This window comes from Parasteatoda tepidariorum, chromosome 2 (genome assembly GCF_982258835.1).
Source record: "Parasteatoda tepidariorum strain Cologne lab strain chromosome 2, Ptep-v5.0, whole genome shotgun sequence".
In the NCBI taxonomy this organism is placed as follows: domain Eukaryota; kingdom Metazoa; phylum Arthropoda; class Arachnida; order Araneae; family Theridiidae; genus Parasteatoda; species Parasteatoda tepidariorum.
The window spans coordinates 99797232-99941410 of NC_141756.1; the positions used below are offsets into that span (position 1 = coordinate 99797232).

The following is a 144179-nucleotide window of genomic DNA, read 5'->3' on the forward strand; positions in this document are numbered from 1 at the left end:
AATGTATTTCTTTTATGTTACAATTTGAAAATAGATCAATAAGCATTAATCAATTGGTCAAAGACAATTTAACCAATGTACTTTTATTTTAATCATGGTTGTATTAAGAGAAAACTATAATAAATAGTTCAAGTCTTTTTTGAGTGAAATATGTTTTTTTTAGTTTTAGCTAATTAATTGGCTCTTAAATGCTTTTAAGTGTTGAATTTTTAGTTTTTGAATTAGAATAACTCAATGTTATTGTCATAACTTAATAAAAAAAGGGCATCACTATTTGATGTTGTTATGAAACAATATTATTTTCATTTCATAATAGAAAAGGATTTTATAATTAAAGTTTTCCTTTTTAAATCATGATTCATCAAAAGTATTTTTAATATCAAAAGAATGAGCCTCAGTAAAAAAGGTATTATTTCTGATTTTCTTTTATGTAATGAAATAGTGGATTTAATCATACATTAAAAAATAAAAAATGATTAGTTTGAATGAGGAAACGATTACGAGACTGAGAAAAATATGTCATATTATGTTAGAAACGAAACAAATAAAGAATTATTGGCACATTCTTAAAATTGCCATTTTAAAATTAGACCCCGAAGAATTATTTCAGAACCATACGAAAAACATTTAAATTCTAAGTGGAAATAATGTAAACATAAACACTACGATTATTTAAAAATAAGATATTTATATTGTTTACGAATATTATTAAAAAATTAAGCAAACTAATTTAGCAAAGTATTTTGAACCTTAAAATTGTAAAACTTTAAAAAAGAAAAACATTTCAATTCTAAGTGAAAATTATGTGAAAATAAACAGCACGATTATTTACAAGCATATAATATTATTCGAAGGATATAATATTAAAATAACGTTAAACTTAGCAAAATACTTAACGTAAATTGAGAAAAGTATTTTGAACCTTAAGATTGTGAAACTTTAAAAAAGAAAAACATTTAAATTCTAAGTGAAAATTATGTGAAAATAAACAGTACGATTATTTACAAGCATATAATATTATTCGAAGGATATAATATAAAAATAACGTTAAACTTAGCAAAGTACTTAACTTAAATTGAGAAAAGTATTTTGAACCTTAAGATTGTAAAACTTTAAAAAAGAAAAACATTTAAATTCTAAGTGAAAATTATGTGAAAATAAACAGTACGATTATTTACAAGCATATAATATTATTCGAAGGATATAATATAAAAATAACGTTAAACTTAGCAAAGTACTTAACTCAAATTGAGAAAAGTATTTTGAACCTTAAGATTGTAAAACTTTAAAAAAGAAAAACATTTAAATTCTAAGTGAAAATTATGTGAAAATAAACAGTACGATTATTTACAAGCATATAATATTATTCGAAGGATATAATATAAAAATAACGTTAAACTTAGCAAAGTACTTAACTCAAATTGAGAAAAGTATTTTGAACCTTATGATTGTAAAACTTTAAAAAAGAAAAACATTTAAATTCTAAGTGAAAATTATGTGAAAATAAACAGTACGATTATTTACAAGCATATAATATTATTCGAAGGATATAATATAAAAATAACGTTAAACTTAGCAAAGTACTTAACTCAAATTGAGAAAAGTATTTTGAACCTTAAGATTGTAAAACTTTAAAAAAGAAAAACATTTAAATTCTAAGTGAAAATTATGTGAAAATAAACAGTACGATTATTTACAAGCATATAATATTATTCGAAGGATATAATATAAAAATAACGTTAAACTTAGCAAAGTACTTAACTCAAATTGAGAAAAGTATTTTGAACCTTAAGATTGTAAAACTTTAAAAAAGAAAAACATTTAAATTCTAAGTGAAAAATATGTGAAAATAAACAGTACGATTATTTACAAGCATATAATATTATTCGAAGGATATAATATAAAAATAACGTTAAACTTAGCAAAGTACTTAACTCAAATTGAGAAAAGTATTTTGAACCTTAAGATTGTAAAACTTTAAAAAAGAAAAACATTTAAATTCTAAGTGAAAAATATGTGAAAATAAACAGTACGATTATTTACAAGCATATAATATTATTCGAAGGATATAATATAAAAATAACGTTAAACTTAGCAAAGTACTTAACTCAAATTGAGAAAAGTATTTTGAACCTTAAGATTGTAAAACTTTAAAAAAGAAAAACATTTAAATTCTAAGTGAAAATTATGTGAAAATAAACAGTACGATTATTTACAAGCATATAATATTATTCGAAGGATATAATATAAAAATAACGTTAAACTTAGCAAAGTACTTAACTCAAATTGAGAAAAGTATTTTGAACCTTAAGATTGTAAAACTTTAAAAAAGAAAAACATTTAAATTCTAAGTGAAAATTATGTAAAAATAAACAGTACGATTATTTACAAGCATATAATATTATTCGAAGGATATAATATAAAAATAACGTTAAACTTAGCAAAGTACTTAACTCAAATTGAGAAAAGTATTTTGAACCTTAAGATTGTAAAACTTTAAAAAAGAAAAACATTTAAATTCTAAGTGAAAATTATGTGAAAATAAACAGTACGATTATTTACAAGCATATAATATTATTCGAAGGATATAATATAAAAATAACGTTAAACTTAGCAAAGTACTTAACTCAAATTGAGAAAAGTATTTTGAACCTTAAGATTGTAAAACTTTAAAAAAGAAAAACATTTAAATTCTAAGTGAAAATTATGTGAAAATAAACAGTACGATTATTTACAAGCATATAATATTATTCGAAGGATATAATATAAAAATAACGTTAAACTTAGCAAAGTACTTAACTCAAATTGAGAAAAGTATTTTGAACCTTAAGATTGTAAAACTTTAAAAAAGAAAAACATTTAAATTCTAAGTGAAAATTATGTGAAAATAAACAGTACGATTATTTACAAGCATATAATATTATTCGAAGGATATAATATAAAAATAACGTTAAACTTAGCAAAGTACTTAACTCAAATTGAGAAAAGTATTTTGAACCTTAAGATTGTAAAACTTTAAAAAAGAAAAACATTTAAATTCTAAGTGAAAATTATGTGAAAATAAACAGTACGATTATTTACAAGCATATAATATTATTCGAAGGATATAATATAAAAATAACGTTAAACTTAGCAAAGTACTTAACTCAAATTGAGAAAAGTATTTTGAACCTTAAGATTGTAAAACTTTAAAAAAGAAAAACATTTAAATTCTAAGTGAAAAATATGTGAAAATAAACAGTACGATTATTTACAAGCATATAATATTATTCGAAGGATATAATATAAAAATAACGTTAAACTTAGCAAAGTACTTAACTCAAATTGAGAAAAGTATTTTGAACCTTAAGATTGTAAAACTTTAAAAAAGAAAAACATTTAAATTCTAAGTGAAAAATATGTGAAAATAAACAGTACGATTATTTACAAGCATATAATATTATTCGAAGGATATAATATAAAAATAACGTTAAACTTAGCAAAGTACTTAACTCAAATTGAGAAAAGTATTTTGAACCTTAAGATTGTAAAACTTTAAAAAAGAAAAACATTTAAATTCTAAGTGAAAATTATGTGAAAATAAACAGTACGATTATTTACAAGCATATAATATTATTCGAAGGATATAATATAAAAATAACGTTAAACTTAGCAAAGTACTTAACTCAAATTGAGAAAAGTATTTTGAACCTTAAGATTGTAAAACTTTAAAAAAGAAAAACATTTAAATTCTAAGTGAAAAATATGTGAAAATAAACAGTACGATTATTTACAAGCATATAATATTATTCGAAGGATATAATATAAAAATAACGTTAAACTTAGCAAAGTACTTAACTCAAATTGAGAAAAGTATTTTGAACCTTAAGATTGTAAAACTTTAAAAAAGAAAAACATTTAAATTCTAAGTGAAAAATATGTGAAAATAAACAGTACGATTATTTACAAGCATATAATATTATTCGAAGGATATAATATAAAAATAACGTTAAACTTAGCAAAGTACTTAACTCAAATTGAGAAAAGTATTTTGAACCTTAAGATTGTAAAACTTTAAAAAAGAAAAACATTTAAATTCTAAGTGAAAATTATGTGAAAATAAACAGTACGATTATTTACAAGCATATAATATTATTCGAAGGATATAATATAAAAATAACGTTAAACTTAGCAAAGTACTTAACTCAAATTGAGAAAAGTATTTTGAACCTTAAGATTGTAAAACTTTAAAAAAGAAAAACATTTAAATTCTAAGTGAAAAATATGTGAAAATAAACAGTACGATTATTTACAAGCATATAATATTATTCGAAGGATATAATATAAAAATAACGTTAAACTTAGCAAAGTACTTAACTCAAATTGAGAAAAGTATTTTGAACCTTAAGATTGTAAAACTTTAAAAAAGAAAAACATTTAAATTCTAAGTGAAAATTATGTGAAAATAAACAGTACGATTATTTACAAGCATATAATATTATTCGAAGGATATAATATAAAAATAACGTTAAACTTAGCAAAGTACTTAACTCAAATTGAGAAAAGTATTTTGAACCTTAAGATTGTAAAACTTTAAAAAAAGAAAAACATTTAAATTCTAAGTGAAAAATATGTGAAAATAAACAGTACGATTATTTACAAGCATATAATATTATTCGAAGGATATAATATAAAAATAACGTTAAACTTAGCAAAGTACTTAACTCAAATTGAGAAAAGTATTTTGAACCTTAAGATTGTAAAACTTTAAAAAAGAAAAACATTTAAATTCTAAGTGAAAAATATGTGAAAATAAACAGTACGATTATTTACAAGCATATAATATTATTCGAAGGATATAATATTAAAATAACGTTAAACTTAGCAAAGTACTTAACTCAAATTGAGAAAAGTATTTTGACCCTTGAGATTGTAAAACTTTAAAAAAAATATTTAATATTTTCAAAGATAAATATAGCTTTTTTTTTCTTTTTCAGTCAGTCCTCAAGTTGTATGAAATATTAATTTGCAGCAAAACATAATTTTTAATTTAAAATTTCTTAATAAAAAATGAAATCAAAAAAAGGAAAATACACATTTGAAGTCGCAAGGAAATTCTTCAGAGAGGGAAAAAAAAAAAAAAAACGTTATAAGAATCTGCCAAATTATAGCTGAAAAAAAGAGAGCGTAAACATCAAAACCTGTTTTATTTCAGCTTGAAATATGAAGGTGGTTCAAATAAACATATTTAATCTCATCTGTCTCCTCCCACAATCAAACAGGTTTAAGTGTTTCATTAAACTACCTCTCTCAACTCAATCTCGATTTTATTAGTTAAAACATCAATTTCCAAACCATAATGCGTAAACTTTTTAATCTAAACATCTTTGTGTAAACTTCTAATTTTGGGGGAATTTGTAGCCTATAGGTTCATATTATAACCTTTTAATTTCGGTACTGCATATGCATATGGTAGGCTTAAAATTTATATAAATAGATATAAAGTTCAATCAATGACAAATATTTAAAATTGGCGGCCAATCAAATGTGACGTCACTAAGACCTTGATGATCTCCTTTCTTAGTGGGTATGAGTAAACAAAGTTTTTTTTTTAAAAAAATCAAAATATAATTGTTTTTTATATTTACAATTTTATTCCCACAATACGAATTTCGATGTTTTTAACTCAACTGACTGCCAATGGTTATATTATATCATCTCGTGTAGAAAAAAAATAAATAACGATGTTCTTGGCACTATTTTTTTAGAGCTCATAAAAGCTGAATTACCATGTATTATCGTTATCTTTATCGTTATTTTTGTTGAAAACAGTTTGAAAAGAACTAATTGATTTCGTAAAAATTAATCATCATCCTATTCTGCCCACATCAAGAAGTGGAGAAATTAAGTCGTGGGTAGAATTATTCTAATTTCTATCTCCTGGGGAGAAATGTAATTAAGATTCTAAACAATGTTCTCTTTGCAAAAGGAAAAAAATGAAATGGTTTAATTTATTGTTTTACTTTCATATAATTGTAAAAGTTCACAGTCTTAATGACTAAATAATTTTTTATTCATTTAAAATATTTTCATCGTATTTTACAGGCATATATATATTTTATTTCGCAGAAATAGGCTTAATATTTCACATAAACTTCACGCCGTTTCTATTGCAGACGAAATAACAGCAAGTATTATTATAATGATATGCAAAAACATTCCATTTTACAGCTTTGATATAACATTTAATCTCTTTAGCAAAATTAGTTTCCCATAACAATTATCTATTTATTTGTTTATCGGAAAGTTTCTATTGAAAATTATTTATAAAATGAAAGGTTTGAGATTATTGTGAAATACTTTTTACAGCTTCCAAAAAATCGAAATTACTCTGTAATTATTATGGAAAAATTACTCTGTACAAAAAAAAGTACCCTGAACGTGGCACCATAACCCGATAAAAAAAGCTTATTTTGGAAAAGTTGCCTCAAACCACGAAAAAATTTCAGACATCAAAAAAAGGTTTTTTCAGTATAAACCAAATTAGTATCGTATTTCTATGAAGAAATTTGTAAGTAGTGCAGCACAGATAGCCAAAATCCAAAATATTTCTCAATCTATGCAAATATTTTTGAATATGTAGTCTAATACTTAAATAAAGTCTTTATTTCATTTCTAAAATATAAATTATTAATATTTTCGCTTGTTGAAAATAATGTTTAGTATTGGTTTTAGGGTTTTGTTCGAAAACTGGTCTTTTCCAAGTTCTAATTATTTTTTTAATTAAAAAAATTAAGTTATTATCGCATAATTTCAATAAAATATATTGTAATCAGCCATATTTTAATATCAAAAAATTTAAAAAAAAAACTTTACATATCAAGCTGATACTTAACTATTCAGTTTTTTGTCTCAACTATTCACTTTTTTGTTGGAGATTACCGTTTTCCGAACTCATTGATTCAATTAGTATTGAGACATTAATTATTGTTTTATGCTATTAAGATGCAAAAGAATTTTCTTCCTGCTTACTGCCTAACTCACATTTTATTTTATTTTATTTCTCTCCTATTAATGAAATTTTAAACAAAATCGGACAAAAAATGTACGTTTCCTGGTATAAACATTTATTTATTTATTTATTTCTAATTCTTAATCTGATCCTCAAAGATCTGAATTTTAGAGTGACTGCTATTTCTAGACTTTTGTGAGAGGTCAAAAGTTTGGTTCTCCTTATGTAAGTTTTACTTTTTGCGTATTAAAGCTCTAAAACCTTTCAGAACTTTGAAAAATGTTTGAACTGTTAAGCATAAAAACATCTAATTTCAAATTATAAAATACAAAATGTAAACTAAATCAGTAGAGAAATTTTTTGAGTAATTTAATTCATTTTAATTCTTCAAAAATTATTCTACAGATTTGTACAATATTAGAATCTTCCTAATTTTAAAATTCTCATCTTAATATCTTATAATAATATAAAATTTGTATACTATAATAACTTTGTATACTAATTTGTATACTAATCATATAATATACCTTATTGTCTATTAGTAACTTTTTTAATCATTAAATAAAATTTTGAAAAAATAAATGGATAATCATAAATAAAATAAAAAAAATTCGAGAAATCAATGTTGGATCAACAAGTTGTGACGATAAAATGGTACTCTGTACTTTTTGAGCTAACAAGTTTATTCTAACATCAAACTTTACTTTGAAATAAAATAGTCATATTTCCTGAGGAAATCATTAAAAAAAAGCTGGTTTTGATGAAGTTCTGAATGAATTCAAATGTTTGCTTTACAGAACGGTATTCACGTATACATTTAAATAGAAAGAGTGGTGTATTTCGTTAGAAGTTGATACTAACTATAAAAGTATTTGGGGAATTGTAGAAACTGCGTAATAATACGACAACGTTGTTCTAAGTCAAGATAAGGGGAATAATGTAGTTATAAGAAAGGTTCTACGGTACCTAGAGGATTTGCCTTTCATATGTTATCGTATACTCTCGATATGTCGAACTTCTATATTTCGAAAACCTTGTTATATCAAAAAAAAAATATTTTTCCCCTTAGCATTACTTATCCACGTAATGTTAATTTGAATTCATATGTCGAAGGGTTTCTTCTCATAACTTTGTTATGTCGAATATTTTTCGAAATGGAACAGGATTTTTTTTTGTCAGAAAAATAACAATGTAAGTTTAATTTAAACCAATAACTAGCATTGTTTTTAACAAATGAAGCTGAAATGGCGTCTTGGGGACGATTGTAACAGCTGAAAATAAATAATCTTATGTTTACAAACCATTACTTAACTCTTTAAGAACCACCAATGGTTTCCTATATCATTTATATTATGTTGCATGTACATTATTTTATTTGTCAGCTTTCACGGCATAAATTAAAATTTTTAACCCCTTAAAGTTAAAAGTTTAACCCTTGTCTCTGCTCATTATTATTTTTACTCCTAAAATGCCACTACTATTTTGATCAATAAAAAAAGACATCACAACTATGATAATATGCATAATTAACTATGTTTTAGTTGAATTTATGAACTGTTATAATTGACCCCGTAAGTGGGGACAATTATAACAAGTGCACGACTGTCAAAAATTGTTAATAACTAATATAATAACATTTAAAATAAGGTATTTACTTTTTTTTCTAGTAGAGGATAGTCTACTTTACTCGTCTGTCAATTAATACTAATAATATATTGGATTTTTTGTTAGTTAAAAATAGTTAAGTAAAAAATGTTACAATTGACCCCACTCTCCCCTACACATTTATTAGTAGTTATTTTTATATTTAATGACTCTACTTTTAGGGTAATCTTAGAATATATTTCTTCTTTTTTAGAACAAATTTAGTTTTGAACTTGTTATCCCGAAAACTAGCTATCTCGATTTTTTTTTTTTTTTTTTTTTTTTTTTGCAGCCCTTCAACTTGGAGATATCGAAAGTATACTGCTTTTCAATTCTAAAGAGAGTTACATCAGGGTCTGTATGCAAATTACAGGAAAGGGAACACGTCTTCTCGAATTCGCAGATTTTATTCTCATCTCGGCATTTTTTTCCCCTCAAAATATATTGCTTGTTTTTGCACCTACTCATTTAATGCAGAGTTGTATTTCGTTGCTAAATAGTTTAAAAGTATGCTTTAAGTCATACCGAAGGTTATTATTTTTATCGCTAACAATAAACATTATCATTTAATGGTACTTTTTTTCTTACTCACTTTCATTTGTTTTATTCAATGATTGACGAGCATTGTTTTTCTTTTTCATTTAAAGTCATTTTAAAAATCGTGGATCAAAATCTTGATTTTTCAAATCATAAATCTTGTTAGGCAACTTGTTAGAACTTAGTAAGAGACTCTCAATTGGACTTGTTTGTTACGTTTTCATTGACTTGATTTAGAGCCTATAAGCTCTTGCATTTTGATTACATTCTGACTAGCTAGTGCACTCAAATTTCAATTAAATTTCCCCCTCTGATAACATCACAGCAGATTGTTACGAGCAAAATTTATCTCTATTTCATCGCCAATCGAAATTTCTAGAAAAATAAACTAACAGACCTAAAAAAGAACCGAATAAAATAACCTTAAAAAAAAAAAAGAATTTTTGGGCACTTTTTAATTATTCTTTAAGATCCTTTATTAATTCATTCAAATATTTTTGGAAGTCTTGTTGCAATCGCTTCAAAAATATGACTAAAATTAATTATACGACAAGCGGATTATAAATTTCACTAATCTTAGTTAATTCAGGTGTTTTTTTAATTATTGTTATTGGCAATGGGTTTATTTTAAATATTATTAAAGAAGAAGAAATTATTTTAAGTTGAATCGATGATTTTATTATTTTTCTTAGTAAAAGTAGTCTTTTGTTTTTACAAATAATATTTTGAAGTAGCAGCAGATGAATTTTTGGGACCAAGAAAAAATAGTTTTTAACCTTCTATTAGAGGATTTTTTTTCACCGAAATGAGTATTTTTTCCTGATTATTTGTTTATCAGTAAATAATTTATTTTTTCATCAGAAGTATGAAACTCATTTCACCGTTTTAATTAAACATGCAAGCGTAAGGTTAATTGCTTCCTTCACATATCTTATTAATAAACTATATGCATGTCCTCTGAAATTACTGCCCCTGGCAAAATTATTAGACACACTATAAGATTCTATGTAAACTCTTAATTATCTGGTGATACTATACAGCTTTATTGTTTTTACGCGACTGAAACCGGTTTGCACTTGTTTACGTTCGTGTATCATTTGGTTAACATTCTAATGCAATACGTTAAAAATAAGTATAAATGGGAAGTATATAAAAAAATCTCCTGAATAAAAACCCATTACATGTGTGTTTAAATATGAAAGAATTGCATATATACTCGTGCAAAACATGTAACTGTTAAAGAACTACAGTTCGTCTAATAATATGATCTAATTATTATAATATACTAATATAATGCTTGATATAGTAAATATTCCATATTGAAATAATACATCGTCTAATTTATCTAATTGTCGAATTTATATTACATATCGTCTGTTTTAACCAATTGATACACGAACGTAAGCAAGTGCAAATCGTTTTCAGCCGCTTAAAAATAATAAAGCTGTATAGTGTCTCCAAATAATTAAGATTTTGCATAGAATCTTACAGTGCGTCTAATAATTTGGCCAGGTTTACACGGATGACATTTCCTAACATAAATGAGTTGCCTTAAATGCCTTTTAATTAAATTCAAGAGCATTTTGAAACTGCTAATAATATTAAAAAGAAATTTTCAATCTAGAAATGGTATTTTAGAGCATGACTGATTCTTTAAAACAATGCGTTAACTTTAAATGTAACACCTGCCAATTTTATTCCGAGATAAATTAAATTCGTGTTGCTCTGTTGTTATTCATTCGATTGTTAAAGAGCAGTTTCATATTTACATTTTAATTAAGTATAGTTAATTAATTTAAGTATAAATTGCTAACATTACAAAATGTAATGTTTTCCATTATCGAAGGTTTTAAAATGTGTCACTTTTTTCTACCACAATTTTTATCCTAATTGTTTAATTCTATGACTATTTTAATCCTAATTGTTTAATTCTATGACTATTTTAATCCTAATTGCTTAATTCTATGACTATTTTAATCCTAATTTTTTAATTCTATGATTATTTTAATCCTAATTGTTTAATTCTATGATTGTTTTAACACTAATTGTTTAATTCTACGATTATTTTAATTCTATTTGTTTAATTCTATGTTTATTTTAATCCTTATTGTTTAATTCTATGATTATTTTAATCCTAAATGTTTAATTCTATGATTATTTTAACACTAATTGTTTAATTCTACGATTATTTTAATTCTATTTGTTTAATTCTATGTTTATTTTAATCCTTATTGTTTAATTCTATGATTATTTTAATCCTAATTGTTTAATTCTATGATTATTTTAACACTAATTGTTTAATTCTACGATTATTTTAATTCTATTTGTTTAATTCTATGTTTATTTTAATCCTTATTGTTTAATTCTATGATTATTTTAATCCTAAATGTTTAATTCTATGATACAGTGACATGCTTAAACTACTTTATCATATGTTTATAGCCAGCAAAAAATAGCATGACGTCAATTTCAATTAATTCCTGGCTACAAAAACGGACATATAGTTTGATTCTGAATTTTGCACTTTATTTATGAGTATTATTCTTTTTTTCTTAAAAAAAAATAATAATAATAATGAATCCAAATAAATTTCTAATGTCGTGGTATCATTTATTGGCAAAAATCTCTTGGTACATTTTATTAGATTTCAAAGACTGGTTCCAGTTGTTTGTACAGGATTCCTTTAAAAGTATAATAGTGGAAGCAAAGTTCCATAGAATTTAGGAACTCACTTTATCGTTTAGAGTTCTGGACGCATCTCATAATAAGTTACAACACCACGAAGTCTGATAAGAATGTTTAAATAAGGAAAATTTGATTGTTAATTTTGGGTTGAAAACTGAAAAGGCGCAATTTGAGCTTCGGCCATTTTCGAAAGCACGTGACCAGATTTGAAAATCGATAATTCGTAAAAATGGTTTCCGAAACTGTAACACAAAATGCTTGTTTTGCCAATTAATATTTCGATTACTTTCTGTCAGAAATAAATAAATAGATACGAAACTAAAAAGAAATAAATTATAAAATAAATTGAAAATCGAAAGTGAGAATAAATAAAGCCATTTTTGACAGATCCAAAATGTAAACAATCATCAAAAATTCTCCCACGTGTTTGATAGAGATGCTTTCTCTCTAACAAAAATAAAAATTGATTTCTACTGTTTAAAAAAAATGTAGCTTTTAATTACTTCATTTTTAATTTTATTGAAATGAATATGTCATCACGAAACTTTAATCATTCAGAGAAACTATTTTGATTATGTTCTAAAAATTAACAGAAGCTTTCAATACTTACAGAAAATATAGTTTCGCAGTATCCTTTACCATTGAGCAATTTTTATTTTTTAAATCTTATATCCTTTTCTTATTTCACACTTTGTTAATCACATCCTTGATAAAGAACACTATTATTATATTCCATGGCATTTATTTTCGAAATCATCACTATTCCGGTGTAGGCACAGTTATAAAATATATAGTAATAACAATCTCTCCATCTATTTTTATTCTGTTTTGAATCATTCACACTCAACAAATCACATTCTTTTTAATTGCAATTCAACGCCAGCGTTAATCGAAAAAAGCATTTTTGCTCTACTAAGTTCACTAATGCGTCCACACTCAGAGAACGAACTGCGGGGTGATTCTTCTTTTACAACAGCTATCAAAAAATATTTTCTTGCCTGGGCAGGTTTTTGCGGTGGCACGCGGCTTTCAAGGTGGATCAAGAAAATAGAAGAAGAAAAAAAATAATAATATATTCTAGTCATCATTTTAGAGGGGTCATTTACAAAATAATCGTCATTTCCTAGCATCTTCCTACAGAGGCGCCGCGAAATATTTTTGGGAGGGGAAAATTCTCATTTTGCCGTATGAAATTCTTAATTCGACCGAATCATTAAGAAGTATGAAATTAATTTGCTTCAGTAAGAAAGAATTAAATAACTTTGTTTCTAATATTTTCACAATACGTTAATTTTTTTCATCAGTATTCCTTGTATCTCCATATTTCTAGCACATTTTTTTTATATTTTTTCGTTATTACCTTGCATCTTCATAAAGGGGCGTCGCGAATTTATATTTTTGAGAGGGGGAAATTCTCTTTTTGCAGAATGAAATTCGTAATTTGACCGAATCATGAATAAGTATAAAGTTAATTTGCTTCAATACGAAAAATTAGCTAATTTTTTCACAATACGTTAATTTTTTCCATCAATATTCCTTACATCTCCATATTTCTATCACATTTTTTTAATATTTCTTCATTATTCTCTTGCCTCTTCATAAAGGGTATAGCCTCATTTTGCAGAATGAAATTCTTAATTAGACCGAATCATGAATAAGTATGAAATTAATTTGCTTCAATAAGAACAATTAGCTAATGTTTTCACAATACATTAATATTTTCTATCAATATACCTTGCATCTCCATATTTCAATCACATTTTTTCATATTTCTTCGTTATTACCTTGCATCTTCATAAAGGGGAGCCGCGAATTTATATTTTTAAGAGGGAGAAATTCTTTTTTTGCAGAATGAAATTCTTAATTTGACCGAATCATGAATTAGTATAAAGTTAATTTGCTTCAATAAGAAAGAATTAAATTACTTTGTTTCTAATCTTTTCACAGTACGTTAATTTTTCCATCAATATTTCTTGCATCTTCATGTTTCTATCATATTTCTTCGTTATTACCTTGCATCTTCAAAAAGGGGCGCCGCGAATTTATATTTTTAAGAGGGAGAAATTCTTTTTTTGCAGAATGAAATTCTTAATTTGACAGAATCATGAATTGGTATAAAGTTAATTTGCTTCAATAAGAAAGAATTAAATTACTTTGTTTCTAATCTTTTCACAGTACGTTAATTTTTTCCATCAATATTCCTTGCATCTTCATGTTTCTATCATATTTCTTCATTATTACCTTGCATCTTCATACAGGGGCGCCACTGAACTGACAAAAGAATTGAGGTTCAATCCCCAGGCAGACGTAGCTTGCAACTCACACAGCTTCAGATTGACGCGTATCTGGCTCCACGTTACGAAATTGTAATTTAAAACAGTTGATCACACGAAATAGTGGAGCCTTAACCTCCACGAACCTCAATTAGAATGCTTAACTTTCATTCCAGTTAATAAATAAAATAAATGATCAACCATTTGATGAATAAAAGTAATATTAATAAATAATCATAAAAGTAAAGTAATTCGTATCTAAAAAAAGACCTAATTTTTCACGATCCCACGAATTGAATTAAATAATCAGGTGATTGACAAATTTCATCAAATGCCAAATAGAAAAGAAATATTTTATGAATCTTGTTTTTAAAATATTTAAAAAAGAAATATTGTTTCAATGGTAAAAAATTAAAAAAAAAAAGAAGAATCGAAAGTTAAATACAAATTTCGATAAACTTTTTTAAAATTCCATTGAATAAAAACGAACAATTATAGAGTATATTATAGTAAACATGACTTCATGTTTAATTTTGCCAGTTAACAAATAAAGCTAGCATCTAAACAGATGAAACAAAAATGATTATTTCAAAATTATTTTTGATAATCCGCTTTTTGAATTAATCTTTACCCTTTTTTTCGTCCATTCCACCAATTAATTAACCCAGAGAGCTTCCCACTAATGCAGTGTTTCCCAAAGTGTGGTACGCGTACCCCCAGGGGTACGGGAACAGTTTAGTGGGGGTACGCGTTCTTATGCGAAATATCTTGCAACAAACGAAAGTTTCAAAACATTTCATTTAAAAACAAAGCTAGCCATGAAAATTTATGATTACGTATTTTTCTATTGACTATTTTTTGCAGAGTTAACAGTTAATATAATATAATTAGTGGTGTGAACAACCAGTTGTGATTTTTAAGTTTTTTGCAATTTTTTAATAGTAAAAAATGCATTAATTTTTTTATTAGTGGTACACAGCTATACGAAAAATTTAGAAAAGGTACATAAAAGTCATAAGTTTGGGAAACACTGCACTAATGTAATGGATGCATAATAATTATCGGCGCTCAGTCTCTCATAATTACACTGATGAATATTTTTTCTGTTGCATGATATTTTTCTTAACAGATATTAGATCTTGCTGATCTTATGTCTGCCATCGGTTTCTCCCTTTTTAAAAAAAAACAATAACAAAAAACCAGTTAACAAATAAAGCTAGCATCTAAACAGATGAAACAAAAATGATTATTTCAAAATTATTTTTGATAATTCGCTTTTTGAATTAATCTTTACCTTTTTTTTCGTCCATTCCACCAATTAATTAACCCAAAGAGCTTCCCACTAATGTAATGGATGCATAATAATTATCGGCGCTCAGTCTCTCATAATTACACTGATGAATATTTTTTCTGTTGCATGATATTTTTCTTAACAGATATTAGATCTTGCTGATCTCATGTCTGCCATCGGTTTCTCCCTTTTTTTAAAAAAAATGAAAAATTTGTCAAAATGCAGTATAGTATAAAAACGTTACATATAACAGGGGGTCGCGGGAATGTTCTAATGGCATAGCAGCCAACTATATTGGATTTACAAGTAGAGTACTGGATTTTTCCACTTTCTCCTGGTTTACTGGTTTAATCAAATTTCAACTGGTTTTTGTACATTTTGGAAAATTCCCTAAAATTAGTTTTCCTTAAAAAAAAATCCCTATTGAAATAGAATTTTTCGCAGTTTATTGCTTGCTTGAATATTTAAATTAGTGTTACATAATGAAGCGAGCTTCATTTATAGAATATAATTTAAAGCTTTCCTTTTTTTTAAATTTTCAGTTAATTTTTATTCGGAACTCTCCTTTTAAATTAATAAAATATCTTTAAATTATCAGTAATAAATTACTTGTCTGTTAGTATTATAAATTATGAGTTTACATAAGAAAAAGCATTTCAAGTTCATTTAATGTCAATCATAATGGCAATAAAAATCCCTAAAATTCCCTGTATGTAAAATATTTAGTATATATTGTACAACAGTTAGCATGAAATTTATATTATTTCGCAATATCTGCTGGGTTTTTTTTTTTTATTATCCCCTTTCCATATTGACACTATGGAGTTAAGGCACATCATCAGGATTAGAAACATATGAGAACCCATGCCTAGAAATATCGTTGTATGGGACGCTTCCCTATTATGAGCTGTTTCTTCGTAAGCACCCCTAACCACCTACGATGACATTAAAATTACCATAAATAAATTAAAAGGGAATTTCTGACTTTTCCCCTTTAAACCTTTTCGAAAATGAAGTTCTGTGCAATGACATGACTTGTGATTGCGCATCCAACTATGTTCTGTCCTCTGCTGTTTCAGTAAAGCGAAATATGCATTCTTATTATTTGAGTTGATGACGATTCATTTATCATTTTCATTAAACTTTTGCTTCTGATTGCAACTGAACCAATTTTAAGCATAATAATTTTGTGTTTACTTTCGTTTTAATAAGACTCAATATAATATATCTCGCACGCGACTATTCTTTCCCTGCGTTAATTAAAGTCTTAGAATATACAGAACTTAGGGATCATCTAGCCTTAATGAATAGTACGATTAAGTAAATTATAATGAGCAAGCAGTGGCTCCGGGGATAGAGTGTTCGCCCGCCAATGAGGTGAACCGGGTTCGAATCCCAGCGATGGCTGGTCGATACGAATTCCACGTCCGGCTCGCACCGACCACAGTAAAAACTAAACTAAACTCAGTGGCGCGACAGCCTATAGAGGGCCAAGGCCTACTGTGCCCATCTCAGTGTTCTTGACCTTGGGCTCTGGGGTGCAGGAGCAAATGTTCCGGTCAGGTGGTCAGCCGAACGCGGAACCCCCAGTGTTTAGTTCCCAAGCATGCTTGGTACTCATTTATTGACCCACTGAAGGGATGGAAGGCTGAGTCAACCTTGCTCGGTCCGAGGATCGAACCCAGGACCTGTGGCACGGGAGCGCGAAGCGCTACCACTAAGCCATCGGGCGTAACCGACCACAGTGCTGACATAAAATATCCTCAGAGGTAGACGGATCATGGGTTAGAGTCCTCTTGCCGTCAGGTTAATCGTGGGAGGTTTTTGTGGTGTTTCTCTCAATTTAATGCAAATGCCGGTTGGTTCCTTCAAAAAGTCTTCCTCGAAGGCAAATTTCACCCAATACTTGATCCAGTTGAAAGTTCCCTTGTCTTTTGGATTGGGTTTAACATTACAAGGCTGGGGAGTTCAACATTAGTAGTCGTAAACACAAAATTGGGTCGGCTGTTCAACGACAGTTATGAAATAAAATAAAAGTAAATCATAATGATGCAATTGTGCCCTAATCATATAAACATTTATGTAGTATTTATAATTATTATTTTAATTATTATAAATGTTACATGTTGGTTGTGATTAAACAATCAAGGCAGAAATGAACTGATTGGGGGGCACTGCTATGTTTTTGAAAAGCTGCGTTTAAAATGTCACAAAAAACGGCTTGTTTTGAATCGCTGCCTGTAAAATGTTTTGCTTTTAAACAACTTTATCCTGATGTGCGCATTGCAGTTAGTTTATAAATTATTAAGTCAAAATTTATTATTTCAAAAAAGGGAAAAAAAACTAATACCTTAAAATCTTATTAACAGGAAGAGAAGTTACAATCAATATTGCACTACATGGATAACTATAAAATTAAATTCGAATTTCTCTTGTAAATTTTGAAAAATTTTAACATTTTTAATTCTGAGATATGTACGTGAGTTACTTATAAACACAATTAATAGTTCAGTAGCAGTTAATAAAACCAGCTGTTTTAGTACAAAAGTAAGTTATTTAAACAAAATTAGAATATTTCAGTTCATTATTATATATCGAAATAGAATATATTATATGTATCATATTATGTAATCAAATTTATTTTGATTTATATTTTCTTTAAATATATAATATATACAGTCCCTGTCCAAATTATAAGACGCACTAAAGATTCTATGTAAAATCTTAATTATCAGGAGATACTATACAGCTTTATTGTTTTTACGAGACTGAAAACGGTTTGCACTTGTTTACGTTCGTGTATCAATTAGTTGAAATTGTAATGCAATACGTTCAAAATATATACAAATAGGAAATATATAAAAATTCTCCTGAATAAAAACCCATTACATGTATGTTTAAATATAAAAGTATTGCCTATAAACTCGTGCAAAGCATGTAATTACAGTACAGAACCCGTTATCCGGAAATCAGCAAACCGGAAAACCAAAAAACCGGAGCGAAATTCGATAAATTTTCCCGCCATTTTCAAAAAAACTTTTTTTTCCCTTATAAGATTTTAGGATTTTTCTTTCTTTTTTTAAAGATGTTTACCTTACCATCATTTTGGAAATAATCATTAGTGTATTACTTCATCGATTTTTCTTCTTTTTAAGATTATTTCCAAAATTTTTATTTATTTATTTGGGTTTAACAATAAAAAAAAACGGCTTTTTGCAGCGATTCAGAAAACCGGAAAAATCAGTTATCCGGAATAACGATGGTCCCGATCGTTCCGGATAATCGGTTCCCTACTGTATTAAAAAACTACAGAGCGTCTAATAATTTGGTCGAATTATTATAATATACTAATATAATACCTGATATAATAATTATTCTATATTTATATAATATATCGTCCAATTTATTCAGTCGTCGAATTTATATTATCTATCATCTAATTTAATCAATTGATACACGAACGTAAACAAGTGCAAACCGTTTTCAGTCTCGTAAAAACAATAAAGCTGTATAGTATCTCCTGATAATTAAGATTTTACATAGAATCTTTAGTGCGTCTTATAATTTGGACAGGGACTGTTTACTACTTTACGATAATAGAATTTTAAATGTCTCAAAAAATACTTAGTGGATTATTTCATAGATATAAAGAGTGTTTAGAACATGCGATTTCGCATACTCATCAATAGATTAAAAGCTTTAAGAGGTTTGATGGGCCGGAAATACATTACGAACGAAAACAATTATTTTTAAACACCCTATGCCTTATAACAATGGAATAAGCTCGTAACTTGCATCGATTAGTTTGGTTGGTACAAAATTAAACGAAATGTAATTTTTGGTGAAATTTTTAATTAATTTAAAAGTTATAATTTAAAATTTAAAATAATGCAACATATGAGCGTTAAAAGTAGTTCTTCTATACACCGCATGCGTGGTCAAAAAAATTTTTAAAAAAATCATAATTTTGTAGTGAATCGTATTTAGTAAATAATGACAGAAGTCAGATTTGAATATCTAAAAAATTTAAAAAGTTTCCAGCGATTTTCTAAAAAGTTTTTGTTCTTTTTAAAGAACATGAATGATAAGGTTTCATCCAAACTTTATTCAATTCTATGAAACAAGATTTCTTAAAAATTACACCTGCATTGTGAAGGATGATCCCCAATAAAACCATAATATCTTTCTTTGTCACAACACTTTCTTTATTATTTTCTTTCTTTATTTGCGAGTATGGATGATTATTGTAAGGTATTATTTGTTATTAAATTTTGTTTCATGATGCAAAATGGAATTTGCCAAAATCCCTTTGTCATTTATAGCTGTCTTTTAAAAAAATACAAAAGCTACTAAAATTGCTAGAAACGTTTTTAATTTTCACAATATTAAAATTGGACCTTTTTTTAAAATTTTTTCTATGCATGCGCACTATTATAGAGCAAATTTAAATGCTCATATTTTGAGCAATTTTTTACGCATTACTTTCAAATTTAAAAATAATTATTTTTCAGTTAATTTAAAGAATTTGCCGAAGCTTTTATTTGCCGTTTTTTTGTCACATATCTATCTATCTATCTATCTATCTATCTATCTATCTCTCTCTCTCTCTCTGTCGCGCCGCTAAGTATATATATATATATATATATATATATATATATATATATATATATATATATATATATATATATATATATATATATATATATATATATATATATATATATATATATATATATATATATATATATATATATATATATATATATATATATATATATATATACAGGGTGTCCCAAAAGGTCGTTTACAAACTTAACATGCTGGTCTGTCATATCATGCTGAACAAGATTTACATAGGAACTTGTGTCCGAAAATTAAAACTGCGACCGCTAGAGGGCGATAATTGCACGAAAACGGGAGAGTGGGAAAAACAATCATTTCAGGCGTGGACGTTGAAGGAGAAGGATGAATGAGTTTAGAGACGCAGAAATGGCCGACATGCATTACGTATACGGCGCCGCTGATGGAAATAGACGAGCCGCGGCACGGACGTACCTAGAGCGCTTCCCAAACAGACGTCAGTTAAGTCATGTTTTGTTTGGACGATTGCACCGCAGATTATGTGAATCAGGTGCTTTCGTAGCACGTAGCCACATCGATCGAGAACGTGCTGCACGCACACCTGTCGTAGAGGAAACCGTGATACAGGAGTATGCCATCAACCCGCAAAGAAGTCTCCGAGAAGGTGAACGTGTCTTGGGTGTAGCTCGTTCCACCATAATGCGCATACTGCACAATGACATGCAACACCCTTACCACTTCCAAAAAGTACAGGCATTGTGCGCTGACGATTATCCCAAACGCATTGCATTCTCACGCTGGTATTTGCAACAGCGGGTCGTACAGCCAGATTTTCCATCATGGATTTTGTTTTCTGATGAATCCTGCTTTACACGGGATGGTGTCGTGAACCTGCACAACATGCACGTATGGGCGCATGAAAACCCAAGATGTACACGTGCCCATGCACATCAACAACGTTTCAGCGTAAACGTTTGGGCTGGTATTATCGGTGACATGCTGATTGGCCCTTACCTTCTACCTGAACGCCTCGACGGAAATACCTATCGCATTTTTTTAGAAAGAGTTTTGCCGGATCTGAAGAGTGACGTTCCAGCCGCTACACGCCGAAACATCTGGTTTCAGCATGGTGGAGCGCCTGCCCACTTTTGTTACGCTGTTCGAGAATACCTCGATAGGATTTATCCTAATCGCTGGATCGGTAGAGGTGGACCGGTCCCATGGCCACCGCGATCCTCCGACCTGACTCCCCTGGATTTCTACCTGTAGGGACACATGAAGTCCATAGTGTACGAAACACCTGTAACATCGGACATGGATCTTATCGCCAGGATCGCGGAAGCGGCAGCACGTGTCCGTGACACTCCTGGCCAATTTGAACGGGTTCGTGAATCCATGCGCCGACGCTGTGAAACGTGCATTGTGGCGAATGGAAGGAATTTTGAGCATTTCCTGTGATGTAATGATGTTTTATAATAAAAATTATACTAACACCGCTATCGATATCATTTTTTTTCTCCTCATCCAAACCTGCACTTATCGCCCTCTAGCGGTTACAGTTTTAATTTTCGGACACAAGTTCCTATGTAAATCTTGTTCATCATGATATGACAGACCAGCATGTTAAGTTTGTAAACGACCTTTTGGGACACCCTGTATATATATATCTGTAGGCTCTAGCTTGAAAACAGTCACCCAACGAAGAAGACGTTTGCACGTTAAGCTCTACAAATATTACTTCATTTGAATGTTTTATTTAAAGATTTTACAATTTAAATACTTTTTTATTGTTTTTATTAACTTCTTTTCCAATTAAGGGTAATGATGCTTAAATTTTCTTCTTCTTATTATTATTATTACAGATTTTTTGTCATAACTCGTGATTTAACTTGATTTATATATTTTTTTACCAATCATTTTATAATATAAAGTAAAAGCAAATTCATTATATTTTTACTTCTTAGCAATTTTTCTTAACACTCAGATCAGTATATCTAATTTTAGCGCATTTTTTTATTTATTTTACTTCATATCGGTAAGTTTTATTTTCTGCTTTTCCTCTTTCATCTTAAACTTATTTATAATTACATTATTTTTATTTTTGTTCTTTTGAAGCATAGCAGCGTTATAAAGAATGACTTTAAACTCTGAATAATTATTCTTTATTTTGAAATGTCTCTAGCAATGTTGTAAAGGAATACGTCCTGAAAGTAACCTTTACATTCTGGCGTATTTTTTATTTTATTTTTCTAATTCTATTAAATTTATGTGTATATAAGGTCTAAAAACTACTATGTAAAAATATTTTATATGCCAGGTATATATTATGAAGGACATTGGTGTCTGTTTTGATTCGTATTTTTAACTATGCTACATATTTTATGCTAGAAATATTTTGATATATACGATATTTTAATATCTGCTGAGGCTAGATTAGAAGAAACATCAGTGTTCGGAGTACCGGTTTAAATGCTTTCTGGGCAGTGGCACTTGACCTTAAAAAAACATTGATGTAAGGCATACCGGGCAAATGTATACCGGGAAGTAGCTCTTAACTAGACCTAGTATATATTTCCGACATTTACCAAAGCGACTATTTTTTTATATTTTATAACAGTCGTTGATTAGCCGACCCAATTTTTGTGGTTTACGACTACTAATGTTCAACTCCATAGCCTTGTAATTTTGAACCCAATCCAGAAAACAGGGGAACTGCCGGATCAAGTATAGAGAGAAATTAGCCTTCGTGGGGGACTTTTTGACGGAACTAACCCGCATTTGAGTTACATGGGAAGGAAAACCACGAAAACCTCCCAGGGTTTGCCTGATCGCAAGGGGACTCTAACCCATGATCCGTCTACCACTGACGATATTTTTAAGTCAGCACTGTGGTCGGTGCAAGCCGGATGCGGAATTTGTATCGACCAGCTATCGCTGGGATAGTACCCGGGTCACCTCATTAGGAGGCGAGCGCTCTATCCCCTGAGCCACCACGACTCCACCAAAGGGACTACGTGATTGTCAACATTCACCGGTGGAAGTCAACAACCACCAATTTCAGTCATTCACTGTGAAATACATAAATTATTGGTTGGTCCGCCCCTAAAGTCTTAAGGTACTTCTGATACCTTAATTTTAATATATACTATGCAATAACAAATCAGGGAAAGAAATGGACTTTTTTTAAAAAATGAAGAATCTTTATGCTTTTTTACAATATTTAAAATTATTCATTATAGATAAATTAATACTAACCAATATTATTAGTATCAGCATTCCTTATTTATGTTTTTTCACAAGCCCCGTAAATAAGACAGGATTTTTCACTAATTTAGAAAAAAATTTATGGCACTCTCAGAAAAATCTATCAATGTTGAACAATATTTATACCTTAAACAGCAATGTAATATTTAATAATGTGTTCAATTAAACCATATTTCCTTTTAAGATGAATCATAAAAATGTGTTATCAAGTTATATTAAGGTTGCCGAAAAAGTAAACGATATTATGGTATAATTTTTTGTATCTAAAATATTGCATCTAGTATGGAGAAGTTTATTAAATATTTTGTAATATGTAACTTGCATATAACATAATTGGGTGTAAAATTAAATTCATTTGAAGTTTAATTTTCGCTAAAATGATATCATTCAGTGCAGTGCATTTATGTAGGCATATGAATATTACAGCTTAATCTTGTCTGGGGCAATTTAATAAAAGAAATTTCTAACAATAAATTTAAATGGACAGTTATTTTTTTCTTCTAAATGCTTAATACTGATATAAAATTTATGAACACATAATAGGAAAATGTAAGGAATATTATGCACATATAATAGAATATAAACATGAAATAAGAAATTATTTCAAGGTAACAAATTTTCGAAAATTCAATACCTAATTGAGTATGTTACAAAACTTGATCTTTTTATGTATTGATTTCAAGAGTTTTTTTAATTCTAGTATCGTCTTAAATATTCTTGAAAAATAAAAATTGCGATATAGGACGTTTTTGAAATTATATTATTCAGAAACTATTCATCAAATTTTTTCAAATTTTGTATTTCATCATATTTTGTTCTAATTTGCATTTTATTTTGCATCTTTTACGCAGTCTGAGAATTGAATTACTTTCAGTTCAAAAAATTTTGGATTTTAAATAAGTAACAAAAACTGCAATTTTTTTTCATTTCACAGTTTTTAATTATAATTATTAAATAATAAAATTATTTAAGTAATTAATTTAATAAAATAAATTTAATTAATATTTAGTTAATTCTTAATAATAATTATTATTGTTTAATACGCAATAGTTTTCATTTTATTAAACTACTTTATTATTTTAAATATGCAACAAAAATTCGAAACAAGTTGAAAGATTTTCATTAACAGGTTTTAGTTTTGTTGGAATTTCCATTACAAGAGGTCTCCATGAACTAATTAATGAATCTATGAAAAATTATCTATGAAAATGCAAACAACTCCTTTAGATTAATTTAAAGAGTTTCGAAAGGTCAATAATGTGTGTACCATGGTTCATATTGTTCTGTAAAAAAGAGGAAAAAAAGACAGAGTTTGCATTTTCAAAATTTTTAGAGGGTTAAAATTTTCTAAAATTTTTAATATTCAATAAAAAATTTATTCCAAAATCAACTTACGCAACTTTTTAAAGTTTAAAAATTAGTTAAAGCTAGGAAATTTTAACCTTAAATTTATCACATTTATATTCTTTCCAAAAACTGCATGTAAAACTAGTATACAGTATAGCTTATAAGTTTTGCATTTTCCGTCATACCGCCAAAACGAATTGGAAAAAAAGATTTTTAAAGACTTTTTTCATAAATCACGTTGTAACAGTTATTTCTTGAGATTCACATATTTTTTTTAAAGATTTTATTGCAAAAAAGTATCAAAAACTTCACCTTGTTTGATTACCAGACACGGAAATGTAGCATAAAATTTGGTAAATAAAGCTTATCGTATAGAATTAAATAAATATTTAGAACACAATACATCCAAATTGTATTATATATTTATAAAAGTACACTTTTTATGGCATCTCTAATCGATGAAAATGTTTTTATCTTCATCCTCTAAACTCTAAAGACAAAAAAAAGAAGAAACAAAAGCAGAAACTTAAAAATTTTGTATAAAATTGTTTTCTCGACAAGTATAAAACAATATTTACAACAATTAAATTAAATAAATATTTACCCCTTTATCGATGAATCTCAGAGGAAATTTTTTCATTATTTGACACTGCAGCCCAAATCATTACAGAATTATTATTCTGAAAGCGTTGAATAGTTCTTGCACTTTCAGGTTTTTAAATATACAACATTATTTTTAGCATTATAACTTTGTTCTGTGTAAAATATTTTCTCATCAGAGAAGACTATTCTGTCAACACTTTTGTTACTGTGCCGGTTCAGCAATTTCTTACATCTTTGCAACCTTTCAAATTCTTGAGCAGTTGTCAAACCTTGAAGTTTTCTTTTGCGATAAGAAGCAAAAACCCAGGTCTTTATTTAATATAACTTGCATAGTTCTTCTAGTCACGTTCTTTTCGGCAGCCATTTTATTTGCACTGTGGATTTCTTCGTATCTTTTAACAAATTCTTTTCATGCATTTTTTCGTACGAACTGTATCGTGAACGACTAGACGTGGGTCGATCCTTACAGCTATTAGTATCCAATAATCTGTTTTTAGTTAAATATATAAATGTTCTATTAAACTCAAGAGATTTTAATTGTTTTAAGATTCTACCTGCAGAAAATCCGTGATCGAAAAGCTGTTTAATCATCAACCTTTTCGATTCCATCTTTAAATTTATTCAAAAGTTTTGCTTTAAGCAAGAATCGTCTTCACTTATAGAAAGCGACAATTACAAGAATAGTGAGAGAGAACTCGTTTTACCAAACGATTAAAATTAATTCCTATTTTTTTTAGTGTTACAGTGTTTTGATCCGAATAATCTGAACCTCACAAAATGGCAATCAAGAATTCTTCGAACCTGCAATTTCAACTTCATGATTCGAATCGTTTAAAAAGAATAAATAAATATTAATCCTTCACAGACAATTTTTTTTAAAATTCGATTTAAAAAGAAGACAGAGTATCAAAATCGTTTTCCCTGAAATGTTCACGTGATTAATAGAAAATATTTTTTAAAAAATGCCTATGTTGCTTCAGAAAGATCTATGCGTAAATGCTTTTATTTTCCTAGACAGCCCCTTTATTTCAAATCCAGCAGGTGAGAAGTGCTTGCAACAAATGGTAATGGAAGCTAGGGTACCGTGCAGTCATCAAGGCAGGGTCAAGAATAAATTGAAAATCGAAAGTTAAGAAATCCCTTATGGAAACTTCTAACTTAAATATTGACAAATATACCGAGTGCCAATTTTTATTAATTAATCTCTTTACAAGTAATTACTTCCCGTGCGTAACGAAATTTAAACCTGCAATAATTTGCTTGCAATTTGATGTTTTGAAGAAAAAAATTTATTTAAAGCTTCATAATTTAAATTTTTTTTCCATGAAGTCTACTTAAAAGTGGCCCAAACGAAAAAATTCCACATAAATTTTATTGTACTTCCATGATTTTTTTAATCTTAGCATAAATTTTAGTACCAATTTTTCAGTTATGCTTTATTCTTAAACATAAAATATATTACAAAACTTGTCATTTGAGTTCAAATAAACAATTTATTTTAAAAAAATAATTATGTAGGCCAAATTTTTTGCAAAAAAAATATCGGACTAAGGATAAAATAAATTTATTCGTCACTCGAGTATTTTAGCCTGTTTTCTGTATTATGAAGTTCGTGACAAACGATTTGTTGTTATAAATTTTCTAAACTAATAATTGAAATTTTAACCGTAATATGATTCAGGTGCGCAAAACGATATAGAAAAAAAAGAACTAGATTTCTTATTTTTTCTTGTATTTTTCTGAATAAATAAGTTTCTTTCTTTATCAAATTAATTCCTTAAATATGCTAATGAGTTAGTGCGGACGATATTATAAGTTAAGAAATCAGGCACATAAAGGTATTTTTCGGAATGAACATTCAATTTTTACGACGAACTGTAATTCCAGGCCCCCAACGTATGGGGGAGGAGCCACAAACTGAAAAATATGGTCTCACTAGTTTGATCAGGAGATTGGTCAAAAGTTTGGAACCCTTAAAGTTTATTTTACTTTTTCCGTATTAACTTAGCCATCGAAGTCAAGGTATCTCGCTGTCACGTGACGAAAATGTTCGAAATGTCACGATTGAATCAGGAACAAGACATTTTTTCGAATCAATCGAGCAGAATAGAGTAGTTGGATCGAATTTTGTTTCAACTGCATAAAGACTTTGATGGAACTAACCTGCAATTGCATTAGATGGAAAGGAAAACAACAAAAACTCCCGCGGCTAGCTTGACGGAAAGGGGGCTCTAACTCATGATCCGTCAACCACTGAGGATATTTTACGTCATCACTGTGGTTTGTGCTGATACGGAATTCGTATCGTATACGAACCCGGTTCTCCTCATTGGGAGGCGAGCTCTTTATCACCTAAACCATAACGTTTCTGTTTGCTCTCATAGAAGAATTCGCTAGAATTCACACCAACGTACTTTTAAAGGCGAAAATTACAGAATAGTGCTTGAATTATTACAACATCCAACGCCATCACCAGATTTGGTCCAAGGTGACTTTTTCAATTTCCGAACATGGAAAAAAGAAACTGACTCAAGACGATGAATGAAGAATCCCAAACTATTATTTTGAGACCGAAATCCTATTTTTTAGAATGCTTAAAAAAAATGTGGCTCTCTAAAAACAGATTATGTTGGGAAAAAAAATCTATTCAAAATATTTGTATTTCTAAATACTTATTGAACGACCCTCGTCTAATCGGGCAATCGGACGAATATAATTTAAATATTGAACTGAAAACGATATTCGAGGATAAGTTTTCTTTTTCATTTGGAGGATCTTTTCACACATTACGAAGTTGTTCATTCAATTTTTTTTTTCTACTCTTTCATTTTATGGTTTGCTTAATATTAGTATGAAGAAAATTATTGTAACCAATCCAAGCTAAGTCCGCCTATGTGGGCCAAGCCTAGAAAAACCCAATACATATTTTTCAAAATAAACCAACATTTAAAAAAATTTTGACCTGCCCAAATCAGCTGTTTTAATTTCTATCATTATTTAATTTTAGAGTAAAATTAAATTTCCAATCTGATTTTGAAGTAATTCTCAAACAATTTCAAATTTGTTTTAAAAATTAAATTGCGTAAATATGGTTAAAAATACACAAATAGATTTGGCCAAGGCATGCACAATACTAATACCTAATACTCTCAGTTCTAGGTTAGTAATGCTTAACAATAGTGGATATAGTAAGATTGTTAATTTTATTTTATTTTCAACAGATAGGTACGCTCATCAACTTATTAATTTGTTAACCGAAAAAAAAAAACGTCCAGGCATTAAATCTCAAATTTTCTCGAAAAATCTCATTTTCGGATTTTTCGGACCCTGTTCCGCACTTAAGTAAAACCCATTTACCCTTGTAAAAGTTGGGTTTTTTATGAACGCCTTCGTTAGAAAGAAAAAAAGGTATGTGGGCTTACGACAGTTATAAGCTTAGCTTTCAAATTGCTTTGAGATCATTTTTGTTCCTTGATGGAATGTAACAGCAAAATTGAATGCAACTCAATTGAAAGATTTGTAATATTTTATTGTATCAACTAGGTGGCTATGCCCCCTGTACCCTGCCGCTCACAAACCCTGATGATTTTTTCGCAATAATTGTTGTTTCTTGGCAGAAAACAGTTTTTTTTTACTTAAGTTAAAATTATTCACTTAACATGCATGCATTAAAAGGAATTATGTTTACGCATACTGTTAAAAAGTGTGTATTGTAGTTTATAAAAAAAATTATTTTTTGTCTATAATTCATTATAAATTAAAAGGAAGTTAATTAAATCCACATTGCTTACTTCATTCCAATGAATGCGATTTCAGAAGTGCAGAACTGTAATAGAATATTCTTCTTCTTTATAGAATAGATATACATCTACATCTATATAATTCGGAAAACAATATAGAATTATCTAAATTACTTGAAATATTTTCATTTGTGTTGATTATTAATAAATTTTTATCATTTTCTTGGTAAGTGTTTTTTCTTCTTTTTTTTAAATTTTGAATGATTAATTTCAACTAGAATTCAGTTATTCTGTTTTTAAGTTACACATTGAAATTCATACGGAGATCTTACAATTACAAAATTTTATTGTGTGGTTTGTCATCTTAAAGTAATGAAAGGATAATCCAGGTATATATTATTTGAGAACAATATTTTCAAACGAAGAACATTTCATTTTGGAATTCTCCGGATTTATAAAGTAGGTAAGTGTTATGATTTTTATAATAAAAAATTTACTTGTAATTTTTTTTCAAATTTTAATTTTCTAATTAATTTAGTTCTAAATTAGACGTAGAAAATCATTCTGTAGAGAGCCTACAGAATTATTTTCTAAGTCTAATTTAGAACTTCAACAAACAATATTAAATTTTTTTTTTCAAGATGAGGAATTTTAGGATCGTAAGCCTTCTTTATCTTACATTTTTTAGTTATAAATAATGATTTTTTATTGAAACTTTGTCTAAAACTCTTCCTGCAAAATTAAATGATATAACATCGTGTTTCTGTATACTTCTTGCATATTTTAATGCTTGAAGTAATATGATTCAGAAAAATATTTAAATAGACTTTTCATACTAGATCATTAAATTTAATATAGCGATTTCGCAGGCATTAGGTCTTAACTCTAACGAGAGGAGAAGATACTTTTCTTTCTTCTATTTATTTACAAATGTTTTTTAGATGTGTTTTGGATGTTCCTTCTCTAAAAACAGTGATTCCATTTTGTATAAGAAAGAACATCAAACATTTTTCTTTTTTAAATTTAATAAGCCACATTAAAGTTGGAACATTACCATGCCACACTGAAGAAAGCTCTAGTGCAATTGATGATCGTGTTTGAAGATTTTATTCTCAAATAATATATAGACGATCCCTTCATTAATTTAAGATGACATAACACACAATAAAATAATTGTAAGAGCTTGGCATAAAATTCATTAACTTAAAAGCAATGAGCTAATTTAACTTAAAATCGGAATTCATGATACGCCTTCTAGCGGGGATATTTTCAAGCTTTAATTTATTAAGTTTGCATTTAGCTCTATCAGTCTCATTGGCTGAGTAGGACGCTATTTTTTTAGCAACAAATAAGAAGCAAAATTTTCCTAAGGAAGAGGCTGAAGAACTTGAAAAAACGACCCAGAGCATTGGTAAATCTTTCTGAAACAGAACACGTCCAACATTTGAAGAAAAATCTTTAGGTATATCTTGTGCTCTGTATATGCTTTTACTTAAAAGCAGCATTATACTCTCTCTTTTTTTTCATATGGTTGACTTTTCAATACATTAAAAAAAAAAGGTTATAAAAAAGGAATCAATGATAAAATCATTGACTACAAAATTGTGACAATGAAGAAAGTTTTAAGGACTGCGCACAAATTTTCCAATTCATAAAATTATTAGAAGAAAAAAAACCGAGAGTATATCTGCAATATATATTGCTTTAAGATAACTTTGGGCTTCGTTACATCCAGCTAGGATTGGTTACATACACGTAGACAGATTAGATTCCAGTTTCACCCACTCAAAGTATTTTTAACTCATCAGACCACAAATTCTCAATAATTTCAACTTCAACCAGTTTCTCTTTAATATTTGTTTTGTTTGTAACATATTTAAGTGCATTAGGTTGTGTATTCATTGTTATAAAGAGGCTTTACTTCAGTAAAATTATATTTTAATTACTTTTATCCCCATGATTTTTTTCCAATTTAAAAATATAAAATAAGTTTATAGCATAATATTATCTTTCACAATATAATTATAACTTATTTTATTATACACTGCTTACTTATAAAATAAAAAAAAATGAAATGCTAAAAAACTTTAACAAGACAATTTTATTTGATTTTTATTTCAAAACAATTCTAAATGCATGATCAGGACATATTATATGCCAATTTATAATTGCACTTACATCAATAAATAATAAACAGTTTATATGCCATAAAGATAATGTTTTTTTTATTTGAAATTACTTTTAAGTAAATGATGATTAATATTTCATGAGTACAAATGCCAATTTTAAAAGTAATAGTAATGGTTAAAAATAATAATGTAATTTTAAACTTAAAAAGCATTTAAATATCACTTTTTTGTTCAAATCAAATAATTTGAAAGAAAACATGATTAAAAATAAATTTGAGTTTTAAAAAAATGTCTAATTAATGCATCATAATAACACTTATAATTTTCCTATTTGTAAAACACAAATGATCATGAATATGTTATTCACAAGTCAACTAATACATGTTCTATTCTACAAAAAACAAACACTTTAAACATATAAACTTTTATTTAACATATAATTTTTTACTGAAGGGTGGTACGGTAAAATATTGTTGTTATTAATCACTGCATTTCTAAAACACAGAAGATAACATCTGCATATTATGAAATAAAAGTACTAAGTCTATATGTTTTTTATAAAAGTGCAGCCAACAAAAGGAAAAAAAAAATGCGTTTGTCTAGGAGATTTCACAAGTAGCACCAACAGCCTCTAGTGTCTCTTTCAATTTATCTGCTTCATCTTTAGCTATATCAGCTTTTATTATTTGTGGAGCACTTTCAACAAATTTCTTTGCCTAGAACAACAAACATTGAAAGTTACAAACAAATATAAGTTATGATTTTTGAATTGAAATATCTGGCAAAAATATATATTACTCCCTTCCAGGGCAGTGTATTTAGTCAGGTAACACTTAAAATACTAATGCAAACCACTAAAAATTTAAAACTATTTGCTTATAAACGTTCAGTTTTTTTAGCGGCATTATTTCTTTAAAAAAAAAAAAAAAAACAGAGTTCAAGTAAATCTCTTAACATAAAATTCACCATCTAAAAGTACCATTTGATCATATGGTGTTGGACTAAAATTTGCAATAAAAAAAAATTTACAAGTTGCTTTTTAATGAAATATAACTGATAATTTTTTGTTATAATAAATTAAAGTCAAGACGAAAGACTAAAGAAACAGTGATATCAAGAAATGCCAGCCTCAGATTTAAGTTCTCAGTCAACAGAACCCTCAAAGCGATTGCTTGCTCCGGATCATTCCCTTAACGTAAGCAATTTTTGTAGGTTTTTAAAGTTCCACTCCCATAAAACGTAAAATTTTTCTCTATATTATTTTTAACATAAATTCACTATACACAATTTCAAAAACGAAATTCAGGAAAAAAATTTACAGAGTAGCAAAAACTGAAGAAAGATCAAATTAAGAAGTAATCAAATACCTGAACTAAATTCATGCCATCTATTAAACTCTTAATTTCTTTGATAATAGCTACTTTTTGAGAGGCATCAAATTTCATTAATTTTACAGTAAAAGAAGACTTGGTCACTTGAGGTTCACTTTCATCGTCCTGGAAAAAAAAAAAAAAAAAACACTATTATTAGAGAAAACGTTTAATTAAAAACTTAAAGAAAAATTTTACTTTGTGATTTGTATAATAACTAAATTGAGAGAAAATTATTCATCTAAACCATCTTGTTCAATTTTCAGCCGTCATCATGATTCAGTTAGAACTTCGAAGATGAGTCCAGGACTTTGAACTTTTTGAGTATGCACAGTGGCGTCGCTGATGGTGTTAGTCTTTCGGTGAAAACATCAAAATACAGCGTTTTATTGATAGTCAAGGTCACTGCATTATTCTGATTTTCAACCCTTCAGTGAATGATGCAGAATTTAACTATTGATCTGTGCCAATTCATATACATTCAATCGCAAGTATAATGAATATGTCAATACTGAATCCCAATATTTGCTCAAAATCTTTTAAAATTTACAAATGTTTAAAATTGGCAGTTTAGGAAAATTATACTCCTTATTCTATACAACTTAATAATTATTTCAAACTAAGTCTAATGTTGTAATGCCACAGATTCAAACTGTCTGGCATTTGGATATCACTCCAATTACAATTAATGGGTTCTACAAAAAAGAAATTTTCCTTTGCATCTGTTATTTTATTTTTATATTTTATATTCGTAGTTGAACAGTCGACCCAGTTTTTGGGTTTATGACTACTAATGCTCAACTCCGTAGCCTAGTAATTTTGAACCAATCCAGAAGACAAGGAAACTCCTGGATCAGTACTCCCAGAAGTATGATTTGTTATGGGAATATGGAGGACTTTGTGACTCGACAGATTTAACATGCATAAGTCACCATTTACTACACAGGGAGTCTTAGGCCGGCGGGGATCGAACCCACGACCTCTTGGGCATGGGCCCGGTGTTCTACCAACCAAGCTATCCCGACCCTTGCGCTTGTTATTTATTATTATTTAAAACTCAAATATGTAAGTTTCAAAATAAAAATTGAACAAGAAATATTTTACTTTTATACGCTGATTCAAGTGCGGCAATATATCTTTAAGTATGTAGATTCCAACCATTTATATTTTATTGGTTATTGTTCAAAATAAATACAGCTCAACACATGTGTTTGAAAAATTAATTCAAATATTATCAACAGGAAGAAAAGTCACAAAAACTGGATTATTCTGTTACCTAATGACCTAAATCTTTTTAGTGGGTTATCTTTCAACATGATACTTCCATTTAATGCAGGGTTTGCGAGCCTGCCTTGAGAAACCCAGTGGGTTTCTTCAGATTATACTACTTGAAAAAACTCATCTTCAAATCCACCGAGCAATTTTTTTCACACTTCATTATTTCCTATCAATTTTCTTAGCAATAATCAAACCTAATTGCTCTTCAAAATAATCAGCTTATTGTTTTATAAATTTAATTTTGCAACTTTTTATACAAAATTATATGAATTAAAACATATTTCAGTAATCTGATTTTTGAAAACAAAATGTAATATTAATGAACTATGTAAAACAAATAAAATATATGAATAAAAAATAACATATCGGTAAATTATAATACATTACTTATCTTTAAAAGTAATTATGTGTATTATGCATACACATTACACTTATCGCATCATTTATTTGGATTCATAAAACCGGGTTTGTTTAAATACAACAACGAATATATGTTATATGTACCAAATATTACAAAATGAGTATGATATATTTGATATTTTTAAACAAATAATGCTAAAAAAAAATTTCAGTTAAAAACTTAGTTTCTTCTTAAAGAAAAAAAAATTATGCATAAAGATTAAGTTTAAAATATTACACCCTTAATTTGGCAGAAAACCATAATTTGGAATTCATAATTTAAAACTATGTATTGAACATATAAGGAAATTATTGCACATTGAATGTGAATGCATATTGCAGATATTGGTTATTCATGATATGTTCATATATAATTTTTAAATTTAATGTGCATCTCTGCATGTCTATTTAAATTATGCTTGGAATGCTTAGAAACAGGCGGTTAAATTTTTTTTATCCTTTTCCATTCATATCAAAAGCAAAATATATAATGAAGATAAAAGTTGTGAATATTTTATATATTTCAAGGCATATAAAGAATTCATACATTAAAAAATGCAAATGACCATACAATGTGAAACAAAAGGATAAGTGCATTTAATTTCATGAATGTTTACAATGCTTCTAGAAAATCCATTAACTTTCATTAACTTTTTTTAAGCAAATTATGTGTTTAGTTAAAATTCTAAACTAATCACATAACTTATGCTTTTCATTTTACTAAGAATCATTATGAAGTTACTGAATTGATTCTTCTGAAATGATAACTTGCTCATTATGTAATTCATTACACATTTAGAAAGCATAAAAATGACTGAAACAGTTCTTCTCATAACCATTTCTTTTATTAATCCCTTTGGTAATAATCAAATATGTTTATATTTCAGATTGAAAAAAAAACTCATCTTCATGAAAAAACCCACTTAACACAAGCAAATTTTTTTTCTTTCCCCAATTACAACCCAGGTGTTTGCAAACTTTGAGACATTTAAATTTTCATATTTAATTATAATTGACGTTTCCAACAAGGAAATGGCTCTTTTGTAACAACTGCTATCTAGAATGTTGGTAGAGGAAAACACCGACCAAACTGTTTTGTCGCATTATATTTTTAAGGAGATCTCTAATAATTGTAATTTGCCCTTTTCTTGCTTTGTAGAATTTAGATATGTATTTTTATTGTTAAGTCTTTGCGACTTAGTCACGGTTACAAAAGATATATTAAATAAAATCTGCTTCTGTCTTATGCCTCTAAACTTACTGAATTGGCTTTTTCTAATCAATGCACAGTTTGGGAGCCTCTTTTTTTTATACCTGGTAATGAGAGGGTTATGACATAGCCTCACTTTTTCTATGCTAGATTTTATTGAAACAATTATCAATAATGCAACTTACTTCAGCAGATGCACTAGGAGCAACCATTGGCGCAACCCCCATTGTCATTGGAACATCTTTTATATTAAGTTTTTTCTAAAAAAGAGAAAAGTTTTGGCTCATGAAATATACACAATGTGGACTAAATTGATTATATGCCATATTAAAGAACTATATGATAACTACAACACAAATTTCATCAAAACTCAAAAAACTTGATTTTTGAATTTGTAAGCTTTTTCAGTTTTAATGGCATAATTTAATTAAGAAAAAATAAAACTTTAGTAAGTGGAGGGAAAATATGCCAGCAGGCCTGCCAGCTACTATGCTTTTTGCAAAATTCTTCATAGAGTGGTAGACATTTAAAAACCAAAGCTTTCAGAATTTTTGGTAATTTTGCCAACTTTTTAAAAGCTTAACCATGATAGACCTGGAACATAATGCTGTTAAAAGTTCATATGCCTGGAACACAGGGTTGGCAGGTTTTTGACATGTGACAGTTTTTGATGGTTTAAACTATTGTTTAAACCGTCACGTCAAAAAACTCACTGTCAAAAATGTCAAAAACCTATATTCATATATGAAATTTAACTAATACATAAAATTTACATATTTTTTATAAAGGATAGTGTTTCTAAATGTGTTCTAGAAATTTTGAAGAAACACTTATATTTTGAATAGTAACCAAAATTTTGTATTTTTGAAAACACATCTTTTGTTAACATAAGACAATACAAATTTAAGTGCTTTCTGTTAAATACACAGAGTAGTTAGTGTCGATTTACAGTATATTCAGCCTATTCATTTACTATGCTGAAAATTTAGTTTATCCAAATACTTGTGAATTTCATTTTGCTGAATACTATATAGTTTTGTTGAATATCTAAATATTCAGCTGTTGAATAATTACTTCTTGCTTTCAAGATATACATTATTTGTATTCTTAATACAAGTGGAGAAAAAAAATTAAGAGATAATAATTGTTTTAAAATGATAAGTGTAATAATTATAAATAAATATAATAATCAATATGAATTATATTTATCATTATTCATAAATATAACTACTTTTAAATTCAAATTAACATACTGGATAATAAAGATATTCGGTATAACATTAAAAAAAAAATTTTATACACTTGTATCAAGTTTGTATTTATACAACATAACTTGTAAGCTCCTTATAAATATTAGTTATATGTTCCTTATATGTTAAAAATGCATAGTAATAAACTTTTAATTTTCTTAAATATCAAAAAAAAAATTTTTTTAAATATATATATTTAAACAATTTTTGTGCAAAATTTTTCTGCACATGCATTTGAATATAAATTTCTAAGATTTTAAATCTATTATTTTACCTTAATTTTAATTTTAAAAAAATATAAAACCTGTTGATTACCTATAGTTTAATTAAATTTCAATATAATGCATGGCAACTGTTGATAGTTTTGAAGTTTATATATTTTCCTGGCAAACTTCAGTTTTTGACGGTTTAAACCAGTATTATACCCTTGTCATGTCAAAAACTACTTTTTGACGTCAAAAACCCAACCCTGCTGGAACATAATGCACATGAACTTTTAAAACATTTATGATTAGTGGTGTGAAAAATAAGTTTAAATGAATAAAAATTAATACATTGAAATATAAACAAAGCTACCACCGGAATAAATTTCTACAAAACAAAAAAGCGTAGAAAGTTGGCAGTCCATGCCAGCAGTGTTAAACAAGGAAAAAAAAACTCTGTCAGCATGATTGTTTACACAATTAATAAGTATGTATGCATTCAAATAAGTATGTAACATTTTAAGTATGCTTAAATGCAAAAATTAAATATTATTCTCAGCGGGTCAAAATAAATCATGTTTAGATGCTTAAAAAATGATGAAAACAGCAATTATCCTGATATTGGGAATTTTTTGCATGGGTAACTACCGATAAATAATGCTCTATGTACAGGGTATTTATCTAATCTATATCTTTGGCTTATTAAAAAAGTCTTAATCTATAATTAAAAATCTATCTTAATCTATATCTAAAAAAATATTACAGTTTTACAAAATAAAGTTATAGTACGAGAAGAATAAGTTAAAGTAGAATTTAATTCTATACTGCTGTCATCAATATTTAAAACCAAAATTAACTCAGGGTGCGTAGCCAAATCTTTCAACAAAAAATAAGCACCTTTTAAGTACTTTTCAAGCACTCAAAAAATATTTTTAAGCACTATATACATTTACAAAATGCAAAATAATTTTCAGACATTACATGATCATGATAAAATAACTGTGACAAAGAACTCTTTTCCTGATTATATTTGCCATTATAAAATGATCAAGAGATTTTTCAGTTCAATATCAGAGGGTGGAAAATTAAGCTTGAAATTGATAATATCTTGCAAAATGCTGCAGCGTTGCACACGAAATTGCAATAAACTCACCGAACCCAGCTCAGTAGAAACACATGCGGACCAGCAAGTATTTCATCAAACATGTAAAATGATTGGCGTTCTCATACACTACGGACCGACGATACAACGAAATAGATAGTGGTTGATTGAATTGGGAAAAGGTTGAATATAACAATGTGAAAAGCACACTTTTGCATAATACATGGCGAAAATCGAGATGGTAAAAAAAAAAATCTCATTTTTGAAAAGGGAAAATTACGCACTTTTTAAAAACACCCAATGAAAAAAGCACCTTATGTAACTAAGCTCAAAAATTATTCAAAGAATAATTTCCTACTAATTTTTTGCTGACAGTTTACTCCTCACTTATTGTATTTTCACTTAAACTTTGAAATCCTGAAGCAGAATTTTTTCGGGCTTTCTGCGACAAAACTCTCTAGCACTAATATCTTTCTGCAAGATACTTTCAATAATAACAAAGATGTATGTTACTAATTTAAAGTAATAAAAAACGCTGTGTTTAGAAAGAAAATAAACATATAATTATTTTCTTTGAATTTCTATTATTTTTTTACTTTAATATTACGGGCAATATTCTACTATTTTTTGGGGGGAGAAAACGCACTATTTATAAAATAAATTTACAATTTATACAAATTAAGACGCAGAGAAAGGGGCACGTTACCAAGAAAATGTCTCCTTTTTCATAAGAAAAAGATCCATGATATTGAACAGACAAATTCTCAAGCTCTTTATGAATCTAATTAATATGCACACTTAGAGGCATTCCATCTATCGATAGAAAAACAAGAGTCATATTTAAATAATCAAGGATTTTAATTATATACACAATTAAACTAACACCTGCATCAACTATGTAGTATGATAAGCACAGAAATATTTTATTCCTTTGCTCTGCACAGTGAATGCATTATTTTTATATCCCCTCTACTTTTTTTTTCATTCTTGGTGTATTTGACTTTATACTGTGTAAGAGTAATCACATTTTAATTATATTTCTGATCTAATAACAATTTTTTCCTCACATAGAGCAAAGACACACAATGCACAAATATAATAAATTTTCTAAAACTTTTGATCATACAAACATGCTTACCTTTAGACATTCATTTAAATCTGCTACTTCAATCAATGTTAATTTTGCTATTTCTTCAACAATGTTCTTAATTTTTGGAGCATAATCTTTTTCACAACCATCTGGTGTTGGGTGGGAAATAGTTGCTGCACAGTAGTGCCTACAACAAATTTAAACATTTTAATTTTTTCCAAAAAAAAAAAAAAAACATAGATTCGAACAGCCCAGATTAGGGTTGGTAATTTTTTGAAATTTGACAGTTTACTACGGTTTTAACTATGTCAAAACTCCATTTTCTTAAATATAATTTCGGAAAATTGTCAAACACTCAAAATTTTAGAGTAAAAAGTAATTATAACCATTTATACCTTTGAAGCAATTATAAATAAAACCATAGAAAAACGGGAGATTTGACTTGCTATTAACAAACACAGCAAAACCTCAAGAGATATATATCTATATATATACACACTCACACACACAGTGAAACCTCTTGAGAGCAACCAAGCTCTGTTCCACAGTAAAATTATCGTTAATAGAGGTTGGTCGTTCTTAGGGGTTACCTCCACTGACTTCAAAATGTTATCAAAAGTACATTCGCAAATAATCTTCATTTAAGTCAGTGTTAAAACTGATAAAAGTTAATCTAAGAATATATAATTAATAAAAAATAACCTATCACTACATTTTTAAAGCTCACAATGCTTTAAAAAAGAAGCAAATATATAATTTACAGAATATTAAATCTTGGTCTCGTCCGGCACTGGCACCCTCTTTACCAGCCGATCCGGGCGATAGCCTCCTTTGCCTGTCACCAGCTTACATGTAGCACAATATTTATCATATAATACTTGAAGGCCATTCAATAGGTTACTAAACATCAACATATAAAACATTTACAGTATTTGAAAGGGTAGAAATTTCCATATTGGTACCTGTGCCAAAATAAGTACAAAGTTTTGGCGATGAGAAGATATTTGTAACGTAATCTACAAAAGAAAAATCACCAAGTCTTGGCAACTTCGAAGCTGTGGCCTGCAAGAAACTAAAAAAAAAGTATGAGAAGATTTCCACATCGTGATCAATGGTAGAATAATCGCCAAGTCTTGACAACTTGCAGGCAGCAGCCCACGAGGAACTAAAAAAACATCACAGAAACGAACCAACCCAAAGGGTATAATTCAAAGCCGGCCCAGGGCAAATCTCTTCATATCTTGTTTGTATTTTCCAGTTTAAAATCAATTTGGCGACTTGGCGATTACATTTGGCGGGGCAGCTCACAATACCGAAATATCCCTAAAAGCATCACAAAAAAGGGACTAACTCAATGAGTACTACTCAGAATCACCCCAGGAAAAACCTCTATATAAATCTAAATATATTCTTGGCGACTCATGGGCAGTTGTCAATGGTAGGTACGTATTTTTTTAACGTCGCACTAGAGCTACACAATGGGCTATTGGCGACGGTCTAGGAAACATTTATGAGCATGATCCGAAGACAAGTCATAGCAATTTTGATTCTCTGCAAAGGGAAGGGCTCAGAAGAGCAAATCTCAACACATTTTTGTTTTGTTTTTTTAAACTTGGGCAATTTTAAATTTTGTTTTTTGAAGATTGTACTTGGCCCGAGAAAAGTCACAACAGAAAATCACTCAAATTTTCAAATAATAACCACAAAACCAAATAAACCATTAAAAGATTACAAATTAAATTTAAATTTTGCATATATGAGCAATTTCAACCGGCAAAAGATTCTCACCTCCAAATTCTCCTTCGACTGCAATTTAAATTGTGGGAATGTATAAAATACTTCGGTATTCTTCGAACAGTACTAAAATTAATACTTCTCATTAAGGACATTTTATTATGTAGTGTTATATAATATGTAAAGATAAAACTTGACCTAGAAGAAATAAACAACGAAAAGCATGTTTAGATTGTTAATTGTAGTAGAGTGCGACGAGTTCTGTGCATTAGCTTATAGCTCTCTATTTCCATTAATGCAGCTTAGGAATGAGGCTTAATGGATAGCAGGAGGTTGCAGTAAAAAATCAGAAGCGGTTTGTGGCTTGGAAAAATTTGCTGAGGGATTGGAGTTCGGTCCGAGGATTGTAAGATATTAGTTCACGATATACTGGATTCGGAAGCGATAAGGACTGTTAAAGTTCTTTACGAGTATTCTGCAATGAGGGACATTCCAGGAGAAAGTGATCGTTCGTATCGATACCTCCGCCGTACGCAGTGCCAGATTAAGCGCACGCGGAGCCCTAGGCCATTCGAATTTTTGGGGCCTTTAGATTAAATTTTTTTTCTGGCATATTTTTTATTTATTCAAATATAAAAGCATTTATATATCTTTTAATTTAAGAAAGCACTTTTAAAAAGTTTAAGCTTTAAGTATTTCAATATATAAAATTTGATTGGAAGTGGCCATGTATCAACTCATACAACTGCATCAAAAAACATACAACTGCAGTTGTATGAGTTTTTTCAAGAGTATATAAAACAATAAACAAACACTTACCTTTCAGTTAATAATTTCATAATTATTTATTGATCAAATAGAATTACGGACACGAAATAATTATAAAACACTAAAAAAATTATGAGACACTTCAGTTCAACAACATTTAATTCTTTGCTTTTTGTTTAAACAAGTCTTAGCTCGTCAGTACTGCCTTCAATTTTTTCGCTCGCAAATCGAAATGGTAAATTTGAACTTAAAAAACATTGATAAATCTCATAATACATAAACTATAATAATACTTATAAATAATAACTAAAATAAGTAATAAATAAAAATGATTAACATTATGTAAATAAGTTGTCATATTTTATTATTATATATTTGAAATAATTTTTTTTAAATCATTGCTTTACTTAATTTTTTAAAATTTATTTTCAAGAAATCCAATTAAGGGGGGCCCTAATGAATAGGTAATCCAGCTCAGGCAGTACGGGTAGTTTGGGTTTTGTATCAATTTCCACTTGTGTAGAATCGCATTTGTCTGAAGAAATTCAGTTCTGAGCCTGGCAATTAGTACATCAAGATTTCAGGAGCTGATTAGTGAATGGTGATCTCGAGATACATCGTGGTGAGAGAAGGAAAGGAAGTATTTGCAGCCCTTACATGCACATAGTTCTTTATTGAGCTTTTCATCGAGGAAGGCTTGGCTAAGGTCTTAAGATGATGAAAGATGTTAAATGAAATTTTGGTTTAGCGCCTGTATTGCAAGCTGGTCTGCGATGGGTTATTGACGATAGTCTTTGAAACTTCCCTGAGGATGATCCAAAGATATGCCATCGCAATTTTGTGAGGCCACTTCCTCAATTTAGAGATAGATCTGAAGGGACAGGATATTTTACTTTTTTTACCTTTGTGCCCATAGTACTTAGTACTATGGTTTGCGTGGATTGCCTACCGCCACTACGGAGTGAAATTTTCGAGTATTTGCGTTTTTTACCTAATAAAACGATGCAATGACTGTTCCAGAAAGGTGGAAAGCGTGAGTTGTAGACCAAGAGTTATATTTCTTTAGTTTTTACTGATTTATTAATTGAAGAATTTGCGTGCAAACTCATTTCTGCAAGGATAGTTTCTTCTAAGTTTGGGATAAGGTGGTTCCAATGAATTCAATTTTGCTAACACGAGAGAGAATTATTATTAGAGATGGCCAAAGAAATACTCTCTGGTGCGTGGTCAATTTCAAATGCTTCATAGGATACAACAAAGTTCGTTACGGAGAAAAAGTCAGTAGATGAAATGATAGATCAAAAAGCGAGGGTTGGTAACCTGGTTTAAAGCATGCTGGAATCTTTGTGACTACACGTAGTACTGTGCCTCAAGACGCAACTCGTGAAACCTTTCTGCTTCTTTTGTAGTTGGCTGAACTCCTAAAGCAGCAAGGTGAATGTTAAAGTGCCGTGGTGAAATGAATGAGTTGGTTAGAGATCGGCTAAGAGATTGTAACCAGTCGACTGAAAATTATCCGTCAGGAGAATAAAAGTTCACAAGGGAGAAAATGTAATCAGACGTGGTAAACTGAGCCAAATTTGACTGTCTTTTCAAGACATCAAGGGCGATTACTTTTTTTTAGTTTTCGTTTGGGTGAGTGAGAGTTATTGTTACTAGATGAAGAATTGTTTGATGCGACTGATACTGAGGTTCGATTCCGTCCTTGATTGCGATGAAGAATATTTGTTTGGAGAAAGTTTCGATCATTGTTTTTTCCACTGTTTGAGCTATCTCTTGAACTAATTCCAGTATAGCCTGGGTTATCATAGTAGTTAGCGAGGTAGCTAATTCTTGAAATGCCAATCGAATTTATTTTTTGGTCACAAATTTGGACGATGAATCAGATCCTGAGATTTGTGCGTAGGTTTCGTTAGTTTTTGAGTGATCAAGGCATCTTGCTTCTACTACAGTTGTGTGGTTTAGTTTGCTGATTTTTAACTCTTACTGACAGAATGAACACCACGTGTCTGTGCTGAGGTGAACCATCACACCAAGCGCATCCTATCAGTGCAAATTAAAAACTTTTAATTTGGTTTAAACTTCTTTTGAAAAACTTTTCAGTTATACTTAACTAAAGGCGCTCAGTTTCTTCACATACAAATTTTAGGAAATCAAGTGTTTAAGATGATTTATAAAATTCTCCAGACTCCTATCTACTCAGCCAATGAAAAAAAATCGTTCCAATTAATAGATTTTGAAATCCAAATGTGCTTTTAAAGTATAAATCTGAGAAAGAAACAAACAAAAACAAGCTTTCAGAAATAAATTTTAACAACGTATGGTCGCTTATATATTATGTATATATATATATATAAGTAAATAAATTCAATGCATTATAAATAAATGAATATTTACCTCTCATAAGTTGTTGTTGTAGTTCATTTACGTCACACTAGAGAGCTGCACAATGGGCTATTGGTGACTGTCTGGGAAACATCCCTGAGGATGATCCGAAGACATGCCATCACAATTTTGATCCTCTGCAGAGGGGATGGCATCTCCGCTTCGGTAGCCTGACGACTTGCACGCGAAATCGTGCACTTTACGGTAGAACAGTTTAACGAGGACAAATGCCGCACACCCTCGATCCCTACGCAGGCTGATCCAAGTGGTCACCCACCCGCAGCCAGTGATGCTTGACTTCGGTGATCTGCTGGGAACCGTGTCGTAACGATCAGTCCACTGCGGGATCCTCACATAAGCGAGTTCCACTTATGTATGCCATGGATATCAATCTCATACCGATACCCATAATTGGCATAGTTATCGCTTTTTGAATCAAAGTAGGCATGAAAGTCGAACACCATTCAATGTAGGTTACGTATCGTCAAACTTAGACGCAATTTTATTTACTTTTATTACGCAATTTGATCGCACGCGCTTTGATTGTGTCAACCCGCCTTCAGATCCGCGCTTCTCAAATTTGTAGGGTTAACGTAATAGAATAGCGGCTGCCAAGATAGTTCTCCTGGTCATTCCTTGTTAAAGAAATAGTTCGATGCAAGTGTTCTATTGTAAACACAAGAGATCACAAGATACACAATCATCACGCTTGTTTATTTTGTTTTGAATTTTGATGTATCAAAGTAGAAAATTAAGCTATAAAATACTTTTTTTTGTAATTCACAACTGTTTACCGACTTAAAATTTTTTTTCCGTTAAATTCTTTCTTTAATAACTAATATTATATGTTAAGTCTTATTCTTTTACTGTATAAAGGTTTTATTTATATTGAGTCTACTTATTATCTTAATAAAAAAATGATTGAGAACAACAGGAACTAAGAAGTAACGATGTATGCAACTATTGTTAAAATATATATCTAATTTAACATTTGTTACACTTTTTTCTTTTGGATAACTCCATTTATGAATGTAGTATTTGCAGACTTTGGAAGTAAAACTCAGTTGAAACCCGTTTCTTAGTGTCATTTACGCTTACTCCAATTTTTTGTAACTAATGTAATGTGATATAACACCAGTAATGGAGTAGACCTTTAATATTTGCTCAATTCCACCAAAATATCAAATTTTACTTATATTGAGGCATCACATATATTTTTCCGTTCAGTCGTCAATGCAAAGTTATCAAGCCCAGGTAAATCAAAAAAAATTTTTAATGTTAATTTTTAAAATTTTTTTTTTAAAAAAAATACAAATAAATGAAACAGCTGAATTTACTTGCGCTGTAAAAATGGATGAGTACATTTTGAGATTTGTTTATTTTAATGTTAGGCTTTTTGATTTCTAGAAATTATTTAAAACATAATTTTTCACTTAAAAGTTAAAATTATAAGTATTTTAATTTTTCTTGAAATGTCTGAAATTTAGTCAAAATTGGTGAATTTCCATATTGATAGCTGTTTGTGCTATTGTAACATTGCTGAATAGCCAAAAGATTTTTGTTTAGCAAAAATTTAAAAAAGAAAAATGTATATTGGTCTGGGTGTGGTTTTGAGTTATAAGTTTTGAGTTGGTCTGTGATTTTTTTTTTATTTCACTTTAGTTTTTCTTGTGCCACTTCCTGGTTGGTGCCAAAATTTGGCCGGCACTGGTTTCCCCAGTCTATTTTAAATATTAACAGTAATATTATACTATTATTTAAATTGTATGAAAACTTTTTAGAAAATATGATTTTGGTAATTTCAAAATTTTGATTAATAAAATTTTTGCTAAAATTTTAAAGTCAATATTTTGTCAGAACTAAGAAATATTTTTCCTATCCTATTATTATTGTTAATAACAAGATGAATGTCCCTAGAAAATTTTTTGCAAATAAATTAATTAAAAAAGAATATGATATTACTGATGTTACATTTTGTGTAATTAATATAACATTTAAAACTTGAATTTACAAGAGAATAGACATGATAAATATAATGCATAGACTTATTCGTACGAACTCTCCAGCTTGGCAGTGGGCGATGCAGATTAAGGCAGCATCTGCTGATTATTTTTGGTCTGAGTGTTCTTTTTGGTACTTAGGGATTATCTCATCTACCTGTCAACGCTTGCGAAAATGTGGAAATCCTTTGGCACCATCGTAATGAATAGCAATTTCCAAAATAAACATTCTAAACACATTCAATTTATCAAATAATAAAAACAAGGAAAAATTTTTTGTGTACAAATACATAATAAAAAGTGTAATAAAAAGAATAAAAACAAAGTAAAAAACCTCTATTTTAAAATGTCAATGTGTTTCCGAATTTTATCCATGTCCTTGTGTTTGTGTTTTACATATTTTGGGTATTGTTTTTTAAAGTAACACATACTGTATAAATATTTATTACATTTTTAAAATAATAATTTTACCTCACATATTTTCAGTTACATTGAATGAAAGATGACTTCACCCAAAGTTGACATTCTTTGGTCTCCAACAGAATCAAACAGGTTATTTCTCATTTTAAATTATCATTCTGTATTGTAACAGGCAACTTTGTCACAAAAACTTTTTTTTTATTTACTCTACTGAATTGATGAACATTTTCTTTAAATGAGCTGTTGAAAATTTTATTCTATTTCATTGTTGCAATCTTTCTGATGATTGAACTGCGTAATTAATATCTTATAGGGGATTTTGTTGAATAGTTTATTCGATTTTGTTAATATCAAATTAATTTTTTTGCTATTACAACCTTTTATGATGAGAATCCACCACAGGTGCAAATATTAGGAGTCCGTAAGGATAATTCTTTAATTTCTTGTAACCTATTGTGAAAAGATTTTTTTTTTTTAATTGTGCCTCAGAGACTCAGTTTCTTTATTAAATAAATTTGCAAATTCTTTTTTTTTTTTTTTTTTTTTGTACCATACATCTTTTTTTTTTAATATTCAGCTGTACAGTGTGTCAAAAGAAAGGACTACCTTGAATAATTTTCGACCTAATGATCAGATCTTCATGTTCTAGGACTCAATGGCTATGAACTTAATGGCTTAAGGGAGTATCTCAAACATGCTAATTAATAACTGCAGACGACATTTTAAATTGGAAAATCAGACACAAAAATGTACTTTCTCTGAATAAACATACCTTTTTTTCGAACCGCCTTTCTTTCTTTTTCCCCCGGGAAGGGCTTATTCGATTGACAAAACAATAATGAAGATAAACAAATTTGTGAAGGGTCCGATTAAAATATGAATTATTTTGTGAAAGGTCCGTTTTTATGGAAAGATATTTTGTGAAGAGACCCAAATTTCTTCTAAATAGACCCCTGATTATATGTAATTTTTATAACTTATCAAGGAAAGTATGTTAATCTTTCTAATCCAAATATTATAATTATTCAAAGCAGGTTTGGTAACATTAATTTTGGATAATTAAGGATCCTTGTTGTAATCTGACATGAAACTGAAGTTTTCTACTTGTAATTTTAGGTTCATTACTGTTGGAACAGATATACAATTATTTGAAGTTGAATATCATAAGGATGGAATTCTTAAATCTTTCTGTAAGTTTTTCAAACTTGGTATTAGTTTTAATACTTTATTGCAAAACATTTATATTTACTTTACACCCAGATTTTACCTTTATACTTGGACTGTTATAAATTCTATTTACCTGTCCATGTTATGAAGTTTATGAATTCAATAATTGTGTATTACATTACAACTAAAAAAAATTGTTTGCCTAGATTTCATATAGTAAAAAACAGGTACTTAAAAGAAATATGTGATTTGTATACTAAGTTTAATTAATACATAAATAAAGTCTTAAAAGGTAAATTATGTATTATTTGGGAACTTAGTGTATTAAATATTAAAAATTGTAATAAAATAAATTAAAAATTAAATGTAATTCCTTAACAATTTTGATATTAGAAAATAAGAATGATTTTAAAATAAACATTATGTATATGTATGTATATACACACACACATATATCGACATTAATATAAAAACTCTAACAAGTCTTTTTATATTACTTTTTTGTCTAAAATATCTTTCTTAATCTATTATTCTGGAAGAAAGGTTTTTTTGTAATTAAAGATTCTAATGCCTGTAAAAAATATCTTACGTTTTCATTGCTTACATCTAAATATTATAAAAAGTTTTTGTCAGATAGTGAACTGTATGTTAGAATTTCTGATTCTTAATTAAACAAGGAAAACATATTTCAAGGAATGAGATTCTCTTCATTGATAATTTCAGTAATATTTATAGGATCTCTCGGGTTCCCCAATTCAAGAGTAAACTCTTTGAAAAAATATCAATGCATACTAAACTTAAAATGAAAGAAGAATTCTAAAAATTATCAAACAGCATCGGTTGCCATGGCTACTCATGCAATACTCCCAGCCTTGAAATCTGAGAAGTTTCAAAATAATAAATACAAGTATTTAAAATTAAGGACAATAATATTTACTCGATATGTATAATTGAAAAAAAAAACACCTTTAAATTAAGCTTAATGTTAAATATTAAATGACATCTATACACTCATAACAATATCGATTAGAAATTTCCTACTTTCACTTACCAGTTCACCGAATTTCAAGAGCCTAACACAAACAGTTCAGGACTTATTAGAGGGAAATACTTACACAAAAACTGTTTCTTTTATAAATATGAATTTATGCTCTTTTCAGATAAATTTGAGAAATAGTGATATTTATCTGATAAATTGGTTCTTAATATGTTAATTTTGTGAAATATTGCTGATGTTTTGAAATAATTTTAATCTAGATGTTTTCATTTCAGTTCCATTGTCAGAAACCTCAAGTGCTAACCTCATAGCTTCAAGTTCTGATCACCAATATTTAAAAGTATGAATTAAGTTTTACATTTTTTAAAAACTTCTTTATCCTGTTTAATCAATTACCCAGTGTTGTATATTCATTGTTTAAGTTCAAACTTAATTTTTACTGCTTTTTTTTATATTAAAGAGTAATTAAACTCTATCGCCACAGTTTCTGTTTTTGAAATATTTTTAAATGTGGATCTATGTTTTATGAAACTTACAACTTTTAGTGTACAGCATTTTTTGGCACGAAAATGTCTATATATTTTAATCAATTAAAAAAAAACAAGAGTTTAAAATAGAGAATTAAAAATAATTATTAAAACTAAGTAATAAGTTTAATTTATTGTACAGTTTCCTTTATAATTTCTTTTGTTCTTTATAAAAGCAAACCATTTATTAAAAAAAATAAGTAGGCAAAATTTTTGACGTATGTTTAGGCGCCTCATATTCCCTATATTTCTAATGAATTTTTAAATGTTACCTGTTGTGCTACTTTCGTTCAAAGTGCTAAAAATTAAACACCATTTAACCATAATTAACATTTAGATGGTCCACAGGCTCCATAAATATGTTACAAATTATTATTTTACAATAATCTTATTTAGTATGTAAAAACCAAATTAATAGATTAAATGTTATTTAGTGTTTACTGTGTATATTGTATACAAAATTCTTTTTCAGTGCTTTGCGTGGTGCACAAATTCTGATTATCCCCTTGTGTTAGCTATTGGATCTTCTAATGGTCATATCACATTGGAAAGGTACACTAATAAATATTCTTTTTTTTTTACTTATTTTTCTTTCAAGGAAGAGCATTCATTCTTAATTACATTAACAGATGGTATTGCATATTTTAATTGAATAAATTTTTCTAATGAAGGATCATTTGAAATAACAAAAGAATTCTTTTTGCCATTTTTTAATTTGTATTAATAAATCTATATATACAGTGTGCAAAATACAAAACAGACCACCCTGAAAAACTTTTGATCTAATGATCAGATCTTCATGTTCTAAGATCAGTATCAGACTCAGTACAATCAATATTTTAAGTTAGGAATTCAGACACAAAACGCACTTTCTCTAAATAACCAGACTTTTTTTCAATGAATTCAGATTTACGAACCCCCCTGAAATAAACGGAGTAGCTTTAATCTGGGAAATATAGTCCAAATAGTTTGGTCAAGAGAGCGGTCCAAAGTACTTAATGTTGATTTTACTGTTTATGTATTTTGCCATATTTTGAGAACTTTTTAACCAAATTGAAACATTTTTGCACATAATTATAAAATCGTTTATCGAAAGATAATTCCATGCAAAAAGCAACTCTTAGTAAATATTTATTATTTTTTAATATTTTCTTTAATAATAGTCGAATAATAGTTTAATTATAGTTTGAAATTATAGGTTATAAAATTTTTGATGTTTTTTTAATTATAACTACTATTTATTTTGAGTAGTTTAATTCACTTTTTATGCACTAACACATCAGTTTAAAAATATCCCCTGATAGTTTGAAGATTTTGTTTTTCCAAATTCTCTTAACCTCAAGGTTATAGGTTAATTGGGGTTCTACTGTGCTTACAATTAAAAGCAAATGAGAGCTACAAAAGTAACTGTGATTGAGCAAAGGTAACATAGCAGCATTAACGAAAGACTATTATAGTTATACGTTATTCTGAACCAGCTCTCAAATACTTGTATATTTTTAACACGAATAATAGGCTGCAGGTCTATCCCTCTTTACACATATAAGAACAGTATTAATATATAACAGTCACCTGACTGTATAGTTTTATTTCTCCTTCCATGCAATTTTTTATTAAAACTTTATATTTCTTTAGTATAGAACCCACTTCAAAAGATGTTGAACTTATTGGACGAGAATTTGGTAAGCATTAAATAAATTTTTAAATTTATGTTTTTTTAAACTTTTTATTTTTTAACTACTGAATTTTTACATCGTTATGTTATTCATAAAAATGTATTATCTACTTCCATAATCACATATTAAATTGAAAACAAAATAGCTGAACTATTTACCTTGCATCAATCATTCTTGAATAGTATATATTTATATGTATATATACCACGGCAGTCTGGTAGAGCAAGGAAATGATGCAAGCGTGTGTGAAAAGATGTCCATTATTTAGACATAATAAATTATTGGGAGAGTATGAAATCACTGACTAAAATCGCCTAGTTCTACTGTACAATGTTAGGGAAAAGTTTCATAAAGTTTTTTTCCCATATCTCTTACATCACATGCAAAAAGGGAAACATTATTAATTATAATTGGTCCATAAAATAGGTCGATAGATAACCTAGGTTCTCATATTATCAATTTACCATAATTTAAAGACTTTCATTCTACATTGTTTATTACTGTGGCACAGAAAAGTTTTTTTCAGGGCTAACAACTAGCTTTTACAATTGTCAACATGAAATTTATAAAAATATCATCACCTTGAAATTAATTCATTTTCAGTTTTTTTAAGATATTTTCTTAATTAGGTGGTACTGGTTGAGAATTTTGACTTTTTTTATTAAATTATACCAATTTGTAACGATAAATATAAATTGGTTCTATGTTTGTGAAAACAGTGTCTTTTAAGATGATATTATTATTGATTATCATCTTAAAAAAGAGAGGGAAATGGAGATCTTTTATTGTTTTAATTATGTTGATGCTTTTCTATAATCTTACTAATGTAAAAATAAAGAATTATTATTAAATCTAACTGACTGATAAATGAAAATTTGTAGTCACACTTAAATTAGTTACACATACAGATTTTTGAGAAATATTGCTTTTTTTTTATTTATTAAAATTCACATTTTGATTTGTACGACATTTATCTGAATACTTTATTTTTATATCTGTTTTTTTTCTTCTGTAGTTCCCAAGATTATAAGAGCATGTAGTGTGTTAAGCTGGAATCCCATTGAAACAAATATCGTAAGTAGAAAATATGTTTAATGTTTTATTTTATGTCTTGATACCTTTTTATTTCTATTGGAAACAACTGCTGATAGATATATTGTATGACATTCAAGCAGAACACACAAAATCAGATATATTTTTTTTACAAAGTAATTTTTTTTTAATTCACCTTTATGACAGGAAGTTTTTAGATCTTGTTCAAAATAAAATATTGTAAATGCCATTACGTATAAACTAAAATATACCTATATAACCCAATTCTAAAAACTTCATTTCTTCATAAATCACATTCGTGACTTAGTGGATGTAAACAATGAAAGTTGGAGTTAAGAAAGTTCTGTAACTAAGCAAGAACTATAAATTTTTTTTCATTAGTTGTTTAATTATTTGCTAAGAGGTAATAATTTCAAAAGCCAAGTAAACTAAAACAACTTTTTGTTATCAGCTTTAATTTAATTTTTTTCCTGTAAACAATGAACACTAAAATGCATATTTTTGTTTGTAAGTAAAGTGGTTCAAAAATCAGGGCTCGAAGTTCTCTTCAAGTTCCTTAAAAAAATAAAAGTGTCCATAAGTTTTGAAAAGTTCAATAAATGTCCTTAAATTTTTCAAATTCATGTTGAAGTTGACAGAAGTATAATATTTTTTCTAAAAAATAATTTTAAATTATTTACAAATGTGATTTTTTTTTTATATACTGAGGTTGAAGTAACCAAGTTTATATATATATATATATATATATATATATATATATATATATATATATATATATATATATATATATATATATATATATATATATATATATATATCCAAGTTTTACTTACTTTGGTGAAATCATATTCTACTTTCAGTATATGTATATTTAATTGTAAAAAAAATTTATTCAAGTGTGTATATGTTTTTTTTTTTTTTTTTTTTTTTTTGTACTTATATCTTGTTTTGTTTGTGTTCAAAATTTAAAATATTGAAACTACATAATTTTTTTTTACACCTTGTCATTAAGGTCCTTTCTATGGTGCATTTACCTTTAAATGCAACTTATAAATGAATGACAAAGATTTTTTTTCTCCAGCTTTTATCTGGATTTGACAAATCCCGAGGAGACAATGGCATCTATTTGTGGGATGTGACAAGATCTCTCTACTCATCTAGCACAATTGATGCTGTCACTAATTATGATAGACGCTCTGTATTTTCTGCCTATGACTCCACAAACACTACTGTTAAACCTGTACTAGAATTAGGTATACATATTTTGTGTATTTCTATTTATGTCCATAGTCAATAGGGTAAAAATTTGCTCAGTAAAAATAAATATTTAAGGCTGATAGTATTACTATGATTTAACTATTTTTATAAAAACCCTCAACTACTTGCAGTATTATCGTCTAAAATGTTTCATTTTAGGTTTGTCTGAAAATGCTTGTTCTGCTTACTGGTTTCATAAAAATCCTCATATCTTTGTCTGTGGAATGAGTGGCAAATTTCTTAAACTGTATGATACTAGAGGTAAGCTGTCTTAATCAGTGCATAACTCTCACCATCAAATGATTTATGTTTGCCTTATCCGAGAACTAGAAAAAAATTGCATTATTTCTATAGTATACAAATATACCCTTGCACAGGGGTGCACAACCTTTTTTTAATGAAGGGTTACTTGCACTGCAGGTAGATTAATGAAGGGCCACTCGCATGTTTAGTCATATTAGCTGCAAGTATGATAATTTTTATGTAAACATTAGTGTTCTAAGCACTAAGTTTTTTATCAGTAAACTTAATAACAAATTTGCTGAAAATTAAATATTTTTAATTATTTGAATTTATTTAAAAATAAAAAAATTATATTTTTTAAAAAAAAAACTTTTTTTCACAATAATTAATCTATTAATATATATGTATACAAAGGGGGGAAGTATAAATTCGAACCAAAGAAAAAAGATATACATATTTTATAGAGTAATATAAATTTTAGTTAAATATTTTTATTAAAGAAAATTTTTAATATTTAAACAAAAACTAAAAATTCAGCAAATCCATTATAGTGCAAAATAAAATTCAATATTTTTTGGAAAAAAAGCTCATTGCGTTCAGAAGCTCCCACGGGCCCTATGTGGCCCGTGGTCCGTTGGTTGAGTCCTACATGATATGAGTCCTACATGAACTTCCACCGAGGGACCAATTTTGGGATATCTAGATTTTTTAATATTGGTCGTATATAGGGCCAATATTGGCCTATATATAGCCAATATATGGCCTATATTGGTTGAATAATGAATCTAAAATATCAGGTGAACCTGAAAGCTCTATATAATGCCGATTTTGGTTGTAAAGTGACTGTAAAATATTGGGTGAATCGGACACATCTATATAAGGTCAATGTCTGAAACTAACGGCCCCTTGAATACTTATTGAGCCAAGATTCGTGAATATTGGTCCAATGAGGGCCCAAGGTATTTTGCTGCTAGGGTATGTATGTATAAACATATGTATAGTGTACAAATATTTTGTATTATTTTTTTTTTAAATAATGACTGGCACTAAACTTTCGTTCTTCGCCTTAGAAGATGCTGGAAGTTTTCCTCATTTATCGTTACCCAGTGGGCACCTGTGAACCAAAGTCACAGAGGCGATCAACATTATTCATGCCACACTGCCATAGATAAGGTAGTTCACATTCGCACATAACAGAGGATAACACACGTAGAAACATCCATGGCCTGAGAGGGATTTGAACCCACAGCCATTGGCTTTGCAGTCAGGCATGCTAACCACTTGGCCAGCTGTGTACATCATTCATATATTATATCATCATTTGTATATAACAATAATCCCGGTAGCAGAATCCCTCCAGCCTAGCAGCAGATGCTGCATATCATCATACCATCTGCAAAAGTTTTTTTTTGTCCCAGAATTCAAATGGTAATAATAAAATGCTAGCTAGACAATGTGGATTTTTTTTTCTTTTTAAAGAAATTAAAATGGAAGCCAAGAGAAAAAGTGAAGAATTTTCTTTTCTATCCTCATTGAGGAAGAATAAAGAGTAGTCTCTCCAGTTTTCGACACCTAAAACAATTTTTCGGGCAGGTGCGACAATTTAGCAGTACTTCCGTAACAAAAATTCGAAAACCTAAGTTTTTTGAAATATTTTTTTTATTTTGGGCTTTGATATAATTTTATTCACTAAAATACGTTCATTAGAAGTAAAACAGAAAAAAGGATTTAAGTAATATTTTTTAAAATGCTACTGCTCTTCCAGTTTTATATCTGAGATAATCTGTTTTAATATTCTGATTAGATTATACATTCACTGATATGATATTTAGAATTATGGATTTATTTCATTTAAGTATTGTGTAAGTTTCAAATTAAATTTTTAAAAAAAGCCTAAATTATGCAGATTTTTTTTTATCAATCCTATATTTACAAGTTCAAATTTTGTTATGTGAGGAAATTAAATCTCTTATTTGTTTCAATAATTTGAATCAATCTTTTTGTACAGTTTATGTAAAAGGATTTTCAGCCAACTAAAAATGTAATAATTATAGATTTTTTTAAATTGTGAAATGAGACATTTACAAATTAATTTTTAATAAAATGTTTAATCAGATTCAAAATGAGTGAAACACTCATGCAAAATATTTTCTGGTTGAAAAATATTATACAAATTACAGCTTTAAACAGACTATTAAGTTTTCATATTGTAAAAAAGGATTGCAATTGAAAGTTTAATAAGTGATGACTATTTTAAGCAATCAACAAAAGAATCATATAACTTTCAATGAAATGACTAAATACGTTAATGCAAAATATTATTTTAGTTTGGTTTATGTAGTATCATTACTCCTTTAAATAGTAATTTTTATTATAGTCTTATTTGTAATTTTAAAAAATGTCTCTGAACATTACTGCACTAAGTATACCTTTCATTTTTCAAAAACTGCTATGTCGTATCCTCTTAATTCTTCTAGATAGTTCAAAGCATCCTGAAAGCACACTGACAAGGGCGACATTCAATCTATGTGGAGATCCTGAAGTGGAACATAGATTAGCCTCTTCATTTGATGTAAGCTAAATCAATATTTGTACCTCCCCCCCCCCGCTTATTCTGGCCGATTGTACTAATTTTTGAAGTTGTATGGTCCCAAAGCATTTTAAAACTTAAATAAATTTTAAAAACAAAAATTAAATGTGCCTTAAATTTTCAGATTAGAGAATATAATGGGGAAGATAAATTAATTCTTTTAAAAAGCTTTATCTTCTTCTTTTGTACTACAGCCCAGAACAGGCCAATAAGTTTTTACCATCAAAGTCTATGCATAAATATATTTGTATTTCTGACACTCTAATTACCAGCAAAAATTTTTAAATATTTTAAGAAAACAGTCCAATAGTTACTAAAAAAATCTGTTAGTTTATTGGAATTATATTTGTACTAAAATATGAAATTTAAAAAAAAAAAATTGAATTTTCTTTTCATTCAAAAATTTATTAATAATTGATTTTAGTGGTAAATAACTTTTTCTCTTTGATCTGTAACAACTGGAAATAAGTGCAAATTTAAAAAAAAAATTGTTAGTATGAATGTATGTATACAGTGTAACAAAATGTATATATACAGTTGAAAGTCCCATATCCGAGATTTCCGGGTCTTCGGCAAGGCCGGAAAGTAGTTTTTTCTGGATAATAGGTCTTTAAGGTTAACATACATTAAAACATCCTTATTAAATAAATAAAAAAAGTCAATAATTAACATCAATTAAAATCAACACTGCACTGTTGCGTTATTTTTGAAACTTTTGTAATTGCGTAAATCTGAAATTTTTTTAAAATGTGAAGTTTTTGCGCTCTCTAAAACTGAGTGTGTGACTGGTAGCGGTAATAATCCTTTTATACGAAACGTGAGAAAAATACAAGTATAAAAAACAAAATAATACAGTGTAAACAGTGAAAATACAAGTGTAAGAAAAAATAAATATTTATATTTTTTTCTTGAAAAAGGAAAAGTTTTGTTTATTTTGATTGTTAAGAACTGTTAAAAAAAAGAGACTATTTCGGTAAGCTGAAGTCCGGATATGGGACTTTGTACTGTATAAAAGTACAAATAATATATTATTCATTTTTGAATGTTTTCTTTCTTTTTCCTGTATCAGCAAGTTTTTATGTTCATATTATTAATTTTTCAGTGCAATTTTCTACTCTGGGATGTACGGAATTTTGAAAAGCCTGTATCCTTCACTTTTTATTATCTTTTCCAATAAAAACAATAAATTAGTTTAAAACATTTTTAAATCATAGGAAAGAGCAAATAACTGGTAAGTGTAATAATTATTTTATTATAATAATTTTAATTTTCTTAAACATTTGAATTCTTAATGAGGTTGTATATCTTCTTTACTTTTTAAACTATTGCAGTATTTGATATTGTGGATGAGCAAACAACTGAACAATTCCACCATTTATGAATGTAATGTTTTCAGACATAAAATGCATGTAAATCAGTTAAAAAAAAATATGTGAAAAAAAAGTTATGTATAAAAAATGAAAATAAATATATAAAAGTATTAATATATATAAAAGTATCAAGTGATAAGAGAATTAAAACCTACTTTATTTCATTGGTTTATGGAAAAATATTATACTGCTTTTGGTGAAAAATTTTCCATTTGTCCAGCCGGTGATATACAGACAAGAACTGGATATTTGTATTATTGGTGGGAAAAAATCTGTTTCTTTTTTACCTGTTTATAAATATTTTCAACTTCATGCTTAAAAATTACGCGAACTTATAATTTCTGCTTACATATTGGTTTTTAAGTTTGGATTAACTGTCAGTCCAATATCCCAACTGTTATTGATAGCATATCAAGATGCCAAATTATTATCAAATGTATGTATCCAATTGAAAATTTTATTCATTTTTTGTTTAATTTACCTAGTAGATATTTAAAACTAGTATTTAACTTAAAATTTTAGTTTTATTTGAAGTCTAATTATATACAATGTAAAATGTAATTATGCTCATAAATCTTTTTTTTTTTTCATTATTAGAAGAAATATTTAAAAAAAAATTATGATTATAAGATCGATATTGTTGTGATAATGTGCAAGTATTGTGATGATCTCTGGTTGATATCACTGATTACTGATAAATAGGAGGCAAATATTGTTACGATCACTGGATAATATCTATTTATATCTTGAAACTGTTTTAAGAAAATGTTTCCTTAAATCGAAATTTAGGTTGTTACCATTACCCGTCCTAAACCAATTGTCAAACTTGCCTGGTCTCCTACGAGGTAAATAATTTTATAAGTTTCTTGCAACTTACGAAGGTACCAACTATTGAGGTTTATCCGTAATCATTACAATTTTATCGTAAATATTAAGTTTTTTTGTTGAGTAATAAAAATTACAGCTTTTTTTCTTAATGCTCTGTTTATAACAAAGTTTTTACCTATAACTCCATAGTGATATGAATTTTTTTTTTTGCAGTCAAGCTGTTTTTTTTCCTACTAAAGCAATAAATAAAGAATAAAAATGATTTCATATAAGTAAGAAATAAAAAGTAACAAGAAGAGTTAAAAACAATATCTTATCTTTTCCTCTGAGCTGTTTTTAAAAAAACAATGCAGGATAGTTTAAAAGTTAATCAAAAACTAGAACAATGATTCCAAGTTATAAATTTATCACTTTAGAAATGAATATGAAATTTCAGATATTTTTTAATTTGGTACTTTGGCCTAAGTGTAACTTTTTTTTATCTTGTAGCGAAATTATGCATAGTTTTGTTACTATTTTACACCTGCATAGAATTTAGTAATATATCAGTTTAAAATTATACTGATTTAAATTGTATTATCGCTAACTTCTATTAACTATATTTCTGTGATAATGTACTTCTAACTACTGATAGCTAGTTTGGAAAGTTGGCACATCTTCATTTACTTTTGTGTTAAATAATTGTAATAAATTTTTTTACTTATTTTTAAAAGCTTTAGTTGTTTTGAAATTTAAATTTGTCGTTTTAAATTTATATGGTTTATTTTTGCAAAAAAAAAAGAAAGAAAGAAAAAGACGTTTGGAGCTTTTTTACCTTGATTCTATAGGAAACCCTTTTCTTCTTTCTTTCGGTGTAATTTGCATACTTTTTACTGGGTTTTCTATTTCTTAGACCTAAATTAAACAAATTACAACTAAAATAAAATATCAATTCACATAGATTATGTTATTTACCATCTTAATAGATATAGAATATTCAGTCTCTTGAATCAGTTCAATATTTTAGTTGATATTTTTGAATAGTTGATATGTTTGAAATGAAATCAATTGATTTAAAATTTACTAATTTTAGTTTTTTTTTTTTTTTTTTAAATTTATAATACTGTTTTTATCTTATTCATTCAGGTCAGGGCTTTTAGCAGTGCTTTGCAAAGATAGTTCCTCCATAAATTTGTATGATATTCAGTCTCCTATTGGGAATGATGAGGTGGAGCCAGCTTTAGTCGAAAGAATTATCCAGCGTGAGTGGAAATAAAATCTTTTAAATGTGTCAGTTTGTTTTATATTATATGTGTTATTTATGAAAAAAAGTGATATTTTTGTATTGTTTCTTGGATAGTTAATTGTTAAAAAAAAGAGGTTTCTTTGAACTAAGATAATTTATTAATCATAGAAAATTTTTAAATTTTAATTTATGGTTAATTTTAATTTTTGCCTCATTTTTTTTGTTGATGATAGTAGTTTTGTTTTTGATTAAAAAACTTTTCTTTATTTGAGAGTTGTGTATTAAGTTTTGATATAAAACCATAAAAGGTTGGTTTTACTATTAGTTGTGACATTGCAATACAGAGTGTATAGATTCAAGTAGTTTCATATCATCCAACAACTTTTCATAACAGATAACCTTTTTTCCCCCAGCATTTCCTTCCCATTCGGCTTTGTCTTTTGCATGGCATCCAACTCACGAAAATCGAATGCTTGGAATCTCACAGAACAATCAACTTATTGATTATAAAATTTCAGATCGTATCACCTTGGTAAGAATCTTCATTTGCATTCATTCTTATATAATTTTGTAGTTATATAATTTTGTATTGTTAATTAAAATTTTAAAAAAACTTAATTATTTTGATTTATTAAAGTATACCTGATACAGTTAACTGTTTTTAATTCAAAATATTAGAGAATTCAAATACATGATTATGTTACTTAGAATTTTCCTGTGTTAAAATTTTCTTCCTAACTCATTATGTTTAAATTCCCAATTTTCTTTTATTAAATGCTTTGAAATGAACTAGGAAAATAAATGATATATATATATATATATATATATATATATATATATATATATATATATATATATATATATATATATATATATATATATATATATATATATATATATATATATATTACTTTTATTGAAGAAAAAATCATTTAATTTTAAGTAAATTATACTAAACATATTGGCCAGTTTAAGTATTAAGTTTTTTATTTTTTTTAATTTTTTTGAATTTAAATGTGCAGGAATGAATTTAAATTTGTGTTACAGAATTTTTTTAAAGAGTGAACAACTCTTTATCATTCAATGATGAAAAGCTAACGAATCTTATATAAAGGGAGGTTATTTATTTACTTTGCTAAGCAATCATCATACATTTTTTCGTATTTTCAGAATCATCTTTCACTTTAAAGGGTCTGGGACAAGTCATTTTTCTGAGCCCTTTAAATATTCTTTTTCTGAGGCTTTCCTAGTTAAATGAATAACTAGGGACCCTAGATGTGATTTTGTCTCTTATTGAAATACATTATTTTTTTTCTTATTCCGATTTCAGCCTCAAAAATTGAGTTTAAAGAAATAATCATCTAAAATATTAAATAATCCCCCTTAAAAAATCATCTAAAATTGTATAAATAAATCTTATTTTTCAACTTCATAATTTTAATTTATTTGAAGTTTTTCTATGAGGGGGGGCCCCTAAAAATATAAAAATTGCTGACTTCTTTTTTATTTCATTTTTATCTTTAAAAAAATGTTTTCAAATTTAAAATAGTAAAAGGAAATTTTAAGAAAATTGTAATTATTAAAAAGAAAATTTGAATGTCCCTGGCTCCCTTGTTGTTGTTGTTCATTTGTGTCGCACTAAAGCTGCACAATGGGCTATTGGCGATGGTCTGGGAAGCATCCCTGATGATGATCCGAAGACATGCCATCACAATTTTGATCCTAAGCAGAGGGGATGGCACCTCCGCTTCGGTAGCCCGACGACCTGCACCCGAAGTCGAGCACTTTATGGTAGAATAGTTTAACGAGGACCAATAGTGCACACCCTCGGTCCCTGGCTCATTAGACTCTAAGTTAAGTGGGATCTTTCTTCAAAAAACCCCACTTATCCCAGCCTTACAGCAAGTTTTAATGTTTAATTTATTTATGATTCATTCTCAGTATAATCTTTTTCTTCATTGTGTATTTAAATCTGTACACATTTTATTGTTTTTCTCTCTGTCCACCTGTGCAACAGAATTGGTCACCAACATCAGAAATTGTTTGGACGCACGGGAAAAAAATCTTGCAGTGCGTGGATTCCAGAGATGAATTTTATTTGTGCCTCAATGACATCTCGGTTAAAATGAGGAAAAGAGCCTCTCAGGGGTATGGTTTAAAGGTATGCTCGTTTTTTAACTTTTCTAAGTAAATAGAGTTTTTATTATGAATGTTTGCAACTTTCCAAAATCACAATTCTAGGAATTCTTGTGTTTGCTGAAGAAATTAACCTCTTAACTTTGACCCTTGTAAACGTAAGCAATTGATGTTTCTCCAAAGTAAATGATTTTTCAATTAATGAATATTGTTGAGGATACAATATATAAGAGTTTTTAGGGATTAAAAATTAAACCAAAAACTGCATACTATCCCTTTACATAGTTTGTCAGTGTTTTGGGCTCACTGATAATAATGTTATTGTACTCAGTCCAATTTTAGTGGTCTCAGACCAATGAACCATCTATAATTTTGAGCAGCATGAATTGACATTGCTTGATTCTGTTTCATGGCACCTGCACAGCTCTGGTGCCACTATTAAAAATCTAACCCTTACACATATTTTTTATAGTTATACATTTAAAATTATACAGTGTTATGACAATTTTTAATTTAATTTTTGTCTTTTGTTTTAGATAATGCATTAAAAACCGAAAATGTTATTTTCAACAGAATATTTTATTGTTTCAAAACTTTAGAAACAATTCTTTGCAAGATGAATAAGCAATTTTTTTTTAAAGTTAATTACATCCTTCATTAATATTGAAGCCTATATATTTAAAAAAAAAAATAATAATCTTTATCTGTTAAAAGATTCCCAAGTAAGAAATAACTAAATTAAGTTATCATTTTTCTAATTCTGTGATAATGTCTTTTTAGATGCAGAAGGTAAGATCTAATGCCGAATTTGCTGATGATCCAAACCTCACAGGCGTTTGGATGTGGTTAGATCATATCCTTTTTACATTTCACATTTTTATGCTTACATTTTGTTACAATAATTGCACAATTTCTTTTTTTTCTTTTCATGATTTAAAAGTTTGTTTACGATTCTGTTTTTATATCAAATGTATACAACAGGGTTGCCACTCCACAGAAAAAACCTGGAAAATACAGGGAAATTAAAATATCACCTAAAATAACAGAAAGAATGGAGGGAATTTTGAGTTTTTCTTTAGAAACTGGGAAAATACAGGGAATTTTGCTTCTTATTTTCATGTTTTAAAAAATGGTGACTACTCAAAGCGTAACTTATGGGATATTTATGTATGATATTTCAGTTGTACTAAACTATTTCATTTACCGTAGCATTATTTAACTGTGTTCAGCTGTCCTTTTTTTCCTCAATTAAAATTAGTATAGTTAGCCCAATATAGCTGACACAAGAGTACAGTAATTGTGTTTCCTCTTAATATATTGTGTATAATATGTATTATATATATAATAAAAAGCTGTGTGTCTTAAAGTCTTTATTCAAAATAAGTCTAGTTATCCAAAACAAAACTTTCTTATTAAAGAAAATAAAGAATGTGAATTTACATATAGCAGCAAAAAATTATTGTCTACCCAATAATAAATGATAATCATAAAAAATAAAATTATTTATTAGTTATAATATTTCATACTTTGTTGGTCTTTGTCATTTAACATTTTATTGAATGCTGGAATTTCAAACTTTGCTGGTCTTTGTCATTTAACATTTTATTGAATGCTGGAATTTCAAACTTTGCTGGTCTTTGTCATTTAACATTTTATTGAATGCTGGAATTTCAAACTTTGCTGTTACAAAGCTCCTATTTCCAGAAGAATACTGGACAAATAAAAAAAAATTTGTTGACATTTTCTTATAAAATGCCTGACTTTGCATTTCCCATTGCAGTAAAAATCAATCTGTTGTTTCTACAGAGTGGCCACCCACAAGGAAAACCTGGAATTTTCAGGAAATTCTTTATACTGGATAAAAATCTGGAAAAGTCAGAGATATTTGGATAAATCAGGGAATTTTTAAGAAAAGCTGGAATTTTTTTCTTAATTTTAATTATTTTACCATCCTTTGCACCCACTTATTTATTTTTAAGCAGAAATTTATCGCCTAACAGTTGAAATATCATCAACTTAGCAATACTTTGCTGAATAAAATTTGCTCCATCATAACCCTATTAAACTAGAATGCCACATGAAACTCTCCTATGGTTGCTAATTGAATGGAGAACCTTTGACCTCTTTGGAGACTTTGCAGTTTAGGATAGGCAAAGATTGCTTTGGAGGTGGAAGAAGGGGATAGAATAGTTATTTCTGTTTTAAAAAGTATGGTTTTTTTCTTCTAGTCTGTGGACTGAATCCATTTATCATTCAAGTTTATTTCTATACTTTGGAATATTTTTTTCTTTTGACAAAATGTTTTAGCGTTTTTAACTTTATAATATTCTCCAAAAATTAGTGGGTTATGTTTTAATAGTAGATTTTATATTGCTCTCTTTTTCTTTTGTACTCCCATTTAATAAAATCGGAGAATTATTTTTTCTCAACAAGGCCAAAAATCACCCATTTTCTTATAATTGCTAACAGCAATCTGAGGTTATCAGGCACAAATGTGTAGAAACATTTCACATTTTGATTTACAAAAAAATTAAAAAAATCCTCAAGATGCACTTTTGATATTTTACACCAGACACCAAAATACATAATTAATTGTATTGTGCCACTATGATTTAAAATAATAAAATTATATTTTCTGTTTAAAGCAAGATTCTAAGTCTCATTTGTATAATCTATTTTTATTTTGAAAATAATAAATATTTTTATTGTTAATTAATGATCAATTATTTTTATGTCAGACACCCCTGCTTTTCTTTTCTTTACATTTGTTTTTATCTCTTATTTCACTTTTTCTTTATAAAATGAAGTGAATAAAAACCATCTAAATATTCTTTTAGGTTAATTTCCAATAATGTATTTCCCTTCAGTATTCTAATAAAATCTGCTTAAGTATGTTGTACTTAAAGTATTTTATATTAGAACTTAAATTGATCAATGACATTTCTTTATAAGATGACTTTAAATATTGTGGTTAAATAAAAGTTTCATCTAAACAGTGTTCTGTCCTTAATGATTGTGTAATTGTCAAAACATATGAAGTGGATACAAAAAAGCGCCATCAAAAGCAGCCCAAGTATGAAGGGGTTTATTCTGTTATTTGTGGGGAGAATGACTCCTCTGCCTTTAGTCAAAGTGAACCAAGGCGTGTCTCTTGGGTTGGCATCAATTCAGATTGCAGGATAATTAAATACACATGTGAAGAAAGGTAATCTTTTTTATTGTAAGATCTAAACTTGTCAATTATAAATAAATAGTCATTAAACTAATGCTCACAGTATAATCAATAAAATGAAAAAAATCAAATTTTTTTCATTTTTTTAAAAAAAATTTTTATTTATATTTTTAGAATGCAAATAAATCTTGCCAAATGAGCTTCTTTTTGATGAATAATATTCTTAATAAAGGGATTTTTTCCCCTTCCTTAGTTTAAAAAGTAGTTTTGGTTAAGTTTTTTCTTCAAGTTCTAATTTTTTTTCTGTTTCGTAATTCAAATAGTAAAATTTTATTTTGAATATTATTATAGTAAAGCAGTGAGATTTAGTTATAGGTGGTGGCTATATGTATGTGGCATCATTTGTGTTTTTTTCATGTTTTTTTATTTTTATAACCGCCTTTGAAGAGTCGACCCATTTCTTGGGTTTATGACTACTAATATTCAACTCCATAACATTTTAATTTTGTACTCAATCCAGAAGACAAGGGAACTCTTGAATCAAGTATTGGGAGAAATTTGCCTTTGTGGAGGACTTTTTGATGGAACTAAACCGCATTTGCGTTACATGGAGAAGAAAACATCCCAGGGTTAGCCTAATAGCTAACCCATGATCCATCTACCATGGAGGATATTTTACGTCAGCACTGTGGTCTGTGCACGTCGGGTGCGCAATTCGTATATAAATCAGTCATCGCTGGGATTCGAACCCGGTTCACCTCATTGGAAGACGAACGCTCAATCCCCTGAGCCACCACAGCTCTTTCATATTGTTTTTATTTTATTTTATAACCGTCATTGAACAGCCGACCCAATTTTGTGTTTATGACTACTAATGTTCAACTCCGTAGACTTGTAATTTTGAACCAATCTAGAAGACAAGGAAACCCCTGGATCAGTACCCCCAGAGGTATGATTTGTTATGGGAACATGGTGGACTTGGTGTCTCAACAGATTTATCGTGCATCACTCACCATTTACTACACGGGGAGTCTTCGGACGACGGGGATCGAACCCACGACTTTTTGGGCATGGGCCCAGTGCCCTACTAACCAGGCTATCCCGGCCCTTTCATATTGTTTAGCTTTATTCATATAGCTTGTTATTGAAGAGTTTTTCTTTGCACCATTCCCTAGGAATCTTGAGACAACTGTATTCAAGATCTGTGCCTTGTTTATCTTTTATATGATTTTTGAACCAATAATGCTCAAAGTAAGTTTTATAAAGAAATTGAAATTTTTATATTATCTTTTTTTATATACTGGCTCCTAGCACCATCTCAACAGACCTAATGCCCCCCTTGCCCCACCATTTACTACTGAAAAAAAAATATTACATTTGCAACAATTTTATTTAAAAAATTTGTAAATAATATTTTTTTTTCTTGTTTCAGAGAGAGAGCTTTACAACTTTGTGGCTGGGGTGCTGATTTAGATTCAGTTGCCCTGTATAAATTTCTGGAAAGGTATTCTAATTAAATCTGCAACACAAATTTAATTTATTTTGAAATGCAAAATATGTCATCTTTTTGTGTAATTGTATTTTTAGGCTTGAAAATGATGGTCATTATGCTAGAGCTGCTGCTATAGCAGTTTTTAATCTGGAAATTCGTCGTGGCATTAAAATTTTAAGCAAGGGAGCTTTGTCTCGAAGTCATAAAAGTATGTGCATAGTTTTTCAAGTCACTTATTTTCTATTTATCGTTTATGAATTTCATTAATGTTAAAGTCTCTCTCCCAGAAAGTTTTCTTACCTCATTGTTAGGAGTAAGTGTTGAGCTGTTATTGACAGGCATGAATTATTATGAAAAAATCTTTGGTACTGTATATAGTTTAATGTTAGGTTTCATAGTTCACCTTTTAAAGAGATAACATATTATCTTCATTTTGTTACTTAGCAAAGTTCCCTGCGGCAGAATCGGGGCGACATTGTCACAGAAAGCTACCGAGTTTTTACAGAAAGATTTTTCTTTTGGGAAGTAAAAAATTATTTTTATATTCAAAAGATGTCTTTCTCACGCATCGGGTGAAAAAAAAATGCCTGTGATTTTTCTATTCTCTTTTGAGAATAATGAAAACTAAAGAATATTGAAGTAAAAAATTTGGCTTTCTTTTCTGCAGAAATTTTCGTTCTATTTTTTTTTATACAGTTATTACTATTAATTTTCACATTACTTTTAAAATCCGATATTTTTAATACGGTTTTATTTATTAAAAAACTGAATCTCGAAATGAAAATACGCATTTAGTAACCCCTTTTCGAAGAGTCCGATTCCGTGATTACGCCATTGAACTTTTTCTTTCGGTAATTATTACTACCTATTTCATGATTTTTTAAATTATTTTTTAATGTGATGATGACTTACAAAATGCAAAAAAGGAAATAATTACTATGTTTTTCCCCAACAAAATGCGAGAATATCACCTATAATGTTAGAATAAAAAAATACTACACATTCAATTAAAAAATTATTTTATTTGATCTGAATATTTTTTTTGTTTTGAAGTTGACGTTTCTGTTACTTAAAATTAAAAACATGTATATTTGTTATTTTTAAAAGTATCTTGCAGAAAGATATTAGTATTAGAGAGAGATATCGCAGAAAGTCCGAGAAAATTCTGCCACAGGGGAGAAGTTAACCAAGCTTATAACCAAAACATAAATATTTGCCTCAACTTTGTTCCAAATCTAAGTAAACACCAGTTTTTAAGTATGCTTGTTCCTCACAAACAAGCAGATCTATTTACGCAACAGAACTGATTGAACCTCTTTCCTGGTTCAAAAAACTCTCACAAGTTGATTTTTGAAGTTGAGGTAAATATTTACATAGAAAACAAAACAATTAAAAGGCTGGACGCATCACACATTGTCCAATGTTAAACCCTGAACTCAGTTTTGTGTACAATTTTTTCCCCTCGCATAGATTTCCTTAGCTTCAGTCAAAAAACATTCTGGGTGTAGCATTATTTAAGTGCATTGTACTGTAATGTTTATAACTGTATTAAGGTTAATGTTATTAACTGTAATGTTACAATTAACATAAAATACGACTCAAGCTCTAAAATTTATTTCAAAACTTATACAGAACTTCTTAAATTGGTAATTATGCATTCTCAATTGAAAAAACAAACAAACTAGTCCCTTTTTTAAAAAAATAATAATAAAAGAAAGCATTGTAGCTCTTGCTTAGCTTGATTAAAATTTTTAATTAAAACTCCATGAATTTTTTGATAAAATCCGCTCTGAGCTTTGTTTTTCTAAAATATGCCTGTTACGTTACAGTACATATAAATTCGAACATCATCTTGTGTATTTCAAGGCATTAAAGGAAGACTTTTTATTAAAATTATTTACATTTTTACAGTACATATAAATTTGAACATCATCTTGTGTATTTCAAGGCATTAAAGGAAGACTTTTTATTAAAATTATTTGAAAAATTTTATTACATAATTATTTTATTAGAAAGATATTAAATTAATAACATTTTTATTATCAAGACACTTCAACAGGGTTGCCACTCCATAAGGAGAACAGGGAAAACCTGAAAAAGACAGGGAATTTAAAAATTACCAAAAATAGCAGGGAAAATGAGTCTTTCCTTAAAAACTGGTAAAATACAGGGAATTTTATTTGTGTTTGATGTTTTTCCGACAATTAAAACTAGTATAGTTAGCTTAATATAGCTCAGACAAGAGCATAGTGATTGTGTATTTCCTTTTAATATATTGTTTATAATGGGGAAAACACAGAGAATTTTTTTCCTTCTAGAATTCAATGGCAACTCTGCCAAATAATAACGTTTTTGTTCAAGAAATTCTACTAAGAACTTGTTTACTTTTGTTAAATCTTATTGTCATGCTGAATATCTATTTATTTAAAATGCGACTTTTAAAGGGATTTTTACTTTTAGGTTCTTGTGATTTAAATGCTATAGCCATGGCACTGGCAGGTTATACTGAAGAGCGATCTGGTTTATGGAGAGAAGTGAGCGGTGCATTAAAGTCACAGTTAACAGATTCCTACCTCAGGGCCATGTTTGCCTTTTTGACTGCAGATAACGATGCATATGAGGAAATATTGGTTAGTCTCAAATTATGTGATTTACTCAAATTATGAGATTAACTATTTTAGTAATTCAAAACATTTTTGCACACAATTAGTGAAACTTTTTTTTTTGTTTTCAATGGCAAAGGAAAATGACAAACTCTTGTAAAATTAACAAAGAACGGAAATAAAAAAAGAACACAATAAGATTTAAAAAAAGTCAATGTCCAGCACTCCAGTATCGCTTCACCGCAGAGCCCTTCATCCCAACAAATGGTTCCTGTCCATGATTTCGTCGCTTCCGCAAAGTGGGCAATTGGGCCAGAATAGCCTGGTTGGTAGGGCACTAGGCCTATGTCCAAGAGGTTATGGGTTCGATCCCTGCCAACCGAAGACTCCCCGTGTAGTAAATGGTGACTGATTGATGCACATTAAATCTGTTGAGTCTCAATGTCCTCCATGTTCCCATAACAAATCATACCTCTGGGGGTACTGATCTAGGAGTTACCTTGTCTTCTAGATTGGTTAAAAATTACAAGTCTACGAAATTGAACATTAGTAGTCGTAAAACTGAAAATTGGGTCGGCTGATCAACGATGGTTATAATAACTCTCCTCTGAGCCGCGATGACTCAGGGGATAGAGCGTTCGCCTTCCAATGAGGTGAACCGGGTTCGAATCCTGGCGATGGTTGCTCGATATGAATTCCGCATCTAGCTTGCACCGACCACAGTGCTGGTGTAAAATAACCTGAGTGGTATATGAATCGTGGATTAGAGTCCCTTTGCCGTCAGGCTAACCGTGGCAGGTTTTTGTGGTTTTCCTCACTATTTAACGCAAATGTTGGTTAGTTCCATCAAAAAGTTTTTCACAAAATTTCTACTAATACTTATAATAATTATTATATATTAATAATAATTTCTACTTGATACAGGAGTTCCCTTTTCTTCTAGATTGGGTTAAAAATGACAAGGCTACAGAATTTAACATTAGTAGTCGTAAGCCCAAAATTGGGTCGGCTGTTCAATCGGCGGCCAGGCAATCATGGCCTACTTGGAGTGTGAACTGCATGCCGAAAATTTTTAGATCTCTTAGCCGTCTAGGACATTACCAAGGTGCACCACTCCCACCCTATCATTAAACTCATTATCAAGGAATATTCATTCAAAAAAATATTCCCTTTTGTTGTTCCTCTGATTTTTAAAATCTTCAAACATGAAAAATATTATTTTTAACTTTTAATTTATTTGAACCTATGATAATTTTGATCCTAAAAGTGCACATATAAAGTGAAATAAGTAAAATAATATTTTTTTCTCATTTAATTTTATAAAAATAAACGACAAAAGAATGGTTGGATAAATCCTTGCTTACTGTAGATTTTTTATTGTTCCAATTAATCTTTTGAAAAAAAAAATTAAGTTATTAACATCATTTATTTTTTTTAAATAAGATTCAGCTTGTTTGAACTTTCCAGTTATTTGGTTATTTTCTGTATATAAATACAGCTGTGATAAAGTTGTAGCGTACAATGATAGATATAATACAATAATGCAATTTATAAATATGGTTTTAAGGTTTAATCAACCTTTATTGACTCATATTGAAAATCTGATACATTTGTCAGTTTTCTAAGTTTTTAACAGTGATAAGATTTGTCTCACCTGGTTATATGAAATTTTTTATTTTAAAAATTACAATTTAGGACATACATAACAACATATCACTTGTCCAATGACTTGTTGATATATATATATATATGAAATTAATAAGAAAAATATATTTTTTGGGTTATTTTACTTTTTTATTACTTAGACTTTTCTTTAAGGGTAGTTATTTTGATACACCCTGTAATTAATCGCCTGATTCATATAAAATTTCATACACCCTGTTTTTTCTCTTGATTCTTGAGTGTGAGAGCAACAAAATTTTAAATAGTTGAAAATGGCATAAAGCTAAATATCACCCTAATGTACATAGATTCAATTTCTATTATCTATTTACATCCACTTTTAAGCTTCTTATAATTCAAATAAAATGAAGCAAATTCATTTGAAACTTTCTTATGATATTGAACAGAAGTTAATCCATTTGAGGAGTAAAAAAAGTGTAATCTGTTTATTATTATTATTTTTTTAAATCCTCTTTAGTTTTATAGAGAAAACATGAATGTCTTTGGTGATGAAAACAATTTTTACAAATTCAGTACATTTTATAGATTAATTTACTTTTTTTATTGCAGAAAGATAATAAAATCGTTGTTCAAGATCGTATGGCATTTGCTTGTCTCTACCTGAATGATAAAAAAGTATGTTTAAAGTTTATATTTGCTTTCATTCTATGGATTCATTATAGTTGATTCAATATGAGTATGGATTCATAATAGTTGAACAGTTCCTTAGTTGTTGAGTAGTTTATAATAGTTGGATAGTTTAGTTCAGTTAACAAATTTATGTGATCGTTAAAATTTAATCTTTCATAAAAATAGGATTTCATAAAGCATTCTTTTTCCTATTGTTACAAAAGTTCCCATACTTATATGTGTAATTACATGAATTGTATCTAGTGTAGTGAGTTATAAACTACTTTATGGAATTATGACAGTTATGCACCAGACTGTTTCCACAGAAACTGGTGCAAACAGTAATCATTAGTTAAAGATGTTCTTTTTGACTGTGATCATATCACATAAAATTGAGACAACAACTTGTTGATGTTAGAGTATCTGTGCTTGTATAAGTTCACATTATGATGTATCTCTTCTTCATTTGTGTTTTTCATCATCTGTAAATAAATCATTTTTATATTCACTCATTAGTGTTGTTCAATAATAATGAATTTTAATGATCTTGTTGAAAGAACACATCAGTAAAATGGAACATTACATAATATTATCTAAACCTAAATCTCATCGTTGTTTTTTAAAACTTTTTGTAGGGCAATAAAAAATTTATATATTGCTTATTTGCTGTGATATGTATAATGTATAATAATTTTTAAAATAATTATTTTAAGAGAATATAGAATTTTTTTTATTTGCAAAATTAATAATTTAAAATAATGGCTTGAAATCAAAAAATATATCCTGCTATGAGTTTTTTTTATTAATTTGTAAAATCTGACATGTTTTTCATTTTTTTATTTCTCCAACTGGTTTGTACGCTTAAAGGAAAAAATTATATAAATAAAACCAGGTGATCTACCTCTCCTCAGAATCACTATGTGCTTGCATCCAATAGCATATAACGTTCTCTTATCACTGATTATCATTTATCGCTCATTTTAATTTGTTTGGTTCATAATAGTATTGTTTGCATATATTAATGTAGTACATAACATGTTTTAATAGTACGTAATAAATTGTTTCCATGATGTATCGGATACGACAAAATTTGGCTTACATGAAATAATTATGATAGTCCCGCCTATTTCAGGTTAATGAAGTTTGACTGTATTGGGACTTTAGAAACCACATGGAATTTAGTCGTAATAACTGCCAAAAAAATGATCAAACGTAACTTGCATTTATGATAAAATTGGTAAAAATAAAGCAAGTAAAAGAGTGATTACTCAAATTTCAAATTCACACATCATAATAAAAACATTGGAATTCTTAAAACCATGTGGAATTTTGTAACAATCACTGAAAAGCGATCAAAAAACCACATATACGATAAAATCTGTACAAACTGAACGCAGTGAAAAGTGAGGGATCTTTAATGCGCGAATCAAAATTTTTTGATACTTTTTTATTTTTCAAGCATAAAAATAAATATTTTTACTGTTCAGATTCTCCTGTGGGCTGCATGTTATGCACCTATAATTTCAACCTTGATTACTTGCACCCAAATAAAATAAACACTTACATAAAATTTATCTTATTAAAATGACTTGGAAAAAATTTCAATCATCTTGTAAAATGCTGTTGGAAAAGCTCATATCTCCCCTCCTTCAGCCAAGCTTGGCTGAAGTATTAAGTGTTATGAAGAAACAAGAAAATAAAGTTTTGCTTAGTTCAAAACTTTATAAAGATCCTTCACTGTGTGTTATAGTGTGATGATGTGTTTCTGTGTAATAGTGTGATAAAGTGTTTCTGTGTTATATAGTGTGTTATATATTATTCACAAAGAAAAAGAAATTTTGACATTTATGCAACATTATTTGATGCTTAAATCAAAAATGAAGGATGTCTTTTTAAATATTATTTCATGATTTGTTTGTTTCCAAAGTTTGGTTTATAATAAATTGTTAACTAAAATATATCTCCAAATTCATTTTATGTATAGGTATTAAATTATTATGCATACACATCCATTGATTAAGGAAAAGCTGTTTTCTGAACATTATCGTTTTATTTATAATATTAAATTGAAATTTTAACTCAATTTTGCTTTTATATAATATATTTAAAATCCTGACCGTCAGTTATTAATTAATAAATTAATTCCAGCTTGCAGAATTTTTGGATGGTTTGAGAAGCCGGATGACTGAGACTGGTAATTTAGACGGGCTCTTATTAACAGGTTGGTTATTTGGTTGACTTTAATGTTTATAGTTAGATGAAAACATATCCATCAATTTTCTTTATAAGTGATTTCGATATGGCAGAAAACTAAGTTAGTAGATTATGGACCAGAAATTTACCTCATAATAGTTACTTATATATTGCTTTATTTTTAGAAACCTATATATTGCTTTACTATTTTTCTAATATTGCTTTATTTTTAGGATTAACCAATGATGGTTTATTTTTGATTCAAAGATATGTGGATACTACGGGAGATGTACAGACTGCTAGCTTAATCATTCTTCACACACTTCCAAGTCAAGTGTGTCGTGACCCCAGAGCTCAGTCTTGGGTGGAGAATTATCGACAACTTTTAGATACTTGGATGCTCTGGACACACAGGTAAATTCAAGACATGAGATGGTCAGTTCTAATATCATGGGAAACAATCAAATGTCAAGTAACTCTTGGGTGATTCCTTTTTTTTTTTTTTTTTTTTTTTAGACAGGCAAAAACCAAGAAATCATCTAGAAAAATTGACCCTTGTGCCAATCAGGGTATTGACTCCACGCAATACTAAAAAGAGCATCTTTTTTTGGGAATTGTTTCTGGAAATCTTTCATTCCGTTTCCAGAGTTGCTAAACATTTTAGAATAAATTACTCTTTATACGTGCATTTTAACGAATTTAATACGCCTTGATTCATTGGTTGTAGCAAAGATGTACAACTTGTGCATTAAAAAGAAAAACAATGAAATATGAAAAAAATGGATAAATATGACAACCGAAGTACCAGCTCCGGAAGTCATAAAAGCTAAACCTTTTCTATCGAAAGAGCATGACAAAAGTCTAAAATTGCTCTCTCTGTACCCCAAAGGTTTTGCCAAAATCCAGGAAAAGAATATACTGTTTAGTTTGACAAATTACCTTGTGATTTTTTTTTTTTGATTTGTTGTGCCTTTATGATATAATTTAATTAACTTCCGTGATTTTGAAAATTATTTTATAATTTGAGGATTACAACTAGATAGCATCTAAATTTTTTTTTTTTTTTTAAATTATGCATAGTTTAAAAATGCTTTAAGTTTTTGGGGTAAGCAAAATATGTTTAATATTGTTATTATTGTATATCTTAAAAATGATTGATTTTAAACATTATGGCATGTTATATATAACATTTGCATATGTTTAAAAAAATTTCCCCTGCCTGCTATTAAAACGGCCCAGGCTTCACCCCAATTCTAACCACTTTGAAAATGTCACTTACATATTTCATTCACTCAGCTTTCCAGTGTCATTCAAATAGCCTGTTAAACATATACAGTCAAACCCCGCTATAGTGAACCTTCAAGGGACCGAAATTTTGGTTCACTATAACCGGGAGTTCACTATATCCGTTACTCAAACAATTTAACTAATGGTTCCCAAACTCTTCCCTTTTATTACACATTATTCAAATGAATGACTGAAAAATATTATTTAGTAGCGAAAAATGTGTTATTTTTCATTACTCTTCGTCTTGCTTACAAAAAAAAAAAAAAATTAGTACTTTTTAGCTGATGAGCAATCCTGACAGAAAATTCATATTGATCCCACTGACACCTTACACGTGCACTATCTGCTAGGGTTGGAAATATCTGCTTGGTTTGTTTAGGAATGGGAAAGTGAGATAAAAGAAGCTTATCGCTAAATTCCCCTCTATAGATGGTTTTAAAAATCGGTATATGTATTTATTTTAAAGTAAAAATTTCAGAATTATTACAAAAAAAAAAAAAAAAATGAAGAAAAAAATCGGTTGAAGACAGAAAAAAGTTCATTATATCCAACTTCCTCACTTTTTTGGTTCACTATATCCACAAAAAATAACATTATACGTGTATAGCAAGGCACGGGACCTAACATTTCGTTCACTATATCCGGGAGTTCACTATAAACCGTGTTCACTATAGCGGGGTTTGACTGTAGCATATTTTATCATACATAATGAAATTGCAGTTACTGTAGAAGTTTGTCTTCAATCAATCAATAGAATAAATTACACTAAAATAATAATTTGATGAAATTTTCAATTATGAATCATTTGTTTTTTCTCTTCCAGAGCAATGTTTGATGTAAACTGGTATAATAAAAATACACAAATCTCCAAACCAACTCAACAGATTTTTGTTAGTTGCAACTTTTGCAGAAGATCTGTGTCCAATTTTCTCCAATTGCGTCCTATTTCTGGTTCAAATCGAGTTCCTGCTTCTTCAGCAAACAGAAAGGTTAGCAGTAGCGTGTCTTATTTATTTTTTTTACCTTAATATTTATGAAAATGGACACTATGCATAATTTTCAAAATCATTTTAAAATGAAAGAGCTTGAACACTAGAAAATGATAATTAAATTGCATTTGAACAAGTTAATTATTTTGAAAACTCCTTTCAAATTGCTATGATGCCACTCCCAGCGAAAAGGGCTGGTCGCTGACGATCATTGCCAGTGACGTCACTCTACATAAAACATTCTAGCAAATGTCTACTATCATTGCATATTATCAGTATTAACAATTCAGTTCAGTTCATTTTAAAAGAGAAAAAAAAATATTGAGAATATGCTATTTTTGAATCTAAACAACTAATTTTTTAATATTATTTAAATGTTTTTATGCTCTTTCTTTTTTTTAAAAGAAAAAAAAATTATATACAGTTGATAATTTTTTGGATTGATATGATGCAAGTTGTCATCTTTGTAACAATAATTCCTATTATTTTTATATATTCTAGATAACAATACTTCAGACATAATTTTAAAATTAATTGCATTTAAATCAAAATTTTTAAAAGAAAAGCTTTTAGTGCCATGTTTGTTTCTAGTTTTTATGTCTGTTTTAAGATGGTGTAACAAACTTGACATTTCAAAGTACAAAAGTTCAGAAAACTAAATAATTCTAAAAAATATTGAATTTTATTTTGATTTAGACTAAGCATTTTCAGACAATTGAATTAATGAATAAATATTTGCATGAAATTTACTAATGTAAGAAACATGGCAGAATAAAACAGCACCAACAGCGCTTCCCTGATTATCCCAAGTTAACTCGGGTATGTATATATAGCAAATATTAATCATCCCGAGTAAGCTCGGGCATAGCAGAATGCGTCAATTCGTTTTGTTTTATCACGTTATTACTCAGCTGGAAGCAAAAAAATAAAATAATCATCTGATGTGATTGGAAGTTTGCCAATTTTTGTTTGGGAGTTTTGCTGTTTGGGGGACTACAGACTTGTTTTGTGCAATTGTATATGGGTCATTCTCACGAAAACTGTCATTTTTCAGTTCATAAAATCCCAAAAAAGTAAAGTGAATAAAAAGCTCTGAAACTTTTTATTTTAATAGAAATATGTAATGGCATTATAAAGAAAGTATATATCCTATAAATTATACTTAATATTTAAATTAATTAATTAATTTCACTGTTTAAAAAGTGAGGGAATATTTTATTTTAATACATGTTTTTCTCTAAGTTACAGCTACCTCAAGTTTGAAAATGATAACATACTAAGTATATCTAACATTTATTATAATTTACTCTTATATACTTAATAGTTTTTAAAGGTTTGGGAAATAAAATTGGCTGGCACGATTGAACAAATTTTTTTTTAATAATATACTCATCTTGAATCATTCCCTCACTTCAGCATCATTCCCTCACTTTATACACTAGTGAGGGAATGACAAATTTAATAAAATTTAAAAATAACTGTTAGGCCTAATTAATTTCTGAAATCAATCACATACCATTATATTCATACAAGAAAGCAACATATAATTATCCACTTTCTCGATAAAGTTCTATTTTATTTTACTCTAAAAAATGACATGAGGGAATGACAAATGTAAAAAATTTTACCTGGTTTGATTCATTCAAATTTATTCCACAGCAAAGCTTCTTTAAGTTGAAGATGGAAATAACTGCAATTTTGTTCTATGTTGTTAACTTCTGAAGTTTTTATTAAAATATTTTTATTCTAAGAAGATTGTTGTGAGGGAATGACGCGAAACACTGGGGACAAAGTTTAAAATAGTGTTGTGTTAATATTTTTATCAGAAATTAAATTTAAAATTGATTTTCTGAATTCTATATTTCAATAGTCTGAAATGAAAAACACGAATTTGTAATTTTTTAAAATTTATATTTCAGAAAATTTTTTTTCTTTTTTTAAATCAGCAGTGGGGACAAGTGAGGGAATGACATATTGGTATATTTTAATTACCTAAAATAAATAAAAAACAAAAATTGATAATTTTATTTTTATTCTTTTGTTAGCCTGCATTCTGAAGGACACTTTCCCTGAAAACTTTTTTTTCGTAAGCTGTAAAACAAACATAAAATATACTGGGGACATGAAAATGACTGTTTTTGTGAGAATGACCCATATACAATGGTTGCTGAATTTACATAGAAAAAAAGAGTAAAAAAATGGGGTTCGCGAGTGAAAGTAATGCAGATGATTTCTCAGATTATGAAGATGTGAACATATACAAAGACTTATAATTAACTTTTTTCATTTGCCTGAGATAGTAAACTGATGGTAAATTAAATATTTTTTACACATAAAAAATTTAAAATTTCAACTTTTGTATTGTATGTTTTGTTTCAGTTCCTTGCAATTATGAATGGAATAAAAAATATGTTGATTTTTTGCATTTTGTTTTCTTCCAAAAAAATTGGTAAGGGAGGCAGTTAAAAGGCTTCTTCAACTACAGATAGAACATTCGAAATATCTACTTATATTTCTTTTCTTACCCAGGGTGCGTAGTCAAATTATTCAAATAATCAAAAAAAAAAAAAAAAAAAAAATAAGCACCTTTTAAGCACTTAAAAAAATATCATAATTAGGCAGGGTTGGAAAGTTTTTGGACAATTGACGGATTTATCTTGTTTTAATCGTCATGTCAAAAAAAAATCTTTTGGCATTGTTTTTGACAATTGTCAAAAATCATGAAATTTTGAATCATGTAAAATGAATGGTGTTTTCATACGCTACGGATTGACAATACGCCGAAATAGATTGGGGTTGAATTAATTATTAAAACGTTGAATAGAACAATTTGAACGGTGTCTTTTTGCATAATTCGAAGCGAAAATCAACATAGTAAAGGAAAAATCTCATTTTTGAAAAGAGAAAATTAAGCACTTTTTAAAAACACCCAATGAAAAAGCACCTTTAAGGGCTTTTAAAAAACAATAAGCACGTTTAAGCATTGTTTTATTGTTTATTTGTTGGAACTTAATCTAGAGCATTTAATTCAAGTATAAGATATGACAGAGTAGAATACTTTGATTCTGAAAAGTAATTCTAATCTAAACAGTTTCAGTCTAAAGCAGCAAAATTTTCAGTTCCTTTTTAACTAGTCTCTTAAAAATTAAGATTAGTAAAACTAGTTTATTTTTGCAAGTTTTTCAGTAGTTAATGATAATGTAACTTCCATTCGATTTTCAATAAATTTGAATCATGCTTTTCATGTATTATATATTTCTATAAAACAATTTTACAATAATATAGTTCAAAATGTACTGTTATGATTTATTTTTAATAATATTTCTTATATATATTAAATAAGCTCAAACTTTAAAAAAAAAAAAAAACGTGAAGTTTTGCTAAAAAAAACCTGGAAAAAAATTCTTGTATCCTTAAAATAAAAACTAGTAACTTCATATTCAAAACGCAAATGAAATTGATTTTTCAACATTAATTTGTCACAAGATTCTCAGAATTTATAGTTTATTGAAATTTTATATTACTTTAATGCACTTTTTTTTTTTAAGGTAAAGGTTTTAACTTTTTTCAAGGTATGTGTTTTTTGTTTGAGGTTTTTTTAACTGTTGGGGAATTTAGTAATTATTTTTAGATTTGGTGATATATAAACATGGGACTACGGTATATTCATTTGTAATGCAACCAAATATATCTTGTTGCATTTCATGCTTTTAAGATTTTATTGGTGTTTTTTATCTATCTATATTAATCTTATGTTTTCTTCCCTGTTGTATTGTATTGCTGTATGTTATTTTTACAAAATGATCAGGGGAAATTCAAGAGAATTTTTTTCCAGCAAATTGTGTATGAACCCTAATAGTGAAAATTCTCTTAGATTTCATAATTTGAAAGAGATAAAAAAAAAAATATCATATTTTGGTGAGAATAGGACAGAAAATTAGACGGTGAGCTGCAATTCTGTATTTATTTCAGATAACGTGTTGTCCAGGATGCAGAAAGCCACTACCACGTTGTTCTTTGTGTCTTTGCCATATGGGGACTGCTGCAGGACTGCCTATGCAGCGCCAAGCAGAAAATGAAGGTATGATTTTATTTATTTTCTTAAGTTACGACAGACATGACACAACAGTTTTAGGAACAAAAAAAGTAATACTGAACTTGGAGTGGTGACAAAACTTTAGAAACAGTTTTCCAAAATTATTATTATTTTTTTCAATAATGGCAGGCACTGAGCTTTTTGTTCTTCGCCTTGAAGATGAAGGAAGTGTTGCTCATTTATTGTTACCCAGTGAGCACCTGTGAACCAAAGTCACAGAAGCAAACAACATTACACTGCCACAAACACCCGTTCATAGGGTGGGCCACATTCACACAGCAGAAGACAACACAGAGAGAAGAGCATCGATTGGCTTCGCAGTCGTTAATCAATCGGCCACCTTTTCAAAATTATGAATTAAACAATTATAATTTAAAGTATTTATATTAAATATAATATAAATAAAATAAAAAATATTTTTTATTTAAAACATTTTGAAGATAATTCACTTAAAATTACGAGTTTCTTCTGTTAGTTGTTTCAAAATGCCATTCTGCAAGCTCGACTGTCTATATACTTCCGGGTTACTGTTTTTGGTGTGTTTTGAAACTATTTGGCTCACGACGTGATCATTGTATCTTGCGAAGTATTTTTTGTATTTGTTAACTGATGTATTATTTGTATTTAAAAGAAGAATCATTATAAGATTCTTAGTCATTTCAAGACATAAGAATTGTCATTTGAAAAATGGATCGTCATAGAGCACTTCTTAACAATATACCAACTTCAAAATTTAAACCTAAATGATAAATTTGTAAAATGAACTTAATCTCCCCTGCTAAAACAACATGCTAAACACTAATGTAGGATGGTGTACGGCTTGCACCAAGAACGAACAGTAATAAGTAAAAAGAAGCCAAATCAGAACTGCCAAAAAAGTGAGTTCTTTCAAAATCTAGCAACCATGTCACCTTTTTTAACAAAACATCTCTAAATAACTAAAACAAAATTTCACTTCAAAAACAACAGAATTACTTAATATCTTATGACATTATATACAGCAGTCATAAATTATATAATTTATTTCTTTTATTAAAAACAAAATTATCTATTTGAAAATATCGCCGCCTCGGACAAGGTCAAGAGCTATAGATTGTTGTTATTTACATTTAGCTGAAAACACCATCCTTATATATTGTCAGAATTTGAAGAATAAGATTTAGTAAGGCTGGAAAAAGCAAGATTATCTATCAGAACAAGACTGGCTTTTGTATTTAAAGCATGCAATTTGTTTTTGTGCATCAAATTCTACTTATCTTGTTTCCCATTTAACTTAGAATGAACCTATTTGTCAATTCTGTTGCTAATTTAATGTTTTGGAGTTATTTTTTATTGAAATGTATTTTATGGAACAATTTTATTAAGGTTTTTATGCCTTTTTAAAACTTCTACAAAGATATAATAGCTTTTAATAAAGTTATCAAAAATGTTCTAAATCCTTAAAAATTAAAATTGGGAAACAGAATTCCATACAGGGAATAGAATGAAAAATTTAATTATTCCAAAATATTAACTAGTCACTGAACAAATCATCACACAACATCTCTTGGAATGGTAGGTCAGGAGTTTCTAATATGTTATTAATATATTATTGTAGATTATCTTGTTTCTGCAAAATCCTTTTAGACATGAATGTGTGTTAAAGTGGAATTCGGGGCACCCTCAACAGAGAAAATGGCAAACCTAATAATCTCCATAATTTCAACTTTTCACTGTACTCTAATAAAAATAAGATTTTTCATTCTGATCATTAAGCTTTTTAAGGAATTTCATGTATAACTTTTTATAGTTAAAAGTACTTTAATACAAATATTGTATTTTCTTTAAACTTGCATTGTTTGTTTTAAAAGTATTGCTGTGTCTTCTTGCAGAGAGGAAAAAGATGACAGATTTTTCTAACTGGCTTACTTGGTGTCAAACATGTCGCCATGGTGGCCATTCTGCACATATCTTGGAATGGTTTAGGTCAGTATTTCATTTGATGCAAGTTGTCTATTCTGATTTAATTATAGGCTATCTGACAGTAGTATTTTTTTTTATTTTTTAACTAAGTTGAAATAAGTCAAGCCAAATCAAATTTAGAAGTTGTTAGATTGTTCTTGTGTACATTGTTTTTGGGTCAGGTTTAATAAAAGTATTATTTTTGACATTGCTACCTACACAAGCGAGATATTGTTTTCTATGATGCAACGTGTGTGACTAAACCAGATTTAACGGGAATAGTAGTTTAAAATTTATAACTGTTTGCTTATAAAAGTGTTCAATGTGCCCTAAAGATGGATTAAAATAGCCAAAAAGTTCTGCCCACCAGAAAACTTATTAAATACCATCCTCTTAGTAATTGGTTAACAAAATTGCACGTCTCACCTGTCATCAGGTTTAAACAGGAGAAAAACAAAATCACTCCAACTATAATTATATGATATGGAGATAATTTTTTAAAGGGTTAAAACATTTATAATTTTTAAACTCATTCTAAGGCCGTTGTAATCGCCAGGATTTTTTTTAGGGGGGGGGGGGTGTAAATATAATTTTATAACACCTCTATTTATTTTCCTTATGAGTTGTTACTAAGTAACTGGTAAAAGTTATGAAACAAATGTCTGTAAAGTTCAAAAAGAATTCATGTTGTGACTGAAAATAGGAATCAAATAGTGAATCCTGACCGAATAGCAACATTTTTTTAAACCAATTGTTAAGAAATATTATTTTTTATAGAAATATAAGTTTAGATAAGAAAATAATCAAAACTAGTTGTATCATTGAGAGGGTGAAGGGAAAAAAAAACTAAATAGAAACTTTTAGAAAAAAAATACCCTCTCAATTATTAAAACATTATAAGAGATAGTGTCTATCAGAATGAATTTAGAATCATTTCATTTGATCAAATGTTATTCAGTATGTTCAAATATTTCATTTTTGTGCTTTTTCAATTGTAGGAATCACAATGAGTGTCCAGTTACTGGTTGCATGTGTAAGTGTATGTCTTTGGATGCAACAGGAAAACATGTCACTGAAGTGTATTAGCTAGAAATATAAAGCCAAATAATTTTCTTATACTGTGATTTTTATTGAATAAAAAAAAAAGAATGATACAAAAAAAATGAGAATTCCTTTTTCTTTAAGGCATTGTTACATAGTGATCAGGAAATCTTGAGGCCAAGGATAATACCTCATTGTGCAAAGACATGTCTGAAATTACATTTAAGCTTTCATTAGTTTAAACATGCTTTAGAAAAGTTGTAGTATTAAAATGATATACATTGTGCCCACTTAAAATCTGTAGTCACCCCGGTAGTTTTTGAAGGATTAGTTTACTCATAAAAGTAGGGTCTAAGTATAGTAAAGTTGCCATTCGCAATACAAAGAAGCCTAGCGGTAAAACTCAGCGATCAATTTAGTAAGAAAAAACATCACCCTTAGAGGTTGGGCAGCCTTGAGGAGCAAGGCTTGTCAACCAAAGGTCTATTGTACCCAAACCCTGGCAAGCAGAAGAGCTTTATAGCTGAAACAAGTTCCGCAAACACCCGACAGGAACATCCTGTAGTTAAAGCAATGTTGTCCCAGATGTTCGAATCTTTGAGCAAAATTGACTTCATACTCACAAAAAATATGTATGTGAAGTCTCCTCCTCAAGATGACAACTGACAAAGGAGATCAGGTGCAATAACCATAAAGTAAAGGTTGCAGTTACCAATGATCTTCCTCATCCTTACAAGTAATGTTAAAAATAAAAGGCGTAAAATGCATATCTTTTAGTTAGATGCAATGATTAGTTTTTAATACTTTTAACTATGTTCGTATATGTCAACTACATTACTTTTCAGTATTATTAATACATCTTATCAGACGTTTTGGTTGGTAAATGTAAAAATAAAAAAAAAAATATTAAATTTTAAAAAATCGGATTTAAGACAAGCAAATCTAATTTTTTCCAACTCTGCCTAAACCTTACTTATATGACTATGGCTCTTGGCCGTTCAAAAATTATTGGGGTGAAAACGGTTTTTAGCAGGCACATTGAATAACTTTAGAACATAGAATTCAGAATAAAAATAGAAATATAAGTACAGCATACCATTAAAATTATAGAATAAAAAAATGTCGAACATGAAGGTTATTCGGTCTGATGTAATGAAGACTTCTTTACTATTAATTGAAAAATGGGGAAAAATTTAAGTACATATTGGCTGCCACAACTAAACAAATACAAAATGCCTTTTTCACTTATTTTTATTCTATTTTTTATTATTTACATTACAAAAATTTCTACATTAAAAAGTGATTATCAATGATGTAATTCATTTTTCTTATAAATAAATTAATATTTACTAAGTTATCAAATTTAAACAAATATTTTAAATATACCCTATTATTTGAATATCTTAATTTGATAATACAGAATGATCTTAATGATTCATCAAAATAATGCAATTCTTTGAAAATCGCCAAGTTTATCATAAAAATTTCTTTACAATTAACAATTTTAAACAATGGAAATACATATTTATACGTATATTACATATATGTTACCAACAAAGTTTGAAGTCCAGCATTCTACATGCCTAGGCATTGAATCCAATTACTAAAACTAAAGCCGGTAATGTATGAAACAATTTATATTTCACACATTTCCTAGGCATTTTATAAAATGCCTGCGTAATAATAAAATGTTGCGTAACGTACATCATAAAAAACTTTTAATTAAACATTAAATTTTTACAGTGCATAACCTTACTATATAATAGTTCTTAATATTATTTAATATTTTAATTTCTCATTCATATTATGCCTGTAAATGCTGTTTCATTGGGTTTTAATAAAATAAATCAATTTAGTCATGTCGTGGTTGTTTTCAAATAAAGTAAGCTTTAATAAAACTTTTACCTGCTTTTTCATAAAACTCCTTTGGAAAACTGATAAGATGCTGGCACTTAATGGTGTTGTTATGGCTGACAGTACCTTGAACCTCAATAAATCCTTGCAATAAATCTTGAACCTGTTAGAAGCAATTTACACAAAATTAATTAAAAGTATCAATAATTTATTTAGATTAAGTTTAAGAACAACTTAGTAAGTCTTCTGTTACTATATACTAATCTTTACAGCATTTTAAACATTAAAATAATCATATCAAGTCACATTCTAATTAATTTGTTTTAAAATCTTAGTCAATCAAAAAGAAATGAAGTTGGGAAAAAAAAATTCAGATTCAAAAGTGAAATGCGTAAACATGACTTGGATAAAACAAATCCTGGAAAAATCTAAAAGAAATGTCAGCTTAATTGATAAAAATTAAAAAAACCTATCAGTGGCAATCTAACCAAGATAGGTTGTTTTAAAGCACACCTATTATCAAAAATATTCAATGAAATTTTTTTTGTAATTTAAAGACTTCTTCACTTGGGGGAGAAAAAAAAATACCCAGTTAAAAAATTAGGCTAAAGAAGATTGGGTATACTGTCTGCAATTGAAAGAACAACATAAGTGCTTCACCACAGATTTCGAGAAAAATGGCTTAAAAACTATTTTTTTTTCCATTGCTAATGCTATGAATGCTAAAATAGAATCTCTAAAAACTGATAACACAAAATTTATTTTAAAAAAAAAAAAAACTTGCAATTTATATCTTTTTAATGAAGTCTCTAATAAGCGAATATGTACTGAAAAATGTTTAGAATAGACAATTTTTCTTTGAATAATTCTACTTTGACTTTTGAAACTGTTTCAAACATTTTTTTAATATGAAAGGATTTATTACAGTAATAGACATTTTAAGAAAACTTCAGATAAACTAGAAAATTACTGGTCTTATTCCAGGGTGCATAGCAAAATCTCTCAACATAAAATAAGCACCTTTAAAGCACTCAAAAAATATTTTTAAGCACTATATACAAACAAACAAAATGCAAAATAATTTACAAAGACTTTATTTAATCGTGATAAAATAACTAATTTCTGACAAAGAACTCTTTTTCTTGATTATATTAGCCACCATAAAAAGATCCAGGGATTTTTCAGTTTGATTTCAGAGGGTGGAAAATGAAGCCTGAAATTGAGAATATCTTGCAAAATGCAGCAGAGTTGCACATGAGAGTGCAAGAATCTAGCCGAATCCAGCTCAGTAGACACAGTTGCGGACTCCCAAGTTTTTCATCAAATATGTAACATGATTGGCGCTATCATACGTTACTGACAGACGCTGAAATGGATTGTGGTTGAATGAATTGTGAAAACGTCGAATAGAACAATGTGAAAACCATGATTTTGCATAATACACAGCGAAAATCAACATGGTAAAGAAAAAAAATCTCATTTTCGAAAAGGGAAAATTAAGCACTTTTTAAAAACACCTCATGAAAAAAGCACCTTTAAACACTTCTTAAAAATGCTACGCACCATTTATTCTCTAGTCTAAGCGGAACAAACTTGTATCCTGAAAATTTTTCTAATGTTGTCGGGGAAAAAAAAAAATCAAACTTCAAGTAATTAAAGGTAGAAACAGTCGTTTCAGCTGGGGTTTTAAAATTATCTAAGAAAATAGAATAATCGAATTGTGCAAGTTTAGGAGTAATTAGTAATTAACAAGCATGTATTGTAATTAGTATATTGAAATTTAACAATTGATTACAATATCTGATGTGCAATGCGTTCAACTACAATGTATTAATAAAACATATGACAGGTTGTTTAACATAAAAACAAATATTTTGAGTGTAAAAATTAATTATACTTACACTGTTTGGAATAGACATTTGCCAGAAGCACTTCACAGCACAGATATACAAACTATACCTTACTCTCCTCTCTAATAATTTTATTAACATTTATTTTCCAATATTTCATTTCTTTAATAATGTTTACCTTAAAATTTCATTTATTTAAATTTAATATTGGTTGAACTGCCACTTATTAATACCAAATAGGCTTAACCCTCTTGTAAGTATCTTTCATCCCTTCACAGTTTCCTCATAGAATTTTATTATGTAATTAAACTCTTCAGAGAAACATGCAACTGGAAATGTAGTTTTTTATTTTCAGGACTATTAGAAGGTTAAAATTAAACTACAAAACAGCAAAAATAGGGGATTGCTTTGGTATCCAACTGGTAATTTTAGAAAGAAAAAAAAAGTTAACTATTTCTTTAAAAAAAACTTTGTTTTGTTACTTAATCTCTCTTCAAAACCATAACAAATTAACAATACTTAAACTTGTTTTTTCATTAATTCAATTAAATGCTAGAAAAACTACGATTAAATTCAATTTATTTATCAATGAATTGGGGATGCAACAGATCGTACAATGGTCAGATATCTGGTCTGATTTTGAGCTGGCAACAATATCTTCTTTTTTTTTTTGTTCTTTCTTTTAGCATTTAATATTATGAGACAAATATTTTCTTTAAGTTCATATTCCTATTTCTTTTAAATAAATATTTAATTTAAAGTCAATATATATTTTAAACCACAACATTAATAATGCCATTTAATAAATATAATCATAATTATTAGCAAAAATTATTTAAACACATTTATTATTTAACCCATAAGAAATCTAATATTTAAACATCACATACGCAAGATTTGCAAAAAATAAGCAAAAAGATATTGTCACATTTCATATCACTCACAGTAATTCATGTTGGTATTACTAAAAAAATTTCTTACAGACAATTCCTTCATTGCAATATTAGAGTGACAACATAGCTGCCAAAAGAGAATATACGTTTATAAGTGATGAAAAGGCTTAGCTGTTTTCGCCTTCCTTATTGCTTCAATTGATAACTTATTGATTCCATTTCCTCAATTAATAAACATATAATTTTTTACTGACGGGGGCTGCAAGTCAATACATGTTTACTAATTTAGGATTCATGTTAGACAGGGTACGTAGCCAAATTTTTCAACAAAAAATAAGCACCTTTTAAGCACTGAAAAAAAATCATAATTAAGCGAAGTGGACAAGTTTTTGACAATTAAAGGTTGTATCCGTCATGTCAAAAAAAACCTTCTGACAGTTTTTGACAGTCAAAAACCCAAAATTGTGGCATAAGGATATTACCGATTATAAATATTAAGTATTTTTAAATTATCAATTAAAAACTAACTGAATCCTGAAATTCAGAATATCTTGCAAAATGCAGCAAAGATGCACATGAGAGTGGAAGAATCTCACTGAATCCAGCTCAGTGTACGCACATGCGGATCCGCAAGTATTTAATCAAACATGTAAAACGAATGGCGTCTTCATCGGCTACACCGAAATAGATCAGGGTTGAATTAATTGTGAAAACGTTGAATAGAACAATGTCATTTTGCATAATTCGTGGCGAAAATAAATATGGTAAAGAAAAGAATATTTCATTTTGGAAAAGGGAAAATAAAGCACTTTTTAAAAAGCACCCTTAAAGACTTTTAAAAAAACGAAAATATGCACCTTAAAGCACTTTTTAAAAATGCTACACACCCTGTTAGAATAAGATGGAGTAATGGCAACTTGGAACTTTTTTGCCACAAGCCATGGCTGTTGATGGCATTTTAGGAATTATAAAATGTAGAGTGGGAAATCATCTTGACTGGAAGGTGAGTCACAACTGCAGAAGAATTTGCAAAAATTGCTGCAGGAAATACCCAAAATATCAAGGGACATTTATATTGAAAAAAGAGATAAATAAATTCAAAGATCTTGAAGAAAGATGGAATAATATCCATTCTCTTCCTGACATATAGAACACTCACTATTTGCAGCCTGTACAAAATTTTGTTATTGACAGGGATGTAGCGAATATTCGGCCCTTTTGCCGAATATTCGTTTGCAGGTTGGCTGAATAATTGGCTAAATATTCAGCAAATTATTATTTGGAAAAATATTTTTCAGCTAAGTTTTTTTGGGGGCAAATTCTAATAGATTTAATAAAGAATAAATCTAAAATAGTATTTTTCACTATACATTATTAAAACTTATTTTTACACATATTTGTTAAGTTCTAAAATTTGTTAATTTATGATATGAGAGACAAATAGAAAAATGAATTTTGAAGAATAGAAACTAGATTTTTATTTTCTCTAACAGCGCTGCATTTTTAAAAGCGCTTCCAATTAGTGAAAATTTGATTCGAAAAAACATTATCTCAAAAGCTTTCTTCATAAAAACAGACATTAATTTTTTTTCTCCAAACTAGAGACAAGACTCAAAACAAGTTGAATGCATTTCAGTTAATGCCTTCAATTGTTAAGAAGTCTTTGCTTAAACAACAATAATTTTGCTTTTGAAGTAAAACATATTGATTTAGTACCGTAAATTTTGAAGAAAAAAAAGTTATTTTTTCAAGTGGTTTCACCTGAAAAAATAATGGCAGCGATATTTTCGGGCTGGGCCCACTTTGTCAAAATCAGCTTTTAATGCTTAAAAAAATAAGCCATAATAAATGTTATAAGTTGATATTAAATAAAAGTAAATAATAATGTTTGCTTTTTAGTCCACATTTTATAATACAGAAACAAAAGTTAATAGTACCCTGTTAAATTTGGATGATTTGAAGTGGAAAATAACCAGAAGAAAAGTTCGAAACCGCAAAGAATTCTAACTGTGATTATTTACATAAATGAAAGAGATAAATAAAAAAATATTAACCCCACAATCAAGCATTGAACATGTAAACTTTATCTAAAAATGTTGCTACATTTTTTTTCCTCATTAAATCAACCATTATTTATTTATTAGCTATAGTTATTAGCAAAGTCTAAGTAAGGGCCTAAAAACAATACAGAGCGAAAATTCAAAATGTAACTGCCGCAATAAATCATTAACCAAAAACAAGTACAGCTTTAAGACTAAAAGAATAGCTATACTTTGAAGAAAACCTGTGTTTCAGCCTTTCCATTTAGGGGGTCAGCTTGCCTGACAGTGAAGCCAATGGTTGCGGGTTCGCATCCTGATCAGGGCATGGATGTTTTTCTGTTGGGTGATGGGTATCTGTGGTGTGGGTGATGTTGCTTGCCTCTGTGACTCAGGTATCCACTGGATAACGTTAACTGAGCAACACTTCCGAGGTGAGGAACAAAAGTTTAGTGCCTGTCGTTAAATCCCCCCCCCATTTAGTAGAAAGTTTGTTTGTAACCTTTTCCTTTCAGTCCACACTGAAAAGAACTCTTTTACTGAGGGGCCTTTCGATTTCAGCTTCTTTTTCAGGGACAGGGTCAATCTTTCAAGAAAAAATAAGCACCTTTTAAGCACTCAAAAAATATTTTTAAGCACTATGTACATTAACAAAATGCAAAATAATTCTCAAAGACTTTACATGATCAAGATAAATAACTAGAATTTGACATATTAGCCATTAAAAAATGATCGAGATATTTTTCGGTTTGATATCAGAGGGTAGAAAATGAAGCTTGAAATTGAGAATATCTTGCAAAATGCAACAGAGTTGCACATGAGAGTGCAAGAATTTCACTGAACCCAGCTCAGTATACATGCACATACGGACTAGAAAGTAATTCATCAAATATGTAAAATGATTGGCGCTTTCATACGCTATGGACCGACAGTACGGCGAAATGAATTGTGAAAACGGTGAGTAGAACAATGTGAAAAGCCCGCTTATGCATAATACTTGACGAAAATCGACATGGTAACGAAAAAAAATCTCATTTTCGAAAAGGGAAAATTAAGCACTTTTTAAAAACACCTAATAATAAAAGCATCTTCAAGGGCATTTAAAAAATTAAAATAAGCACATTTAGGCAGTTGTTAAAAACGCTACGCACCATGAGGGAGTGACAAGCTTTGAATGATTACTAAATAGTGTATAGAAAGAGTATAGAAAGGAGAGAACTGTTTTTTTCCCCAGGAAAATTATTTAAGGGGTAGATTTCAATATTATAATTTAAAGGTAATTGTGGTGGAAAATTTGAGACTATCCAAAGTATAGTTCAAATTATAAATTTTTTTAAAAACATTTTCCTCAGAGACAGAGCAAAGAAAACAAATTAACCAGAATTTTGTGTTAAAAGAGAATGAATAATTCCTATATGAATGTATTGTGTACTGTATTAAAACGACTGCCATAGAAAAAATACAAGCATAATAATTTAAACCCCTTTATTTCATCAAAATTAATTAATTTTGAAATTACACATTTCAAGCACTTTTTACGTACCAAATACTTAAAACAAAAAGTAACAGTGCAAAAAGTTATAATATATCTTATAATGGTGTAACAAATGTACCTGAAAATTGGCAATCTCACAAAATAAAAACACATTAAAAAAATTGAAGTTAAACATATTAAATTATGAGCATTTTGTAAAATTCGACCATTTAAGAACCAATAAAATATTTAATTATAAATGTTAAGAATTGAAACTTATTATTCCTTTTTTCTGATCGTAATTGAGATAGTAATTACACAAAAGCTAATAAACCTCATGTATGTTAAATTAATCATATTTAATTAAATTAAAACTGGCCTTATTAACTTTTATTCCACAGAAAAACCGTGAACAAAAAATGGCTAATAGGTTACTACTCTTATTGAAGATGTTGAGTAGTTTTGCTTATTTCCAAAGTAATTAGCAAATAATTAAGTCTTAAATAAAAAGCAATGGGTCAGTTCCCAGATATAGAGTTTTTGGAGCTAGCTCCAAACAGTTCTAAAGAAGCCATTTGAAAATTAAAAAGTTTAATCGATTTTCATTGGAAGAAAACAGTGTAGAAAATCTTTCTTTCACTTTTTGTAATAAATAAACAATTTTGTGTAAAATTCAAATGTTTTGAAAAAAAAAAACTTTTTATTTCAATATAAAATATTTTCCAATTTTCTGGAAGAACTAGCATTTAAAATATTGAAAAAAGAATTGTTATTAAATAAAGAATAGTGACGTTATGTGAAAATTATGAATTGTATAGTCAAAACATCAGCCGTTAAAGGATTAGCAACAGTTAACCATTATTCGACAAACTTCTTAAAAGTTTTGCCTTCTGTAATATAAAAAACATCTTAATATAAATATATAAAATAAATACATTTTACATTAAACACTTAAAAAAAAAAAAAAACTTAATTTACTTCCAATATTTTGAATGGCAAATGAATTTCTTTATATAAATTCTTCATCAAATCAACGTACAACAGATGTAATAATTATACATTAAACCTTTATAAATCCCTCAATTTGAAATAATTGTAAGGAATCATTTTATACAATTATTGTTGTAAGATTACATGTTATTTGTGAGAATCGTGTTACATGTTATTTGTGAGAATTATATTTTAGTGTGCTTTATAGAACAAAGAATATATTCCTGCCACTGGGTTACATTTGGTTTATCATTGAAATTTGTATTAGCATATATACAAAGCTAGATAATGCATACATGAACCAGCTGCACAGAAAAAATTGGAAATATACAGTTAATCATTAAACTTATCAGCTTATAAAAAAAATATAAAAAAACTAACAATGAAAAATTATAGAATTTATCCAGAATGAAACAGTGCTAGGAAGAAAAATAGATCTAGTATTTATTTTTTTAATATAAGCTGATCTTTTTGAGATGTACTGGAAAATAGTATTTTGTAAATAACATGAACAACAAAATCTTACAATTCCACAATATAGTTTTTGTCGTTAACAAGGCCATTCACTTTAACACAACCTGTTTTAAAATAAATTACTTAGAATACAAGCTTTTGCTTACAAAATTAAACAATATTTCAAAATATATTTAATTTATGTGCAACAACTTGGTAATTAAATTACAATAACTACCACAACATTACACAATTTCATTTACAAAGTTAGTTTCATAGTTGTAGTTCTCAAAAGTTTAAAAAACTAGTCCGGAATATAAGTTCCTTTGATAGTATAAATCACCATGCAGAAGCAAATTGAAAAATAAATTAATTTCTGATTCTTTGTTCTGTTACTTTGTACACATGCATTTCTCAGTGAAGTATCAAATATAATAACTTTTAGGGGGCCAATGAAAAATTAAATATAATAATTAATCCATAAAGAAAGTGGTAAAATCTGCATGTAGCTTGTTGAGAAATGTTTTATGTTCTAGTCGCAGATAGTAAGATTTTTTCAAGGAGGAAAAAACTTAGACGAAATAGGTTTCTTCCGACCCAAGAACAAAGAAACGGTTTTTCAAAAAGAAATGTTAAATATTAAAACAATATTTTAAATGTATTATGAACTATAATTGAAATCTAATTTAAACAATCAGTATTATTAATTTCCAAGGTAGTAATTACATCACAAGTGAAAACTAGAAAAAGGAATTTAATGAATTTCTTGAAAAATTAAACTAAACTTGTGTAAAATTTATATATGTAGGGGTGATTGTGAGCCCAAGTTAAAATTCCGGAAAATTTCTTGAGTTAAGAAAAAAAAAAAAAAAAAAACCAGTTCAAATTGAAAAATTAGAAAAAAATTTAAACAAGGTTTTTTTCCTTTTTCTCAATATTTCTTAGTTTACTTTAACTATATTTAAAATTTTACACATACCTATACCATTTAAACATACCTATGATGACCTGGAGAAGTAATTAAAATTTACAAATATGTCTTTCTTTCTTCAGTTTATGATTATAACTATTTACTGATAAAAAATTTATATTAATCATGAATATAAGCTTTAAAGTATCTCTCTGGCTAACAAATAAAATAAACTTTGTTTCTAAGTTCCACCTTTGAAAATTTGATTTCCGGAAACTTCTGTGATCAATGATTTTTTGAAGCATCTGGACCTTCGATTTCCGGAAACTTCCAGATTACTGTTAGCGAAAATTCCGGAAAACCGGATTTTTTCCGGAGCACAACCAGCCCTGTATATGTTACGTAAAGGAACAGTAAAACCTAATTTTAGAGTTGCAAGAACTTTTAATGTCAAGATTAAATTTCATCAATATAATCAATATCTTTCATTCATTAACAAATCGCATACTAAACATACATACACTTCCAAACATATGCAGTACTACATGTATATAACATATTAAATTCACAATTACAAATAGCATAAATTTTCAAAATCAAATACTGAGATACCTTAATTAACTCTTAGACAATATGATATATAGATCTTAAAATTCTATCTAAAACTACAACAGTGCTCCAAATTAACAGTGGTCTGTTTGTCCAATATTACATAACTCTGATTTGAACTACTATAAAGTAATTATTAGTGGTATCCTGGACAAACAATTGATTAAAAGGAATGGTCCGTTGATTTGGTCTATTTTTTTGTTACAAAACAGCATCTTTCATTCAATTGTCAGTGTTACACATTCTCAGAGTTATCTTTCACTTAAAAAAATATTTTTTCGAAAAATCTAATCGAAAAATAAATGGACAGATGAAAATGTGTACAATCTAGTGACATCTTTTAGTTACTGGTCCTTAAGACTAACGACTAAAATTTCTTAATGTATAAAAAATAATAATATAAAATTTAAAAAAGAGAATGAAGATTTTTTAACTTTTTGGTGATATCTTAAATTTAACTTGTTTAAATTTAAGCTGTTTTAATAATTATCAATGCTAAACAATTAGTCATTCTTAGTTTCTTTCATTTGTATCATACAAGACGTCTGCAAAAAAAAGTAAACAAAAACATGAAGCAGACAGCATAAGTATGATTTATGCAAAGTTAAGAAAGTCAGTGTTTCGTGTATGCTACTTCCAAAGAAAAAAGATAATTGTCACTTTAGCCCAAAGATTAGTAATCCCATCGTTAGCGAGCGAGCCTACAATCCGTTGATTTTTTTACAACTTAACTCGACACGACAATTGTTTTACAACGAAAATAAATTACTGCGGTGAGAGTAGGAAATCTTTTAATGTAATTTCATTTGGAGTAAATTTACTAATATTACTTAATATGACAATTACTTTATATGAATGTAGTTCTATGTATAACTATTATAATTTCTCTGATGTTCTTAATGTTAATGTGCATGTATATATATATTTTTTTGCCAAGAATAAATGAAAATATTGAATAGTTAACTGATTACGTATACTTAATAAAATGATTCTCTTATCAAAAATATTACGAGCTTGCAGATACTCTTGGATTGTGTGCGCAGATACTTTATGTTACTATGCCAGTCTGATCTACTAATTGGTTCATAAATTGAGTTAGAAATGAGCTCCAGCAGTCTGTTTACTAATAAAAAATCAATCTGTGTCCCATGGGAAAAAAATCAATGCATTCAACGCTCAATTCACAAAAAAAGTGGACATGAGGATGAAGATTTTAACTTCATTATAAATGTTTGAAATTTTAATAGCTGTAAATTGTAAAAGTGCATACTATTTCATATTTTAATAAAAAAAAAGAATGAAATTTTAGTAATTAACTTGCTTACTTTAAATTTAATATGCGCTACTGCGCCTGAGTGGAAAGACTGCACCAAAATCTTTATCTTTCATGGTCTCCTATAACTGAACAAATAATTCTACAATTCTCCAAACTTATATTTATATGATCAGACAGCTATTGTTGAGTTTTTGGTCCGCAGAAAAGTGTTCAGTAATTTTCGTTACAAGAGGTAAGCATATCAAAATTTACTAACACCAGTCACATTACCAGCCAGTAACGTTTGAACCCCTTAACGTTAAATTCTCTTTTGTTTACTTAACTACATCTTGGAAACTTATAAGCAAATAAAAATCCTCACAATTAAAAAAAGTTATTAAAGAGATTTTACACAGGGTAATACATTACTAAATTTAGTCAAAAGAAGAAAAGTAAAAAAAGGTTTAAACGAGTGTAACTTTCTTTCTCAAAAACAACAGTTTATATGAGCAATGCTTTGTACTTTTTAATAAGCCAGTTTAAACAAAAGCAATAAAAAATAACTGAAATATTAAATAAACTGAAAAAAAAAAAGATTATTTAAATATTAAATAAACTGAAAAACAAATAAATTAAACAACAGTGATAAACAAATAAATTAGAACATGGATTTAAAAATATTTAATAATGCCTTTAAAGAACATTTTTAATGCTAAAATCTTTTTATTTGACAAAACTCAAATACGCTATTTTCAAAAGGTCAATTCTAGGGATTATGTTAATTTAATTTCAAACAAACAAAAGCCTCATCATCTTTCCATGTAGTATCAAATTACTTTATATCAAAAATTTTTAATTCCCCCAAACACTGGTCAGAAATATATTATTTTTAAAATACACCTATATAGATCGAGATGTACGATTTTTAAAATATGTGAGAACAAATTACAATGTGGGATTTTCGATTTGCCTGACAGAATTAAAGGCTCCAATACTCAAAATCCATTATGAATTGGGAGATTTTATGATTTTTTAGTATTTATCACTCAAAATCATGACTTTCCATTAAGGTCGAAAACCATGACTTTCCAGGTATGCAGATACCTTGTGCTTATTCACACCTTAAAAACTATTATATTTTTGCATCATCACAACACCCAACCTTAAAAGGTCTATTTAGAATTAAATAAATCCCTAACGATTAGTCCTTGCTTTAAGATGCAATTCTCTGTGTGATTTTTCCCAGTCTGCTACTTGACATTCCCTGGAACAATAAAAATACTGATCTGGAAAGTTTTCTGCTTTACATCTGGAACATCTTTTGAATGATTTAACCACAACCTCTTGTTTTGAACAATAAGCACAGATTTTTAGCTTGCTTTTCCTTTCAGAGAGAATATTCTTTTTCTCTTTATTCCCACCAGTAGCATTACAATTTTCAGTATTGGGAAGGTCAGTTGTGGTACCATTGCAAATCGTATCATCCGTCTTTTCTTCCCCATTCACAACAAAACTGTAAAATGTGTTAAGTTCATCATCAACATCACTGGAAACTTCATTGACACTAGGCTTAGATTCTTCCACATTTCTCCCCTGATTACACAACTCAGTTAGGCCTAACTGCAAATCTTTCGAAGTTTTCGAGCCACTTTTCTTGGTAGATTTTTTCTCACTGTCTTCAACTACATCAGAATTGGAGGAACTTTCAACACATTTTGCTTTTGAATCACTTTTACTATCTGATTCATCGGGCACTGTACCAGAAATCTCAGTTTTGTTTTGAGTTTTGGGAGTGGTACATAAGCTTTCAACATGTTCCGATGATGCATTCACTGAACTTTCAACACATTTTGCATTGGAATTAATGTTGCAATCTACCTCATCCGGCAATGTTCTGCAATCGGTAAGAGAAGCAGTTTTATTAGCCTCATCTTTAGTTTCTGGAGGTCTAGAGCTTGCAATTTTTACTTTAGTAATTTCAGTTGTGGTGGTAGAGATGCCAGCTTTCTTCTTCTTCCTCTTAGAAGTCTTTTGAGTGCTGATATTAACTTTTATTTCAGTGGTAGGATTAGTCTTAGGAGAAGATCTACGTCTTGAAGGCAATACCACACGCCCAAATATTAAGCTAGATGTTCCAATGGCTACGGTTGTTAAGGATTTCTTTACCTTAAATAGCTGCTCGTCAAAATCACAAGGTTGATTATGCTGAAGAGCAAAAAGCTTACTGTAATTTTCGAAGCATATTTCATTTAACCACAGCCTTTGCGCTTCGTCATACATATCCTTTAATTGGGCAGGGTCTTGGCTGTCATATTCATACCTCTCCAGTAGCTTTTTCCTCAACTTTTGCCGGTATTCTTCTTTGCGCTTATGCTGAGTATATGAGTTTCTAAAGTTCGGATCATAATTGCAGTAAAATAATTCCTCCAAATCAAGACTCACTTGCTTTCTCCTACTTCCACTCAAAGGACAAAATGTCTCTATTTGTGAGTCACAAGACTCAACGAAAGTAGAAACACTACGCTGGCTCCGCTTTTTACAATTAAAGACTTCAACAATAGATTTTTTCCAGAAATCCTTTACTTCTTCTTTATGCTTACTTTTAAGAACCGTTTCACAAGTTCTGCTACAAGTCGAATTCATACCAAGACATATGTAAGGTTCCAGGCATTCTTTGCCATGCAGAAGTTTTACATAACAATTATTGTGTTCTGGACATAAAGCTGTTTCTGGTTTGTAAATATGAACAACGCTCAAAGCTTGTGGCTTGCCAACCTTATACTTATCTTTTAGCAAGCCAAATATACTCTCTTCATCCTTAAATTGGCAAGAACATTCCTCGTCTTCGGCATGATTATTAAAAATATTATAAATATCGCACGTTAGCAAAAGTTTTGGAAGAGATTCTCCCCAGTGGGTAGCTAAATACTTCTCAAAACATGTTGGCATAAATTTTTTGCATTCCCAACTCTTTTGGGGTCTCCAGTAATATATAGTAAGATCAATATTATTTTCATCTTCTTTGCTTACATCAGATTCTTTTAACCATTTTCTTAAAAGTTTAAGAAAGCCATCAACGAACCCGCAATACATGATACATAATAAAGAAACTATACCAGAATAAGTCACTTTTCCACTATCATTCTGTTCCATAGCAGAGCTTAAATGTTCTAAACTTTCTTCAGAATAAATAGGATTTTCGGTAGTGTATAGGGAAGCTTTGTGAAAATTCTGTACAATTCGAAAAACATTTTCTATAAAAGATTCGACTCTCTCGAATGTAGATTCTACAATTTGCTTATGAATTCTTATATAAACGAAGTCTGGTACGTGTCTTTCGTAGTGGGATATCACAAACGCACTGAGTTCAGCATGATTGGATGCATAATCTTCAAAACTCAGTTGATATGTTAATAAGAAACGAAGCCAATATGTCGGTCCTTGTGCCGTCCACATCTTTTTCAATGCATTACGATTTTTACGGAAAAATTTATATTCTTCAACGTCTAATTTATACAAAAAAAGTTCTGGGCGTATCTGAACGATTCTCATATTTATATCACACAAGCAAATAAATAACAATGTTAAGAAGAAAAGTTCAGTTTTAGAGTTGACTTACGGGTTCTTGTAGTTGAACAGTAACAATATCATTGCTGGCAGTTTTCATGGTAAATGTTCTTCCACTTGATTCCAACTGTTAAAAAATCAAATAAAAATCTTAGAATTCTTCCATTGTATATATGAAAGAGAAATAAAGAATTTAGTGCATTTTATATTTTAATTATTTTTAAAAGATAATAAAAGCAGAAATAAATAATTCAAATTGTGATCATAATTTGACAAGATATGACAGATACTAATCACTTCACCAGTGGTATTAGTCTGTACAAGCTATTTACACGACTCATGTTCATATATGTGCAATAGATATGTAAAATTTATCCCTTGAAAGCAGGGTTCGTTGATTTAAATCAGCTTGATTTAAATCTTGATTTAAATCAAATGATTTTTTTAAAAAAATCATTGATTTAAATCAACTAATTTTTTTTATCTATATATATTGATTTCAAAAGTTAAAAAACAGTGTTTTAAATTTTTGATACTTATATTATTTTCTTTTCTTAGTATTAAAATTTAATTTAAATAAATTGCTGCATTAATTAATTTTAGTTAACAAAATTACTTTCTTGGTGTGTGTTAAATTCCAACACATTTGAAATTACAATTTTAAAAATCGTTTGATTCTTGAGATTGAAAGTATAGATTAAAGTAAACATTTAATGCTGTCTTAATATAGATTTGCATAGCTGTAGAAAGTAATTAATAAACATGAATTTTTTTCAAAAAATAATACAAATAATGTTAATTAAAATTGTACCTTTTGAATAAAAAAGCGTGAGTTAAAATCTACATCATATTTTATTGGCGGAAAATGTATATTTCTGAAGCTTGAGGTTATATTAAAAAGAAATTACCCTAATATGCCAAAAACAGAGGGAAAAAAAATGGCTGATGAATTCAGATGTTTTTTTTTCCTAATATAGTGTCATTCTTCCCTTTCAAACTCTTTCGATGTCTATTTGATGCAGTAGGGTTATTAACTGGTATTTTTTTTATCATAATATGTTTACAGTATCTTTGACATGTGATTTTCTATAAAGAAATTTTGGAAAAAAAATTCCAATGAATACATAGATTTTCTAATTTTTTTTTAGTTTAACTTATCTATTTTCATATAGAATTAAAAATGAATATTTTAATATAAAAATATATAGATAAAATTCTTATTTATTTTTTGATGAATGGCTACATTTATAAACACAGTCTGCTACATTTATTTTGTAATTTTAAAAATCAAGAGAAAAAAAAAGAAATCACAATTTTAAATTAAAGTTATGGTTTGCTAACTGAAACTTTGCTTTAATAGTTAAAGCACAGGGGTCTGTCCAAGCCGGTACCTTTACAAATTCAACTTTAGGAAAAATGATAGAATAGTCACACAAAATACTTTTTCTTAAAATTTTATTTTTTTGTCTCGTAAGAAACAATAAATCCATATTTTTACTATATTTGTGTTGATCTTCTAATATATATTTTAATTTTCACAAAATAGGTATCTCTCAGAAAAACCAAAACAGACCCCTGAAATATTCTTTAAATTCTCTATTTCATCTAGTCTTTTAAATTTTAATCACGCATTTTTTTCGAAATGGTTGCTATGCATTCAAAGCCATGTATTATAATGCAAAATTATTTTAGTTAGTGCTTCTAAAATATTGTTACAATATAGTTTTAATATTAAGTTAATTTGATGAAACATTTGTAATTTTTTTAAATCATAAATTAAAGTTCTTACAGTGTATTTGAATAAAAAAAAAATAATCTGATTTAAATCAAAAAAATCCGATTTAAATCAAAAAAATCTGATTCTTTTGCTTTTTTTTAAAAAAATCACGAACCCTGCTTGAAAGGCTTACTGTAGGTGCTAATACAATCTATTGGCGATCGAAATGGGCTACAGGTGGTGTAGAGCAGAACTCTCTACCTATGGCAACACTTTACATGCTTTCACCATTAGTGTGAGGGGAATCATAGTAGAAGGAAGTACGTTAGTTTCTGTCTAGATTTTTAAATAGATTAAAATCTAAGTTTGAAAATTACATGGAACGGAAAACTGCAATAAACATAGTTCCAAAAGAAAGCGTCAGGGAAGTTTTAAAAGATATTTTTAACAATTAAATACGAAAAATATTAAGAAAAGGAAAAATATTGTAGTACATTCCTATACAACTGAAAAGAGGGAAGGGCCAAAGGCATGGAACTGGACTTTTCCCCAGATGATGCCTTTAAGCAATGGAATTACCTATACTTATTACCTTTTTATTGCGGGGATCTTTCGTATCGTGATCTGTTGCGCCAACTACAATTGCCAAGGTGCCAAATAGATTTTAAACTTACAAATTAAAAAAAAAAAAAAAAAAACATGTAGATATTTGCTTGGGGGTGGCTACAAGTTGATCCCTTTCTGTGATTTTTTTTTTGTTAGTTTCTTGTGGGCCGCCGCCCGAAAGTTGCCCAGACTTGGCGATTATTCTGCTACAGATCAGGATACGGGAATCTCCCCTTTATAGCAATTAAGAAAATGTTTACAAGATAAAAACATTTTTTTTTCTGAGATAAAAGATTCGATAAAATTGAGGAAAGTTTTGATAAGAAATTGAATTCCAAAATTAATTGCCTGGAAAAAAGACGAATTCATGCTAGTTACTGAGGAAACTAAATTTTCTTTCAACATCTCCAGCTATTATCAAACTTTTCACTCGCAAAGCGAAATCATCGTGGTAGGTGTACAAAACTTAAGAATATGCTACTTTTCCTTCAAATATGTTAATCCCTATTATTCCATTTTATTCATTCTAAAATCCAAATTTATGCTATTAAATCTACCCTACAAGTATAAAAAAAATAAGAACACAACTCAACCATAAAATAATAATTGAATAGAATTTTTCATTATTTATGCATAATTCGTTTTAATTTTAGTGTTGTAGACATTTATGTTGGATTTTTTTATTTTCATGAATGTTTTCAGAAAAAATAATTCTATAATAGGTACATTTTAATTTCAGTTTTTTTTTTTTTTTTTTTTTTTAAAATTCCTTTGAGTTAGTTTTGTTTACAACACACATTTGTTAATACAAAAGAGAGGTTATTAAAGATTAATATGATTCGATAAATAGATCAAAGATTTAACACTAAATTTCCACTTCTTTAATAATTACAGATCTTTTTACCCTTTTTCATATCAATTGCAAAGTTAGAATAAAATTAGAAAGTTAAAAAAAAGAAACTGATTTATTAAGGCAATGCAGTATTTTTTACTAAATTATTATTTCATTTTTCAATGTGTCTAAAATCCCTTGTTGGAAATAATTTTAAAAATTTCCAACGCATGGACACATATAAATAAAGAATTCTAAGCAGTTTTTAATGACTAAAATATGGGGAATATTTTCGTATCGTTATCTGTCGCACCAACTACAATCGCCAAGGTGCCAAATAGTTTTAAACTTGCAAATTTTTCTAAAAATTGTAGATGTTTGCCCGGAGATAGCTATGAATTATACCTTACGAGTTGATTCTTTTCTGTGATTTTTTATTTCAGTTTCTTGCAGGCCACTGCCCGGAAGTTGCCAAGATTTGGCAATTATTCTGTCACAGATCACGATACTGAAATCTCCCCCAAAAAAATGATGTATTTAAAGTTTTTTAATTTGGAGTTGGATGTAAATTCTCCAGGTCGGATATAAATTTGAGTTAAAGATAATAATTATAAATACTAAAAATTTTTAACTTTTATCTTAATATTAAAAACAATTTTAAGATAATTTACAGGGTGCATAGAAAATCTCTTAACAAAAAATAAGCACCTTTTACTTTGTAAGCACTCAAAATTTTATTTTTAAACACTATATACATTAACTAGTTTCTGACGAAGAACTTTCTCTTGATTATATTAGCCATTATGAAATGATAAAGAAATTTTACTGGTTCGATATCAGAGGGTGGAAAATGAAGTCTGAAATTGAGAATATCTTGCAAAATGCGGCAGAGTTACACGTGAGAGTGCAATAATCTCACCGAACCCTGCTCAGTAGACGCACATGCAGACTCGCAAGTATTTCATCCAACATGTAAAATGATTAGCGCTTTCATACGCTATGGACCAAGGGCATGCCGAAACAGATTGTGGTTGAATGAATTGTGAAAACGTTGAGTAGAACAATGTGAAAAGCGCTATATTGCATAATACTTGGCTGTAATCAACATGGTAATGGGAAAAAAATCTCAATTTCGAAAAGGAAAAATTAAGCTCTTTAAAAACACTCAATGAAAAAAGCACCTTTGAGGGCTAAAAACGAAAATCAAAAAAAGCACATTTTAAAAGAGCTACGCACCATGATTAAGATTTCCCTAAAATATAGGACTCTATAAGGAGCCCATTTTCGTATTTTAAAGCCATGTCATAAATTCGAAAAAAGGAAAGATGAGAACAAGACATGTTATGCTTCCAAGTTTGATAATAGAAAAGTAAACTAAATTTTATGGGAAACTTATGATGAAGACTTATGATTTGTCTAGGAAAAGTTAAATTCCATTTCAAGCAATGACTTTTTTAAAGTTACTAAACAACTTTTGGAAAAAAGTAGTGATGGCTGCGAATTAGATTTAAAAAAAAAAATGACACATTGAAAACTGCTAATGAAATCGCTGTTATTTTTAATCATTATTGTAAAATGGCAGGGAACAAAAACATTCAATTGAGGTTTAAACAAACCTGCATAAATTCTCCAAACACTGTAACATATTGTCCCAAGTATTGAGAGAGCGACGCACCAGTCACACGTTTACGAGTTTGGGAATTCATATTGAATACTTATAATGAAACAACAAATGTAATTTCAATGAAGTTATTACAGAAATTAGAATAATCAAAGAGATAAATAAACTTCTCCGAACTTTTAAAAAAAAAGACACAATATCTACAATGTTAACAGTTAAGTAAACAAAAGAACTTGAAAATTACGAACCCGCCAAGCAATGAGCAATTGCTTCCCACGTAATTGTTGGTGATGCGCATCAAATGTTTAAAACTTTTGAGTTTGATCAGTTCAGTTTCAGTCAATGATAGATTTCTAGCTTTTACGAACGAACACTGGTTAAATATTTTTTGATGCGTATTAGAACCTATTTTTTAAAAAAAACTATTTGAGTCGTCATAAAAGCCACAAGCTGCCTATTTTAATCTCAAATCTTCTACATTTCGATTTTTTGGCCGATGAAATGGCGATTGAATTGAGCTGCAGGTGGCGTAAAGCAGAAATCTTTACCTATGGCAACACTTTTGCATGCTTTCGCCATTAGCGTGTGGAAAGTCATAGAGGATTGAAATACGTTAGTTTCTTTCTTGATTTTCATACAGATCAAAATATTTTAGTTAGAAAACTATATGAAACTGAAAACTACATTAAACATAGTTATAAAGAAAAGAATCACGGAAATTTTAAAAAATATTTTTATTAAATAAAAAGGAAAAATATTAAGAAAATTGGGAAAATATCGTAGTACTTTCCTATACAACTGAAAAGAGGTGGAGAGGGAAGGGAGAAGAGTCAAAGGCATGAAACTGGTCTCTCCCCAGATTGCGTATTCGAGCGTTGCGATCGCCAATGCCTCTACGATCAATTCACTGACAACTCAGATTTCTATCATGACAGATAACTCATACTGCCGACTCGATCTAGTCGATAAAATTCACATCATCAGCACGATTACTTCACTGAGAGCTCATTTCACCGAATTTATCATATTGATATATTCGATAGTATGATCAATTCGCCAACATGATCTCTTCAACGATTTCAACATTGATTTGTACCGCAGTGGATTGATCATAAAAAACACTATTCTCAGTAGAGCATCGAAGCCTGGCGTCACGGGCTGTGGCTAGTAGGAGAGTGGATCACCACTTTGATCAGCCTGCATAGGGATAGAGGGATCACGATATTGGTTCCCATAAACTGTAACTTCGACCGTAAAGTGTTTGACTTAGCGTGCGGGCTACCAAAGCAGGGAACCATACCCTGTGAGGAGATTCAAAGTTTCGATGGCATGTCATTGAAACATTCTCCGGGATGCTTCCCTGACCGTCTTTGTGTAGTTCTAGTGTGACGTAAATAAAATACGTACCTATCGACATCGATTTATAATCTCTGCAAAACTTTCTCCATTAGTATTTTTTCTTCTCTCTCTGAGAAGCCTTTAGAAGAAAAATATTTATTCGATGAGTAGCATTATTTAGCTTGAGACATGTTGTTGACTGTTAATATTTAAGAAATATAATAACGAAAAAAAAAAAACTAACTAATTTTTTTTTTTCTTTTTATTTCCAATGGTCACTTGTGTTAAGATTTCGTTCAGGGGCACCATATTAGGTGGACCAGCGTTGCTCCCACCCCGCATCAAGAGCAAATAGTACAAATGAAAGAACAATCATGCCTTGCCCGGGATTCGAACCCAGAACCTTTTTGATGCAAGGCCAGTTTCTTGACTCCTGCGCAGTCCGGTGCGCTAACTAACTAAAATATAAATGTAATCACTAAATTTTAAAGCGGAAAAAAATAAATAATAAATAAAAAAGCAAAACAATGCTTTGAACTTTTTAAAATATATATATATATATCATGTATTTAAGATTATAATTTATCAAAAGGAGATGTAACAAACGATATTAAAATTTCCAATTTTATTCAAATTTGACAAAATTTTAAGTTTCAGAAATCTTAAATTCTTTAGAAATAAGTCGGTATTGCTTCGTATATAATTTTAATGCTGAATCGAATAAAATCGATTGCGAATAAAATTATTTATTGTTGGAAAGTTATATCAATTTTTATTTTATTTATTTATTTACTTTTGTTTCTTAATTTTACCCTGTGAGATATGTTTTTATACTTAAACAAATGATTGTAGCAACTAACAATTAATTTTATTCTATTCGGTATTATAAATTACATAAGAAATATTTTACTCTATCTCTTTTAAAAGCATTATTTCAAATCGTTCTTTCTTTTAGACATTTTCCTCTCATAAAATTGCTCACAACTTTAAAACAAATGATCCTATCAGCTTATGGTTAGTTTTATTCGATTGGATGTAAAAAATGCGTAAAAATTGGTACCTATTCTTGATTACATTGATTAAAATAGCTATTTTTTTGCAAAATTCTGAAGTGATTGACAATAACGGAAGTCCTTTTCAAAATCAGCGTCAAACTATTAGTTTTATGACGTCTGACAAAAAGTTTAAAAAGTATAGACTAGTCTTGTAGGTGATCGCAGAGCTGGAATACGCCATTTGGGGAGAAGATCAGCTCCATGCCTTTGGTCCTTCACCCTTCCCTCTCCTACTCCTTCCTGTTGTATTGGAATGTACTACGATATTTTTCCTTTTCTTAATATCTTTCGTTTTTAATTAATAAAAATATCTTTCAAAATTTCCATGAGGCTTTCTTTTAGAACTATGTTTAATGTAGTTTTCAGTTTCATATAGTTTTTCAACTGTGAATTTTTTTTTAATCATATGAAAATCAAGACAGAAACTAACGTACTTTCTTCTTCTGTGACTCTCCACCACTAATGATGAAAGCATGCAAAGTGTTGCCATAGGTAGCGAGGTTTGCTCTACGCCACCTGTAGCCCATTTCGATCTCCAATTGAATTTATATAAATATTTGTAAGACAAAAAGAAAGAAAATCTAATTATCAAACTTACAAGTACCATAATGAAAGATTTTTAGGAAAATAAAAAGTGCTAAAATTTCATAATAAGATTGGAATTATATATTTGAGTTTCTGTAAAGGTTGTTAATGGTAGTACTTTCTTCAGTGTATTTTATTTTGTGGCTGTGGTATTGGTCACGCTTATAAACGCTTTTACGTACGAGGATTGAATAGAAATGACAGAAGTGGAATGCCATTTATCTGAAAAAGAAAATTAATTTCCTCCAGTTAATTTAAATCATGGAAAAAACGAAACAATTTCCAGTTTCGAGTATTTTAAAACCTGCAGCTATTGTTATAAATATGACTTTTTTACTAACTCATATTTTTTACTTTTAGGTTCCAATACTTTCAACAGGGAGACAGGAAGTTTCAACAGGGAGACAGGAAGTTTCAACAGGGAGACAGAATCAATATTTAAAAATTTTTTTGTTGATTTGATAAAAAAAATGAAATTTTAGTTTTAAAGAAAAGTAAGCTGAATGTCAGTTGAAAAATTATTTAAATTTGCAGTTTCATAGCTTTAAAAATTCAAACACTTAACAAGCACTGATAATTTAATTGAATATATTGAAATTACATAAGAAATATGTATTTTAAAATTTCTTTTATAGCTTAAGAAAATAAGTAATTACTGTCGAAGGTGTAATATTAAAACCATGCATGAAGATATAATTACCGGAAGTATAAAGTGGCATACCTTAGGTAAATAAATAAATACCTCAATAACTATATAAATCCACACTTGAGGTTGAAAAATAATAACCTAAAGTAGAACATCGAACACCTCACGTTCATAAAAACAACCTAGTCAACGGTCGAAAAATACACTTGAGGTCGATCTATAATAACTTGATGTGCAAAATGACACACCTTAAGTTGATTAATAAACCTCTACAAGCATAAAAATATATTCTTGAGGTTGAAATATAATAACCTGTGGTAGATCATAAAACACCTCACTTTCGTAAAAAATTACCTTTACAACTGTCAAAAAATACACTTGAGGTAGTTCCAGAATAAGCTGAAGTGTTAAATGAAGCACTTTAGGTTGTTCAATAAATACTTCCATAGGTGTAAAAAATTATACTTCAGGTTGATAAGCAATAGCCTAAGGTTGAAAACGAAACACCTTAGAGTAGTAAATATTTACCTTTCCACAGATGTAAGAGCCCTAGCAACAATTTTATCTTCACAGCAGTTCGGCTCAAAATTGGCTCAATATGGGTCCTAAATGAGCATGACCGAGGGACCAATATTGGGATGTCTAGATTTTTTAATATTGGTCCTATATAGAGCCTATTAAAAACAAACATTTCTTATCAAAAAAAAAAACATTTTTATTAATTATTGAATTTAATTCTTCATTTAAGCAGTCTATGATATTTAATATATACGTCACTTTTGCCTGCATCACTCTGGAATAAAATATGACCATTTGAAAATACATTAATCCACATCTTACTCAACAGTCGGTAATTTATTCAACTTTTTCAACAAAATAGTAACTTCAACATCTTCAAAATTATTTTTCTCCAATCACACAATTATTTTTTCGCTAAACACGCAAAGGAAAAAAAAAAAAAAAAATCCTGAATACCTTTTAATCTAGTGATCGGATCTTCATGAACTAAGACTCGATCTTAATGGATGGTGTTTTCAATAGAAATGTAAATAATAACAATCTCGAGCTCGGCGCCTACTCTAGTTCCAGTTAAAAAGTTTGCAGCTGCTTACTACATCATTTCAAAGTATTTAATTTCAGATGGCAAAATATAAAATTTGAGGGAAGTCGCAAGTAGTTCCCGAGAAATCAAATTTTAAAAAAACGACTTTTTCAAAATTTGATTTCTCAGAAACTATTCGAACGATTTCGCTAAATTTTTTTATTTTTCCATGTAAAATTATATTCTTCAAAATGATGCTAAAAATTTTACACCTCAATTATGCCATTAATACGTCGATCATTAATAGAAAAATAATTAAAAATAATAAATATTAACTAAAAGTTATTTTTTGCATGGAATTATCGTTGAATAAACTAATTCTATATTTGTACTCAAGAATTTTTCAATTTGTTTAAAAAGTTCTCGAGATGTAGCGAAATATGCTCACAATTATAAAATTCGTCTATCCAAAGAAAATTCCGTGCGAAAAATAACCTTTGTAAAACATTTATTATACTTGCATCATTTTATTTAGTTATGGTCGAAACATTTTTGAATCGTAAGGTATACAATTTTTTTTGCATCATTTTAAAAAATATAATTTTACATGGCAAAATTCAAAATTTGAACAAATTGACCTGAGAAATTTGAATTTCAAAAAAGTCAGATATTTAAGATTCGATCGACCGATTTTGCTCAAATTTTGTATTTTGATCAGTAAAATTATATATTTGAAAATGATGCATAAAATTGCATGCCCTACAGTTCAAATTTTTTACTATTATTAAATAAAATTATAAAAAATAATAAATATTTGATAAAAGTTATTTTTTTGCATGGAATGATGTTTGGATAAATGAATTTTATAATTGTGTGCAAAAAGTTTTTAATTCCCTTAAAAAGTTCTCAAGATTTAACGAAATACATAAAAAGAACAATATTAATATTAAGGAAAGGGTTTAAACTTTGGAGCATTTTCCTGACCAAACTATTGGAAAGATATTTCCCAGATTGCTGTTACCCCCTATATTTTAGGGGTCAGAAATCTGAATCCACTGAAAAAAAGGTATGTTTATTCAGAGAAAACACGTTTTTGTGTCTGATTTCGTAACTTAAAATATCGTCTGCCCTTATTAATCAGCATGTTTGAGTTCACCCCTTCGACCCAGTAAGATTGAGTCTTAGAACGTGAAGATCTGATCATTACATTAAAAGTTATTCAGAGTAGTCACTTTTTTTGAATTTTTTATTTATTTTCCGTACTGTACATTTGCCTTTCAACAAAAATTAAATCGATCATTCAACTCGCGTTAATACCTCCATAACTCCTGTTCTGAAATATTTTATAAATAACTTAAACAATATTAATTCTAGCAAAAAACGTTAGACGTACGAAATACTGACGTAAAATTACTATTAAAAAATAGATTTTTTTTCTTAAGACGAATAATTACAGATAGATTTTCAAATTTGTCTTTTTTTTAATTATTTATTTGTGATCATACAGGGAAAGTGAAAATTGTAACATGTTTTGTCACTCGAGAAATTAAATCTGAAGGCGATACATGAGAATAAACTTATGAAGAAGTATGATTCCGATGAAATCAAATCCAATAAATATCCCGTGTCGCTAACCCATTGCATCATGCTGTGTTCCATTATTAATACAGAAGCTTTTAAATCTATGTCTCCTTCTATCGACAACACCCTCCACCCCCTGTAAGCTTTCCGCTAACTCTTACATGTTGCGCAGAAGATAAATAGAAACAACAATAAACAAATAATTAAAAATATAACATGTATATATATATATATATATATATATATATATATATATATATATATATATATATATATATATATATATATATATATATATATATATATATATATATATATATATATATATATATATATATATATATATATATATATATATATATATATATATATTCAAAAGTAGAGAAAACATGGATGAAATTACAGAACAATTAAAAAAGAGAAAAAGAAAAATGATAATAATAAGAACAATAACAATCCGGAAAAAAATATCCGAAAAAGGGAAGAAAAAAAATATAAAGATGAATAAATAAAAAAAGTAATAAAAATCCGGAAAATAAAAGATATAATCTTTTCATCAGCTCACACTATTATATCCACAAAAAGGAGTGCTTTCTAATATTGTATCAATATATAGCCAGGGCAAAATATATCAACACAATAGTGTAAGGAGCACTAAAAGAAAAAAAAACGAAATTACAAAAAATTTACAGCAAATTAAATAGAACACATTAAGTAAAATTATCACGTAAAGACAAAAAATAAAATGTAATGAAAAAACAGAATAAAACATAAAATGAAATCTATAATGGGAGTAGCGAATTCAAATGAACTTACATGTACGGGAATTTTTTCAATAATGATTTAAAATATTTTCGTAACAAGATTGCCAGATTACAAAAGATGAAAACAGAAGCGCAAATTGAGGTAAAAGAGTAAATAGAGGGGTTTTGTTTTATAGGGCGTTCTTATTGCAGTACTGAAGTGCGTTTGATTTGTTAGTTATCAAGGACGGGCTCGAGAATGGATGTGCTCGAACTATATTATACTGGATAGCTTAAAGAAGTTGACAATTAATAATTTTTGAAAATTACTTCTATTTAAGAAAATAAATAAAGTAAAGTAGAAAAGGGAAAGAAACATGAATTGCCTGGTTTGCACATAATTTTACATTGCTCATGATGGATTTGCCCGAAATGGATGCGCACATGGTAAAAATTATACAAAGAAGTTTTTTTGTAAATTTATTTACAATAATATGCAATATACAGAATTTAATTACTTTATTTGGGCATCCATTGTTTTTTTATAAAATTTTGAAAGAGTTTGTCTATTTGTTTTTTGGATAAATAAACATTGCTACATATTCTTTTAATTCTATTCATTTGATTAAAAATGGTATTTAAATAGATGTTCGTAGAAATATTAGAATTCCAAGTAATTAGTTTATTTATATTAAAATCATTTCTTTTATGGAATAAATCAACTAAGCAGATATTTTCTTCTTTTATAATACCCAAATCCAAAAAATTGAAATAAATATTATCATCATGATTACGAAGAAAGATTAATTCCTCTGGGTAAATATTATTTAATAAAATAGAATAAGCTTGAAAATTAAAGAAAATTAAATCATCAATGAATCTGAAAACAAATTTAATATTAAGAGTATAATTTTTTTCATAATAGTGCAAAAATAAGTTTGCTAAGATAAATTAAAAATTAGATCATTGTGGTATTCCATCAATTTGAAGAAAAATATCTTTTTCATTGTAAAGATAATTATTAAAAAGACAAAAATTAATTAGAATTTACCGATAATCGAAATCGCAATTAAGGATATTTTCAATATCATAGTGATAATTCAGAAGGACATCTTTTATTTTTGAAAAGGGAATGCTATTGAAAAGATCATGGAAATCAAAAGTCGTAATCGAATTAACTTTATTATGTTTAATAAATTCTTAAATCGGTTGATTATTAGTGATAATCCAAGAAAAACCTTCATTAATAACATTGCTAATAATTTTATTTAAGCAATTAGAGAAAATGGTGCCAGGTTTAGCTAGGTAAGTATTAGACCCACATGTGATTGTTCTAAATTCTATAGGAATTTTATGAAATTTAGGATTGATAATTAAGTAAGGAGATTGTATATTGCTAATTTTAATTTTTAACCTATTATATAAAGCTAAAATTTTTTTAATGATATTATTATTATATAAATTATTAAATTTAAAATTTTTACTATTTTATATTTAATTTGACACCATTAAGCGAGTTTCCATTACTTCTTGATCCCCATTTACCTTGATTTGTACGCTTATCTTTAATATGAAAAAGTGAAGTTGAGGAGTTATTAAAGTTAATCTGTGTATGTTGGAAGGTATCATTTAGTCCTTATTTTTGACTCGGTTTTGACTCGCGTCGGAGAGAGAAAGGTAATCCTTTTCTTTGGTCTATAGTGCTAGCCCTAGAGTGGAGAGAAGCTACCCTCCCTGAAATGCACTTTACTTTTTTCCATAGCACCATAGGTCTCAGACTTTGTGGCGGGGGGAGTTCATACCGTGGACAAACTATACGCGTCTTTCATTCAAACTTCTTCACAACATCTAGCAGGAGGATTTTCAGACACAGGATCACGTTTGCTGTCAGCATCGAACCTACAACCCCTAGTTTTCCACCAAAGTGTATCATTTCCATTTGCAGTGTCCAGAAGCCCATCTCAAAATTGAATTGTTCCTTTCGAGTAGATTAGCTTGAAGATTAAGCTAAAGTTGTAGGAGGAAAAAGAAATAAAACTTTACACTGAAAACACTAAACTTACAATTACTAAGCATTGAACATTTGAAACTTCAATTATTTAATATTAAAATACTTTTAAGAAATTGCGATACACTTTATAATGAAATTCAATGGGTAGATTTCCGTATCAATACTAGCTCCAAATTATCCCGGTAGTGCCACACGAGAATCAGAAAACATCACAGAGGGAAGAGGATTAGCTAAAAGAGTTTAATTCATAACAGCTCTCATGCAAAAAATTTATTATCTTTTTTTAATATATTTATACTGCTAAACCCTTTAGCCCCTTTCATATAAAGTGAGCATTCGAGCATATACTGATATGAAAATTTCTCAAATTCATTGCATTGCTTTTAATTTTTTTTTGTATAAAACAGTTCTCCCTACCAGCACGCAAAGTCCGGTTATCTTAATACAGCTCTCCCAGCCTCTCGCAAAGCGGCAATGAATCAACTAGTAGTACCCATTAATCAAATTCTATCTCTGATAAAATGCCTTTTGATGAATAACGGTTTGTCATTGTCGGGAGTCTAGCTCCACAGTTTGCTTTTCGTTCTACATCGTTTCGTGCTTGTCTTTGTGTTAGGTAAGAGGTATATAGTAGTTTAATTATTGAAATCTTTGAGAAAGAATATCGGATGAACCATTTAAGAAAATTGATCCTTGACAAATTCAATAATGCCAGTAGTGTCAACTACCAAAATTAAGCATCATTGGTGTCAATAATAGTGTGGCGACTTTTTACTGATCTCCATTACAATTAAATACATTTTCTAACTTAATTTTGCTTTTCAGTACACATTTTTTTTTTTAAATTTCAATTACCGTTGATTTTAAATTATTTAGTTATATAGTAGCGCGTTTTTAACACATAACCATAAAAACTAAACATCAGATTTCAAATAATTTCAGTAATAATAATTTGGTGACGTAGTGTGTCTATGCTATCACGATCACATTGTTCTTTCAGATAAACTGGCGTAACGACTAAAAATATTTAAGAATTATGGAAAGTGCAATAAACTTTTCTTGATAAGAGTTGTAAGCCAGCAGACGCTGATGTCGGAGAATATCTGACAAAACTGAATCGTCAATAGTTTAAATTTAGAACAATGGCTTCCGATAAGCTAGAGAAAAAAATTCCATTTTTCAAATGTATTAGAAAATCAAAAACCGGGCTTCTTTAATTGTTGACAATTGCTCGTGTTGAATGTCATATTTTAAAAAACTTAACGATATACCCACAATCCGGTTTAAAGATTCTTCATTTTATTTTACGTATCGATTTATTTTATGCGAAAAGGCAGAGAGAAAAGTAAATCAAAAAGGTTAAAAGCCTCAGTAATGGAATCCTTCCCACTGCTGTATTAGAAAGTGGGGGAGTGGCGTTGTGGGACGTCTTATATAAAATAATCGAATCAAATGGTTTATTAGAGTATCAAGGAACTTTCGTTCATTCGTTAACAGGCTCCGGGTGAGTACAGTTGAGTTTTTCTTTTAAAATAACAGTATAATTATTAGCCCTTCAATGACATTTAAATACCCGTCTTTCAAGTTAATGTTTAGTTAAATATTTCATGTCTTCGTAACTATTAATTCACTTTAACCAACATATTTAGATATAAACGTGTGTTTAGATCAGGACTCTGTTTTAACGAAAAACGAAAGCATTTTTTTTTTCGCTGAAGAGCCGACGAAATTTTGAGCTTACGGCTACCAATGTTTAATACCGTAGCTTTGTAATTTCGAACGCAACCCAGAAGAAAAGGAAACTATAAGGCATCGGGAGCAACTTTATCTTCGCGGAAGACTTTTTGATGGAACTAACCTGCATTTGCGTTATACCAAGAGTAAAACCAGGAAAACCTCCCACGGTTAGTCTGATAGCGAGGGAACTCTAACTCGTGATACGTATACCAGTGAAGATATTTTACGTCAGCAATGTGGTCGGTTCGAACCGGGGGCGGAATTCGTATCCACCAGCCAACGCTGGGATTCGAACCCGGTTCACCTCAACGGGAGGCGAACACTCTATCTCTATATCTACTTTTAAAATTTTAACAGATACAGTTTAAAGAACTTTTTGGTTTGGGCTTTTGGATTTGATTTTTTTGATTTGGTCTTTACAAAATTTGGGCTTTTTGGAGCCCCCACCCCCTTTTTTTTTTCTGGAGGTGTTAAAAACATGCATTTTCATGTTTGTCCCTGCTCGGTAAAGTGCCCCTCAAAAAAGTTATTACGATGGATAATTTTTGTTCTAATGATCGGATTTTCACGTATTAACTGTCAATCTTATTGAGAGATTGACCACAATTATGCTTATTTCTGACTCCTAATAAACTAATTTTATTATAATTTAATAACTCCTTTCAGGTAAAGTTAATTTTGATAATTTTCAATTTTAACTATTGTAATGGAATAGGAGAGAGGCGATTAGAGTAGACAAATGGAATTTTCCTGATATTTATCACTCAAAATTTCACTGATTTTCTGATTTCACTGATTAATTCATCTCCCAAATTTTGACAGATTGACAATCTTGTGTTATGCTGGTGCTTTAAGTTTAGTGAGTGATCTTAAATATTTGCTTCAATTTTAATTAATAAATTACAGTAAAAAGACTGAAGTTATAAAGAATTAGCGCTTATAGTTTAACATTTTAAATTTGCCCCGAAAATTATAAGCAATTTTGTCCCATGCTCGAATTTCTATATTTACATTGAAATTTTCAGTTTTAGAGGGATCAAAATTTAAATATTTACTAACACTGTCAAGTAATAAAATAATGCAATTTTGTAATAAACCTTTAAAAATTCTTTAAAATAACCCTACATTATTGTGATGCAACTTATCGACGTATTTAACTAACTAACGACGTATAATAAACGACTTTGAAATAAATTGGGCTAATTATTGTGCGATGAATTGTATATTTTCTAATTAGTTTTAAAGTATGTAGATTCACTGCAAACATATCAAGCAGTTTATGAAAACTAACGACTTCTCCAACTAGACACTGGCACATTTTATTTTATTCTATAACAGTCGTTGAACAGCCGACCCAATTTTGGGTTTACGACTTCTAATGTTCAACTCCGTAGCCTTGTCATTTTGAACCAATCCAGAAGACAAGGAAACTCTTGAATCATTACCACCAGTGGTATGACTTGTTATGGGAACATGGAGGACTTTGTGACTCGACAGATTTAACGTGCGTCAGTCACCATTAACTACAAGGGGAGTCTTCGGCTGGTGGGGATCGAACTTACGATCTCTTGGACAAGGGCACAGTGCCCTACCAACCAGGCTATCCCGGTCATAGATTCGCCCATTGCAAGATTGTAAAGACTTTCAATAATGGCCGGGAGTGAACACTCATATCCTAATCTCAGATATGACCAAAATGAATTTTGCATCCGCATTGTGGAGTAAAATATCCTAGACGAATCATGAGTAAGAATCATGAGTATTTCCTCTTCGTGCGAGCCATTCTCCAATGCCAAGAGTACCCTTGTCTTTTGGGCTGGGTTAAGTTTAACATCGATAGTCGGAAACCCCAAAATGGGTCGGCTGTTCAACACTGGTTTCAAAATAAATCAAAATTAGCCAACGACATACATAATTTATAATTTTTAAAAAAATAGACCTACATTGTCATAACAATGAAATCACTATAAGCTGCCATCACTGCAATTTAGCAAGAAAGCTAAATATGTTATATATATATTTCTTTTTAAATGCTATAATAGTATTATTGATAATATTGCTTGACTGCCTTGTTCGTGAACTTATCGATGCATTATAACTAATTTTATTTTCTAAGTCTTAAATGCAATAAAATAAAAATTTGGACTAACCTTGATCTTGCAGTTGGCTCGTCAATTATTTAATGAATTCTAATACTTATTGGTATATCTTGTGTCTATAGAATTGTTTATTAAATCAATATTTTAAAAAGAAAATAATTTATTATTCGAACTGTCGCATCTATAACATTCCAACCTTTATCATTTTGAATTTTTGGATATTTAATTCTAACTAAAGGACGCACAGTTTAAGTAAACTAAAAATCGAAATCTGGTATATTAATCTTTTATTGCAGTTTAGAAGGGAAAAAAATGGAGGTTTGGTTTCTTTTGGGTCTCGTCATTCACCTTGGCAAAGCAACTCCATTAGGTTCCGAAATTGGAATGCGGATGAAGAGGGCTGAAGACAGAGTGACCATTGACCTTTCTGCCCTAAGACCTTCTCTACCGGGTTTGGTTCTTTACAAATATGGCGAACTTGCACCCAAGCTAGTTCAGGTAGACCTCTCGGCTCTTAATCCACAACTGAAACCCCACGTCATCTGGCCTCAATTCAACCAGGTGAGTATTTTTTCTTAATAAATCTATTATTCATTTTCAGCCCAGCAGCATTTAGTATTTGGAGACCAAACTGCGTAGGGGTCAGGGAACTGACCCCACATCAAAAAGGTAATGGGTTTGAATCCGAGACAAGGCAAGGATGTTCTTTCATTTTTTGTACTATCTCTCCTTACTGTGGGAGCAACGTTAGACCACCTAATAGGGTTCTCCTAAAAGAGTGGCCCACAAATCTGCCCTATTGATACATGAGTGGCGAGTGTCAATTGGGTGGGTATTGTAAAAAAAATTTAGTGTTTTCGTTAAAATTAGTTATACTCAGGATGCTGTTGTTGTAGTTGTAGTTCATTTACGTAGCACTAGAGCTGCTCAATGGGCTATTGGCGACGGTCTGGGAAACGTCCCTGAGGATGATCTGAAGACATGCCATCACAATTTTGATCCTCTGCAGAGGGGATGGCACCCCCGCTTCGGTAGCCCAACGACCTGCCCACGAAGTCGCAAACTTTACAATGGAACAGTTTAGTGTAGACCGATACCGCACACCCTCGATCCCTACGCAGATTGATCCAAGTGGTCACCCACCCGCACACTGACAGCAGCCAGTGATGCTTGACTTCGGGTGATCTTCTGGGAACCGTGTCTTAACGATCAGTCCCCTGAGGGACTATACTCAGGATGCAAAAGCAGGGATGTGTCCGGTTTTAGATGAAGCCCGGTGGTTGAGGCACTGAATTGCGATTGTGAAGAACTGGGGTTTGATCCCAACTTGAAGCCCCAACCCAGGGCCCGATTAACCTCTGAAAATAGGGGAAGCATAATAGAATTTTGGGGCCCCCCTAACTTAAGCAAAAGAAATTTTTGATATTTTTCGCCCATAAGCAATACATTTTAAAGAGACAAGAACCATGAGAAAACTATTAGAACCTTAGAAAGGAATACAGAGATCTTATGCAATCATGTTGGGCCCTTCTTTACGTGCTTTATAGTAACAAAAACATGTTAACAAAATTTAAATATTCCAATAAATTAAATTATAAAATTACTTGTTGTTATACGAAAGGTTCTTTGCAAGATTAGTCTCTTATTTTACGCCAATTCGTTTACTAGCGGCAGAACAACACAAAATTCTAATTCAGCATAAATTATTGTTACTGCACCAGAAAAATCATACCAAATAATTTTCAAACATGAAACAAAAATATTTTTCGTACTGATAGATATTTAAAAGTCTTGTGTGTTTAGTTCAACAATAAAAAGCAGAGTAAAATTAATTTGAGCACAATGATAGAGAAAAAAGAAATAAGAAAATTCATAGGTTTATTACCATTACATATGTTTTTTTCTCGCTGTTAAATTCGCAAAATCTTCAATAATATCTGCAAATTGTAACATATTTGTAATATCGCTCTCTTTTGCCCAAAAGGGCTAAACTACTTAATTTATTATTTGAAAGAGTTGATCTCCACCGATTTTTTATTCTTTTCAATACAGAAAATGAACGTTCACTAGTGCAGTTATAAGTCACTAGTACATTTTCAAAAATAAGAAATTGGGCCCTTAATTTCAGTCGTTTGGGGGCCCCCCCTAGAATTTTACAGGGGAAGCACTTGCTTCCTATGCCTTTTCGGTAATCAGGCCCTGCCCCAACCGCTTCAGATCGATGGGTATCAACTTATCTAGGTAGTAAATATATGCGCAATGCTGACCACATTGATATAATCATGCCGTTGATCATGAAATTGTAGAACCTTAAATCTATTGGCTCACAACCGGCATTTTTCTGAAATGCTGGTTAACTCCTAGATAAAATAGCCCTCATGAAAGGAGTACAATCACTGGAGAAAACAAAAGAAGTCAACATAAATGAAAAAAAGAGAAGAAAAGAAACGTAAGATACATAATTTACAATATCTAAATCATATATTATATAAATGTATATTCAATGACATAAAATTTATTTTGTCAGACTAAATATTCCATCTTTACGTATCGTTAGTACGGCCAATCATCATCTTCTAGACCAAAGGTTTCCAACTTACATGAAGCTGGGGGCCACAATTAAAAACAGAAATCAAATGGCGGGCCGCAACTTTATCAAAATTTTATGTAGGACTCTTTTATGTTTGAAGGTACATTAAATATTGCTGTTAGATTTTTACCAAGTTGTACAAAACAAAAGCATTGAATTACAAATTAAAATAAGAAGTAGATTTTTAAAAATATTTAATTGCATATTAAAAAATTCGGGTTGCAATAACTTTTATGTGCACCTATGTATTAAACAATTAATGTGCAACAGATATCTAATTGTTAAGATATAAAACTTTAATAAAGTTGATATTAAAACTTACATAGTAGCACACAAAATGTTCAATGACAAAATTGAGGTTTGTCTGCTGCAACTACCAGAGTATAGATATTTACATTTTAAATTTAAAATTTACAAATGTGTGTGCAAATATTTTCGTCCAAAATGAGTGGTTTCAAAAATTTTAATCGTAGAAAATTTCTGATACACACATGCTAAGTTATATTCACAAAATACAAAAAAATGAAATAAAAGAGAGTAACATGTACGATTATTTTTGTATTTGAATAAATATTTTCTTGGATGCAAAACCTGAGAAATAAATTTTTTTGCACCGTTGGTATGATAAGTTTCACAGAAACGAAGAAATTAGGATTTTATTAACGAGAAAAGTATTTTAAACTCATATAGATTTTTTACGAAAATTGTCCGCAAAAAAATGACAATTAATATATTTTAGTTCGTCGGCCACAAAAAAAGGCATCGCTGGCCAGATGCGGCCCCGGGCCGCCAGTTGGGAACCACTGTTCTAGACGATGCCACGGATTGTTGGAAGACACGACGCGGGCCAATCACCACATCATGATTGACCCGTCTGTTGTAAGGAGGACTTCGAGAAATATGGTGTCCACTCTGTGGAAACAGTTCACGGAGACAGAAACAGTGGTCAGCTGACCTGGTCGAGGTAGCCAAAAACAAACAACAACGTCAGCTCAAGACTATTAGTTGAGACTTCTAACCAAAAGGGAAAGATCCGAGAGAGCGACACAACTGTTTCGCTACCTGTCTTATGCCAACAGGAACATCCATTTTGCGGATAGAGACTTAATGCAGGTTGCCTGCATGCTTTTATTGTGACCCCCCCCCCAAAAAAAAACAGTCTAGCCTGGTACTGCAAGAACACCTAGAGGATGATTGATGGCTAGTTCTCTTAAGTGGTGAGTCACGATTCAGTTCGGACAGCGATTCGAGACGTGTTCTTATCTGGAGATCGGGGAATCGATATCGGCCCTCTAAGCAATTGTCGAAAAAGACCACTATGGTTGAGGTGGTCTGATAGTCTAGGGAGCATACCGACGGGCATACTGACCTTCCTGTGTTCAATTGAAGTAATTTGACAGGTCAGTGGTCCGAGGACGAGATCCTTGCTCCCCATGTAAGACTTTTCCGAGCATTTAAATTTTTTTTTATTGATGATGACACTCATCCATACAGAGCTCAGTTGGTGGTCGAATAACTCTTATCAGTAGATATTCAACGATTTAAGTGGCCGGCGATGTTCTTTGATCTTAATCCCTACGAAAGCATGTGCGACGTCTTTGGACCCTCAAATACCGGCTCCAATGACCATCGATGAGCTCAAGGGTTTATTGGGGCAAGACTGGGCATGATTGCCACATGGATTAATAAAGACCCCGCGAATGATGACGTGAGAGTTGTGTAGTCGTTAAGGACTATCATGGGCATGTTTTTCTATTATTAGACATGTTTTTCTCTGACTGACAGGGTATTGGTCAGCTGCAGTGCTGGACAAGTGACCAGTTTCTTCATTTAGGGTACAGTGTGTGCCCTTTTTGTTTTTTCACATATTGGTCAAAATTTCAACGTATTTTAAAAATTGGATTTTTCAGGAACTATTCGACTGACTTCACTCAAATTTTATATTTTGCCATGTAAAATTATACTCTTTAAAATGGTGTAAAAAATTTTATACCTTACAATTCAAAATTTTTCGACTAATATTAAATAAAATTATAAGAATAATGAATATTTACTAAAAGTTATTTTTTGCTTGAAAATATCTTTGGTATAAATGAATTTTATAATTGCGTGCAAGATTTTCTTAAATTAGCTTAAAAATTTCTCAAGATATGGCGAAATATGCAAAAAGTGAAATTAACATTAAAAATTCCAAACTTTGGAATGTTCTTTCGGACCAAACTATTGGGAGCATATTTATCAGATTGCGGCTGCCCCCTATGTTTTGGGGGTCAGAAATCCGAATTCCGTTGAAAGAAATGCATGTTTATTCAGAGAAAGAACGTTTGTGTGTATCATTTCGTAACTTAAAATATCGTCTTCACTAATTTATTTGTATGTTTGTGGCTACTCATTTGAGTATTTAAGATTGAGTCCTAAAACGTGAAAATCCGATCTTTAGATCAAAAGTTATTAAAGGTGGTTCGTTTTTTATTTTGCTCGCTGTGCATCCCTGCTGTTGGGGGGGGGGATTTAATAAAGCTAGCACTTCCTTAAAATTTATTGTGTTTTTTTTAAAATTCAAATAAGAAGACATTATGTTCCAGATGGATATGTTTGACGAGAAGCCTTTCGACGACGTCGATGCCATTCCCTACTTGACAGAGGAGCATACTTTGCTGAATCCGCGTCGACTGGCCAAAATGACTGAATGGCTGGATGAGTTCTCCCATCCATCCTCTGATCAACTGCTTTCTTTACACCAAAGTCTACCCCTCGCAGATGAGGTGATTTTTTTAAAAATTTATTTTTATTGCAGTTATAGGTAGGTTGGCAGGTACTTTATTTACGTCGCACTAGAGCTGCATAATGGGCTATTGTCTGGGAAAATCCCTGAGGATGATCCGAAGACACGCTATCGCAATTTCAATCCTCTGCAGAAGGGACGGCTCCCCTGCTTTTGCAGCCCGACGACCTGCGCGAAATGGAGCACTTTGCGGTAGAACAATTTAACGAGGAGTGATAATGCGCAACGTCGGTCCCTACGTAGGCTGATCAATGTGATCGGTGAAAGCCAGAAGCAGAATTCGTACCGACCAGTCATCGCTGGGATTCGAACCTGGGTCATCTCATTGGGAAGTCGAGTAAACATTGAAAGCCTTACTGACTGAACCAGCCTCGTAAGAGGACGTTTTTGATGGAACTCTAATCCGCATTTGCGTTCCAGGGAGAAGAAAAATGCGAAAACTTCCCATGGTTAACCCGATGGTAAAGGGATTCTGACCAATGATCTCTCTACCACTGAGGATATTTTATATCAGCACTGTGATCGGTGAAAGCCGGAAGCAACATTCGTACAGACCACCCATCCCTGGAATTCGAACCTGGGTCACCTCATTGGGAAGTCGAGTAAACACTGAAAGCCTTACTGACTAGAGATCGAAAAATGTCCAAGTGTACGAGGAAAGTTCCACTTCGATACACTGACAGGCCTTTTCACAGATAAACATATAGAAGATTTCAGTGATAAGTTGCATCACGCAATGAAGTAAACAAATAAAAACTTATGTGAAGTATATTCAATATTATGATGTCTTTCTGATATAATTTATCAATGAAAATATTTATGGCTTGAATATGTTTGTTATTTCTTAAACTTAAAAGCAATTTTACTGTATATTTCTTAACTTCATATCACAACTTAGAGGGAATATAGGGCACATGATAAGGACTGAGAGTCGCTTATGTCGTAAAAACGTCAGGTAACGTCACTTGGAACGTTTAGTCTTTGTGGACTGCAAATTTAAACCGGTGTCTCTTATTCATCTAAATCATGATATGTTTTCTAATAATTATGGTCAAAACACTGCATACAAATAAGCCCAAAAATAGCTGTCTTATCGTAATAATTTGTCGATTAACTTGTCGAAATCTCCAAAATAGACGCCTAATCATCAAATTGAAATTTAAAAAAATTGTCTTTTGACTTAGTTGAATTTTATAACCATCGTTGAAAACAGCCGACACAATTTTGGGATTACGACTACTAATGTTCAACTCCGTAGCCTTGTAATTTTGAACCCAATCCAGAAGACGAGGAAACTCCTGGATCAGTACCCCCAGAGGTATGATTTGTTATGGGAACATGGAAGATTTTGTGACTCGACAGATTTAACGTGCAAAAGTCTCCATTTACTACACGGGGAGTCTTCGACCGGTGGGATCGAACCTACAACCTCATAGACATGGGCCCAGTGTCCTACCAACAAAGCTGTCCTGGCCCTGACTTGACTTATTTGAATGTAACTTTTAATAATTGAGAAAACGTTAAATAAACATAAAATTACAATAATTTGCATAAATAAAAGTTCAGGTTCAGAGGCGCATGAACAGTCAATCCATAATAAGAAAGTAACCCTATCGGCGTATGGTGACATTACGGGTCAAGAGTCATTATGCATTTACAAGTCCTATGATGTTCCCTACTTCCTCTCCAAGTTCGCTACTTTTTACTAAATATTTTTTAGAGTTTTGTTCTAATGTTCAACAGGTTATCGTTCCATTAGATTGGGAAGAGAAAAAAGGCACGAAGAGAGCTCCAATGAAAAGCCATAACGGAAGTAAGAAAGTTTTTTTTTTCCTCATTATACTTTTTGTAAATAGAATAGAAATTACAGTGCGGGTTTGAGGAGAACTCCTCCAGTCTGAAAGTCTGGGGCTGTCTGCTGCTATGGTAACATGCTAGAACACATTTTAAATGGGGGAAATAGAGGAAAGAAGGTGTCAATTGGTTTACTCACGACGACCTACGCTAAGATTAAGACTAAACTATTTACCCAACACCCCTATTCGAAGTGACCTTTCCTCGTAACCATAGTACCCGCCACGACGCGAGACGGGAGTCTGGAGGAATTCTCCTGAAAGCCGCACTATACACGATTTTTTTAACTATGGACAACAAGAAGGGACTAAACCATGACTGGTTAACCGTGGTTTAGCCCCTTCTTTCCCTGGTTTCCCAGTTTTTGCGCAGCAAAATTGAACTCTCACAACTTTAGCGGAAATAACAACCGGAGATTATTAATCAGAGAGAGATAAATTTAAAAAATTTGTGTTTTTCTGATTAAATTCTTTCTAATTACTGCAATTAATTGCGAAACATTTTGCGTTTGTTAAAGAAGATTTTATGCTGCATAAATGTGAAGTTTTTATTATAGCGTAACATTGTATATGGTAGTATTATTTTCTTTTTATAGCTAGATTTGAGAATTTCGTCGGCAAAAGGGCCGGGTGTTCTTTTTTTAGAACGGCAGGCACTGAACTTTCGTTATACACCTCGGAGGTGTTGCTCATTTAACGTTACCCAGTGGGCACATGTGAGCCTAAGTCACGGAGGCGAGCAACATTACCCACGCCACATTGACACAGATACCCGTTTATAGGGTGGGCCACATTCACGCATCACACAATAGAGAACAACACAAAGAGACAAATATCCATGCCCTGAGCTGGATTCGAACCCACAACCATTGACTTCACAGTCAGGTAGGCTGACCACTCAGCTAACTGGCCGGCTAAAAGGGGCCTGGAGTTGATGTTGCTAAAATAAACGCGACCTATCACCGTTAGAGTTAAGGGAAAGTATAACGCTTTGAAAAATCTCGCAAATAGTAGTAGTAGTCGTATATTTACGTCACACTAGACTACTGACGATGATCTCAGAAGCATCCTCGAAGATGATTTGAAGATATGCCTTTACGATTTTAATACTCTGGTGAGGGGATGGCCCGACGATCTGCGTGTGAAGTTGATCACTTTATGGTTGAGCAGTTCAACGAGGTCCTATACCACGCAGGATATTATTACAGGGCGCTTGAAAAGACACTAAATAATTGTTATTAATATTTTTTTAATACTATCTGATATGCCTTTTTCGTTGCTTGAAACAGTTTGAACAAAAAGTACTCCATGCCTATATGACCAGAGTTAGCGATGCACTCGTCTATTTTCACTAATTACTATACACAAAATTCCTATTATAGCAGAATGAGGCAAGATTAATGAAAATTTGTTCAGATATTCTTTTTACCGAGATCTTTCCCCTTTAAAAATTAAAAACGGCACATTTCTAAATGAAATACTAAACCGAAGTTCCGACCAAAGTTCACCAAACTCACGTTGGTCCCAGGTGTCCTTCGCAGACTGGTTACCCACCATTTCAATGATTGCGGCCAGTGATGCCGGACTTCGATAATCTGTGTGGTATAAATTAATCGAATAAGATTGTATTTTAGTATGTGAAAATCCAATCAATCGTGTATTCTTTCTTTAATTGTATTTCAAATACAGGTGAAAGACTGAATGTGCTCTTTACTCCATCTGGAATAGTATCCATGGACAGACACAAGAACCTAGAGAGGGAAGGTGTTCTGAGGAAGGTTCCCAGAAGATCCTCCGCCAGTCGTTGGAAATGAAACACTGTCTATAGAATCATAAAAAAGCGCTGATTATTTTTTAACACTTAGTAACACTGACGAAATAAACTTTTTCTCTTACATAAATAGTGTTTTATTTTTTTTTAAAGTCTGAGTACAATAAAAAAAAACGCTGCCATGTACAGTCCATGGCCAAATTATTCGACGCACTGTAAGATTCTATGTAAAATATTAATTATCAGGTGATACTCTATACAGCTTTATTGTTTTTACCCGACTGAAACCAGTTTGTGCTTGTTTTCGTTCGTGCATCAATGGGTTAAATTACACGTTATATTATATAAACTAGGAGGCTTCGCCCCCTGCTCGCTGGCGCTCGCCAACCCCCGGAAATGCTTTCGCAGTTCATTGGATACGTTCTTAACGACTAGCTTTTGTATACTTTTTTGGACACTGAAGTTCCGACCACTTTTCACTGTAGAAAATTCTAAACCCGTGCATTTCAGTATTAATTTGAAATTTCAAACAGTTCACATATTTTTCTTAATCACACTATTCTAAATTTCAGTTGTTGAGAAAAGTAACTGTTGTAAGTTTTGTTTTAAAGTCTTTCCCACCAGAGGGCTAAAACCATGTGTTGTAAAACAATATGAAATAGTAAGCCGGATTTAAAGCATCGGCTTCGATGAAGAGAATTTTGTGAGAATTTTTTTGATAATTGGGTATATTATAGCCTACGTCACAGGTTGTGTTATTCCTACTAAATTTAACCCATGAGCGGCATTTTCTGCGAGCCTAACTTCAAGCCACAAATAAACAAACGAAGTGTTTGATCGTTTAAATAGCTGCTCGCCAGATTTTATTGCATTATAAAGAAAAGTAATTGATATTCGATTTTTGATTAGTAATTGATTTATGTGGATAGTGGCATTTATGTGGATAGTGGCATAGAATTTAGCATTGCGTCATGGTAAATGTTATTCTTACTAAGTGGAAGTAGTTGTGTTTTTTTTATATTATACCCAATTCGGTGAGAATTCACCCGATTAGACATATGATGCTCACTACATGCTCTTGCTCGCCGAAGCCTATCAATTAAAACGTATTAACGTTTTATATAATACTAGGAGGCTTCGCCCCCTGCTCGCTGGCGCTCGTCAACCCCCGGAACTGCTTTCCCAGTTCTTTTCGGATTGCTTCGCAATCCAATGCTCGCTTTGCTCGCTCATTGGATACGTTCTTAACGTCTAGCTTTTGTATACTTTTTTGACTACTGAAGTTCCGAAAACTTTTCACTGTCGAAAATTCAAAACCTGTACATTTCAATATTAATTTGAAATTGCAAACAGTTTACATATTTTTCTTAATCACACTATTCTAAATTTCAGTTGTTGAGAAAAGTAATTATTGTAAATTTTGTTTTAAAGTCTTTCCCACCAGAGGGCTAAAGTCATGTGTTGTAAAACAATATGAAATAGTAGTCTGCCACTGAACGCCGGATGTAAAGCATCGGCATCGCTAAAGATAATTTTGTATTTTTAATTCTCTGAATGGCGCCACCCTAAAATGGAATTTGTAAAATAAATGTATATATTTTTGATTGTTGATGAAGCCCATCATTTTGTGTTTTCATCAGTGTTCAGAAGCAGAACAACTATAAGTTCTTTATTTTATCACAAAAATATAAAATGTACGAAAAACAAAGAGTAAGAAAATGAGTATAGTCATAGAAAAAGTTAAAATTATAATATAGTATTTATCAGTGAAAATAAAACTTTTTGTTTAAGTCATTGTTAACAATTCAAATTTCTCCGAAGCAATTCTAAACCTTAATTTTGCTCACTACGTGCTCTTGCGCGCCGAATCCAATCAATTAAAAATGAAAACTGTTGCCAGCGCGAGAAAAGAAATATCGTCGGTTTTATTGATACATATATACGTACGTATTAGCGTTTTATATAATATAGATGATGCTCACTACGTGCTCTTGCGCGTCGAAGCTTATCAATTAAAAATGAAAACTGTTGCCAACGCGAGAAAAGAAATATGGTCGGTTTTATTGATACATACGTACGTATTAGCGTTTTATATAATACTAGGAGGCTTCGCCCCCTGCTCGCTGGCGCTCACCAACCCCCGGAACTGTTTTCACAGCTCATTTCGAATTGCTTCGCAATCCAATGCTCGCTTTGCTCGCTCATTGGATACGTTCTTAACGTCTAGTTTTTGTATACTTTTTTTAATACTGAAGTTCCGAAAACTTTTCACTGTAGAAAATTCTAAACCTGTGCATTTCAATATTAATTTGAAATTGCAAACAGTTCACATATTTTTCTTAATCACACTATTCTAAATTTCAGTTGTTGAGAAAAGTAACTGTTGTAAGTTTTGTTTCAAAGTCTTTCCCACCAGAGAGCTAAAGCCATGTGTTGTAAAACAATATGAAATACACTGCTGGACAATTGCTAAGGACGGATAACACTATCATCCATAGCAACCACAAAATGAAAGGAAGCAAAATGTGGAAAATTTGAATAAGTGCGGGATATAGTAAGAAGAGGTATGAGTATGCAAATTTTCTTTCCACGTCTGTTCAACACGTGATAGCGCTGATAAGAGCTTTAAAGGTTTTGACGCGTGTGGAGAGCTGTTGCTTCAAGTCAAAGTTTTACAGGAAAGATTTAGTTGACGAACTTGAAATTTTCGGCATCCCGATATAACTTAGATGATTTTAAGCGTGGCCGAATTATTGGTAAGATCGAAGAATGGCGAAAAATAACAGATGTTCCCAGGGAGTTCGACATCGTTCACAGCGTTGTTTCACGGCTGTGGAAATCATTTAAAACTACTGGAATGTGTAGTAGGCGGCACGGGGGAGGTCGCGTTAGAAGTACGACGCCTGCAGAAGACAGATGCATCGTCCTATCAGCAAAAAGGAACAGGCGCGCCACAGCTCAGCAGGTGGCAAATCAGTTTCTTGCTGCCACAGGAAAGCAGATCTCCCAAAAAACTGTTGCCAGACGTTTGAGGGGAGTAGGACTATACGCCCGCAGATCTGTTGTGTGTGTCCCATTAACCAGACAGCACCGTACTGCCCATTTGCAACGGTGTCGTGAGCATCACAATTGGACTGAACAGGACTGGCTATGCGTACTATTCTCAGATGAGAGTAGGTTCAGTCTGTCATCGGATTGTAGACGCCAACTGATCTGGCGCGAGAGTGGTACTGGTTATCGTCCAGAAAATATCCAGGAAAGGGACCGATATCCGACATGCAGTGTCATGGTGTGGGCCGGCATCATGATCAATGGCCGCACTCGCCTACATGTGGTTGCGAATGACGAACATGACGAACGGAAAAGACGAACATGAGGAAGTAGAACTTCATCAATGTTCGTCTTTTCCGTGGTGCTGTCTGTGAAAAATTTGTTTTTATGGACGACAACGCAACATGTCATCGAACACTCGCTGTTCAGGATTGTCTAGACAGCGAGGGTATTCAACGCTTCGTATGGCCATCACGTTCTCCAGATCTAAACCCCATTGAAAATGTTTGGGATGCTTTGGGGAGGACTCTTGCTGGTCGAAATTATCCTCCGACAAACAAGAACACCCTCATCCGTGCACTGACAGAGGAATGGGATAAATTGCCTCAACAGCTGCTGGATAATGTTGTGCAAAGTATGATACGACGTGTGACACTCCACGGTGGACATATCCCGTACTGACACCTTTCTTCAAGTTGCCTGCTGACATTTAGATGCATTGTTCCATTTTTCCGTACGCTGCATCAAATTAACATTTTTTTTCTTTCAGATGTTTCATAGCTTTTGTACTTTCCAGAACAATGAATATTCTTTATTCTAATGTCTGAACAGTGTGGCAACTATATTTTATTCTACTAGGACTCATGTCTCGCTTAATGTTACGCTACATTGCAATTTGTGATCCGTCCTTAGCAATTGTCCAGCAGTGTAGTTGTCTGCCACTGAACGCCGGATGTAAAGCATCGGCTTTGATGAAGATAATTTTGTATTTTTAATTCTCTGAATGGCGCCACCCTAAAATGGAATTTGTAAAATAAATGTATATATTTTTGATTGTTGATGAAGCCCATCATTTTGTGTTTTCATCAGTGTTCAGAAGCAGAACAACTATAAGTTCTTTATTTTATCACAAAAATATAAAATGTACGAAAAACAAAGAGTAAGAAAATGAGTATAGTCATAGAAAAAGTTAAAATTATAATATAGTATTTATCAGTGAAAATAAAACTTTTTGTTTAAGTCATTGTTAACAATTCAAATTTCTCCGAAGCAATTCTAAACCTTAATTTTGCTCACTACGTGCTCTTGCGCGCCGAATCCAATCAATTAAAAATGAAAACTGTTGCCAGCGCGAGAAAAGAAATATCGTCGGTTTTATTGATACATATATACGTACGTATTAGCGTTTTATATAATATAGATGATGCTCACTACGTGCTCTTGCGCGTCGAAGCTTATCAATTAAAAATGAAAACTGTTGCCAACGCGAGAAAAGAAATATGGTCGGTTTTATTGATACATACGTACGTATTAGCGTTTTATATAATACTAGGAGGCTTCGCCCCCTGCTCGCTGGCGCTCACCAACCCCCGGAACTGTTTTCACAGCTCATTTCGAATTGCTTCGCAATCCAATGCTCGCTTTGCTCGCTCATTGGATACGTTCTTAACGTCTAGTTTTTGTATACTTTTTTTAATACTGAAGTTCCGAAAACTTTTCACTGTAGAAAATTCTAAACCTGTGCATTTCAATATTAATTTGAAATTGCAAACAGTTCACATATTTTTCTTAATCACACTATTCTAAATTTCAGTTGTTGAGAAAAGTAACTGTTGTAAGTTTTGTTTCAAAGTCTTTCCCACCAGAGAGCTAAAGCCATGTGTTGTAAAACAATATGAAATACACTGCTGGACAATTGCTAAGGACGGATAACACTATCATCCATAGCAACCACAAAATGAAAGGAAGCAAAATGTGGAAAATTTGAATAAGTGCGGGATATAGTAAGAAGAGGTATGAGTATGCAAATTTTCTTTCCACGTCTGTTCAACACGTGATAGCGCTGATAAGAGCTTTAAAGGTTTTGACGCGTGTGGAGAGCTGTTGCTTCAAGTCAAAGTTTTACAGGAAAGATTTAGTTGACGAACTTGAAATTTTCGGCATCCCGATATAACTTAGATGATTTTAAGCGTGGCCGAATTATTGGTAAGATCGAAGAATGGCGAAAAATAACAGATGTTCCCAGGGAGTTCGACATCGTTCACAGCGTTGTTTCACGGCTGTGGAAATCATTTAAAACTACTGGAATGTGTAGTAGGCGGCACGGGGGAGGTCGCGTTAGAAGTACGACGCCTGCAGAAGACAGATGCATCGTCCTATCAGCAAAAAGGAACAGGCGCGCCACAGCTCAGCAGGTGGCAAATCAGTTTCTTGCTGCCACAGGAAAGCAGATCTCCCAAAAAACTGTTGCCAGACGTTTGAGGGGAGTAGGACTATACGCCCGCAGATCTGTTGTGTGTGTCCCATTAACCAGACAGCACCGTACTGCCCATTTGCAACGGTGTCGTGAGCATCACAATTGGACTGAACAGGACTGGCTATGCGTACTATTCTCAGATGAGAGTAGGTTCAGTCTGTCATCGGATTGTAGACGCCAACTGATCTGGCGCGAGAGTGGTACTGGTTATCGTCCAGAAAATATCCAGGAAAGGGACCGATATCCGACATGCAGTGTCATGGTGTGGGCCGGCATCATGATCAATGGCCGCACTCGCCTACATGTGGTTGCGAATGACGAACATGACGAACGGAAAAGACGAACATGAGGAAGTAGAACTTCATCAATGTTCGTCTTTTCCGTGGTGCTGTCTGTGAAAAATTTGTTTTTATGGACGACAACGCAACATGTCATCGAACACTCGCTGTTCAGGATTGTCTAGACAGCGAGGGTATTCAACGCTTCGTATGGCCATCACGTTCTCCAGATCTAAACCCCATTGAAAATGTTTGGGATGCTTTGGGGAGGACTCTTGCTGGTCGAAATTATCCTCCGACAAACAAGAACACCCTCATCCGTGCACTGACAGAGGAATGGGATAAATTGCCTCAACAGCTGCTGGATAATGTTGTGCAAAGTATGATACGACGTGTGACACTCCACGGTGGACATATCCCGTACTGACACCTTTCTTCAAGTTGCCTGCTGACATTTAGATGCATTGTTCCATTTTTCCGTACGCTGCATCAAATTAACATTTTTTTTCTTTCAGATGTTTCATAGCTTTTGTACTTTCCAGAACAATGAATATTCTTTATTCTAATGTCTGAACAGTGTGGCAACTATATTTTATTCTACTAGGACTCATGTCTCGCTTAATGTTACGCTACATTGCAATTTGTGATCCGTCCTTAGCAATTGTCCAGCAGTGTAGTTGTCTGCCACTGAACGCCGGATGTAAAGCATCGGCTTTGATGAAGATAATTTTGTATTTTTAATTCTCTGAAGGGCGCCCCCTTAATAATATAGAATTTCTAAAATAAATGTATATATTTTTGATTGTTGATGAAGCCCATCATTTTGTGTTTTCATCAGTGTTCAGAAGCAGAACAACTATAAGTTTTTTATTTTATCACAAAAAAAGAAAATTTATAAAAAACAAAGAAAAGAGTAAGAAAATGAGTATAGTCATAGAAAAAGTTAAAATTATAATATAGTATTTGATAGTTAAAATAAAACTTTTTGTTTAAGTCATTGCTAACAATTCAAATTTCTCCGAGGCAATTCTAAAGTATAAATTAAGGTAGTATTGTTAAGTTGAAACATAATATTTTTAGTTTTGATGTCAACAATACAATTCAATTTTTCATAAAAACGATTGTTTCCATTGTTAAGTTCAATGTCAACAATTCAAATTTTTCTGAGGCAACTCTTAACCTCTAAATATTATTTTTTTATGTACACATTTCTAAATGTCAGTATTCAACCACAAAACAACTTAAAGTCCTCAAATTTAGCATGAAGTTGTAAAATGTAATGAAAGAGAGTCATAGCAATAATGAAAGTAGAAGTAAAGTTAGTACTGTAAAATTAAAACAATATTTTTAATCAATGAGCCAAGTTCTTCAAGAAGCAATTGTAGAATAAATTTCTTTTATATAAAACTTTTTATAGAATTTCTTTTAGAACACAATTGTTAATTTGGGCATTTGGCGATACAACACTTTTAGAATTGAAGGATTTGTTACGTAAAGCGCTCAGGTATCATAATTTTGATCTAGTTGCGCTTCTATGTCATTTTGATTTATGTTGCTAAGTTAACTTTCAAAAAATTCTATGGCTGGCAACAGCATTTTTATTTTCTAAGTTGTTTATTTTTATTTCTTTTAGAATTCGTTATTTTTTTAGCGAAATGTTTTTTAACCTAACAGAATCCTTTGCCGACTGTTTTCTCTATGAATGAAGAAAATAAAGTAAATATTTAACTGTTGTGAAAAGAATTTTATTTAGTTGTACAAAGTACTTCAGACAAAATTTGGGAGCCACGTAAGAGAATTATATATATTAGATCAGAAACACATCATTAAAAGGCAGAATGCTTTGGTGTTTTCAAAACAAAGCAAACGTTGCCACCGGCTGAAAAGAAATACAGCCAAAATTTGGGAGCCACGTAAGAGAATTATATATAATAGATGATGCTCACTACGTGCTCTTGCGCGCCGAATCCAATCAATTAAAAATGAAAACTGTTGCCAGCGCGAGAAAAGAAATATCATCGGTTTTATTGATACATACGTACGTGTTGGAGTGGTTTGTTACTCCTCTGAATACATTAAGTTAACAGAATTAAGTTTCGGTCGTGTGGTGGCAACAGACATTTTCTTTTCAGATAACGTAAGTGACGTCATCCGTGCATATGATTATGGAATCTGTATATAAAGCATGCATTGTTGTAAGCATGTGTTCTTGTCGACTTCCTGTCTTGTCTCTTCACTATGTCACGTCACTGTGCTGTTGTTTCCGGTGACGTACCAACATTTTTGTTAAGATATATTTATGTTTAAATATCTTCAGTTGTACGCTGTATCGAGATGGTACTGTATGAAATAAAGAAATGTTTAAATCTTCAAGTTTCTTTATGTGAGTTAACACTTTCACTCAATACTGTGCTACTCCGCTAACGCATCAATAGTTGGTTATGGGCCTTCGAACCCGCAAACCTTTGGTCTGGAATATGGAATAAATAGTCTAATAAGGAGTGAAAAGTGGAAATAAGTCTTCAATTTTCAATATGGCTGAGTCTACTGATGGAACAGTTTTTGCCTTTCCAAAGCTCGGAGATTTTAATTATGGAAGCTGGAAAATTGACATGAAAGTTTTGTTGATGGAAAAAGGATGCTGGGACTTTATAACTGGAAAAGAAATACCACTTGATGATACAGCAGCTGAAAGAGACAAATTGGCCTATCTTCTACGAAAACAACGAGCCTATACGACAATTTACATGGGAATCGAGCGAAAATACCAATCCCTGATTGCTGATACCGAAGACGGGAAGACAGCTTGGGAAACGCTGAAAGTAAACTTTGAACCTACGTCGAGAGCTCGTCTGGCTGGTTTAGTCGATGATTTCTTTAGCACAAGATTTTCACCCGACGAAGAAACGATCGGAATATATAGCAAAAGAATGTTGGAGAAGAATAAACAAATTGAGGATGCTGGATTTAAATTGCCTCCAATATTAGTGTGTTTTCAGCTGATAAGATATCTGCCTTCTGAATATGATAATTTGGTACAGATTCTTTACAGAGTAAAAGATGAAGAATTTACGATCGATTCAATTACTAAGCAACTAATTACGGAATCTGGAAGGATTGAACTGAAACAAAAAGACGAAAATAAAATTACGTTTGTGAATGATGCTTATTCAACTAAAGTTCAAAAGGGTGATTATAAAAGACAAGCAGAGAATAAGAAAAACTTCAGTGGAAGCAGTCTGGAGCGTAACAAGAAAACCGAAGTAACAAATCCTCGTCGTTCTGTAGTATGCAAGTTCTGTGAAAAATTGGGTCACACTGAGGATAAATGCTACAAGAAAGTGAATGTGCAACGTCAAAAGAAAGCTTTTTATGTGAAAAAGACTATTCAAGCCTGAATGAAAAATTTGAATCTATGTCTGTGGAATCGTCTAATACTAATCAATTCATAGGAGAATTTTTAGTAGATACTGCAGCAACATCTCACATCTGTAAAGAAAGAGAATGGTTCTCCTGGTATAAAGAGATTACACCGACAGAGGTTCTAGTTGGTGACACAAATAGCTCAACAATTGCCATTGGTGTAGGAGATATTGACTTTACTATATTGGACATTAAAGGTAAGGTGGAAATTACTTTAAAAAATGTTCTATATGTGCCCAACATGAGGCGTAATTTGATTAGTGGAGCGAAAATTGATATTGCTGGTAACTATGTTGAATGGGGCCGCAATAAAATGGTAATTTTTGATAAATTTCATAATTATATGTTTACTGTAAATAGAAAAGATAAATTGTATATTTTGAATGGATATCCAACAAAATTTAAAGATGAACTTAACGAAAGTCTTGATAGTAAGAATATAGCTTTAATTTCAACTTTAAATTTAGATATTGTACACAGACGATTCTGTCATGTGAATATGCCATTAATTCAAAGTATGAGTAAAAATAATGTAGTAAAAGGCATTGAAAACTTAAGTAAAAGTAAAAACGAAAATTGTACTAGTTGTAAAATTGCCAAATCTACTAGGGTATCTTTAAAACGAAATCGTATTTATCATAGAACTACTAAAACTTGTTTAGAAAAAGTGCATTGTGATTTATGGGGACCTTCTCCCGTAAACTCTTTAGGTGGTAACAAATATTTCTTATCTTGTATTGATGATTTTTCTCGTAAAGTTGATGTATATGTTATAAACAGTAAAACCGAAGTTTTCGAATGTTTTAAGAAATATTTAGCTAAGTGTGAAAGGGAAATTAATCTTAAGTTAAAATGTGTCAGAACTGATAACGGGCTAGAGTTTTGCCATAAAGAATTTGAAAAGTTCTTAAGCAATCTCGGAATTAGAATAGAAAGGACTAATGTATATACTCCAGAAATGAACGGGATAGCAGAAAAATTTAATAGAAGTGCAATGGACGCAGTAAGAGCAATGTTACATGATAGTGGGTTACAACCCAAATTTTGGGGGGAAGCCTTGTTAGCTTTCGTGCATACCAAAAACAGATGCGAGCATAAACTAACTAATCATTTAAGTCCAATTGAAATATGGTCAGGTTTTAAACCTTCAGTAAGACACTTTAAAATTTTTGGATCACTAGCTTATGTACATATTCCCAAAATTAATCGAAATAAACTTCAACCTAGAGCTAAACTTGGAATTGTTGTAGGATATGCTGTACGAACCAAAGGGTACAGAATTTTTATTCCGAACGATAGGAAAGTAATTGAAACAATTCATGTTAGTATTGATGAAACCAAAAAGGGTGTAGAAACTTTATTTGGGAAAAATAAATCATTTGAATATGTTAAATTCAACCTAAATTTGAGAAACGAGCTAGATAACTTTGATAATGAATCTAGTAATGATAAAACAGCGTTAGATAAATTAAGTCCTATTGATATCGAAAAGTGGGAAAGGAAAGAATGTCCAAGAACTAAAAGTAAAAGAATAGATGTATTTTATTATCCTCCTTCAAGTAAACTAAGACTTAGATCTTTAAATGATGTTAAAAAATATTGTGAGAAAAACAAACTCTCTTTTGAACCTGAGAAATTTTCATTTAAAGCAAAAAGTAAACATCCTAATAACGTAACTAAAAGTTCAAGTAGTGAGGAAGATTTAAATTCAAATGAAGATTTCGAATACGAGTGTCATTTTTCTGAATTTCCCAAAACATTTGAGGATACACAAATTTGCAAAGATAAAGAAAAATGGGATTTTGCTATGAGTGAAGAACTCAAAATGATTGAAAAACGCAAAGTGTGGGAGTTAGTAGATCTTCCTAAACACACTAAAGTGATAGGCACTAAATGGGTTTACACTGTTAAACGTGATGAAAATAATAAACCTAAGAAATACAAAGCTAGACTTGTTGCTTTGGGTTTTAAACAAAGAGCAGGTATTGATTATGGAGAAACATTTTCTCCTGTTGTTAACTTTTCAATTATTAAATTGTTATTTATTTTATTAGTATCAATGTTAAACTGGTGTCATTATCAAGTCGATGTAAAGTCTGCATACTTGTATGGTAATTTATCGGAACCTGTATATGTTAAACAACCTCCAGGATATATTGTTAAAGGTCATGAAGGTAAAGTTTATTTATTGCATAAATCCTTATACGGGCTACATCAAAGTAGTCGATATTGGAACTTTGAACTTGATGGTATATTTAAGGATTTAAAATTTGAGAAATTAAAATGGTTAAATTGTGTTTATAAATGTAAGAATACTATTTTAATTGTGTATGTTGATGATATTGTAATTTTTGGTAAAACACAAATTGATGTTAATAATGCTATTTCACTAATTAAAAGTAAATTAGAATTAACTGAATTAGGTCAGGTAAAATATTTGTTAGGTGTAAATTTTGATATGAACAATGGTGCTTTATTAATGCATCAAAATACGTATATTGAGAAATTAAGGATAAAATTTAAAGAACTTCCAAAGTCTAATGTTAGTCTTCCGATAAAACTCGGATGTAAACTTCCTGAAAAAATAAATGAAAGTGATATTGTTGAAAACGACTTAATGAAACGATTTCCATATCGAACATTAATCGGCTGTTTAACCTTTTTAGCTGATCGTATGAGACCTGATATAAGTTTTTCAGTAAATTTGATGTCTCAATTTTCTAATGGTTATACGTTCGAACATTGGAAAATCGTGGTTGATATAATGAATTATGTATTTAACACTAAGGATTATAAAATTAATTTAAGTAAAGCTAATAATTTAAATTTAATTTGTTTTTCTGATGCTAATTGGGGCTGTAGTTTAAGTAATCGCCATTCAACTAGTGGATATTTAATAAAATTTGGAGATGTAATTTTTAGTTGGCGTTCAAGTAAACAAAAATGTATTGCCCTTAGCTCAATGGAATCTGAATTTGTTGCCTTATGTGAAAGTATGAAAGAAACAGTTTGGTTTTCTAGAGTAATTAATGAACTTAGTATTCTGCCTGACAAAATTGTACCAAAAGTTTTTTGTGATAATCAGGCTGCTATACATTTCTCTAGAAATAATTGTGAAAACTTTAAGACAAAACATATAGATATTCGATATAAATTTATTCGACAACTTATTGAAGAAAATCTAGTAGAATTAGCTTTTATTCATTCTAAGAATAACTTAGCAGATTTCCTAACAAAACCATTAATGGGTAATAAATTTAAAGAAGTTGTGAATAATATATTTTTCTCTGATATAGATCACACGACCGTGGGGCCGTATGTTGGAGTGGTTTGTTACTCCTCTGAATACATTAAGTTAACAGAATTAAGTTTCGGTCGTGTGGTGGCAACAGACATTTTCTTTTCAGATAACGTAAGTGACGTCATCCGTGCATATGATTATGGAATCTGTATATAAAGCATGCATTGTTGTAAGCATGTGTTCTTGTCGACTTCCTGTCTTGTCTCTTCACTATGTCACGTCACTGTGCTGTTGTTTCCGGTGACGTACCAACATTTTTGTTAAGATATATTTATGTTTAAATATCTTCAGTTGTACGCTGTATCGAGATGGTACTGTATGAAATAAAGAAATGTTTAAATCTTCAAGTTTCTTTATGTGAGTTAACACTTTCACTCAATACTGTGCTACTCCGCTAACGCATCAATAGTACGTATTAGCGTTTTATGTAATATAGATATGACGATTGGATAAATTAGGCGATATATTAAGTAAATATAGAATATTTATTATATCATGTATTATTTTAGTATATTATAATAATTAGATCAAATTATAAGACGCACTGTAGTGTTTTAATGATAACATGTTTTGCACGAGTTTGCATGCAATACTTTTATATTTAAACATACATGTAATGGGTTTTTATTCAGGAGATTTTTTTATGTACTTCCCATTTGAATTTATTTTGAATGTATTGCATTACAAATGTTAACACATTGATATACGAACGTAAACAAGTGCAAACCGGTTTCAGCCTCGTAAAAACAATAAAGCTGTATAGTATTACCTGATAATTAAGATTTTACATAGAATCTTATAGTGCGTCTAATAATTTGGCCAGCGACTGTATATAAAACCTGACTTTAGCGGACGTAATCTCATTCGCGTATGAGTGCGTATACGTGCGTATACAATTGCTAAGGACGAATAACGCTATCATCCATAGCAACCACAAAATGAAAGGAAGCAAAATGTGGAAAATTAGAATAAGTGCGGGACATAGCAAGAAGAGGTATGCGTATGCAAATTTTTTTCCCACGTCTGTTCATCACGTGATAGCGCTGATAAGAGCTTTAAAGGTTTTGACGCGTGTGGAGAGTTGTTGTTTCAAGTCAAAGTTTTACAGGAAAGATTTAGTTGACGAACTTGAAATTTTCGGCATGTCTTCACGATATCACTTAGATGATTTTAAGCGTGGCCGAATTATTGAAAAGATCGAAGAAGGGCGAAAAATAACAGATGTTGCCAGGGAGTTTGAGGAGTTTGCCCAACACCTCCTAGAAAAGAGTAGGCCTCTGCACGGGTTACCATAAATATCCTTTAGTAGTCCAAACGTAATGACATGTGACGTATTTTTAACCACTGCGCAGCTTAGTACCCCGAACGTAATGACATCTTTCTTATTTTTCATCAACTGCGCAGTTAACTTCGTCACATCGGACTACTAAATTGATCCGTGCTGAGGCCTTCATACTTCTAGGTGTTGGTTTGCCAGGGAGCGCAAAATTTATTAAATAATAACTCGAGTGAGTTATCAAAGTGACACAAAATCACTGTGCTTCTCAATAAAAGTTAGAGAAAATCTTGCAAAGTAAATCCGTAAAATGTTTCGTTTTAAGGAATAAAGAAAATCTTTCTTAAAATTGGTCTATTATATATATAATATAGGACTATTATATCGGTCTATGGTTATATAGAATTGGTCTATTAAATAGGGCTAGGGAAAAAGTCTTTCTCACGAGTTTGTTAATGGGGTAACCGACAAAATGGTAATTAATACATAATTGAACTAAAAATAGATGAAAAGACAGGATGTGAATTTTAAAGTGTGAGGAAGAGAGCTTCAATTTGAATAATAAATTAAGAAAAAAATTTACACCGGAATTATATCTGAGATAGAATTCGATGAACGGATACCACTAGTTGATTTATAGCAGTTGTGTGAAAACCCCGGAGAGTTGTATTAAGATCACCGTACTTTTTAGAGTGTTGATTGTGAAAGCTGTATTAAGTTCACGGTCGAGGTCGCTCTCGTGTTGCCCCTAGTAGTCGAGTGTTTACATTGTACGTCGCGTGTGATCGAAACTGAGAAGCAACAGCGTGAGGAGGACAAAGTCGCAGTCACAAACAGCAAGTCAACTGTTCAATGCGGACTATTCATCGTGTTCAAATCGTAGTGGGCAGTGCTGCCAAGGTAGGCATGTTCACATCACGCCCAAAGGTCACCAATGTGGGGAGAGTCATATCGATGAATGTTGATCGACATTCATCTGTGAAAAAGTGGTCGTGGGTTCGAGCCCCGCCGGCTGAAGACTCCCCGTTTAGTAAATGGTGACTAATGCACGCTAAATCTGTCGAGTCGCAAAGTCCTCCATGTTCCCATAACAAATCAATACCTCTGGGGGTACTGGATTGGAGAGCGATCGTTTTCCGATTCAGGTCAAAATTACGACATGTGGATGAATGAATGGATGTGTGAATGGGTCCGCCCTATAAAACGGGCAGTGACGTGCGTGTGGCTGAAGACGAATTCTTGGCCGTTGGATGGCGCCACTGAAAAAAAAGAAAGGCAAACTCTGTCTTAAATTGCTCGGTTTCAACAAGCAGGCTTGTCCGTGTGGCAAGTGGCATTAGAAACAACAACAGAATTGAATTTTTGTAGTGGTAGATACACTACAAAGAAAATAGAGCAGTTATTTTTAGATTTGATGTTTTATTTTACGTTTTACTTCAAATGAAATGATTGTAGGCCGTTTAACAGTTTTTGCTGATTTTTATTCTTCTCTATAACTTCAGCCTCTACATGCTAGATTCAAAGGTAATAGCATCTTTCTTCATGTGTCTCGGAGCTTCAACTATAACATTCCGCTCACTGTCAACCTGACGAAACAAAATAAATAAATTGAAAAGGGAAAGAAATAAGTGAAAGAAAAGATGGTATATTTATTAATTTTCAGTGAATTTTTATTTTCCTTTTTACTTTAGTCTTCATAGACGAGCATCATAAATTAATAATAGTGATATGAACATAAGAAAGTAAGTGAACTGTAGACTGCCAGTAATAATGATTATAGCCACCGTTGAACAGTAGACCCAATATTTGGGTTTACGACTGGTAATGTTCAACTCCGTAGCTTTATAATTTTGAATATGATCCAGAAGAGAAGGGAACTCCTGGATCGAATATATGGAGAAATTCGCCTTTTCGGAAAATGTTTGATGAAACTAACCCTCAGTTGCGTTACATAGAGAGGAAAACCACGAAAAATCCCACAATTAGCCTGACGGCCAGGGGACTCTAATCCATGATTCGTCTACCACTGAGGATATTTTACGTCATTACTGTGGTCGGTACAAGCCAGATGCGAAATTTATATCGACCAGCCATCGTTGGGATTCGAACCCAGTTTACCTCACTGACCGGCAGGAAAAAAAAGAAAAGCATTACGATTTTGTTATTTTTGCAAAAACTATACCAGAAACACATACTCGTATTTGTCATCTAAAGGAAAGTGTTAATTATTTTTACCCTGTTCTAAGAACGAGTATTAAACTAATATATAAAGAACCGAAAAACGTAATATAATATTGTACATTTATAAATGATTGAAAAGAAAATTATAACCGGCATCGCATGTCCATTTGGACTAACACGAATTTGTTAAGGGATGAAAAATCCTTTTTAAAACCTATTTTATAAGCTTTAAAAAGACTGAGTCTCCGAAAAAATAATAGTTTCTTTAAAAAAAATGGCGAAACACTTGCCTAATCTGAGTTCTCCATAATCCATAAAAGCATTGTATCGATTTCTAGATCCTTCTGTTTGATGTCTCACTTTCAGACGTAACTCTTCCAAGAGTCCACTCCTATTCTTGTAGATATAATCGTCGACATTAGGCAGCCTCGGCAACACACTCGCGGCCAGGGCAGACCGAGAAGTATTCATAGATGTTGCTTCGTACCACTCGTTTTCACGATCATCATAGCATTCCACTTTGCCGATCGTTGTCGCCCCATCAAATCCACCAATTACAAAGATCATTCCATCCAATACCTACACCAAAGATATATATATATATATATATATATATATATATATATATATATATATATATATATATATATATATATATATATATATATATATATATATATATATATATATATTCCTTATTCAGAAATATCGCATTTATTGTAAAGGATGTGTCCTGATGAAGACCTTTACGTTTTCCTATTAAAATTTTTCTATTTAATTTTCTTCTATTCTTCTTCTTTGTGTTTATATATATATATATTAGAAAGTTAAATGTCTTATATTTTTAAAAGAACTTTTAAGAAAGCCGAAAAGCAAAATGAGAAAAGATATAATCGCTTCATCACCCCACACGATTGTCTGCAAAATCTGAATGATTTCTGATATTGTATTAATATGATATAGCTGAAGCAAAATATATCAATACGACAGTGTGAGAAACATAAAAAAAGGAAAGAGAAATAAAACATATTAAGCAAAAAATATAAAATAAAACATATCAAGTAAAAAATAGAAAATAAAAATTCAAGAAAAATACACAATAAAACACAAAATGTAACGTATAAACCGAGAAGCAAATTCAAAAGTCCTTCCTTTTACCGGCATTTTTCAAAAATGATTTTAAATATTTCCGTAACAAGTTTGCCAGGTTATAAAATATGAAAATAAAACCGCAAATAGAGTATTTTACGGTGCGTTCTTACTTTAGTACAGAACCGCATTTGATAGACAGTTACCTTGGATTGGACCAAAACTGGATGTGCGCAAAATAATCATATTATACTAGATAATTCAAAGTTTATGATCAATAAAAGGTCGAATTTTAATTATAAAATTTTAATTTTGATAATTTAGAGAAATTATTACCATATATAGGAAATTTTTATAGTTACATGCATATTGATATAAACTATCTCCTTCTTAAGAGCGGAACCCTTTCTTTTCTCACTCCATTTTTTCCTTATTTTAAGATTAAATGTTTATTACTTCCTGTTAATAATTATCGCAAATGTTCATCACTCAATGAAGTTAACCATTCAAAAGTCTCCTTCCTTTATGTGACATTATTAGGGATAAGATTCCTTTATTAGGGATAATTAGGGATAATTATTAAGGATAAGATTCCATCATTAGGGATAAGATTTTCTGTGGATTGTTTAAAGCAATGAATACTCACTTGGACGGCAAAGTTGCTTCTTGGATAACTCATTTCTGCAATATTATACCATTCATCTGTTAAGGGATTATACTTTTCCCCATCTTTAAGCCTTGACAGACCGTTGAATCCACCCAGAGCAAATATGCAACCACGGTGAGCTATGACAGACACTCCAGATCTTCTCTGACTCATAGAAGTTAAAAGTGACCACTGGTCAGTAATCGGATCGTAATATTCCCCGCACGCCAAACATTCATTGCCACTGAAGCCACCCACAGCGTAAATACGATCGTTCAAAGTTGTAGCATCCGCATCACTCCGCTGAACATTCATGGGGGCAACAAATGTCCACTTTAATAAAAAAAAAGAATCAATTCTAGATTATAAAATATATTATATATAAGGACTGATAACTGCTTAGTTGAAATCTCTTAATAATTAATAATCTCTTTCTCTCTCTCTATCTGTCTGTATATGGATGGTGTTCTCAACACTAGGAAGAGCTGCAAGCTGTATGCCACTTATACTTCCGGGTTACTGTTTCCGGTGTATTTTAAAGCCATTTGGCTCGTGATCATTGTGTTAAGATTCTTGCAAACGTGGTATTTGATTACTTATTATTAAACTTAATCTTGCTCCTCGAACAATATGCTAACACTAACGTAAAATGGTACACAGCTTGCAACACGAACAAACAGTAGTAAACAAATGGAAAGGGGCCCAATCAAGACTGCAAAAAAAGCGAGTTATTCAAAATCTAGCAACCATGTCACCTTTTTTAACAATATATCTGTAAATAACAAAAGCAAATTTTCACTTCAAACTCACCAGAATTACAAAATAACATTAATATCTTATGAAATACAGCAGATTTGAGCTCAGAAATTATCTAATTTGTTTCTTTTATTGAAAACACCATATATATATATATATATATATATATATATATATATATATATATATATATATATATATATATATATATATATATATATATATATATATATATATATATATATATATATATATATGTATATATATATATATATATATATATATATATATATATATATATATATATATATATATATATATATATATATATATATATATTTAGAAAGACAGAGAGAGAGAGAGAACAAGTAGTAGATACAGAAAATTTCTGCATCTACTACTTGTGATGCATGTTGCTTTTTTGAAAAATATGTTCATCTTGTTGTTGTTGACGTATGCCTGCTTAGGCGGAGGGGTGCGATTGTTCTTGTTTTCCAGTGGCGCCATCTATGGCCAAGAATTCTCATGTTCATCTTAAATTTTTAGTTAGATAGTTATTAAAATGACGGTTAATTTCAGTTAACTTATTAAAATGACGGTAGCAGGATTTCAAATCGAAGTAATCTGAAACAAAATGGAAGTGAGAAATTGAAAGAACTTACTTGATTTGTTTTGATATCGTATCTCTCCACTGTATTCTGTCTATAATGTCCATCATAGCCTCCTA

At 30.0% G+C, this 144179-nt stretch overlaps 8 protein-coding genes across 10 annotated transcripts in view; 3 read left to right on the forward strand and 5 right to left on the reverse strand.

Moving 5' to 3' along the window:
* LOC107440340 (ankyrin repeat and fibronectin type-III domain-containing protein 1) overlaps nucleotides 1-12828 on the reverse strand; it is a 390356-nt gene extending 377528 nt beyond the window's left edge. Inside the window, exon 1 of the mRNA XM_087157858.1 lies at nucleotides 12468-12828. The gene's annotated coding sequence lies outside the window, so the exon portion shown is untranslated. The remainder of the gene's footprint in view (nucleotides 1-12467) is intronic.
* An 18214-nt stretch (nucleotides 12829-31042) lies between these two features.
* Nucleotides 31043-41121, reverse strand: mRpL12 (mitochondrial ribosomal protein L12). Its single transcript, XM_043043489.3, has 5 exons — nucleotides 40776-41121; nucleotides 39036-39174; nucleotides 35528-35602; nucleotides 32453-32581; nucleotides 31043-31801 (listed from the first exon to the last, which is right to left on the reverse strand). The coding sequence occupies exons 1-5, from the start codon at nucleotides 40874-40876 to the stop codon at nucleotides 31685-31687; spliced, it is 561 nt and encodes a 186-aa protein (XP_042899423.1). The 5' UTR covers nucleotides 40877-41121; the 3' UTR covers nucleotides 31043-31684.
* Nucleotides 41122-44535: 3414 nt separating this feature from the next.
* Nucleotides 44536-82591, forward strand: mio (GATOR complex protein mio). Of its 3 annotated transcripts, none has more exons than XM_043043483.3 (27): nucleotides 44536-44826; nucleotides 46361-46426; nucleotides 47411-47484; nucleotides 48734-48798; nucleotides 49458-49537; nucleotides 50621-50667; nucleotides 51677-51735; nucleotides 52796-52967; nucleotides 53131-53232; nucleotides 55692-55786; nucleotides 56907-56948; nucleotides 57964-58019; nucleotides 59128-59243; nucleotides 59641-59759; nucleotides 61245-61388; nucleotides 62144-62216; nucleotides 64385-64568; nucleotides 65968-66039; nucleotides 66123-66235; nucleotides 68488-68657; nucleotides 70863-70928; nucleotides 73071-73143; nucleotides 73349-73529; nucleotides 75226-75391; nucleotides 79364-79472; nucleotides 81359-81452; nucleotides 82427-82591. In XM_043043483.3, the coding sequence occupies exons 2-27, from the start codon at nucleotides 46377-46379 to the stop codon at nucleotides 82512-82514; spliced, it is 2610 nt and encodes an 869-aa protein (XP_042899417.1). In that variant the 5' UTR covers nucleotides 44536-44826; nucleotides 46361-46376; the 3' UTR covers nucleotides 82515-82591. The 3 variants fall into 3 exon arrangements, with proteins under 3 accessions (XP_042899417.1, XP_042899420.1, XP_087013988.1); XM_043043486.3 differs by having other exon boundaries at nucleotides 44538-44826; nucleotides 50626-50667; XM_087157862.1 differs by having other exon boundaries at nucleotides 44706-44818.
* LOC107443535 (replication protein A 14 kDa subunit) lies at nucleotides 82537-103418 on the reverse strand. The gene is made up of 4 exons (XM_016057479.4): nucleotides 103135-103418; nucleotides 98416-98490; nucleotides 84375-84486; nucleotides 82537-82679 (listed from the first exon to the last, which is right to left on the reverse strand). The coding sequence occupies exons 1-4, from the start codon at nucleotides 103222-103224 to the stop codon at nucleotides 82609-82611; spliced, it is 348 nt and encodes a 115-aa protein (XP_015912965.4). The 5' UTR covers nucleotides 103225-103418; the 3' UTR covers nucleotides 82537-82608.
* LOC139424794 (uncharacterized) lies at nucleotides 94154-98409 on the reverse strand. The gene has a single exon (XM_071177895.2). It carries the CDS (start codon nucleotides 98346-98348, stop codon nucleotides 95991-95993), a length of 2358 nt encoding a protein of 785 aa, XP_071033996.2. The 5' UTR covers nucleotides 98349-98409; the 3' UTR covers nucleotides 94154-95990.
* Nucleotides 103419-113491: 10073 nt separating the features above from the next.
* LOC107443304 (uncharacterized) lies at nucleotides 113492-125099 on the forward strand. The gene is made up of 5 exons (XM_016057158.4): nucleotides 113492-113644; nucleotides 116273-116537; nucleotides 121152-121331; nucleotides 123095-123164; nucleotides 124894-125099. Exons 2-5 carry the CDS (start codon nucleotides 116289-116291, stop codon nucleotides 125016-125018), a joined length of 624 nt encoding a protein of 207 aa, XP_015912644.3. The 5' UTR covers nucleotides 113492-113644; nucleotides 116273-116288; the 3' UTR covers nucleotides 125019-125099.
* An 8215-nt stretch (nucleotides 125100-133314) lies between these two features.
* Nucleotides 133315-134178, forward strand: LOC147815951 (uncharacterized). Its single transcript, XM_087156662.1, has one exon. The coding sequence runs from the start codon at nucleotides 133315-133317 to the stop codon at nucleotides 134176-134178; it is 864 nt and encodes a 287-aa protein (XP_087012788.1).
* A 6009-nt stretch (nucleotides 134179-140187) lies between these two features.
* The window catches only part of LOC107443214 (kelch-like protein 10), a 23625-nt gene continuing 19633 nt past the window's right edge, over nucleotides 140188-144179 (reverse strand). Inside the window, exons 10-13 of the mRNA XM_087157863.1 lie at nucleotides 144115-144179; nucleotides 142697-143029; nucleotides 141252-141540; nucleotides 140188-140366 (exon numbers count right to left, since the gene is read on the reverse strand). The exon at nucleotides 144115-144179 is cut by the window's right edge and continues 44 nt beyond it. Of these exons, the coding sequence (XP_087013989.1) occupies nucleotides 140362-140366; nucleotides 141252-141540; nucleotides 142697-143029; nucleotides 144115-144179 (692 nt within the window). The 3' untranslated portion in view covers nucleotides 140188-140361. The remainder of the gene's footprint in view (nucleotides 140367-141251; nucleotides 141541-142696; nucleotides 143030-144114) is intronic.

Coding starts and splice junctions, on each gene's coding strand:
- LOC107443535 (XM_016057479.4), bottom strand. CDS start 103,224: ATGAATTCCCAAACTCGTAAACGTGTGACTGGTGCGTCGCTCTCTCAA. Junction 98,491..103,134: donor TGTTTGGAGAATTTATGCAG/GTTTGTTTAAAC, acceptor ATTTTTTAACAG/TTGGAATCAAGTGGAAGAAC. Junction 82,680..84,374: donor GGAGTTTTATGAAAAAGCAG/GTAAAAGTTTTA, acceptor ATGTAATTTCAG/ACATGTCTTTGCACAATGAG.
- mRpL12 (XM_043043489.3), bottom strand. CDS start 40,876: ATGTCCTTAATGAGAAGTATTAATTTTAGTACTGTTCGAAGAATACCG. Junction 35,603..39,035: donor ATTTAAATGAATGTCTAAAG/GTAAGCATGTTT, acceptor TCTCTTTTTTAG/AAAAAACTTAATATAAAAGA. Junction 31,802..32,452: donor ATGGCATGAATTTAGTTCAG/GTATTTGATTAC, acceptor TTGTTGTTCTAG/GCAAAGAAATTTGTTGAAAG.
- mio (XM_043043483.3), top strand. CDS start 46,377: ATGACTTCACCCAAAGTTGACATTCTTTGGTCTCCAACAGAATCAAAC. Junction 46,427..47,410: donor TCTCCAACAGAATCAAACAG/GTTATTTCTCAT, acceptor TTGTAATTTTAG/GTTCATTACTGTTGGAACAG. Junction 53,233..55,691: donor TAAACTGTATGATACTAGAG/GTAAGCTGTCTT, acceptor TAATTCTTCTAG/ATAGTTCAAAGCATCCTGAA.
- LOC139424794 (XM_071177895.2), bottom strand. CDS start 98,348: ATGAGAATCGTTCAGATACGCCCAGAACTTTTTTTGTATAAATTAGAC.
- LOC107443304 (XM_016057158.4), top strand. CDS start 116,289: ATGGAGGTTTGGTTTCTTTTGGGTCTCGTCATTCACCTTGGCAAAGCA. Junction 116,538..121,151: donor TCTGGCCTCAATTCAACCAG/GTGAGTATTTTT, acceptor ATTATGTTCCAG/ATGGATATGTTTGACGAGAA. Junction 121,332..123,094: donor GTCTACCCCTCGCAGATGAG/GTGATTTTTTTA, acceptor AATGTTCAACAG/GTTATCGTTCCATTAGATTG.
- LOC147815951 (XM_087156662.1), top strand. CDS start 133,315: ATGGCTGAGTCTACTGATGGAACAGTTTTTGCCTTTCCAAAGCTCGGA.